At 35.2% G+C, this 122,987-nt stretch overlaps 1 protein-coding gene across 1 annotated transcript; it reads right to left on the bottom strand.

Moving 5' to 3' along the window:
- Positions 1 to 29,784: 29,784 nt before the first annotated feature.
- Positions 29,785 to 119,062, bottom strand: LOC149777213 (uncharacterized). Its single transcript, XM_089941384.1, has 25 exons — positions 119,035 to 119,062; positions 104,929 to 105,092; positions 104,002 to 104,236; positions 83,077 to 83,450; positions 72,956 to 73,184; positions 67,753 to 68,201; positions 66,590 to 66,818; positions 63,341 to 63,717; positions 62,240 to 62,495; positions 61,389 to 61,747; positions 59,763 to 60,968; positions 57,083 to 57,326; positions 56,514 to 56,627; positions 55,457 to 55,567; positions 53,556 to 53,676; positions 51,609 to 51,704; positions 49,459 to 49,508; positions 47,714 to 47,885; positions 46,318 to 46,583; positions 43,627 to 43,775; positions 38,770 to 38,932; positions 38,083 to 38,229; positions 37,381 to 37,740; positions 34,537 to 34,677; positions 29,785 to 32,202 (listed from the first exon to the last, which is right to left on the bottom strand). The coding sequence occupies exons 1-25, from the start codon at positions 119,060 to 119,062 to the stop codon at positions 31,838 to 31,840; spliced, it is 6,405 nt and encodes a 2,134-aa protein (XP_089797510.1). The 3' UTR covers positions 29,785 to 31,837.
- Between the last annotated feature and the right edge of the window lie 3,925 nt (positions 119,063 to 122,987).

Genomic DNA, 122,987 nt, shown 5'->3' with positions numbered 1-122,987 from the left:
CTCACGATTGTGCCTAGTTTTGTTCCATTTGACAAGAAAGCTATTTCTCGACTTATAAACGTGTTTTTCTTCGTTGTATCAGCGATTATAAAATCTAACTCAGCATCGTCCATGATCAATCTTGCACAATGTCGTTTATGATCGTATGATCCTCCTTGAGTGAACTTGCCAATTATTTTTCTGCCAAGATCTTTCATAATTTTATTCTCATAATCTGTTTTATCCGGGTTTTCATCATCAGAATACTGTTTTTGTTGTGGTAACCAAACTTCGGTTTGTTTCCGATATGATATAATTGCTTCGCTGATCGTCAACGATCTTAACATCGCACAATCAAGCATATACCGTAACAGTACTATTGGTACCCACATTTTTTCTGAAAAATGTTTTCCAAACCAAACATAACAAATTGGATGAAGTCCCATAGCAAACTCGAATGACTCGACACGAGCGAATCCAGTCAGGTCAAAATCCGGTAATGGTCCATTTATCGATACTCGTGTCATTTCGTGCGTCGGATGACCGAATCGCTCAAAGTACACAGAACAATCTTCGTACCCGAGAAAACTTCCGGGATAACACGAGACCATATCAACCGAAATAACTTCTCTGTAATCGTATTTAGTATTCCATAATCCATCGTGTCCGTATTCGACACAACTGGATATTATGTCATTGAGAAAATCAAATCTAGTTGGTTTCCACGAATTTTTCTTTCTAGCAAAATGAGCCGCAACTGACGTTACAGTAAAACAGTTGCGCAATAGTTCGTCAGTATCATCAGTATATTGCAGTGCAAGATTTTTCATTTTCTCGTGGAGAAGATCTTTTCGATAAATAACGGCATTAGGTCGTACAAACTGATCAAATTTATTTTTTTCTTCCACGCATGATTCGTCGTTTGAACTCTGAAATAACCATACTGATACAGGATCGTCTTTACTTATTTCGTTAATAAAATCAAACATGTCTCCGAGGTAAATTTTAACAGTTCGATTTCGTGGAAACACTGTTACTGCGCTAGTCCATGCGTGTGCGTTATTATCAATAATTTCGATCGAAGCACCTTTTGATTTATATTTTGATTCAAACAATATTTCTCCTGTTATCGTCGCTCTGGTCATTGGGAACTTTAGTTTTTTCCTAACTCAGCCACATCTTTGATTGACGCACCGATATCTTTAACCATTTCTCCCCACATGTTTATTATTTTACGTCTTTTATCCGTTAAGCCGTTTCCACGAGTCGAAACTAAAATGTTCTGTTACTCGTTCAGCCACACAGTTTATTTTTCAAAATTTCATCGGCGCCAGTTTATCAACGTTGGGTTTTTCATTTATCACATAGATTCCATAAATAACTGCTGTTACAGGATACGCTCGCTCATAATACGGTCTGTCAATGCCAGTCAATAGGTCTGGTTTGGAATCTTTACTTAGTATGACAGTTTTTTCACCCTTATGTACAGGATCATATTTGTCACGGATAATCCAATTACCTGTTTCTGTTAGCACGACAAATTTTATTCTGAAAAGATATTTGCGATTGTCAATGTAGTTAATGATAGTTGCTACTCTTCGTCATTCATCGTAGCGTCGATGACACCGTTGCGTATAATCTTGAACGTTGGCCATACATGAGATAAACCATCTGTGTGAAATTCTTTCTTGGCGCCGTGAATTTTATTAATCAAACTTTTATTTTTCGGATCAACCAGATCTCGCATCGGTAGGTCGGGAGATATTCTGTCGAGATTAAATTTATCTGCGCTCCAGGGCTTGATTCGGGACAATCTATCGAACTCGCTCATATTATATTTCAAACAAGTATTTAAATGAAAAATATTATATATAATGTCTCAGTGCAAATGGTTGATGATCGGTTCATTGACTCGCTGTAATAAATCCTGTAAAAGCGAATTCTGCGGACAACATTCACAATGTGTTCGTAATGGTAGTTTAGGACCAATACCGTGTCTGCGATGTGGTGTCGGAGTCCGGGGGAAGACACAGTTATGTGCTCGTTATGGTGGTGAGCGATACAGGGAACTTAAAAGATATTATGATAAAAAAAATAATGCAGTGACAGTTATAAAACGTGAGGAGGATTATTTAAATAAATTCTCAGACAAATTATGATTTAAACAAATACTATTATTATATAAATGGAGCAAAATATGAACGAGTTTGTGAAGCATCCTATCATCAAGAATTACGAATCAAATCGTAATGGTGTGATCAGAAATTGCAAGTTGAAGAGACCAGTTGGTGTTATTAGTAATACTGGTTATCTAAGATTTACTGTTGATGGGAGGAAAATTATTTAAGTCATCGATTCATATACGAGTGTCACAAGGGGTTGATCAAATATGGTTTTGTGATTGATCATATTGATAGAAATAAACTTAATAATAATTTATCCAATCTGAGGGTTGTCACGCAAAGTCAGAATTGTAGACTTGGAAACACCGGTTGCAATAATAACAGTGCCAAAGCAGTCTCATCTATAAATTTAGAGACGGGTGAAGAGAGAATATTTAAATTGATGTATGCAGCTGGCAAATATTTTGATAATGAAAGGTTTTCAATACATTCTGTCGCGGAAAATATAACCAGATCCGCTTTCTCTAAAAAATAAGATCAAAGAATCATCTTCCAATATCAATGATGGAGAAAAATCGTCAAATTACCTCGAATTATATTTATTAACTATTTATTTAATATTTGGGTCTGTAGTATACGAGTACACTACTTACCTGAAGAAGGGGATAACTCCGTTGAGCATACTCATGTAATTGAGTTACTTCCCTTTGACCACGCGGACGTGTTTACCATCGTAAGCGGAAAATTGTTGCACATAAATATAAATTTGTAAATAATATTTTTTCTGTGTGTTTCTAAAGTCAGTTGAGTTCGACAAAACCGTATTTAATTTTGATCTGTCAAGAGCTGGCTAACGGGAAGAATATCAGTTATTTTCCGTTGTCTTACAGGAATAGTATCAATTATCTCCTTTATATCAGTGACTGTATTTTGCACAAACAATATATTTTTTTAATTAAATTCGTTCGATTTTCCTAGTTCGCTACGATGTCTACACTGTGGCAGTTAAAATCCGGTAATGGTCCATTTATCGATACTCGTGTTATAGTGATGTATGTCTTCTGCGATAATAACAAGTAGCCAGAACGTTTTACCTGTACATACATTATCCCGAAAAGTAACTAACTTTTTAAATCTGACTTGTACGTTTTATCTGTATTCAGAACTGAAAAGTCTTACAGGAATAGTATCAATTATCTCCCTTATTTTATATCAGAGTGACTGTATTTAGCACAAACAATATACTTTTTTTATTTTATTAAATTCGTTCGGTTTTCCTGGTTCGCTACGATGTCTACAGTGTAGCAGTTTATAGTGATGTATGTCTTCTGCGATAGTAAAACAAATAGCAAGTAGCCAGAACGTTTTTCAGGTACATAGATTATCCCGAAAAATAACTAACTTTTTAAATCTGACTTGTACGTTTTATCTGTGTTCAGAACTGAAAAATTAGTTATACTGAGTTCATTTGTTTTATCAAATGATTTAATATTAAGTTTGTAGCAATAAGAAATGTAGAGATAAATACCCAGTACTTATTTCTTCAGTGATGGTTAACTATATAATAACTTTTAAAACGTATACAATCAGATTAGGAACCATGGTGCAAATGGTAGCGCAGCTGACTATCATTCTGGGGGTCTGCGGTTCGAATCTCGTAACGAACATACTGTCGACGGTACCTATGGTAGGGTTTTTCCTATATAAAATTGGGGGCGGCAGCAGCCCATGTACATCTCACACTACGAAACCACGTAGTGTAGGTGCGTTTTAGCAACCCCGGGTTTTCTCCTGGGGGATGTACATGGCGCTGTTCGTTTCGGTTAGAAAAATTCTCCGGAGATATGTCTATGACGCCCCCAAAATAAACAGTAGCGTGCATGTATAAGCTCTAAGTCACATGGGTACCCACAAAAAAAATTTAGAAAAAATGTTTGGCTAAAAGAAACGATCATGGGATGCCGAGAAAGAAACCATAAGAAAGGTCTCAACCGAGACGGAGTCTCGGGACAAAAGTCTCAAACAAAGGATCCCATGGAGACACACAGGCCAGTGCAGGAAAACCCATGAAATTGATAACCGCTCATCATTGCTACTGTTTTTTTTTGTTAAAATTTATTTATTCTGAATTAAATATATTTTTATATTATGAAATAATTTTTTATTCTGAATTTTTTTATTTGATCGATTTGAGTACCAACCACCCCATCAGAATTAACAAACTGATTGATTTACATGATTTTAAGTACCAACCACCCCATCAGAATTAACAAACTGATTGATTTACATGATTTTAAGTACCAACCACCCCATCAGAATTAACAAACTGATTGATTTACATGATTTTAAGTACCATTTACCCCATCAAGTTCTGAATAAATAAAATATTTCTGAACAAAATATTTCAGATTATAATAATTATTTCAGAATAAAATATTTCAGATTATAATAATTATTGCAATTTGCACAATTTTAAGTACCAACCACCCCATCACAATCAACAATCTGATTTGCACGCTTTTGAGTACCATTTTACCCGTCAAAATTAACAATCTGATTTATTTACATGATTTTAAGTACCAAACACCCCATCAAAATCAACAATCTGATTGATTTGCACGCTTTTGAGTACCATTTTACCCGTCAAAATTAACAATCTGATTGATTTACATGATTTTAAATACCAACCACCCCATCAATTTCTGAATAAATAAAATATTTCTGAATAAAATATTTCAGATTATAATAATTATTTCAGAATAAAATATTTCAGATTATAATAATTATTGCAATTTACACAATTTTAAGTACCAACCACCCCATCAAAACAAACATTCTGATTGATTTGCACAATTTTAAGTACCAACCACCCCATCAGAATTAACAAACTGATTAATTTGTACCATTTGCCCCAATAATAATAAAATATTTCAGAATAAAATATTTCTGAATAATAAAATATTTCAGAATAATATTTTTTTAGAATTTTTTTACAAAACCGATCGATTTGCATAATTTTGAGTACCTAGCTACCCATCAGAATTAACAAACTGATCGATTTGCATAATTTTGAGTACCTAACTACCCATCAAAATCAACAAACTGATTGATTTACATGATTTTGAGTACCAACCACCCCATCAGAATTAACAAACCGATCGATTTGTACCAAACCACCCCATCAATTTCTGAAAAAATAAAATATTTCTGAATAAAATATTTTAGAATAAATAAAATATTTCTGAAAAATCATTAAGATTTCACATGCAGATTCACAATCAATTCCTCTCCCCTCAGGTCAATTAAGTGTCCAAGGTGGTCAGTTAGTTTAAAATTTATTCGTGTTAACATATTAGTATGACACCGCAGATAAACAGGATTGGTTGGTACTTGCACGATCAAATCCCCAGGGGGTACTTGTGGTGTGAACGTGTATAAAATGTATCCTTGTTGAGCCTGATTTGATTTTCCAAGATCTATTTGATAGCTGCCATCGATCACACCACAAACGAGATTAACCGCGATTGTCGATGTTATATTAACATTTCCTGGTGAAACATGTCTGCCGCCGCCGTATGGATCGTTATCATGTTTGAAAACAAGCGGTGGTGGGGCTATTTTTCTCCATGATTCGATGATTTTAGGAAAGTTCTCATTGACAATATCGTTCAGTAATTTTACTAGTTTGTCAGCATTAATCCCTGGTATTACAAATGTTGGTAATTGTTGTTCAGTTATTTTGTAATGATTGAGAAACAACCGTTTAGGGGTCGTTGTTATAAGTGGTTTTGTATAATGATCAGCAATACCGTGGTAAAATATATTCCAAATGATAGTTTTATTGACGTATCTAAGATTTGATATAACCTGATTTAGATGTTTTATCGTCTCAACGATTTGTTGTTTCACATCATCACTGTAGTATTTTGTGATGTCAGAAAAGAAATTTTTGGTAGTTTGTTGATTGATTGTCTAAATTCAGAATGAACACGATCGGAAAATGACTGAATAAATCCTTCATCGATGATTGGATTCATTTTATCATCATAGGTATACAAATTCTCTATTATTTTAGGAAGCTGTTCACCATCAGGAGCAACAGTAATTAGGATAATTCCAGTCTGTCTCCACGGGTATTTGCCTCGATATTTTGGAGTTATTATAAATTTCTTTTCATTTATTGTAAAATCATCCCGACGTGGTTCTGGTGGTCCCTGATATTCTGGCGCAATATCAGGTCAACCTAGTACTGATCTTATCGATGATTGATAAATATCAACGGCATAATCAGGTGAATGTATTTCAATCGTTGCTGATAAAGTTGGCTCATGAACGTTAATTGATATTTTTGCTTCTTTTCCCGTTATTGATTTTATTCTACGCGCAAATTCTTCATTGATCTCTTCAATCTCATAACTGCCAGTTGGTATTCCAACAACGACCCAGTCAGGTGTTCCATCATCTTTATTTTTATTAGCAAATACAAGCGAATTTTTTGCTGGTGTACCATTAAATAATTTCGATCTGATATTTGGCCAACTGTGATATACTCGTAATTGTGCTAGTGCAATTTCTTTTACTGGAATCGCAGTTGGAAAACTAACGTTAAATTCAGGATTAATCGAACTTACTGAGATCATGGCTGTTTTCAGCTCAGTTGTGTTTGTTACGATCTGCTGGAGTAGCTCTAGTGATGTCATTATTTAATATATTTGTGCCTTTAATACCAGCACAGTTGTATATTTTAATCATTTCTGTAAACTCAAAATCAGATATAATTCCATCATTAAGACCTGTTGATAACAACGAAGATAACTTCGAGCATGCTACCGTCGCCGTATGAAACTTTATCATATAATCGGATAATTTTTTATTCGTGCAAGTACTTATCTTTTTTGCAATGATATTGAGCACACCTGCAATTGATGTTGTAGCTGAAATGCAAATTGTTACGGCTACTGGCGCCATCATTGTTATCGTTGATAATAATACGCCGGTGGACACAACAACAGCGGATACTGAATAAACGATTACGTCGACGATAACTAGTCGTCGTCGATATTTCTTTATTTTTATCGTGTATTGTTCGACTCGATTTTTTAAGTTCGTTTGCCATTCACGTGCTTGATTGTACCTGTAATGTTGCGATGCTGAGGTACTCATTATATTTTATACAGTAACCAATTGAGGTGTTTCAGCTACAAATTCTAGACACCACCAGAAAGATGCTGCGGTTAATTTCTTATCAGCTGCTTCCAGAATAAATATTTCTTCGTTCCGATATTTAATATGATAGACACAACTCCAGAAAACTTGTCGGTGGAATGACGCCATGGGTACGTTGTAAAAATCTCGAATTTTGCAGCACTAAACACAGACAGCCTGTACACGCCAGTGGCTGTTGCAGTATATTTAATAGTTTTATTTTGCTGCGACCATGTTGCGAATCCAGATGACACCGTGTATACTATGTTGGTAATATGCCCGGGAGTTATTCCGGCTGAAATTTTAATCAGACTAATTTTGCTGACGATATCAGGAATTCCACTTACGACATCTTCTAATGTTTTTTAGTTGTGTCTAGGTTAGTTTTGATATCAGAAAGTTTGATGTCAACGGCTTGCGGTGTGCCAAAGAATTTATCTATGGATTCATGGGTTTTTTGAAAATCTTCCAAAAGCGCCTACGTGCACATCATACTCGGCCCGCAACGTGGATAATTTACCATCTACGGTATTGTAGTTGACGTCGATGTATTTTTTCGTCGCGGCATCTTCATCGGATGTTGGATCTCTTAACACTGTTATCTTGTTTCCATTCATGCTGAGTTCACCTGTCATTGTGTCGCCGGTGTTTCTTACACGATTAGCAACACTTTTTGTAATTTCATCTCTGATGGTTATAAACGATATACTTGAATGCCTGATTCTACCGCCGTCAGTAAACACAGGAATGTTATCCGTGACCGCACCGAGTACTCGTCGAACTATATCATTCCATTTGATATTGCTCGTTTTTAGTTTTCCGTATCGGTCCTGAAAAATAACAACCTCATCTGGGTCAACTCCATCCAGGTTCATAATATCAGCAAGTTCATCTTTAGTCGCGTACTTCGACAAATTAATGTCGGATTTTATTTTCCTACTGGTAGAAGATCTTCCGTAAATATCAACCATTATAATTTAAGATCTGTTCAAAACGAAGCGGTTACTTGTATAATCATGCACGACTTTATGAGGTGCCGCGGAGGACTTTGATATAGCTTCGAGTACATTAATTATTTCACTGCCGCATATTGGCGGATCCCTCATTGTTTGTGTTGGTAGCGTTGAATACCAAACCGCTACCAAACCGCTGCGTGAAGTGGCGCGACATACTTGATAAACTCACGAGGTGGAGCTAACCCGTACGAATCAAAATAAACGATTCCACGTGGATCAATTGCGTATGCGGTCCAATGAGTACCAGGTCCTGAATTATCATCGAGATTAATAATACCTGTGTCAGCGCTGTTTGGTCGGTCCGGCAATTGATCTCGCATAAAAACACCTCTGAAGCTTTTTATTTTTAGTTGTTTAACAGCATCAAGTAAATCAAAATTTTATGCTGGAATAATTAACGAAGTGTTCCTGGAAGCCTCAGACCTCTTCCCCAACGAGATCCCGGCAATCTTAATCCGGTCCCTCTTTTCTTTTAATCCTCGCCCTGTTGCTTTCTTTAGAGCCATTCCAGCAGCGGTTCCAACAGCACCTAATGCGGCTGCTTTTGCTACGGCAGGTGCCGCTGCAGCAATTAATGCTGGAATATCCGCGAGAAGTGGAAAAATACCGCTTGTTTTAATTGAGTCTTTAACCGCGCCCGCAGAGAGATTAAGTTTGACGCCTGTTTTTGATTGTTTAGCGCTGCTGAAATGTTTAAGTTGACGTTCTCATAATGATAATTTATTTTGACCACCCGTGATCTGATCTCGCTTTAGTGATAATTTCATTCCGCAGTTTTTTGCTGAATTTGATTGAAGGTTTTTAATCTGACCAGGAGTCAGACTGACACTAACGTGATGATATGGCATTTTATGATAATACTCGTGTTTTTAAATAACATGATTAAAAATTTTCCACTGGTGCATCAATAACTCTCATTCGACCACTACCACCTTCAAGTAACATCGCTTTGTCACTGAGTATAACCGCGATTGCTCTGTAGGTACCGCGAATAAGGGGTGGACCAGCTATATCAGGAGGAGGGTCACTAACACGAGCTTGAAAGTGTATATCAACAACAGATTGCTTGGATAAATCAAGATGCTCCAGCGAAAAGTAATAAATCGGATACAGATTTATAAAATCTAACTGTGATATTTGCAGCCCAGTATCCACGTTTTGATCACGTCCCATAAATGACATCAAACGATGATATGCACGCGCTACGTGATTTTGACCAAAATTTAACAATATATCTTCAGCTAGTTCTTGATGTCCATTTATCCGCAAGGAAACTTCATCAACTCCAAGTTTGTCAAATATCATATGTGAACGTTCTTGACTATTCGTCCGATCATTATTTTGCAGCGCAATAAAAATATGTCGTGGCGCAGAAACACCTTGCTGTGATGCTATATTCCATGTAAATATACCTCCAACGGTACTTTGAGTAGCATCTGTGGTTACTGTTAACCATGATAGCAATGATTTACCGCCTTGATCCGTAAAAGAGAGTAATTTTTGTTCTTCAGCAATAGATGGAATCATTACTGGCATCCACAATGAAAGTTTCGTTATATTTACTTTACCAGCATCAGCAACACCAGCACCTCGCCAGATTGCATCCTTATCATCACCTTTTCTTACGAGCACAACTGTGTGTTTAGCTCCAAAGATGACCTTTCTAACATTTCTGCAAAATCCAAAGATGTGAGAAAGTGGAATCGCACACGAAAAACTTCTATTATCTCCTGACAACATTGCTCGGCGTGTTGCAAACCCTAAGTTGTAAGTCGCATTAACTTTTCCCATGATATTAAAAGCAGCACCTGGTCTGGCTGCATATTCAGGACCATCAGCAACTGGTTGTGGATCAGATGCAGTACCTACTGGTGTCCGTATTTTAGTATATTGAACATGATCGGCGTTGTTGATAATATCCTTAGCAAACATCATTGTTGGACCGGCTGATCTTGTGTAATCATCAGAATATCTCGCTAGACCAATTATTGTTGTAGCAACATCAACATCCTTCTGAATTGATTCAATATTTTTTCCATCAATCATGTATGTGGCGTTATCAAACAGCGCCATAATCCCGTTGTTTACAAAACCAACTCGGTCATTGACGCCGTAGTTAGTACCATCCGCCTTTACAAGTTCACCTTCTACTTCAATAAACGCCTCAGCGGGCAAGAAATATCTACTTGTATCCTGAACCTGTAATTCGATTCTTCCCCGCTGATTTGGTTGTCTTGCGTCATAGGAATAAAATTGATAATCACGTACTGATTCATCTTTGAGGACCGGTGCATCCATGTCAAATGCTGGGTCGGATATACGCTTGAACATTTTATTATAATTATCAATTTTCCAAATGGTGATCTAAATTATCATTGAAGACCACTTCCCGCCATTAAATTTGCAGTTATATTTCTTTCTGCTTCTTCAGATAATTCCGCTAGTTTTTGATTTGCGGCCTGATTTATTATTTTACTGACATTTGCGGGCATAACTTCAGTGCTGGCCAGTTTTATTGGTTGCTGCTGTTTTCTTCGTACTAATCGAGATAGTCTGTCTTTGACTGTCGAGAACGATTTACTGGCAAGATTACCAATAGCGCCAGGAATTTTATCACGAACAGCCTCAATAGCCTTCATCCCTAATTGTTTTGCAATCGGTATTGCTTTTGGAGCCATCCTTCTAAATAGACCCTGAACAACATCACCAAGTCCTTCTCCGTAAATTGTTTTGTAATTTGGCAGTCGTGAGTTTACTACCCTGACCATGATTGGTCCACGTTGAGCAGTGTGTATAATCATTTTTATATACTGATTAATTAATTGTTTAGTCGCTGTGATAATCATCAGCAATTTCATCAATAAGTGAATGATAAATGCTGCGATCCATAATACCGCCTTGAAATAATCTTCGACAAATATCAGATATTTCATTAACAATTTCTGAAGAATTATTCCCAGCTCGTTTTCCTCCAATCAGTATTTCTAGTCGTTCTACGTCAGAAAGAACATTGTTAGGACAGGCAATAAGACCACTTCCCGTTACTTCAGGTGCATCATCATGAAACTCTTCTTCTGAAGATTGTGGTTGAGTAGTTTGTTGCTGCGGAGGAGATTGTGGTTGAATAGATCGTCGCTGCGGTGGAGATTGTGGCTGAGTAGATCGTCGCCACGGTGAAGATTGTCGTTGTCGCATTAGTGTAGAATATTCATTTATTTTGCCAATAAATTCAATATATTAAGTATCACTACTTCTAACTCGATCAACTCCATAATGTATACGATATATCCATTTGTACCAATTCTCACGGCTCACCGGATTATTGGCATACTTGGATTTTAAAACGCTATCTCGTTTATCATAACTTCTCACAGCAAAACTAGCTAGTTCACTTACGTTTCTAGCTCCTCTTATCTGATCAATACTGCTGTAGTTAAATTTATCCGTCATGTCAACCCTGGCCCTTTGCTCTGTTTCTGGTACACGATCTTTCATATCACCTATTTCAGTACGAATTTTGTCAATACTTTCAAGTATTTCTTCATCGGGTGGAGGTTGAGCTGCAGCTATATCAGTTGGAAGTTTTCGTAAAATCCCTTTTATTTTTTAGTTCTTCCTGCTATTTTTTCAGTTTGTTCTGCGGTTTGTTCTAATACTGGAAAAATACCCTTTTTCCTCATCTCATCCTCCTCCTTAATATCTCCCCATGTAGTTTTTTCAGCAGCCGCTGCAACTTTTTCAGTAGCTTCCAGAGGTCTTGTGCGTAGATAAATTAATAATTGCAATTACAGTTACGGTTTCTAGTATTTATTAAAGTTGACTCCTGAATTTTGAAGTGGGATGACATGTGTAATGTTTACACTTGAACTTTGAAGTGGGTTGACACACGTGTAATGCTTAGACTTGAACTTTGAAGTGAGTTGACACACATGTAATATAGCAGCAGAGGAGGCGAACAGACCACTTGTCTGAAACCTAATTTGCTTAAAGTATAAGCTTCTTCCGAAATAAAAAAAATAAGGTCACTACTAACCTGACTGAGAGTTGTGTTTACATACCAGAGGTCCCGCTCCCTCTGCTGCTATAATTAAATCATCATCATATTAATAAATGTCACCGGCTAGTAAATCTCACATCGCTAGATTAGCTCGAGAAAGACTAGAAGCAATTAAGAAATTCCTTCCTGTTAGAGATTTATTTAGAAAAAACCTACAAGCACAGCAGGAAGCACAAGTTGAGTACGAAGAAGACACTAAAAAGTTATTTAAACCTGTCACTATAGCTACTGAAAAAGCTGCAGCGGCTGCTGAAAAAACTACATGGGGAGATAATCCGGTGAGCCGTGAGAATTGGTACAAATGGATATATCGTATACATTATGGAGCTGATCGAGTTAGAAGTAGTGATACTTAATATATTGAATTTATTGGCAAAATAAATGAATATTCTACACTAATGCGACAACGACAATCTTCACCGTGGCGACGATCTACTCAGCCACAATCTCCACCGCAGCGACGATCTATTCAACCACAATCTCCTCCGCAGCAACAAACTACTCAACCGCAATCTCCAGAAGAAGAGTTTCATGATGATGCACCTGAAGTAACGGGAAGTGGTCTTATTGCCTGTCCTAACAATGTTCTTTCTGACGTAGAACGACTAGAAATACTGACTGGAGGAAAACGAGCTGGGAATAATTCTTCAGAAATTGTTAATGAAATATCTGATATTTGTCGAAGATTATTTCAAGGCGGTATTATGGATCGCAGCATTTATCATTCACTTATTGATGAAATTGCTGATGATTATCACAGCGACTAAACAATTAATTAATCAGTATATAAAAATGATTATACACACTGCTCAACGTGGATCAATCATGGTCAGGGTAGTAAACTCACGACTGCCAAATTACAAAACAATTTACGGAGAAGGACTTGGTGATGTTGTTCAGGGTCTATTTAGAAGGATGGCTCCAAAAACAATACCGATTGCAAAACAATTAGGGATGAAGGCTATTGAGGCTGTTCGTGATAAAATTCCTGGCGCTATTGGTAATCTTGCCAGTAAATCGTTCTCGACAGTCAAGGACAGACTATCTCGATTAGTACGAAGAAAACAGCAGCAACCAATAAAACTGGCCAGCACTGAAGTTATGCCCGCAAATGTCAGTAAAATAATAAATCAGGCCGCAAATCAAAAACTAGCGGAATTATCTGAAGAAGCAGAAAGAAATATAACTGCAAATTTAATGGCGGGAAGTGGTCTTCAATGATAATTTAGATCACCATTTGGAAAATTGATAATTATAATAAAATGTTCAAGCGTATATCCGACCCAGCATTTGACATGGATGCACCGGTCCTCAAAGATGAATCAGTACGTGATTATCAATTTTATTCCTATGACGCAAGACAACCAAATCAGCGGGGAAGAATCGAATTACAGGTTCAGGATACAAGTAGATATTTCTTGCCCGCTGAGGCGTTTATTGAAGTAGAAGGTGAACTTGTAAAGGCGGATGGTACTAACTACGGCGTCAATGACCGAGTTGGTTTTGTAAACAACGGGATTATGGCGCTGTTTGATAACGCCACATACATGATTGATGGAAAAAATATTGAATCAATTCAGAAGGATGTTGATGTTGCTACAACAATAATTGGTCTAGCGAGATATTCTGATGATTACACAAGATCAGCCGGTCCAACAATGATGTTTGCTAAGGATATTATCAACAACGCCGATCATGTTCAATATACTAAAATACGGACACCAGTAGGTACTGCATCTGATCCACAACCAGTTGCTGATGGTCCTGAATATGCAGCCAGACCAGGTGCTGCTTTTGATATCATGGGAAAAGTTAATGCGACTTACAACTTAGGGTTTGCAACACGCCGAGCAATGTTGTCAGGAGATAATAGAAGTTTTTCGTGTGCGATTCCACTTTCTCACATCTTTGGATTTTGCAGAAATGTTAGAAAGGTCATCTTTGGAGCTAAACACACAGTTGTGCTCGTAAGAAAAGGTGATGATAATGATGCAATCTGGCGAGGTGCTGGTGTTGCTGATGCTGGTAAAGTAAATATAACGAAACTTTCATTGTGGATGCCAGTAATGATTCCATCTATTGCTGAAAAACAAAAATTACTCTCTTTTACGGATCAAGGCGGTAAATCATTGCTATCATGGTTAACAGTAACCACAGATGCTACTCAAAGTACCGTTGGAGGTATATTTACATGGAATATAGCATCACAGCAAGGTGTTTCTGCGCCACGACATATTTTTATTGCGCTGCAAAATAATGATCGGACGAATAGTCAAGAACGTTCACATATGATATTTGACAAACTTGGAGTTGATGAAGTTTCCTTGCGGATAAATGGACATCAAGAACCAGCTGAAGATATATTGTTAAATTTTGGTCAAAATCACGTAGCGCGTGCATATCATCGTTAGATGTCATTTATGGGACGTGATCAAAACGTGGATACTGGGCTGCAAATATCACAGTTAGATTTTATAAATCTGTATCCGATTTATTACTCTTCGCTGGAGCATCTTGATTTATCCAAGCAATCTGTTGTTGATATACACTTTCGAGCTCGTGTTAGTGACCCTCCTCCTGATATAGCTGGTCCACCCCTTATTCGCGGTACCTACAGAGCAATCGCGGTTATACTCAGTGACAAAGCGATGTTACTTGAAGGTGGTAGTGGTCGAATGAGGGTTATTGATGCACCAGTGGAAAATTTTTAATCATGTTTTTTAAAAACACGAGTATTATCATAAAATGCCATATCATCACGTTAGTGTCAGTCTGACTCCTGGTCAGATTAAAAACCTTCAATCAAATTCAGCAAAAAACTGCGGAATGAAATTATCACTAAAGCGAGATCAGATCACGGGTGGTCAAAATAAATTATCATTATGAGAACGTCAACTTAAACATTTCAGCAGCGCTAAACAATCAAAAACAGGCGTCAAACTTAATCTCTCTGCGGGTGCGGTTAAAGACTCAATTAAAACAAGCGGTATTTTTCCACTTCTCGCGGATATTCCAGCATTAATTGCTGCAGCGGCACCTGCCGTAGCAAAAGCAGCCGCATTAGGTGCTGTTGGAACCGCTGCTGGAATGGCTCTAAAGAAAGCAACAGGGCGAGGATTAAAAAAAAGAGGGACCGGATTAAGATTGCCGGGATCTCGTTGGGGAAGAGGTCTGAGGCTTCCAGGAACACTTCGTTAATTATTTCAGCATCAAATTTTGATTTACTTGATGCTGTTAAACAACTAAAAATAAAAAACTTCAGAGGTGTTTTTATGCGAGATCAATTGCCGGACCGACCAAACAGCGCTGACACAGGTATTATTAATCTCGATGATAATTCAGGACCTGGTACTCATTGGACCGCATACGCAATTGATCCACGTGGAATCGTTTATTTTGATTCGTACGGGTTAGCTCCACCTCGTGAGTTTATCAAGTATGTCGCGCCACTTCACGCAGCGGTTTGGTAGCGGTTTGGTATTCAACGCTACCAACACAAACAATGAGGGATCCGCCAATATGCGGCAGTGAAATAATTAATGTACTCGAAGCTATATCAAAGTCCTCCGCGGCACCTCATAAAGTCGTGCATGATTATACAAGTAACCGCTTCGTTTTGAACAGATCTTAAATTATAATGGTTGATATTTACGGAAGATCTTCTACCAGTAGGAAAATAAAATCCGACATTAATTTGTCGAAGTACGCGACTAAAGATGAACTTGCTGATATTATGAACCTGGATGGAGTTGACCCAGATGAGGTTGTTATTTTTCAGGACCGATACGGAAAACTAAAAACGAGCAATATCAAATGGAATGATATAGTTCGACGAGTACTCGGTGCGGTCACGGATAACATTCCTGTGTTTACTGACGGCGGTAGAATCAGGCATTCAAGTATATCGTTTATAACCATCAGAGATGAAATTACAAAAAGTGTTGCTAATCGTGTAAGAAACACCGGCGACACAATGACAGGTGAACTCAGCATGAATGGAAACAAGATAACAGTGTTAAGAGATCCAACATCCGATGAAGATGCCGCGACGAAAAAATACATCGACGTCAACTACAATACCGTAGATGGTAAATTATCCACGTTGCGGGCCGAGTATGATGTGCACGTAGGCGCTTTTGGAAGATTTTCAAAAAACCCATGAATCCATAGATAAATTCTTTGGCACACCGCAAGCCGTTGACATCAAACTTTCTGATATCAAAACTAACCTAGACACAACTAAAAAACATTAGAAGATGTCGTAAGTGGAATTCCTGATATCGTCAGCAAAATTAGTCTGATTAAAATTTCAGCCGGAATAACTCCCGGGCATATTACCAACATAGTATACACGGTGTCATCTGGATTCGCAACATGGTCGCAGCAAAATAAAACTATTAAATATACTGCAACAGCCACTGGCGTGTACAGGCTGTCTGTGTTTAGTGCTGCAAAATTCGAGATTTTTACAACGTACCCATGGCGTCATTCCACCGACAAGTTTTCTGGAGTTGTGTCTATCATATTAAATATCGGAACGAAGAAATATTTATTCTGGAAGCAGCTGATAAGAAATTAACCGCAGCATCTTTCTGGTGGTGTCTAGAATTTGTAGCTGAAACACCTCAATTGGTTACTGTATAAAATATAATGAGTACCTCAGCATCGCAACATTACAGGTACAATCAAGCACGTGAATGGCAAACGAACTTAAAAAATCGAGTCGAACAATACACGATAAAAATAAAGAAATATCGACGACGACTAGTTATCGTCGACGTAATCGTTTATTCAGTATCCGCTGTTGTTGTGTCCACCGGCGTATTATTATCAACGATAACAATGATGGCGCCAGTAGCCGTAACAATTTGCATTTCAGCTACAACATCAATTGCAGGTGTGCTCAATATCATTGCAAAAAAGATAAGTACTTGCACGAATAAAAAATTATCCGATTATATGATAAAGTTTCATACGGCGACGGTAGCATGCTCGAAGTTATCTTCGTTGTTATCAACAGGTCTTAATGATGGAATTATATCTGATTTTGAGTTTACAGAAATGATTAAAATATACAACTGTGCTGGTATTAAAGGCACAAATATATTAAATAATGACATCACTAGAGCTACTCCAGCAGATCGTAACAAACACAACTGAGCTGAAAACAGCCATGATCTCAGTAAGTTCGATTAATCCTGAATTTAACGTTAGTTTTCCAACTGCGATTCCAGTAAAAGAAATTGCACTAGCACAATTACGAGTATATCACAGTTGGCCAAATATCAGATCGAAATTATTTAATGGTACACCAGCAAAAAATTCGCTTGTATTTGCTAATAAAAATAAAGATGATGGAACACCTGACTGGGTCGTTGTTGGAATACCAACTGGCAGTTATGAGATTGAAGAGATCAATGAAGAATTTGCGCGTAGAATAAAATCAATAACGGGAAAAGAAGCAAAAATATCAATTAACGTTCATGAGCCAACTTTATCAGCAACGATTGAAATACATTCACCTGATTATGCCGTTGATATTTATCAATCATCGATAAGATCAGTACTAGGTTGACCTGATATTGCGCCAGAATATCAGGGACCACCAGAACCACGTCGGGATGATTTTACAATAAATGAAAAGAAATTTATAATAACTCCAAAATATCGAGGCAAATACCCGTGGAGACAGACTGGAATTATCCTAATTACTGTTGCTCCTGATGGTGAACAGCTTCCTAAAATAATAGAGAATTTGTATACCTATGATGATAAAATGAATCCAATCATCGATGAAGGATTTATTCAGTCATTTTCCGATCGTGTTCATTCTGAATTTAGACAATCAATCAACAAACTACCAAAAATTTCTTTTCTGACATCACAAAATACTACAGTGATGATGTGAAACAACAAATCGTTGAGACGATAAAACATCTAAATCAGGTTATATCAAATCTTAGATACGTCAATAAAACTATCATTTGGAATATATTTTACCACGGTATTGCTGATCATTATACAAAACCACTTATAACAACGACCCCTAAACGGTTGTTTCTCAATCATTACAAAATAACTGAACAACAATTACCAACATTTGTAATACCAGGGATTAATGCTGACAAACTAGTAAAATTACTGAACGATATTGTCAATGAGAACTTTCCTAAAATCATCGAATCATGGAGAAAAATAGCCCCACCACCGCTTGTTTTCAAACATGATAACGATCCATACGGCGGCGGCAGACATGTTTCACCAGGAAATGTTAATATAACATCGACAATCGCGGTTAATCTCGTTTGTGGTGTGATCGATGGCAGCTATCAAATAGATCTTGGAAAATCAAATCAGGCTCAACAAGGATACATTTTATACACGTTCACACCACAAGTACCCCCTGGGGATTTGATCGTGCAAGTACCAACCAATCCTGTTTATCTGCGGTGTCATACTAATATGTTAACACGAATAAATTTTAAACTAACTGACCACCTTGGACACTTAATTGACCTGAGGGGAGAGGAATTGATTGTGAATCTGCATGTGAAATCTTAATGATTTTTCAGAAATATTTTTTTTATTCTAAAATATTTTATTCAGAAATATTTTATTTTTTCAGAAATTGATGGGGTGGTTTGGTACAAATCGATCGGTTTGTTAATTCTGATGGGGTGGTTGGTACTCAAAATCATGTAAATCAATCAGTTTGTTGATTTTGATGGGTAGTTAGGTACTCAAAATTATGCAAATCGATCAGTTTGTTAATTCTGATGGGTAGCTAGGTACTCAAAATTATGCAAATCGATCGGTTTTGTAAAAAAATTCTAAAAAAAATATTATTCTGAAATATTTTATTATTCAGAAATATTTTATTCTGAAATATTTTATTATTATTGGGGCAAATGGTACAAATTAATCAGTTTGTTAATTCTGATGGGGTGGTTGGTACTTAAAATTGTGCAAATCAATCAGAATGTTTGTTTTGATGGGGTGGTTGGTACTTAAAATTGTGAAAATTGCAATAATTATTATAATCTGAAATATTTTATTCTGAAATAATTATTATAATCTGAAATATTTTATTCAGAAATATTTTATTTATTCAGAAATTGATGGGGTGGTTGGTATTTAAAATCATGTAAATCAATCAGATTGTTAATTTTGACGGGTAAAATGGTACTCAAAAGCGTGCAAATCAATCAGATTGTTGATTTTGATGGGGTGTTTGGTACTTAAAATCATGTAAATAAATCAGATTGTTAATTTTGACGGGTAAAATGGTACTCAAAAGCGTACAAATCAGATTGTTGATTGTGATGGGGTGGTTGGTACTTAAAATTGTGCAAATTGCAATAATTATTATAATCTGAAATATTTTATTCTGAAATAATTATTATAATCTGAAATATTTTGTTCAGAAATATTTTATTTATTCAGAACTTGATGGGGTAAATGGTACTTAAAATCATGTAAATCAATCAGTTTGTTAATTCTGATGGGGTGGTTGGTACTTAAAATCATGTAAATCAATCAGTTTGTTAATTCTGATGGGGTGGTTGGTACTCAAATCGATCAAATAAAAAAATTCAGAATAAAAAATTATTTCATAATATAAAAATATATTTAATTCAGAATAAATAAATTTTAACAAAAAAAAACAGTAGCAATGATGAGCGGTTATCAATTTCATGGGTTTTCCTGCACTGGCCTGTGTGTCTCCATGGGATCCTTTGTTTGAGACTTTTGTCCCGAGACTCCGTCTCGGTTGAGACCTTTCTTATGGTTTCTTTCTCGGCATCCCATGATCGTTTCTTTTAGCCAAACATTTTTTCTAAATTTTTTTTGTGGGTACCCATGTGACTTAGAGCTTATACATGCACGCTACTGTTTATTTTGGGGGCGTCATAGACATATCTCCGGAGAATTTTTCTAACCGAAACGAACAGCGCCATGTACATCCCCCAGGAGAAAACCCGGGGTTGCTAAAACGCACCTACACTACGTGGTTTCGTAGTGTGAGATGTACATGGGCTGCTGCCGCCCCCAATTTTATATAGGAAAAACCCTACCATAGGTACCGTCGACAGTATGTTCGTTACGAGATTCGAACCGCAGACCCCCAGAATGATAGTCAGCTGCGCTACCATTTGCACCATGGTTCCTAATCTGATTGTATACGTTTTAAAAGTTATTATATAGTTAACCATCACTGAAGAAATAAGTACTGGGTATTTATCTCTACATTTCTTATTGCTACAAACTTAATATTAAATCATTTGATAAAACAAATGAACTCAGTATAACTAATTTTTCAGTTCTGAACACAGATAAAACGTACAAGTCAGATTTAAAAAGTTAGTTATTTTTCGGGATAATCTATGTACCTGAAAAACGTTCTGGCTACTTGCTATTTGTTTTACTATCGCAGAAGACATACATCACTATAAACTGCTACACTGTAGACATCGTAGCGAACCAGGAAAACCGAACGAATTTAATAAAATAAAAAAAGTATATTGTTTGTGCTAAATACAGTCACTCTGATATAAAATAAGGGAGATAATTGATACTATTCCTGTAAGACTTTTCAGTTCTGAATACAGATAAAACGTACAAGTCAGATTTAAAAAGTTAGTTACTTTTCGGGATAATGTATGTACAGGTAAAACGTTCTGGCTACTTGTTATTATCGCAGAAGACATACATCACTATAACACGAGTATCGATAAATGGACCATTACCGGATTTTAACTGCCACAGTGTAGACATCGTAGCGAACTAGGAAAATCGAACGAATTTAATTAAAAAAATATATTGTTTGTGCAAAATACAGTCACTGATATAAAGGAGATAATTGATACTATTCCTGTAAGACAACGGAAAATAACTGATATTCTTCCCGTTAGCCAGCTCTTGACAGATCAAAATTAAATACGGTTTTGTCGAACTCAACTGACTTTAGAAACACACAGAAAAAATATTATTTACAAATTTATATTTATGTGCAACAATTTTCCGCTTACGATGGTAAACACGTCCGCGTGGTCAAAGGGAAGTAACTCAATTACATGAGTATGCTCAACGGAGTTATCCCCTTCTTCAGGTAAGTAGTGTACTCGTATACTACAGACCCAAATATTAAATAAATAGTTAATAAATATAATTCGAGGTAATTTGACGATTTTTCTCCATCATTGATATTGGAAGATGATTCTTTGATCTTATTTTTTAGAGAAAGCGGATCTGGTTATATTTTCCGCGACAGAATGTATTGAAAACCTTTCATTATCAAAATATTTGCCAGCTGCATACATCAATTTAAATATTCTCTCTTCACCCGTCTCTAAATTTATAGATGAGACTGCTTTGGCACTGTTATTATTGCAACCGGTGTTTCCAAGTCTACAATTCTGACTTTGCGTGACAACCCTCAGATTGGATAAATTATTATTAAGTTTATTTCTATCAATATGATCAATCACAAAACCATATTTGATCAACCCCTTGTGACACTCGTATATGAATCGATGACTTAAATAATTTTCCTCCCATCAACAGTAAATCTTAGATAACCAGTATTACTAATAACACCAACTGGTCTCTTCAACTTGCAATTTCTGATCACACCATTACGATTTGATTCGTAATTCTTGATGATAGGATGCTTCACAAACTCGTTCATATTTTGCTCCATTTATATAATAATAGTATTTGTTTAAATCATAATTTGTCTGAGAATTTATTTAAATAATCCTCCTCACGTTTTATAACTGTCACTGCATTATTTTTTTTATCATAATATCTTTTAAGTTCCCTGTATCGCTCACCACCATAACGAGCACATAACTGTGTCTTCCCCCGGACTCCGACACCACATCGCAGACACGGTATTGGTCCTAAACTACCATTACGAACACATTGTGAATGTTGTCCGCAGAATTCGCTTTTACAGGATTTATTACAGCGAGTCAATGAACCGATCATCAACCATTTGCACTGAGACATTATATATAATATTTTTCATTTAAATACTTGTTTGAAATATAATATGAGCGAGTTCGATAGATTGTCCCGAATCAAGCCCTGGAGCGCAGATAAATTTAATCTCGACAGAATATCTCCCGACCTACCGATGCGAGATCTGGTTGATCCGAAAAATAAAAGTTTGATTAATAAAATTCACGGCGCCAAGAAAGAATTTCACACAGATGGTTTATCTCATGTATGGCCAACGTTCAAGATTATACGCAACGGTGTCATCGACGCTACGATGAATGACGAAGAGTAGCAACTATCATTAACTACATTGACAATCGCAAATATCTTTTCAGAATAAAATTTGTCGTGCTAACAGAAACAGGTAATTGGATTATCCGTGACAAATATGATCCTGTACATAAGGGTGAAAAAACTGTCATACTAAGTAAAGATTCCAAACCAGATCTATTGACTGGCATTGACAGACCGTATTATGAGCGAGCGTATCCTGTAACAGCAGTTATTTATGGAATCTATGTGATAAATGAAAAACGCAACGTTGATAAACTGGCGCCGATGAAATTTTGAAAAATAAACTGTGTGGCTGAACGAGTAACAGAACATTTTAGTTTCGACTCGTGGAAACGGCTTAACGGATAAAAGACGTAAAATAATAAACATGTGGGGAGAAATGGTTAAAGATATCGGTGCGTCAATCAAAGATGTGGCTGAGTTAGGAAAAAACTAAAGTTCCCAATGACCAGAGCGACGATAACAGGAGAAATATTGTTTGAATCAAAATATAAATCAAAAGGTGCTTCGATCGAAATTATTGATAATAACGCACACGCATGGACTAGCGCAGTAACAGTGTTTCCACGAAATCGAACTGTTAAAATTTACCTCGGAGACATGTTTGATTTTATTAACGAAATAAGTAAAGACGATCCTGTATCAGTATGGTTATTTCAGAGTTCAAACGACGAATCATGCGTGGAAGAAAAAAATAAATTTGATCAGTTTGTACGACCTAATGCCGTTATTTATCGAAAAGATCTTCTCCACGAGAAAATGAAAAATCTTGCACTGCAATATACTGATGATACTGACGAACTATTGCGCAACTGTTTTACTGTAACGTCAGTTGCGGCTCATTTTGCTAGAAAGAAAAATTCGTGGAAACCAACTAGATTTGATTTTCTCAATGACATAATATCCAGTTGTGTCGAATACGGACACGATGGATTATGGAATACTAAATACGATTACAGAGAAGTTATTTCGGTTGATATGGTCTCGTGTTATCCCGGAAGTTTTCTCGGGTACGAAGATTGTTCTGTGTACTTTGAGCGATTCGGTCATCCGACGCACGAAATGACACGAGTATCGATAAATGGACCATTACCGGATTTTGACCTGACTGGATTCGCTCGTGTCGAGTCATTCGAGTTTGCTATGGGACTTCATCCAATTTGTTATGTTTGGTTTGGAAAACATTTTTCAGAAAAAATGTGGGTACCAATAGTACTGTTACGGTATATGCTTGATTGTGCGATGTTAAGATCGTTGACGATCAGCGAAGCAATTATATCATATCGGAAACAAACCGAAGTTTGGTTACCACAACAAAAACAGTATTCTGATTATGAAAACCCGGATAAAACAGGTTACGAGAATAAAATTATGAAAGATCTTGGCAGAAAAATAATTGGCAAGTTCACTCAAGGAGGATCATACGATCATAAACGACATTGTGCAAGATTGATCATGGACGATGCTGAGTTAGATTTTATAATCGCTGATACAACGAAGAAAAACACGTTTATAAGTCGAGAAATAGCTTTCTTGTCAAATGGAACAAAACTAGGCACAATCGTGAGCTACATGGAAGGTGAGTCAAATCAGTATACTCATTTAAGATCATCGATGCTCGCACATGTTTCAATAAATCTGTTATCGATGATAAATAAGGTTTCTAAGTTTGCTGTCAGAGTTGCCACGGGCTCGTGTTATATCAATAAAACATATTCAGGATTGCTAGAACAACTACATATCGATACTTGTATACAGTGGGGGTTCGTGGAGAATAAAAAAAGAAAACATACTCGATTATTCCGAATCCGCTGATGTTGCGATTAAAGATATTTACCTGACAAATAATCAGATATCAAAATTATCATCTGCGGCATCTGTGTACGATCCAATAACCAGAAATAAAACGGTTTATCTGAACGGACCAGGAGTTCTGGTAAGACGACTCGAGCAATCGAATTATTTCAGATTTCAGATATGATCGTTTTAACTCCTACACATAGACTCGCGCGAGAGATGAAACAACGAGGAGTACAATCGTGTACCTATCACAGCTTTTTCCGGTGGAAGGGTGATGCATGGACTTCTTCGAGGATGGGTGAAAAATATATTCCGAGGATTATCGTTTGGGATGAAATATGTACAGTACCTTTAGAAACATTAAAAACGTTCCTTGATTGGCTATTAACAAAAAATACTGCTGTGATAATGTGTGGCGATCACGATCAACCACCACCTTTTGTTGGACCATCTCCACATGATTGGCTGAAAGATTTTGTTGACCACTTCGAAGAAGTGACTGATGATCATAGAGCACTTGATCCAGAATTAAGGGAGTTTAAAAAATTAATCAGATTGCGACCAAATAAAATTCAATGTGAAGTAATGCGTGAGGTGATTTCAGGAACACCCACGAACGACTTTTTGCGCGCGTGGAGACCAAACGATTTGATAATTGCAAGTAGAAAGATAGTCAGAGACACACTTCAGCAGCGGTTGTTTCAGTTACAACGAGAAAAGTTTCCAACGTTGCCAGTGCCGTTATGTTATCGACCAGCAGACACGCGACGACAACATATAGACGTTGATATACCAGGACAGACAGAGAAACAGAATTTAGTGTTGAATGATATTGTCGCAGTCGATGTCAATGTTGTTGAAGATGCGCTAAAAACAAATAAATCCCCGTGGACGCTAGAATACGCGATGACGATTCATTTATCTCAAGGATTAACTATCTCTGATACAGTTGTTTGGATCGTCGATGATCGTATCGAGTGGTCAAATTTAGTTTATCTCGCAGTGTCTCGAGTCAGAAGAATATCTCAACTACGAAGGATTATCCTGGACGAGTCAGTGATCAATGATGATGATGTTGACGGTGACATAATAAGAAAAAAATAGCTGGTTATAAACAGTGTGATAAAAAAATAAACGCGACTTTGATCTTGACGTTGAATTTATTAATACGCTGAAACAGCAGCAGAATAATCACAGAATAATCACTGTGCGAGTTGCAATTGTATAATGTTATGGCGGTATCTGAAAAATGATCCAAGACAATTTACCGTAGATAGGAAAGATAACCATCTTGACCATACACGAGAAAACACGAGATCTTTTATCTTGAATGAATTCCTTCGCGTATTGATATCCAAATAACCGCTCAGTAAGTGTTCGATTAAATCGTTCAACAATTGCCTGATCACGATGAATTGCAGTGTGTCCTCGTCGTATTTTGACATTATGTTGCTTCATCAACGATGATACTGGACCAAGAAATTCTTTGAAAGGATCAACCTGTAATAGTTGTGGCCATCGTAATGGTCCTCGTTGATAAATTCGTTCAAACGCATCGGCTACTTCAGATGATGTTTTCGTTGATAATGGTTCAGCTTCTTTATATCTAATTGCAACGTCAATGACAGTTAACGCGTATTCATATGTTATTTGACGTCTACGTACTTTAATCGTATCATAAGGTAAAAAAAGAACATCTGCTTGATGAACTTTCATTAGAAACACTAACATCGAAATACACGTACTGAATTCGTTTTGGTGATGGTAGGTAAATTTGCCATATTGCTTGTTTGGATAACCACGCTTTAGCAGTAGAATGTTTAACTGCTGCTGCATCAGCGAGTTTACTAATTGCTGCTTTACGCCTCTAATATCCCCTTGGACTATAATAAATTGATTCCATTTATAATTAATTACCAGCCCCTAATACGAGTTTACCTTTCATTGCAGATTTTACTAACTAATTAGCTAATGATTCTCTGATATTTTTTTTTTATGGAATCTAGCGAATGAATCAACTTCACATCTGCAATATGCCCATGTTGTAGATTAAGCCACATCATGAACGTAACATGCTTTATCAATATTATTTATGGGATACCCATCTGGTTTTGGTTGATCATGATTGTCAAGCCTGATATCAAGTCGAGTACCAGGACCACAATAATTATATCTTGGTAGATGTTTATCTCCATGGTATTTAGCCCATTGGGTTCCTGGGAACTTTGACATTAATTTAGCAATATCACCACCATCTTTACTGGGTAAAAAAGAAAACTTTTTCTGTTACATACTGCACATCTTCCACCATATGCTATTCTCGCATTTTTTTGTTGTAACCGTAGATAGATCATTAGTTGGAGTTTTAACTCTACAACGCAAATAATATAGATTCATATTATTTATATATGGATATAATTGATTTCTCAGCGACACGAAAACAAGAGCCAGTTAAACACCATCCTGCATTGCCCAATTCGATCAGAATGATAATAATAGGTCCATCTGGATCGGGTAAGACGCAATTATTACTTAATCTGATAATGAGATGGCTAAAATGGGATAAGTTATATTTGGTAGCACCATCAGTTGATGATCAACGATGTTATGATGTAATTAAAGATTTCAATGAAAACGCAAGATTACTGGACGAAGATAAGGATGTTATAGAGTTTATAACCGATATTGATGAAGCGCCGAGCGTTGATGTTTTAGACAGATTTATAATTAATTTAGTTGTATACGATGATGTGATGCTGGACAAACAATCAAATCCTGCCAGAATTTTTTCACGTGGCAGACATAAAAACACTGATGTGATTTATGTTACTCAGCGATACACACAAATACCAAAAGTGATCAGAGATAACTGTAATATTTTAATTATGTTTAATGGAGTCGATACGCACACATTGCGAAATATTCATCAAACTTGGTGCACCAGTGACATGGATATAATTAAATTCAGAAATTTCTTTTCACAAGCACAATCAACCCAGCACGGGTTTATAACAATAAATTTAGATGATCCTAGAACAAGATATCGTATTGGACTTGATAAAATTTTTCGATAAATTGATAGCAGCAGAGGGGGCGGGACCTCCGGTATGTAAACACAACTCTCGGTCAGGTTAGTAGTGACCTTTTTTTTTATTTCGGAAGAAGCTTATACTTTAAGCAAATTAGGTTTCAGACAAGTGGTCTGTTCGCCCCCTCTGCTGCTAATATTTACACTTGACCTTGGAAGTGGGTTGACACACGTGTAATGTTTACACTTAAACTTTGAAGTGTGATTACATGTGTAATGTTTAGATGTGAATTTTGAAGTGGGATGACACGTGTAATGTTATCACTTGAATTTTAAAATGGGATTACAAATATGATGGGGTCCCCTAGTGGTCTAAAGCGCTCTCCGTTACGGATCACTGCCATCTCACCTCTGTCTGCGTGGGTTCGAGTCTCGAATTTGGACAATGTGGGTATGTGAGAAAGCTTGCCAGTAGTTTCTCGTAGGTCGTTGGTTCTTGCCGGGGTTCTTCCTCCATCATTAATACTGGCCGCCATGTATAGCCTATCATATGCTGAAAAATGGCGTTAAACTGTACAGCAGCAACAACAAATATGATGTGTAATATGTTTTTGGATTATTTTGTTTGTTGTGTCTATTATAAACTCCTTGTTGACTGTTAAGAAAGGGAGATAGTGGCACATAACAAAGAGGATGGTGTTAGTCGTGACCACACCCAGAAGTAGCTATACTTTGTAATGAATTTAAAATATTTTTTATCATTTCGTCAAATATATGGCATTACAAGACGCTATATGAATTACCATGGGGTTTGTTGTATGTTCTCCAGGGCAAGCATTTCCTATTATTGGATTGGGATTGGTTGTATCTTCTCAATGGCAATCATTCCCTATTATTGGACTGGGATTGGCTACATGTTCTCCACGGTAAGCATTTCCTATTATTATATGCTCATTTTTTTCCGTTAACTTTACATTGTCAGAATCGTGCAGTATTACCCGATATTGAACCCGCGCGACAATACACATGTAACATTCACGTGCATAAAGGAACTACTTTCTATTGTAAACAAACAATGGACGCAGACGCCAGCACTTTTGATTTGTACACAAATCATGTACACTCGCATAAGAGGCTCTTTACGTTGTGGTTGTTAAATTTGTTTCTGAATGATCTAAAACATGTTTCGTGGACTGCCACATAACATCTGTTTTGGCACATTCCGCGTTGATACAATGTTTCGGATTTAGGCTAACTACAGTATATAACAGACGCAAGATAAGGTCCTTACAAATAACATACAAGTGACAAGTCATATACTCTCGTCTTTAGCTGGTGATAAGAATGGCAAAATAAAATATACTTAGTTTACATCCTGAATTTCCTCAAAATGTATTTTCTTCATTCTGCAAATCCGAATTACATGAGCCATGTCATAGGTTCTCAATCTGGATTACACATTTCGAAATTGTACTGTAATTTCGATGATAAGTGCAATTACATCATCCTTACTGCACTCAAATGAAATAAGCATTAAATTCCATAGCGTCTTTTTGATAACTGCAATTGAAAGACTTCATATTTTTCCCACATTATGATTTCAAACATTCAATGACAGAAACAGAAACACATCTGCAGATGTCAACACGCTTCTCCTTAGCTTATTCAATCTCATATATTTCATGTGAAAATGTCACATACAAATCCAGTCCATAATCACGAAATTTCCTAGAATCGAGAAAAATACCAAAATCTATTCATTCCAGATCAAATGGAAAAGTTGATGCAATGCACATCCATTCACAATATGACTCCAAATTTCAATTTTAACTAGACACGCCATTTTCTTTCGAAAGTTATGTCCAGCGCGCGAGTAAGTTTAAATTTATCTGGGCGGAGTTATGTGCGCAGTAATAATGTTGATTTGTGTAATGATGAATATGCGCTTGTGTATTTAGTTTGGAATGCGGTATACATTCATTTACGTTGTTTCTTGTAGTGTATTTTGTTTATATAATTAAGCCTTAGGTAGAATAAAAAAGAATGGGCATATAATAAATAGGTTACTGCATTTGTATGGGAAAATATGAACTCGTTTTGTCAGAAGGATATACTGCACTCCCAAGGTAGATGAGGATTGGTTATATGTTCCCCACAGTAAACATTTCCTATTATTGGATTGGGATTTCTTCCATGTGTTCCATTGCAAGCATTTCAAACTGTTCAGTTAAATAATTCATAGCATTCAATAATGGAGGTGCCTAAAAAGAATAAAAGAAGTTTTAACTTGTTTAGTTTATGTCTGAGACTCTATAAAACACTCAAAATAATACATCAATGAGCATGTTATTTTGTATAATGGGTACATACACTCAAAATAATACATCAATGAGAATGTTGTTATTTTGTATAATGCGTATATACACTCAAAATAATACATCAATGAGCATGTTATTTTGTATAATGCGTATATGCACTCAAAATAATACATCAATGAGCATGTTGTTATTTTGTATAATGCGTACATACACTCAAAATAATACATCAATGAGCATGTTATTTTGTATAATGCGTACATACACTCAAAATAATACATCAATGAGCATGTTGTTATTTTGTATAATGCGTACATACACTCAAAATAATACATCAATGAGCATGTTATTTTGTATAATGCGTATATGCACTCAAAATAATACATCAATCAGCATGTTGTTATTTTGTATAATGCGTACATACACTCAAAATAATACATCAATGAGCATGTTATTTTGTATAATGCGTACATACACTCAAAATAATACATCAATGAGCATGTTGTTATTTTGTATAATGCGTACATACACTCAAAATAATACATCAATGAGCATGTTGTTAGTTTGTATAATGCGTACATACACTCAAAATAATACATCAATGAGCATGTTGTTATTTTGTATAATGCGTACATACACTCAAAATAATACATCAATGAGCATGTTGTTAGTTTGTATAATGCGTACATACACTCAAAATAATACATCAATGAGCATGTTGTTATTTTGTATAATGCGTACATACACTCAATACATCAATGAGCATGTTGTTATTTTGTTTAATGCGTACATACACTCAAAATAATACGTCAATGAGCATGTTATTTTGTATAATACATGCATACACTCAAAATAATACATCAGTGAGCATGTTGTTAGTTTTCATAATGTATACAAAACGTTTACATCCAATTTTATTTTCATAAATGACACTCAAATAAAAATCACATATAATATTAGCAGATGATCATCCAATACTGAGTTCGTTTACAATGTTGTTTGGCAGCCACAGAATGCTTGGCTAAAAAATTATAAAAACAAAAACAAAATATTGCGAACATAGAATGTCTAACGTAATCATAAATAAAATGAATGTATGCTATTGACAACCGTGTTTACGAGTTCAAGGCTGTATTACACTCTTACTGTGATTGATAAATCATATTCTTGCAAAAGACGCACTTGGTTCTCATTTCTGTTTTTTCTTGAAAGAAGCCACGCTAGTTTGGCTTAACGGATACATGTGCGGAGTTTTTCTTTTATTTGTTTTGTATATTGATTCCAGGATTCCAAAACCTTTCGTTCAGACATGCACTGTAGTGACGTCAGGCCTAGTATTTCAGAAATTATGAGAGCTAGTAACCAATCAGGTGCCTATTCCCAAGTCTGTTCACCTCTAAAATATCGGAATTTGGCACGGCTTAGTTGATGGTTATACACATAAACCCTCAAAGCAAAAAGAGATATTAGCATCCTTTTCAAGGGGAAATAAAAGACAGTATTGTCACATATAAACTTTATGGAAAGAGTACTAATAAGGCAGATTAGTTATGGCACAGTGATTATAATACATGGGACTTTACTACTGATTGTAGCTTTTGTCTCTGTAAACGCGCCGGTTAATAATTACCTTCCTACTGCAACTACAGTGTACCCATGCGCTCAAGTATGTTTCCTAAACTAGCTAAAATAAATAAACTGATTGACAATGCACAACCGACAAGTACCGTTCTTGTTCATTTCAGTCCGGATCGCACTACGAGGCAAACAAACTGTTCCCATTACACTCAAGTGTTTTTCGAAGGCGGCTTGTAATTGCACATCCTACATTCGACAAAGGCGGCATCTCCACGCTTAAGTTCCAATCATATGTATGTAACCAAATAATTCTAATGATCGTCTTCTTTTACTGTTTTATGATTGCATTGTTTTAAAATCCCATTAACGAAGTCTTCACTTAACCTTTCCCTAAGATTATTTCGTCTGCTAAAAAGAAGTCCATTTTTAGACATAGACGTTTATGTCATTCTGCAGTTACCATCATAAATATACACGTCATCAACCAAGATCTCAAAATCTCCTGTGTAACTTTCTCTCTTTCCTTGAATCGCCACCCTGAATTCATACATCCTGGAAGGAAGGTCCACTGCAACCCATGTCCAAGTACTCATTCTAGATTCTCTAGTGGTCCACATCGCATCACCGTACACATGCATGTTACCAAACTCAACCCGCAACATGACGGACAATGAGCCAGAAAAACGGGGGTAGATTTTGTAATGCATGTTAAAGCAGTGTGGAATGCTGTCATTGATTGTTTTGGAAAGGAAAGTGGCCTTATCTCCTCTAGCGATTCGAGATCCTCCAAACTCAAGGTAGTACCCTGTAATATTCATGATTCCGTTAGAAAGGTACACGTCAACATAGTACCCTGTGACAATCATTATTCCGTTAGAAAGTTACACGTCAAAATAGTACCCTGTGTCAATCATCATTCCGTTAGAAGGTTACACATTAAGTTGTAACGTGTAATAGCCATTCCGTTAGAAAGTTATACGTCAAGATAGTACCATGTACTAGTCGTCATTCTGTTAGAAAGTTACAACAAGGTAGTAACCTGTAATAATCATTCCGTTAGAAAGTTACACGTTAAGATAGTACCCAGTAATAGTCATTCCGTTAGAAAGTTACGCATCAAGGTAGTGACCTGTAATAGTCATTCCGTTAGAAAGTTACAGGTCAAGATTGTACCTTGTAATAGTCATTCCGTAGGAAACTTACACGTCAAGGTAGTAACCTGTAATAATCATCATTCCGTTAGAATGTTACACCTCAAGATAGTACCCTGTAATAGTCATTCCGTTAGAAAGTTACATATCAAGGTAGTAACCTGTAATAGTCATCAAACCGTTAGAAAGTTTCACGTCAAGATTGTACTCTGGAATAGTCATTCCGTTAGAAAGTTATACATCAGTATAGTACCCTGTAATAGTCGTCATTCTGTTAAAAAATTATACATCAAGGTAGTAGCCTGCAATAGTCATCATTCCGTTAGAAAGTTACACGTGAAGATAGTACCCAGTAATAGTCATCATTCCGTTAGAAAATTACACGTCAAGATAGTATCTTGTAATATTCATCATTCCGTTAGAAAGTAACACATCAAGGTGTAACCTGTAATAGTCGTCATTCCGTTAGAAAGTTACACATCAAGGTGTGTAGTAACCTGTAATAGTTATTCCGTTAGAAAGTTACAAGTCAATATAATATCTTGTAATAGTTATTCCGTTAGAAATTTACACGCCAATATAGTACCTTGTAATAATCGTTCCGTTAGAAAGTTGCACACCAAGATTGTAACCTATAATAATAATCATTCCGTTAGAATATTACAAATCATGATAGTACCGTGTAATAGTTATTCCGTTAGAAAGTTACACATCAAGGTAGTAACCTGTAATAGTAATCAATCCGTTAGATTGTTGATCTTGTTGTTGTGGGGTTTAACGCCATTTTTCAGCACACGATAGGCTATACATGGCGGCCAGTATTAATGGTGGAGGAAGAACCCGGGAAAACACCGGAAAGAACCACCGACCAACGAGAAGCTACTAGCAAGCTTTCTCACATACCCACACTGACTGAATCTGAGATTCGAACCAGCGCAGACAGAGGTGAGATGGCAGTGATCCATAACGGAGAGCGCTTTAGACCACTCGGGGCCCCCAATCCGTTAGAAAGTTACACATCTAGGTAGTAACCTGTAATAGTCATTCCGTTAGAAAGTTACACATCAAGGTAGTAACCTGTAATAGTCATCATTCCGTTAGAAAGTTTCACGTCAAGTTAGTACCGTGTAATAGTCTTCATTCCGTTAGAAAGTTACACATCTAGATAGTAACCTGTAATATTCATCATTCTGTTAGAAAGTTATACGTGAAGATAGTACCCTGTAATAGTCGTCATTCCGTTAGAAAGTTACACATCAAAGTATTAACCCGTAATAGCCATTCCAATACAAAGTTACACATCAAGATAGTACCCTGGAATAGTCATCATTCCAAACGTTACAGGTCAAAATAGTACCGTTTAACAGTCATCATTCCGTTAGAAAGCTACACGTCAAGATAGTACCCTGTAATAGTCTTCATTCCGTTAGAATGATACAAGAAACGATTCGAGAAGTCTACCACACTTAATTATAATGTTTAATACTTGAGTCCTACATTTCGAATTCTACCACACATATTTGTACTGTTTAATACATCAGTCTTACATGTCAAATTATACCACACTTATTTTTATTGTTCAATACTTGAAACCTCCATTTCGAATTCTGACCACACTTATTGTTTACTGTTTAACGCTGGAGTTCTGCCTTTTGAATTCTACCACACATAATTGTATTGTTTAATACCCGAGTCATACATATCGAATTCAATTCTGGAGTTCTGCATTTTGAATTCTAACACACTTAAATAATACCGTTTAATACAGGATTCCAATTTCGAATGATATCACACTTAATTATACTGTTTAATATTTGAGTCCTGCATGCAGAATGCACGAAAATAAAGGGAAGGAAAAAAGGAAGGAAAACCCCAAGAAAAGTAGCAAGGCTAAGTTAATAAGCTTTGCATAATTATAAAATAGGATACATAGAAAAGAGAAAATATACAACAACAAGCTTTGTAAAACAAGTGACTAAATTTCGTACCACTCCAAGATGACTTTGGAATGACCTTGTATCCATCCACTGTATCAGTGCTCTGCAGAACCCAATCTAGATAATCATCCGTTGCCTGTTGATACTGACAAAGAGTACCGTCATCAAAGGAACACCGAAAAACATCTTGATCTGTATTAAAAAATACGTTTATTGTCAGAATACAAAAATCTCTTTAAATGACCCTTTACATTCAAGTTTCTTTTCTTATGTCTTATTTTTATTTATTTATTTATTTATTTACTTGGATCTGTGCGAAGTAATAGGATTTTGATTTAAAATCAAAACACGAAAAAACAAAAAAGTAAATAACAATGCACATTATTGACGTCTGAATGTAGTTTCCAACTGATACCCCAAACTCATTTAAATCTACAGCAGGATTTTATTGAATCGCTTTGAAAAATCATAACTTCAACTCTTCCGGGACAGGTATCTTTTTCAGTTTCAAATACACATGAGCTATTACATGCAGTTATCTATGTTACAGTTTGTTCGAGTATGTGTAGACTTCAATTTTATATTATTACACATTATGATTCTGACAATGTAAGACTAACGGAGACAAAAATGAGCATTTATAATAAATAAATTTATTATATGCTCATTTTTTTCTCTGTTAACTTTACTTTGTCAGAATCGTGCAGTATTTTACGATATTGCACACCTTCATATTGCATAAAGGAACTGATTTCTATTGTAAACAAGCAATGGACGCAGACGCCAGCACTTTTGATTTGTAAACAAACCACGTGAACTCGCGTAGTAGGCGCTTTACGTTTAGGTTGAAGAAATTAGTTTCTGAATTAGGTAAAGCAAATTATCGTGGACTGACACACACCAGCTGCTTTGGCACATTCCGCGTTAACTTTTTTGATACAATGTTTCGGATTTAAGCTAGCTATACAGTAGACGCAAGAAAGGGTTCTTACAAATAACATACAAGTGACAAGGCATACACTGTCTTCTTTAGCTGGTAATAAGAACGGCAAAATAATATACACACAGTTTTACATCCTGAATTTCCTCACAATGTACTTTCTTAGTAACGGAAATCCGAATTACAAAAGCCATGTCATAGGTTCTCAATCTTGATTACACATATCGAAATTGTACTGTAACTTCGAATGTAAATGCAATTACATCCTCCTTATATACTCAAAATGAAATAAGCATTAACATCCATAGCGTCATTTTGATAATTCAATTGGAAACCTTCATATTTTTCCCACATTACGATTTCAAACATTCAATGACAGAAACAGAAACACATTTGCAGATGTCAACACGCTCCATCCTAGCTTCTTCAATCCAATGTACTTCATGTAGAATTGTTACATATAAATCCAGTCCATAATCACGAAATTTCGTAGAATCGACAAAAATACCAAAATCTATTCATTCCATATCAAATGGAAAACTTGCTGTAATGCGCATTCATTCACAATACGACTCCAAATTTCAATTTTAAGTAGACAAAAACGCAATTTTCTTTCGAAACTTATGTCTAGCGCGTGACTAAGTTCAAATTTATCTGGGCGGAGTTATGTGCGCATTAATAATGTTGTTGTTGTATAATGATGAATCTGCTCTTGTGTATTTAGTTTGGAATAAGGCATACATACCTTGACATTGTTTCTTGTAGTGTACTTTGTTCTTTTTATAATTAAGTCTTAGGTAGAATAAGAAAATGAGCATGTAATAAAAAGGTTACTGCATTTGTTTGGGAAAATATGAACTCGTTTTGTCGGATGGATATACTTCACTCCCATGGTTGTTCAGTATTACATCCGAAAAACTCGTTCATATTTTCCCACACAAATGCAGTAACCTATAATTATATGTCAGGATCTAAAAGATTATTTTTCAAAATTGATATATGTTGTGTATCCTTTATACCAATATAATTATATGTATGTCTGTTTGTCTCTATTTTTTCTTATTTTACTGGGGGAGGGTCTTGACATTGTTCACAGTTTCTTCCAGCTGCATTTCTAACTGTTGTTCGGATTGAAGTAGACTTGTGTCAGAAAGCTTGTGCCTTTAATATGGTTTTCTCTACTATTTCATCCGCTCAAAAGTTTTTAAAAAATCTTTATATATATAATAAACCACCCCCATCATGAGTCAAAAGGCTCTATAAATAAATCGGTTGTTGGTTCTTATCAATTGCATCCATGTTTTAACTAATACCTTGCGCATTCATTGATCCCAGATTCCGTCATCAAATATACCATTACTTCCGTTGAATTTTTATATTTAGATACTGTTATATGCTTGAAGAACAAATTACGTGGATAACTGTGCATCCGCACTTGTCAAACCTACGAAGATTACTGTAAAAAGTACTGTAGCGCAGATTGGACATATTGAACAGTTTCTACCCTCATTAAATATGCGGCTGCACAATGAGGCTATATGTATTGTGCACACCACAATATTCATAACGCACGTTTCCTTTCATCATTAAACGGCTGGTACAAACAAAATCACATAACCTGATAAGTGAGAACTGTGAGAAGCTAGAGTAATACAAAAATGAAGGAAAAAAAAGATTCTAACATCACAAATACAAGTCCTTCGATCAGAGATTTAAATGGGATAAAGGCAGTATATACGAATTTTTTACTTATATTAATTTTATGTGGACCACGTGGAAGATTATTTCATGATAAATTTGCTATCTCTTCTGGTAAAAATATCACTAACATAATAATTATAATATTGATAATAATAATAATATTACTACTACTACTACTAATAATAATAATACTTATTCTTCTTCTTCTTATTATTATTATTATTATTATTACTATTATTATTATTATTATTTACCTGCACAGGAAGAAGACTCGATAAATACATCATCTAAAGCCACACCAACATTTGTCTTTATCCCAAGGGTCACAACAAACGTCACATGAGTTACATTTGCTGGCAGGTTAGTCTTGGATCTCCTCCAAGTACTGAATTCGGATCTCATCACCCATAACAATTCCGCTTCCTCCAGTAAACCTGTCTCGTTATAATCACCTCTGTGTCCATATACGCTGAGTACAAGATCTGACCAGCCAGAAAACATGAAGGCGAACCTCAAGCACTTTTGCCAATCTCCGGAAATTGGAGGAGACAATAATACTGCTTGGTTGTTGTTACAAGTTTGCCCCGATGAAACTTCGGCGAAAACGTAATGACCTATGAGAAGAGATGACCATGTGTTTCACTGAGAATGGAAACCAAAACCTTCCATTTTTAAATTAATGACAAGAGATGAAAGTTAAAAGGGAAAGCTCCATAGACTTCTTTAATTTAGCTATTTATTCCTCACTTCTGATATGCAGATAGCTTTAAACTAGTATGGTGGTCCTCCTTTTGGCAGGAACCGAAAATTGAATGTCAAAGAATATTATTTCAGGATTCCACTTGTTGATACTTTACTTCATGACTACAATAATTCTGCATCATGTATGCCAGCTGAGTTCAAGTCTTTACGGGTCACCTATGTCAAATGAGTTCAAATCTTTATGTATCACGTACCGTTAACACCGTTTGTCGTTGCATCGACAGAAGGTTTTATGTCCGAGCTAAATCCCCCTGGTCGCCTTGTCCACAGAAACGAACCATTAGACATTTCCAGGTAGCCACATATATTGACAGATTCGAAGTCACATGAAACATTCAGAACTACAACGAAATTGAGACAGGTACAATTGTATCTGAAACATTAACATTGGGTGAGACTGCATGGAGAAACTGCTAGAGAAAAAGAACAAAAACATCTTTATCAAATGTTATTCATTGTAATTTTTAAAAATATCATATCGGTTTGGGCTAGTTGGACGCACGCGATTCATGTTTTCGACCTTCATTAAACATCAACATTGTACATGCTCCTGAGGTACAGATATTTGTAGTTTCAGTTTTCTTAGATACATGGTATACAATACAAGCATATGTGCAATTTGCAAACGGACGATGAAGCTCACTAAAAAGACATTGAACCCTTGTCCTTCGGCAATCGTTAATACACATCAAACAGTGCGTAATACCTGCGTGCAATTTGGTAATTATCTTTCATAAATCATGATCGAAAAGAGTGCCCCAAGGTCTGGAGGAAAATATATTATACAGCACAAAGAGTCCTTCGCCAAATCACGTGTTTTACTTTATTCATTTATTTACATGAATGACCCAAACTGAGCTGAAACGTCATTCAAATATTACCGATGTATCCCATTACACTGTCTATCCAATCGAGATAGGAAGCGACATCAGTGTACACTCCTGGCAACCCGGGCTGACCACATTTTTCTCCCCAGCTTGTGACTCCAGTCAGAACCCACCTGTTGTCTTCAATCTGGCACATTAATGGACCACCACTGTCGCCCTTAAAGGACGAGAAGAATACAACTCGTCAAGGGGGGAAAAAATAACTAGTAACGAAAACAATTAAACTCGTCACGAGGAGAATATAAGAAGTCGCAAGAAAATAAAACTCGTCATGAGAAAAATATAGATAGTCCCGAGGACAATAAAACTCGTCATGAATATAGGATATATTAATGTCTGTTGTAATAATTTTATAAGACCATATCTGATGTTCTCAGTTTTGCATTTACATTTGTATGCATGTGAACCCATCGGCTGTGCAAGATACCAACGGAAGCTAATGCTAGAAGATGATCCTGTGGGGACAAAAGACTGTCCAATATCAATAACCCACAAAACCTCTGTTATAACACTACTTGTATACATGAGTTTGAGATTGTTTATGCACATCATGATTTACATGAACGCATGCGTGGTAAAGAGATAGGCTCACACACACACAATAGATGAATTCTGTCAGGTGTATAATATTGATTATGGCTATACTTTCTGTGCAAATGCAGAACTATGATTATTTATCGCCATACACTATATCTAATTTTATTTGTAGCAGAGTTGTTATTTTATACAGACTAGGTCTAATTTTCCCTCTAGCAGAGCTGGTATTTTATATTGACTGTGGATACAATTTTCTCTCTATTTTATGTTAATTGTGGCAAAACTTTATTAAAAAAAGAAACAATTACCGCAACATATATCAGTGGTGAAAAATTCAAAGATTGATGCGCATAGTAGTTTTGAGTGCATCAAACTGTGGAATTATTTTGTCCGATTAGTGGAGTTGCTCGCCGTTGCAGGAAAAATTAAATCGTTGTTTCACTCAAATTCATCACACAGATTTGTTAAAGAGGTCCAAAAAGATGTATGACATTTCGAACACTTAACTGGAGCGTATTGATAAATTAATCAACTTAGGAATTATTTTGGAGCAGCAACGATGTAACTTTGTGAATATTATTAGAAAGTCCTGCATTGACATTATTTGATATCGTGCAATGAAAAATGAAGTCGCTGACGTTGACGAGATCATCCAAAGCGAATGAATACTGCAACGATGTATATAGTAGCCTAAGTAGTGGAGATCATTGAGAATAAATTAATTAAAAATTTACCTTTACCATTAATATCTTGAATCACCGTTTATACAGTCTGTGTTGCTGTGACAAATGTTTCGATAATGAAGAGTTTAAGTAAATGGGGTAATGCTACGGGTTTCACGAAAAGGTATTAACTTGTGAAAACTACTGAGTTAATATACAAGCAGTGCAGGACATTTCACGTCATGGTGTATCATGGTAAAGCTGGCGGTACAATACTTTCTAATCGCATGGATCAAAGTGTAGTGATTTGACCGAATACTGCATAGAACAAACATGAATTTGAACATAGAGATCTTTCCTTGGTTGACGCGGCCTGATGAAAAAGTTTGTTTACAACGCACTACTGAGAATTTAGAAATTACTAACATAGATGATTTTTTTTTCTTCTTTACAGCAAAATCCCGTACAACGAAACACTGCGAGTATCTTTACAGCAAAATCCCGTACAATGAAACACTGCGACTATCTTTACAACTCCTTATATCTGACGAGGATCACATATGACTGAAGTTACGTGCACCATCAATCGAAAACATACATAATAAATATTAGGAAAATACAGATGATTATTTCTTTTAAAGAATAAAATTTGAACATTGTTATATATATTTATTTTTATTGTGTTTTTGCCCTTTGTCCGTGACTGAAAGTTGAGCTCTGGCCTATCTCACATTTGTCACTTTTTAAAGATATTTACTTCGATTTAAGCTCAAGGCTTAATCTTATTTACGAACTTAAATTGTTCTTGCTTACAATTTGATGGAATTTTCCATTTAATATGACTCACTTCCTGGTCATAATTTGATGGAATGTTCCATTTAAAATGACCCATTTCCTGGTATTTTTACTGTCTTTTAGGTCAAGTGAAATTAGTATATACAGAAATAGATCAGCAAACATATTCATTCATACTTTAAGTTCAGTCTGTGGAATCATTTACTGTCGTAATAACATAATTTGACAGGAATGACTTATTTAAAAAGTAATTGGAATTACGAAGTGTTCATTGACTTTTTGGACTAAAACACTTCTTTCGGATTATTGTGAATTTATTCAGAGACATTCTGGATTATATCACTGTAATACATAAAGACTATTGGTATATCGGAACATTCAAAACTATTGGCATATCAGCAGAATCAATATTGGAATTCATTTGGAACATTCTAAACTGTATTACACATAAACGAGTGTCGCTGTTAACAAAAGCTATTTATCCGCTTGCGCTATCCACACATGTACAAAACAAAAATTCATCTGAGTAGACACAGATAACATGCTTATTGATGAGCATTATAAATGGTACAGAGTTGTTATTTCATTATGTATGAATACAGAGTATTTTCTGGTTGATTAACGGACGCAGTAAACACAATGGTAAGAAAGTTCCATGCTTGCATTTATTGAACATACAACAGTTATTTGACGACATAGGCTTCCGTGGTAAAATCGAGCAAAAACAGCACGGTACAATTATGCCAGAAACTGGCAAAATATTTTAAAGTTTACTGCGGTGCAAGGAAAAATGAAACTGCAGTATATCATCTATGCTGGCTTTGTTAAATGTTCTAGTGAAAGATTCCAACAACCAAACAAATACACTCCAAGTTGCGGAACAAGTCCCTTGCGGATTTTGTTACATTGTTCGCAGATATGACGGGTAAACTGAGCCACCAATGGTATATAGCGCCCTGGACGGTGAAATGTATCAGAAAACAACTCTGTTAGCCCGCAGACATGATGATGACCCGTGATGGTATTAATATGTCGTCTGAGGCCACTCACTGCTGGATATAAGATTGCGCCTTTAGTTCCACTGACTTCAAAGTTTATGCCACTATCACATCACTAGCGCGTATAGAGGAGCTGTGCACAACGCATGCGATTTGCGGTTGCTCATAACACCAGACAAATTAAAACTTCTTTGGCGTTTCATACTCTGAGTTGGTATGACGCCACGTGACAATGTAAGCAGTATCAACAAAGGCAGCAATAAGCTTGATTTCAAACAATATGGAAAAGAATATATGACGTTTAGGCTGGGACAACTGCAAATTATGGACTCGTTCCAGTTTTTAAATTCGCCACTAGACAAGATAGCCAATAACCTCGCGGTGGAAGGCAATGATCGCTTTGTGATCACTCGCCAATATGACATTGATTCCCCTAATGAAATTGAAAAGGCCAGCCTGCTCATTCGTAAGGTTATCTACCCTTATGATTACATGAGCGACAGCGAAATGTTTTCAGAAACTTAGTTTCTACCAGTCGAGGACATTTATTCATCCCTGTCTCGGGAAAACCTTACATCGGGCTTTGAACAAACGTTCAAACCGCTGATTAAACCAACAAAAGAGAACTGTGACCAAGACCACGGAAGTTGCGAAACATATAAAGACAGTCGCTAAAACCACCGCAGAGATGATGGAAACATAAGAAAAACCTGGTCTAATTATGAGCATGCGTGTAAAATTAGCAGAAATACAAGAAAGGTAAGACAATTTAGAAGAGGAAGCTGAACAGACAAACAAGTACAGCAACTGATTGAGGGTAATACAAAACTGATTTTTGTCATGATTCTAAGAAGTAAACAAGATACTTACTTGGATGTGAATTCATGACCTGAGTTTTCCCTAGGAAAATCTTGTCTTAGGTCGGGTGAAATTAGAACATATAGCATTTCTTAAACAATTATTCATTTTGTTTCTTCATATCATTCTTTGGCAATCTATGATCAGAGTTTGCAGTTGTGTTCACATATATATAAAAGTGTTATGACTCTATGGTTTAAAGTAAGTAACAGACCCCGGCGTTTTCACATGGCAATGCAATGATTTCATGCTGGCTTCGAGTTGATATTGGCTCGTTAGGGTGGTCCCAACTGTTGATTTCTATTTGACCCTTACTAAGATTATATCTCAGTGTATACAAGGGTTACTTACAACAGCGTTCCAGGTGGCGCCACTATGGGTGGAAATCATAAACTAGTTTTTCGCGAGGAATCCCTCAAATGTCAGCGATTCTACTGCTTGTTGATTAAAACAACCCCATGCAATTCTCCTTAGATTTTGTCATCATAAAAATAACATTATAGTAAACTTAAAATGATCCTGCTATACAATTTATTATTAGCCATGTATGATGTTGAAAACTTTAAGGGCAACATCCATCTTCAAACACATTACATAAGATTCTTAACCACAGAGGCTAGTGTTAAGTATGACTTCGTTAGCACCATTTTATAGTTAACTCTTACAGTATATTTGTCAAGATTTATCCGGTTTTGCATTTGATATATATTTCTCCCGTGTCATTAACATGGCTGCACGTACGAGGGAATGGGGACATTTCTCCATAATTAATTCATTTTGTGCAATGAGATCGAAAATGTGATTACTAAAATTCTGAAGAGATTCGACATGTTGCTTAATTCTATATAGAATTCCATTTTTATTATTGCCAAACATTTATCTTAAACTAAAGGTGTAATTCCTGGTATATACTTACAACATTTTGCTCCCCTGTTATATTAAGCTGATCAAAAACCCTGCCACATTATATTTCCCCAATATTGAAGATAATCCATATGTACCTTGCACGCATCGATGCCACCATCTTTGTAACCTGCACAAAACATGGAGTCTTTAACCTTGCTTGAGTACACCTTTCTGCAATCGGACTCTATCCATATCTTCGTCCTAGCATGATGAAGATATTCCGGAGCAGCAGCTGTGTAATAGTCTGATAAAGAAAAGAAAAAAAGAGCCAACAGATGAAACAACTGAAGTGTACAAAATGTACTCTTTATTTTGATATTTTACTTACTTTTAGCAAAGGACAAAATTAAATTGCAGTTGCCTAATAGTACTTTATGACAAACGTTCGTGAAGTTTGCTTTCATTTACTTACCACATACGTGATTTTGTTTTCTTCTGGACTGACCTATTGGTATGTATGGTTAGGTTTATAAGCATGGTAGACTGGTCTTCAGAGCACGGACTTGTTTACAGAACATGGATTAATCAACAAAACATGGACTAGTCTAGAGAACATGGATGAGTCAACAAAACATGGACTAGTCTACAGAACACGGATGAGTCAACAAAACATGGACTAGTCTACAGAACACGGATGAGTCAACAAACATGGACTAATCTACAGAACAAGGATGAGTCAACAAAACATGGACTAGTCTAGAGAACATGGATGAGTCAACAAAACATGGACTAGTCTAGAGAACATGCACAATGCTCTTTGTACAAAATTCGACACGTGTAAGATTTTTAATTTATCACATAGTAGGTAGAGTTTTCCTATATTATGTGCAGTTTCATATTTTTTATATCACCACACGTTAAAATATCACTTTATGTGATTCTGATTGGTCTAAATAAGCCCATGAAATTATTGTGCAGTATTCTCTTTACTGATTGGCTGCAATTGTGGCAAAAAATTGTAAACCCCGCCTCCTAGAATTGTTTGTTTTCAATGGACATTTTTGGCCGCCATTGTTCGAATTGACTCGCGAAAAGGAATTGGGGAAAAATAGTCCCGTCAACTTCAATATGAAAACTGATATAAACCACAAGATAATAACAAGTAAAACAATGGGTATTGCTTGTGTGGGGTGAGGGTTGAGGAAGGCGGTATATCTGTAGTATGTAATCCACCCTATATACAAGCGTGGTTTAAATATTAACTTACAGAAGTAATTAAACTCACCTCTGTTCACAGAAGAATGTGGACATAAACCAGTCTCCAAACTCACAGAAGTTTGTCCAACCACGGCATATTTACCCGGTAAATATCTGAATTTTATGCATTTCCGAGTCAAAATTAAATTTGTTTACATATTCTGTAGTCTATTGTTCCGAATCTAACTATAGATATATTCGGCCACAATCACGTTACAGTAAATATGGGAATTTCTGCATCCAGTAAACCTTCTTGCACATGAATATCGCAATATCAATGTAATGTTTTGTTGTGAAAGTGACACTTTAAGGTTATGTAAACAGGGATCGTCAACAGTACAGATAGTGCTACAAAAGATGCAACATCAGACACATTGGACATTCTGTGCCGAAAAATGATATTGTCTGTTCAAAATATTGTTCATTTGGAAGGACGCTTGTTCTTTGATTTACAGTTTATAAGAAAAGTATAATCTACTTTAAAATATCAATATTAGTTCAACTTTGGTTGGGACTATTTTTGTATGCACAACCAATGAAAGGGGCAACGTCTGTCATATTATTCGTTCTTCTTTCCATCTCAATAATTTCCACTGAAATAAACACTATGTGATAAAAAGAATCTCAAAACTCGTTGAATAATGTCCAGGCTTGGGCAGCAAAATCTGAACATTATTCAACTCGTTTCATAAATTCAATATTAAATCATTACCCATTTGAGATCTTCTATCACTAAGATGAAACAAACTGATGTAATATTTTAAGATCATTTTATACTTTTGTTTTATCTCATAATCTTTTAGGATAAAATATAGAGGTACTAGCTATTGCCCGTCTATGACAAAGGTGATATATTTTTAATTTAAAGATAAATCAATGAAAAGCAAAACTATTAAAAAATTTGGGATAAAGAAGATTAAAAGAAATTTTGAACATAAAAATAGTTTCAAAAATGACAAAAAATTTCGAATACCACCGCGAGTTTCGAATCGCAGAGACCTCTTTCTTGGCAGCCGGGACGTACAAACAGATGTGGGTATATATATATATATATATATATATATATATATATATATATATATATATATATATATATTCATAAGAGGTCTATATCAAGTGCATATATTTGTTTAGGACAAAATATAGACATATGTCAGCATTAACGTGCAGAATCATTCGGTACATCTGAAAATTGATGTTTCAAATGTCTGATAACTCATTGTACCAGTCGCTTATTCGTAGAATACGTCCATGAATTTAGAGGGATGACCGGGTCATGATTTGGTTAGTTATACGGCGGTCCTATATAGACGAATTGCCAGGTCATACTTTGTTTAGTTTATTGTTAAAGCCATACATGGAAGATGCTTCGTTACGTATTCCAGATGACAATATTCGGAGACAATTTTCTTTATTCTTGTCCGGTGTAATGCTCTTAATTCGAAATAATTTAAACCATAACCTCTTGATTTACTTCAAGCAGAATTACACTGCAGTCAGTTTTCTTTTATCAACTTTATACATATAGAAATAATAGGTCAACCATTTTATCACAACTATTGAAAGTTAGTTATATAAATGGTACCAACCTTTCAGATCAGTTATTCCCCACCCAGCGATGTAACACAGGGTAGAGTTTGTGAAGTGTCGTCTATCCCAGGGAAGGCATACTGGACGGACATTATAATTTATCACCAGGGGTCGCTGCAATCTGAGTAATGCCAAATCAGCATTATATATAAATTCATAGTCAGGGTGCATAACTATCTCTGTTACACCAACTGCGTAACTATCGTCCGTTATAAGATTGTTTGTGCCAACGATTACACTTGCAAGATGGGTAGAGTCTTGTAACCTATTAAACAAATAAACAGATGTTGTACCTACCCTTGTTAACATTCGTCTAAGCAAACCATCAAAAGTCACAACACACAGAACTTATATACGTGGAATTAAATTGCATATTACACACATATGTCCTGAAAAAAAAAAGTTTGAATAATTTGTATTGCAAAAATTACTTTTCATTTAAATTAAACATTTTAACGCTTTTTCTATTATCACGTACATAGCAAGGGTTTGTGTAGTGAATACATTGCGTTTGATTTAAAGGTTTGTATTGAAAGGAAGTCTGTCACAAGATATTAATTGAAAGGACGTCTTTCACAAGACATAATTCGAAAGGCCGTCTGTCACAAGACATTAATTGAAAGTACGTATGTCACAAGACATTATTTGACAGTACGTCTGTCACAAGACATAATTCGAAAGGACGTCTGTCACAAGACATAATTCGAAGGGACGTCTGTCACAAGATATTAATTGAAAGTACGTCTGTCACAAGACATTAATTGAAAGTACGTCTGTCACAAAACATTAACTGAAAGTACGTCTGTCACAAGACATACTTCGAAAGTACGTCTGTCACAAGACATAATTCGAAAGGAAGTCTGTCACAAGACATTAACTGAAAGGACGTCTGTCACAAGACATTAATTGAAAGTACGTCTGTCACAAGTCATAATTCGAAAGGAAGTCTGTCACAAGACATTAACTGAAAGGACGTCTGTCACAAGACATTAATTGAAAGGACGTCTGTCACAAGACATAATTCGAAAGGACGTCTGTCACAAGATATTAATTTTGTTTCAATTAGAAATGACATCTTGATGACTGGCATTAAAGCGCACACAGATTAATACTAGTCTCACATGGTTTCCACTGTGAAACAAAAAGACATGATACTGAAAACGTAGACAGGTTAATATCAGTCTTATATGGTTTCCATCTTCAGACTCGAACACATGATAATGAAAACGTAGACAGATTAATATCAGCTTTGCATAGTTTCCACTTAGCTACGATGTCGTAGCCTCAACTTGTCCACGAGGTAGGAGTTAGGGTACTAATATTAGTAATAAGTTTCCACTGTGGAAATAAAAGGTATTTCATTAGGGACTTTATTAAGGAAAGCAGTCAACGTACGATTCCATACAATGCCCAGCTGTAGCAACCCATTGATTCGATATCAATGTTCCGCCGCACGTAACCTTTTCGCCAGCACGTATTGCAACTACCCATGGCCATTCTCCAGGGGTGGAGCGGTCTCCACCCACAACACGCCCCTTCCTGATGCTTATACTTTTGGTTCCGCAACCTGAAATGTAATTTTGATAAGTATCATTGACAATAGCTATAAATAATCTAAAATACGTAATATTTCGACTTTTGAAAAGAGATTGAAACTTTGCCACAAAATAAAATATTTCCTAAAATGAAGATCAATAATTTAAATAAAATGAGGGCGAATTTTAAAGGTGTTGCCAGACTCAATTAAATGAAGGAAAATATGACCTTGTCGGTATGAGAAGTTGCTGTATGCAATACTAAAGTTGAAAAATCCGTTTTATGTTAAATAAAGAAAATTATTTTGACAGGATATTGCATTGAAAATCACCTGCATTTGTCTTTTTGTAGATAAAAAACCATGGTAACTTCAAAGTACAATTGTGTCTGAAGTTTCAATTAGAAACATGGGAAATAAATCCTGATATGGACAAACAGAAAACACAAAAGCGTCGACATTACACAATTTTACATGACTATTTCTACAGAAATTAAAAGCTTGACAAATTCGAAGTTACAAATAGTTGGCTTCGACTTGATGCTGATGCTAAAATATAATTTATATAGACATAGAAATTGATGAGCCATATTGCCATCTGTTGTTGTATAAATTTACGTAACCGTAAATTATATCCCGGATATTTCATTGTTTTAGTGGTAGGTTTTTGGATGCCTAATAAGCAAACTGAATGAATTACTTAATTTTATTTGTGAGTGGATGTCTTGTTCTATTCTTCTGGTTTAAACAGCTTAGTTTCAATGTTCTAAGGCCGCGTATTCAGTAATATTCCTTTCCTTTCCGGGTTTCGGAATTCCACTTAGGGTTGTGAGCAATTGCAATAAGTGTTACATCACTGAATGTGTGGCCAGGAGAAGAGAAGTATTCTGCAGCTGGACTTGGGTAAATTTACACAAAAAGCAGACGGCTATATGGCTCATCCATTTCTAGGTTTCTGTTTGTTTTGTCACTGTTTTGTATTTGCCTCTGAAAAGGACGCATTTAGAGTCGAAAACTCTTAGGCTAGTTAGAAACTAGTTTAGCACTGTTCATGTCAGCTTATTGCATTTATTTTAATCAATCCCTGACACATGCAAAGGACAGTTATTCTCCATGTGATATATTGTTGCTGTTGTGGGGTTTAACGCCATTTTTCAGCACACGATAGGCTATACATGGCGGCCAGTATTAATGGTGGAGGAAGAACCCGGGAAAACACCGGAAAAAAACACCGACTCACGAGAAGCTACTGGCAAGCTTTCTCACATACCCACACTGTCTGAATCTGAGACTCGAACCGACGCAGATAGAGGTGAGATGGCAGTGATCTTAACGGAGAGCACATTAGACCACTCGGCCACTAGGGGCCCCCATATGATATACTAATACGATATAACTAAACTGATCAAAACCTGCAAATTATAGATACGGTCAATATTCTTCCAATATTTCATAATCGAACAAGCACGGAGTAAAGGTGACTAAATTGAGATGAAAGGAAGGCCTTAAAGACAAAACATACATAATTTAATTCTAAAGTAGAAATTCAACCGTCAGTGTATATTGCTTAGATTTTGATTCTGTGACATTTATTTCAGTTCCTTACCACTTTCTTTGCAGATGAGATTGACTTCTCCTGGCTCTGGGCATTTACCACTGTATGAAGAAAGACCGCATATTATTCAAACTATATTACACGATATATCCGCATATTATTAGGTGTGTGTGTGTGTGTGTGTGTGCATAACTTGTAAGCTATTTTCATACTTTATCTGACACAGTACTAATGTAGTGATGTACAAAATAAGACCAGTGTAGTATTCTGATACAAGAATAATGTAATGATACACGAAATAAGAACATGGGAGTATTGTTGTGCAAATGTATAGTTCAGTAAAGGTATTCCATGACTCCTTTTTGCAAAGATATCCTATATTATCATTTCTCAAAGGTTCTATTTTGTAAAGTTGTCCCATGATTCCGTTGATAGCAAAATATTTTGACTCAGATTTAATCGTAAATTTTTTACTCATTATTATGTATATCTATATTTTTCTTTGATTTTATCTAATTTGTTATAATTGTTATTCTCAACTGTAAACCGTACAGATATCTTTAGTTAAAGTTTGCGTATGTAACCTGAGTATCTCAAGAGCGTAGTATTACATAGGATCTATTAACAGATGCTGACGTATGTGTTGACAATTAATAATAATAATTTATAAGGAACTTTACATTCATTTAGGACTTCAATATACCTTTGTAAGGATTAGTTTGGATTCACTTCATCATACTCTAAGTTCCTCTCACGTATTTCATTTATAACTTTGATAATTGAATTGTTTGTTACATGTTACAAATAAGATGTTTTTGTTTCGTTCTGTTGCTTAGTTTATGACCATAGAATCATAACATCATCAATCGAAAACTGATAAGAGGGGTTAAACAGAAAGATATATAATCATTTTGGAAGTGTAATGTAACTTTCATTAGACATCCAGATGGAGTATGTGTATACTTCATCAGTATTTCCGATGACATAGGCACATAAATGGAATATATACGTTCTTCATCAAATATACTGATAATAAAGAAGCCCAGATGAAGTATATACATTATTCGTCTGTTGTATTAACAGTACAGACATCCAGATGGAGTGTGAACATTCTTCATCTATTTTACTAATAACAGAGATACCCTGATGGAGTACACGTTTTTATTCTATTTTACTGATAATATAGACACCCTGATGGAGTACACGTTTTTATTCTATTTTACTGATAATATAGACACCCTGATGGAGTATACATGTTTTTATTCTATTTTACTAATAATAGAGACACACTGATGGAGTATACATGTTTTTATTCTATTTTACTAATAATAGAGACACCCTGATGGAGCATACATGTTTTTATTCTATTTTACTACTAATACAGACACACTGATGGAGTATACATGTTTTTATTCTATTTTACTAATAATAGAGACACCCTGATGGACACCCTGATGGAGCATATATGTTTTTATTCTGTTTTACTAATAATAGAGACACCCTGATGGAGGATACATGTTTTTATTCTATTTTACTAATAACAGAGACACCCTGATGGAGTATACATGTTTTTATTCTATTTTACTAATAACAGAGACACCCTGATGGAGTATAAATGTTTTTATTCTATTTTACTAATAATAGAGACACCCTGATGGAGTACACGTTTTTGTTCTATTTTACTAATAACAAAGATATTTGGAAAGGCATTATTGTCCACCTTTGTTATAACTGAAACTAATAGAAACAGAAATTGTGGTAACATTGACATTTGTTGTAGACATTAAACATAAAAAACAATGCTATTCAGCTGTTGCCTTATTTCAATATTCAAATGGTTATTATGCATTACACATGAAAACAATGCTATTCAGCTGTTGCCTTATTTCAATATTCAAATGGTTATTATGCATTACACATGAAAACAATGCTATTCAGCTGTTGCCTTATTTCAATATTCAAATGGTTATTATGCATTACACATGAAAACAATGCTATTCAGCTGTTGCCTTATTTCAATATTCAAATGGTTATTAGGCATTACACATAAAAACAATGCTATTTAGCTGTTGCATTATTTCAATATTCAAATGGTTATTATGCATTAAACATGAAAACAATGCTATTCAGCTGTTGCATTATTTCGATGTTCAAATGGTTATTAGGCATCAAACATGAAAACATTTCTATTCAATTGTTACCTTATTTCGATGTTCTGATGGATATTATATATGCTATTGATCAGTATCATCGTCGTATTGACTTTCAGTGGGAGGAAGGAAACACTGGCCATCTCTCTGAAATTGGAAGGAGCTACTGAAATAATTAATACCAAAAGAAGTTTTCCAAAATCTCCCTTTCTCGATTAACTTTTTGGTTGAAATACTTTTCAATTTTTTTTAGTAGAAAACGTGTTTCTTGGCCTTCTTAAATGCATGTGCAGACCGCTCAGGTGGCCTAATGGTTAGAGCGTCTGCCTCGAGTGCGAGAGGTCGAGGGTTCGAACCTAGGTCGATTCATACCAAAGACTTATAAAAATGGTACTAACAGCTGCCTCGCTAGGCGTTCATCATTAAGAGGTTAGTGTTAGAACTGGTCGGCCTGGTATTATGATAATGTGACTGGATGGGACATGATGCTACATGTCTGCGGCATGATGCCCCAGTGCTAGACATCACTATAAACTGCCACATTGCAGACATCGTAACAATATCACTGAAAAATTGTTAAACAACTTTAAAAATCCAACTCACACACACACACACACACACACACACACACAAAGACATGTCCTTCTTTTGCACGTAACGATATGTTTGCTTTTGTGAATACATTTAATCAATTAAACAACAATAGAACCTCTCTTAATTAAATTATAAGACCTATACATATCCTGTTATGATAGCTGATTAAAGAATATAACACTGGACATGACCCAAATCACATCGATTTATCAGAGTGATGAACTGAAGCAGGTAAGCCATTCAACCCGTGCATTGAAGTGAAACAAAATATTTGTACCTACCGACTACTTCGGGTCAATATGTCGGACCTTTCTAAGTTGTGTTATAAGGCAATAAACTTTAACAAAGATGTGAAACCCTTTTTGAAAGCATTAGGAGGATACATTAAATGCGACCACACGCGTTCTAGAATGTATACTTCAGATAAGTTCATTTGCAATTTACATCGATTCAAACTATATTTCAGTAGATTATAACAAATGTCTGACTGCACATAATAAATCTTCACCTTTTGTCGTAAATATAAAACTCTTAATATTTTTATATTGTACACAAGGAAATTTATTGAAATTACCCCAGTATAAATAAAATTATACATTATTTTACAAATTGATTCTTATGGGTCATGTTGAAATCAATAGAACTGATGGTGATGGTTCATGTTGAACATGAAAGGTGTTAGGCCTTCAAAGAAGCCAAAAGGAAAGTTAATTTAAATGGATAACTAAATCCGCATAAATCCGTTCATAATCCTCTTGATATTGCTGACCTTTTACGGCCATGAAAAGAAGTTCAATATGGAATTCAAATACGTTTTGACACGGGTAAATCTCACAAATCTCATTCTAAACACTGCAGTCAACTCTGTAACCTAAGTACCATGACTCATCTGACAGGTTCAGATGGCGTGTATGAGAACTTTTACAATGACAAAGTGAGGATTATCATTGTGATCTAGTTGAAAGTGAAAAGTGTCAAATTTGTAAGTTCTTAGCTCACATTAAAGTATTTGGATCAATGAGAACTATGAGTTAGCAATGAAAGCTAATGGGATAAACCTTGCATAGAACCCTAAAGCTGTAAGAACTACCCTTCATATATTGACACGATAATTTTTAGTCTGGTTCTAGCTGCACCAAATATATATCCAACATACAATCTATATATATTATTATAATTTAATGGACAAATGTTAGTGGGAACTTTTCATTAATTTACTGACTGAATAACTGACTGACACTCTGACAGGCAGGGAGACATAGACAAACAGGTACTTAGAGAGATAGATAGATAGATAGATAGATGGACAGACAGACAGGTGGGTGGGTAGACATATGAATAGATAAATAGGTGGGTGGGAAGGTCGGTGAGTGGATAGATAGATAGATAGATAGATAGATAGACCTGTATTCGGCCGTTTTGCAGAGCGCATGTCCGAGGGCAGTGGTCCAGCCAACTCCACATACCGGGTACCATTTGTTCTCGTACATGATTCTAAGGCTGCCATTAATGTTTGTAATGCTGACTGTGATATCCAAAACAATATAATCGATTCATCAAAGACAACAAAGTTACATCAACAATACGAACAAATGAAGAATATAAAGATAACACGGGTCTTGTAGTAAATGAACATGCATTATAATTCTAAAGATATATTATGGAAGCATTTACGTAATGTGTGGCTTTTGTATTATTTTAAAAAAATACCAAGTACATGATGTACGTGATAGTATTCAGAAATAGAAAATATTTCAACCTAAAAGTTCGAAGCCATCCTTATTTTTTGTCTTTACAAAGATAATTTAAGATAAAGGATATGAATTATTAAATAGCCTTTTTAAAATCCAGTCTAATTCCATCCGTAACATATTTATTTCCTATATTTCCTAACAAAAGAGAAGCTTTGGAGTGATTTCTGAAGATGCCATCATTAATTAAGTGATTCTTAAAAGAATGATCCAAGAGAATAGGTATTACTAAAAACCACGACAAACGTTTAATTCCAGTACATAAAGACAATTTAAATCAGAGACGATGAAATTAAAATGAGTATGTGATGTGCAGTCTGTGTTACAAGACAAGGATGACATATCGCTCTATCTTTTCAATAATAGAATGTGATGTGCAGTCTGTGTTACAAGTCAATGATGACATATCGCTATTTCTTTTCAATCACATAATGTGATGCGCAGTCTGTGTTACAAGTCCATGTCAAGAATGACATATCGCTCTATCTTTTCAATAATAGAATGTGATGTGCAGTCTGTGTTACAAGTCAAGGATGGCATATCGCTATATCTTTTCAATAATAGAATGTGACGTGCAGTCTGTGTTACAAGTCCATGTCAAGGATGACATATCGCTCTATCTTTTCAATAATAGAATATGATGTGCAGTCTGTGTTACAACTTTAGGATGACATATCGCTATATCTTTTCAATAATAGAATGTGATGTGCAGTCTGTGTTACAAGTCAAGGATGACATATCGCTATATCTTTTCAATAAAAGGAGATAAAACTGAGAATCACGTGCAAGTAAACATTTATGTGCCAGCACGAGCGGTAAGAATATATTTTGCAATTAATCCATGGTTACGATCGTATAATAACAAGGACTAAACGACCCCTCAACCGACTTTGATATCCGTCAATCAAGTATCTCTTAAAGATTTAAATGGACAGCTAACCAGTTTCACTGCCAGCAACATGTGGTTCTTTACATACTCAGGTTGCAGGAAAAGAACCAGCCCGACCTAGCGTAACAAGTCGAAAGACTTTTCAATATCACATATCCAATATGCATTATTGTATCCACAACGAAACATAGAGATCTTAAAGATGTTATAATTGAAAATGAGAGGAATTTACCCGTATTACAAACTTATCTACCCTTATCACAAACAAGTCACATCACAGACCAGAACCTGAGTTTGATATCTATTTATGGACGAAGGAAAGCGCCATTTAAAAAACCGAAGCAAAGAATGAAATGTCCAAACGAGCGAGATTTCAAGGGTGACCAATGCACCATAACGTGTTGAGAATACAAAAGTAGCGATTTCAGTGAGCATTATGCAAAGCGGGGGGAGCGTCATGTCCATAGAATGTAAATAATCTGACAGTATACGCGTTACCTACTTGGATCGTGTTGGTGCAAGATAAGATTTAACAACTCTTTTGTATGACCTGAGGGACAAAGCATGAGGCATATTCTACATTCCCAGATCTCGGGCTTCATGTCATAAGGCAAATTATTTTAAATTCTCACAAGCAAAAATTAGGCATTAAACTAAAGGTTTACCACAAAAATCTTCGTCCGTCTTGTCCTGACAATCGTGTATCCCATTACATCTTCGGTTTGCCGCAATACATCTATTATAATCGCACTGGAACTGTGCGTCCGAGCAAATAGCTGATGAATGAAGAATTTCCATAAAACCTATTAGTATATTATTACTTTCCAATCTGTATTACAGTTCAGCATAAACGTTAGAGTAATATGTTGCAAAGAACTGCATACTGAAATAGTATGTTGCAAATAATTGCATCTTGAAATTATATTTTGCAAAGTATTGAATATTGAAATTATATTTTGCAAAGTATTGCATATAAAAAGAATGTGTTAAAAAAGTATTGCATATTGAAATAATATATTACAAAGTATTCCATGGCAAAAAATATTTTCCAAGTATTGCATATTTAAATAATATATTGCAAAGTATTGCAATATATTACAACGTACTGCATGCTGAAATAATATTTTGCAAAGTATTGCATATTGAAATGATATATTACAAGGTATTGCATGCTGAAATACTATTTTGCAAAGTAGTGCATATTGAAGTAATATATTACAAGTTATTGCATGCTGAAAAAATATTTTTGGAAAATATTGCATCTTGAAATAATATATTACAAAGTAATGCGTGCAGAAATAGTATTTTGCAAAGTGTTGCATATTGAAATAGTATATTACAAAGTATTCCATGCCGAAAAAATATTTTGCAAAGTATTGCATATTGAAATAATATATTACAAGGTATTGCATGCTGAAATAATATTTTGCAAAGTGTTTCATATTGCAATATTTTATTGCAATGTGTTGCCTATAAGTTTTATTATGAATCCATTCCACTGCTTGTGTAAAAGTCATTTAGATGGAAACAGATAAACAAATTAATATGAAAACATAAATGATATCGCCCTCTACCTTCATCGGTTTTTGTTGTAGTTGATAAACAATAACTCAAATGGATTAGTAAGATTTCAATATAACAATTCAAATGCTTCCAATGGTTTGACAAATGTAGCATACAGTTGGCTTGGGAAATTTAATATGTTCGTAAATAAGTTATTACCGCAGTTTGCTTCATCTTCACCCCCTGCACAGTCTTCTATGGAATCACAGAACCATTCGTCAGCTATACATGTTCCTTCATTGCAAGCTCTTTGCCATGCTGGGCAATCTGAAACTGATACAATCGAAGTACACCTAATCGATACCAAAACTCGAACCAGATTATATATTGGTAGTATAAATAATCAATACTATAAAAAAATCTGTACTCTCGGCATCTGATACATTTCAAGCATATAGAAACGATGCTAAGACCTCTGCACATTACTAAAGTATTGATTTTCAAGGTAACATCCTGGAAAAGAAAATTTGTCAATCTGACCTTTAATTGAGAACACACAGAAACAACAATACTGAAAATATATTTTTTGTTTTAAAATATAAAATGTTAACCTTTACGGTTAATTCAATTGTATACAAAATCACCAGAATGATTACATGCTCTAAGAATTACGTTCCTGATCATAAACAGGAAATGAATGTACCGTAACGTTTTCTTTTTGATTCATCATAAAAAATAACTATTCAGACATATAAATCAAAATTATTAAAACAAAAACAAATGCTTACTTTTAACAGGTGGTGTTTCTATCGTGTATTTAGCCATAAACCCGCGTTCTGATCCGTCCTCATCTGCTGTGAAGTGGATTAGAAGTTTTCTCTCTATCGTGTATATTTCAAATGGTTCTAAAAGTCCACAGTAACGACCTAGTAAGTTGGAGTCCTGAATAGTATTTTTATATACAGTAACACTGTCCTTGCTACAGTTATCACTTTTCTCTAGTTCAAAGGCTTCAAACTGCACCGATATCCTCTGCAAATAAGACCAACAAAATACACCGTTATCCTCTCCAGAATCATAAAACACAACGTACCTATATTTTCTGCATATAACATCAAACAGCATTTACCTATATGTTTTGCAAATAACACGAAATAAAATTTACCTATATCTTTTGCACAATAACATCGAACAAAATTAACCTATATTTCTGCAAATATTATAAAAACAGATTTACCCATATCGTCTGCAAATAGCATGAAAAAGCAAATTTTACCTATATCTTCTGCAAAATGACGCAATGTTGTGAATTTGATATATCAAAGCAATAATATGTTTCTGTTCGTTATGCACATAAAATACTGTGTGCAATCTTCGTATGCATTATCTAGTACTGGTGACAATTAACACAGATATAAAGAACACATAACGGGATTCTCGGGCAGAAATTGTCACTTATTTTTGCAATTACAATGCGACAGCAAACATGTAATTTCCAAAGACAATGAGTACAGTTTTGGCAACCATTATTTCCATTGGTGCTTGATCCGATGGCAGTGGATGGCAAGATTAACGGTTTTTACATAATTAAACATTTTAATGATTCAAACTGTTCGAACATAGCTACGCACTTTAATGACCCTAACTGATTGAAAATAGCTATGCTCTTTAATGATCCTAACTGATTGAAAATAGCTACGCTCTTTAATGATCCTAACTGATTGAAAATAGCTACGCACTTTGATGATCCTAACTGATCAAAAATAGCTACGCTCTTTAATGATCCTAACTGATTGAAAATAGCTACGCACTTTAATGATCCTAACTGATTAAAAATAGCTACGCACTTTAATGATCCTAACTGATTAAAAATAGCTACGCAGTCTGATGATCCTAACTGATTGAAAATAGCTACGCTCTTTAATGATCCTGACTGATTGAAAATAGCTACGCACTTTAATGATCCTAACTGATTGAAAATAGCTACGCTCTTTAATGATCCTGACTGATTAAAAATAGCTACGCTCTTTAATGATCCTAACTGATTGAAAATAGCTACGCACTTTGATGATCCTAACTGATTAAAAATAGGTACGCTCTTTAATGATCCTAACTGATTCAAAATAGCTACGCTCTTTACTGATCCTAACTGATTGAAAATAGCTACGCTCTTTAATGATCCTGACTGATTGAAAATAGCTACGCTCTTTAATGATCCTGACTGATTAAAAATAGCTACGCACTTTAATGATCCTAACTGATTGAAAATAGCTACGCTCTTTAATGATCCTAACTGATTGAAAATAGCTACGCACTTTGATGATCCTAACTGATTAAAAATAACTACGCTCTTTAATGATCCTGACTGATTGAAAATAGCTACGCTCTTTAACGATCCTGTCTGATTGAAAATAGTTACGCTCTTTAATGATCCTGACTGATTGAAAATAGTTACGCTCTTTAATGATCCTGACTGATTGAAAATAGCTACGCTCTTTAATGATCCTGACTGATTGAAAATAGCTACGCTCTTTGATGATCCTGACTGATTCAACATACTATACACTTTAATTACACTTTAATGACTCTACTTGTATCGTTAACACTTTGAAAGACCACAAACATACTGTTTAACTATGTCCGTTTAAATATTACCTAACAGTATTTCTTATAATTAAAAACAGAGGATTTCTTAGTTCTGAAAAATTACAAATAAAACCAGATTAATCGCAAAAGTTGAAATCGGATATATTAATGTACAGCTATTCAGTCAAAAAGTCGCAAAAAGTTAAAGACCCCCACCCCCACCCCCCGTTCTAGTTTTACGATGTTAAATATTATGTATACAAGTGATCTGGAAAAGAAAAAAAGTTTGAAGTCGATATTATTTGGGTATTAAATGATTTGCAGTCGACATCAGTAGGGTATCTAGTCATTTGAAGTCTACATCGTTTGGTATCTAGTCATTTGAAGTCAACATCTGTTGGGTATCTAGTCATGTGAAGTCTACATCATCTGGTATTAAATCATTTGCAGTCAACATCAGTAGGGTATCTAGTCATTTGAAGTTTACATCATTTGGGTATCTAGTCATTTGAAGTCGACCTCTGGTATCTAGTCATTTGAAGTCTACATAATTTGGGTATCTAGTCATTTGAAGTCTACATCATTTGGGTATCTAGTCATTTGAAGTCGACCTCTGTTGGGTATCTAATCATATGAGGTCGACATCACTTGGGTATCTAGTCATGTAAAGTCATCATCAGTTGTGTATCTAGTCAAGTGAGGTCGATATCACTCGGGTATCTAGTCATTTGTCTGTCATATATAAATACATATATATATATATATGTGATATAATCGCATTGATGATTCTGAGTGAAAAAAAAAGTATTAAATACTTACCTAAAATTCCTACAGAGGAAAAAGTGAAATTTCGTCAAGAAAAAATGCTTAAAACGCACTTACATTTCCAGTTAGGCCTAATATGATCCATGTACAGTTCACTGAGTGTGGGTATTTCTTGTTACTTTGCAATCCTGGAGAATCAATAATTCCAGAAGAATTCCTGATGTTCATGCCATCACCACTACAGGCTTGGGGCAATCCAAAACCAAGACTTGGCGTTGTTAGTTGTGTGTCAGATATACCAATTGTTGTCTGTATTGAATTTGTGACTGTTGTTGTTGTATGTTTATAAGTATCAGTAGAACTCTTGTTATTTGGAGTTACGGCTTCAGTAGAACCATGGTTTTTTGGAGTTACGGCTTCAGTACAACCCTGGTTATTTGGAGTTACGGCTTCAGTAGAACCCTGGTTATTTGGAGCTACGGCTTCAGTAGAACCCTGGTTATTTGGAGTTACGGCTTCAGTAGAACCCTGGTTATTTGGAGTTACGGCTTCATTAGAACCTTGGTTATTTGGAGTTACGGCTTCAGTATAGCTCTGATCATCTGGAGTTACCAATTCAGTAGAACTTTGGGTTTTAGGAGTTACAGCTTCGACAGAAATCTGATTATTTCGAATTACATATTCGGTAGAAGCTTGGTTATTTGGAGTAACAGCTCCAGTAGACCGTTGGTCATTTGGAGTTACAGCCTCAGTATAACTCTGGTTACTGGGAGTTACAGCATCAGTAGAATTATGCTTATTTGGATTTACATCAGTTGATGCCCATACAAATTCTTTTGTTGTCGCGTGTCTTGTCTCTTCCCCTGTTATACTTGTACTTCCTGAAAACAGCACACTAGTATTTATTTTATTGGAATTGTTTAACAGATTTGGTGTTATGCTTGATTCAGATGGAATAAACTTCTCAGCTGAAGACATTATTTTTGTTGTCATAATTTGTTTAACTTTCACAGAAGTCTGACCACTTAGTATTGTAGAATCTGGTTGACTAGATGATTCTGTTTTTGGAACGCGTGTTGTTGAATTAATAGAGTCCTCCACATATATGGTACATTGAAATCCGGAGTTTGGCATAAATAAATCAGAAACAAATTTCACAAAAATATTGTTCGTGGAAGACATTACAGAAAATGGCAGATTCGTACCACAAAATGTGCCAACCAATGGCGAAGAGTCAGAATCTCCGTTATATACAGATAAATGGTCCCACAAACACTGTCCATGATACTCCAAATCAAAATGTACAAATTCTATGGAAAAAACCTGAAAGATATGATGCCATGATACACTTGTCTGACAGTAAGAATCAATAACAGAGGCAAGCTTCTAGAAAATAAAACGTCAAATAATGCAAAAATAAGTTTAGATGCAGGGACATAATACACGAAGCTGTATTGGTGCTTGTTTTGGAAAAGATTATCCAAAACCTAAATGGAAGCACTTCAGTATACAGTTTGGCAACAAATATTACTTAGAAAATAATAATAACTAAATGTAACTGGCTAACTTAAAAAGATCTACGCAAAGTGTTCTTTTAGAAATAAAAATACGATTTTAATACAAATTAAGGGTATTAATCCATTAAACGTTCCTTTTTTATCAACGTCAGCAATTTGAATTTCAGAAAATTCTGAAATGTTTAAATTTAATTTTGCTTATTGTACGAGTAAATCTTGTATATACCTTCCCTGCTACGGTTGAAACGTGTAGACCACAGTTGGTGTCTACTGGATAGTTACTTGGAAAATTAGGAGATGTTACTGTGATATTATCTGTGACAAAAACTTCGCCCCTCGAGCAAATATTTATGGACTCGAGTGGCGGTGTGATGATTTCATTCGACTGACTGGTTATTGTTGTTGACACATCTGATGGCTCCTTTAAAACTTGTGAAGGATTTGCTGTTGTTGAAGGTTCCATTGAGAACTGTGCAGGAGTTGCTGGTGTTAATGGTTCCATTGAGAACTGTGCAGTAGTAGCTGCTATTGTTGGTTTATTTGAGTACGTTTGCGTTAATTCCGATGTTGTTTGTTCATCCAAACCTAGAAATGATAATAATAATAATAAGAATAATAATAATAATAATAATAATAATTATTATTATTATTATTTTCATCGTCATCATCATAATCATTATTATTATTATTATTATTATTATTATTATTAATGTTGAAACTGAATATATTTGAAATTAGGAATATTTTAATTAAATTGAAGTAAGTAAATTGTTTTGCTTGATTATGGCAAATAAACGAATACTCTGTCACAAACAAACACCTTGACACATTGAATGTTTCAATAGAACTTTGCTGTATTTTTTCAAAGTCATGATGTACATGTGTTGTTACCATATTACATCGTCCACAAGCTGCCTCTAACCAACCAACTCAAAAGCAACAGCTGTGTTTGTGTTCCCAAAGTATTACTTATGACTCTTATGAAAACATGATCACTGGAAATATCAGAAGAGTTGTTGTTTTTGTTTCTTTCCATGATACTGTCGTCCATGTTAAATACACAAATAAACAACGTACCTGAGTATCTCTCACCTGGGGAATTATTAATCAAAGAAACATTCAGTTTAAATCCGCTTCTTGGAATGATGTGATCGGACTGGAAGCGAAAGCTGACCTCTTTTCCGCTAGTCTGAATAGGCGATGGAATATCCGAGCCACAATATCTGCTCTTCAGAGGTGATTCAGTTGAAGCGCCATCATAAATTTCCAAATAATCCCACATGCAATGCTGTTGATACTCAACATCAAACTTCTCGAATTTTATGTTTAATGCCTAGAAATAAATTAAGAATTTCAATGAAAACCCTAATATAGTATACTTAAAAAATGATTCGATAAGTCTTGTAACGCAGGCATTGTATCGATCCGAACGTCATGAATTCAGAAACTAAAGTCTGTATTGCCTAGAACATTATGAATTCAGTAACAAAAGCCTCACTCTATCGGTTAGAACATTATGAATTCAGTAACATAAGCCTCGCTGTATCGATTAGAACATTATGAATTCAGTAACAAAAGCCTCACTGTATCAATTAGAACATTATGAACCCATGAACAAAAGCCTCGTTAATAATAAAACCTTTTCCAAGCAGTGTTTCACTTTTTAAGTAATAAATGTTCAAACTGTACAAAATGTGTAAAAGTCAATATATAATGTTCCGGGAAAGCTCTATTGCAACAATAAAAATCAAAAGCGTCAATAGCGAGATGGATTTGTGTTTCTATGTGCAACGATAATAATCAGAGAAAATGGCAAGAAATGTGCAAAACGCATATGATTTTTCAACAGATTATACAAGGCACCGCTGTTTCAGTTTCAATTAATCGAACTTTGAAGGAATTTCAGCAGATGCTTGAGAAGATTGCGACATTTGATTCAGATTTCTATACAGGATTTGGATAATGAATATTCATTGCCATCACTATTTTTTAATAATATGTAAAAAGTAAATGTATTATAACTATATTTAATCGCCCTTATATTTTCTTGCTTTCTGCTTTAGAAAAAAAGATTAATAGAAACAAATAAGCTAACATATACTAACGAAGTGTCCACTAAATGACAGTACTAAGGATGAAACATATGGAAAGTTTTCTCATAAAAATATTTTTCCTTACAGAAGATTTACTTATTATCGTCAGCCCACATATAATACTTGTTGGATACATTCCCGTGTCCTTATCCTTCGGTGACATTAATGCGATGGATTTGTAGATTGTTAGTTTCTCAACTGAACATATGTCGATTTTTTCAGTTTGAAAACTAGGTACAGATGTTGAAGACAGTGATGGTGTATTCGTTAGAATTGTTGTAGTACTTCCGAACGCTAAAGCAAACACCACTTTTGAATGGTGTGTTGAAGATGTGGAGGAGTAAAGGGAATGCAAAAATGGAATGACAGAAAGAGATGACAATGTCCCTGTAGTAAGTTTTGGGGTGGCAGTTGAGACCGATGTTGTCGTTCCTGATTCAGTCGTTGGTTTTTCGTCCACTCCTGTAATGCAGAAAGACAGTTTTATTATATTATCAAAATTAAGAAACGCGCCAACTTAAGGTGTTTTTGAAAACGGTGCACCACCCCACCCACAACAAATTAGATTGTAGAAAATTGATGGTACAGCTGTTTGGATATTTTTAAAATTCTGGTGAAACAGTTTTATTTAGGCGTGTTGCTATGGAAATAACCTTTTTACATGCATACTGTTAAGATAGCTGCATTAAGTGACTTCATTTGACTGTGTAGATGTTGTGTATACTAAATTCATGTATCGTGTGTTTCTGCTCTGCCTTTGAATGTTAGGAATCATAATGTGGGAAATATATATGAACTCTTTCAATCGTAATTATCAAAAGGATGCTAGGGAATATCACGTTCATTTCATTTTGAGTGATGTGATGAGAATCTTATTGCTGTTGGAAATATAGTCGAAATTACACTACAATTTTGAAATGTGAAATCAAGTTTTAGAACCCATGACATAGCTCAATTAATTCGGATTTGCAGAACAAAGAAAGTACATCTTGAGGAAATTCAAGATGCAAAAATGTAAGTATATTTTCTGCCATTCTTATTACCAGCTAAAGAAGCCATGTTGATGTCTGTCACTTGCACGCTCATTGTACAGACCCCAGCTATTTTATGTCCTATATGGCGTCTATCGCTAGCCGAAATATGAAACATTTTATCAACAAAGTTGACACGGAAAATTGCAAAGTAGCTGGTGTGTGACAATCCAGCCAGCCAGCCGAATAAGAATTATTCGTTGTCTTGCCTTATTAGTTCTGAGGCCCTTACTGTTCTACAAAAGCCTTCAGTTGCATTTATTCCCCACGAATTAAGTACTTTCACTTGTAAAATGGTACGTCTCTGATCGATATGCGATAGCCCTTGCGCTCAGTATCTTTTCCATACTATTTTTATATACTCCAGATAGCACTGTTCATAGTCAGAGCCACTTCATAACGGAAAAGTTACGAACATTTCTCCTAAATAACTGTTTTAATGATCAGAATGGTATTTTCAATAATGCGTCTCTCACGTTTGTTGTGGACATAGCGAATGTCACGTTCATTCACTTGCTTGTTTGAAAGTTTTATTTGTGACTCAGTACACTCATCCACATTGTTCACTTTATCGTCTCTATTTTCAAGTAGACAAAACAGCTGCTTTAGTTCATCCACAAACAAATCTAATAAAACTAAAACCTAAATAGTCGAGCTACTACATGATCGTGCATGATTTGTTTACAAAGTAGTTCCTCATACACTATATTATTTTTAGGCACACGTGTCGTGAACGTACGTGCAATATCAAGGTGTTCAGTATAGTAAAATACTGCACGATTCAGCAAATGTGATGTTAACGGAAAAAAAGGAGTATATAATAGCATTAAATATAAATTGTATATTCAATAGTAACAAAACACGGCACTTAGGAGAATGTGAAATTTATTTTCACACAAGCAATTAATTGTCACGGTTTCTTAAAATACTTGCTCATGCTAATGTTTCACTGTGAACCTGAGAATCAGCAATATACATAAAATATAACTATCCTTTCGCCTCAAACTACCATAATTGTACGTTACACAATTGTACGCTACACTAAACTACGTTGCACAAAACCATGTTACACAATTCTGCATTACAGTGTAGAATATTACCTGAATATGACACATCGATATGTACAATTTCGATTATTGGTGTGTTATGTCTGTCATCTTAGCAGTCTGTTTTATTACGCCATACAGTCAACTCTTGTAAAAAATGTACTGTAAGGAACAACAGTATGAGAAATTTAAGTTGATAATACAAATGATTGCCAATATCTCTTATAGTCACCATAGTTATAACGTTGCCTTGTGCATGAAGTAGTCTCACATGTAACGTAGCCTTGAGTATAACGTAACACTGTGTGTACAGTATAATTTATCAGGTCCGAACATGGTCCCGCTTTTGTAATGTAGTTAAATGATTCATCTGAGAAGTGTCTGTCTAGCTATTTATCTAGCTATGAAGTGTCTGTCTAGCTATTTATCTAGTTATGAAGTGGCTGTCTAGCTATTTATCTAGCTGAAAAGTGCCGTCTAGCTATTCATCAAGTTACATGCCTGCACACGTGAAGAAGGCATATCCTTGTAGTTACTCGTCGATCATAGTTGGATTATTTCATCAGTCTGATCATTCGTCTGCCCGTACAAGCATCCATTGTTTAAAACATACATTCACACACACACACACACACACACACACACACACACACATATATATTTGAAACTAAATATTGCTTAGTGTATATCCGCAAAACGTTCACTGGTAACATATGGTAAAAGTGTGGTATATATTGTCTAACACAACATCTATCAAATGGACATATAGCTCAGCTGGTTAAATCGTGTTGCTAAGAATGGGAAGGTCGTCCCCCCCCCCCTCCTGTAGGCAAATAGTTTTCACCTTTATTTTTTTTAACTCTAAAAGAAAATTTCGCTTTTCCATATTGTAACGATATATAGGTTTCATATCATACATACATATATATATACACCGTCATGTCTTCACTTCAAGATATTTAAGCAGACAATGTTCGTTTATTTATTTAAAGTGTATTTTACTTGAAACATTAGAAAATATATCCATTTATTTTAAAAAAGGCTCAGGATTTGGTTCATAATTGAAATGTTATGTACGAAGTCTGAGTTTGAGTGGCCTATATTCTACATATAGTCCTCATTCATTGAGTGTATGTACGGAACATTAGTGCATGTCGGCGTGGCTTAAAAAAGTGGGCATATATAGGTATGACCCCAAAAAGGTCAAAACGGATCTGGCCAATCAGATAGATGTAAATCGTAATGGTATAAGATTACCTTTGATTAAATTGATCTTTGCTTTAAATCCGGTTTTAGCGATAATTTCATCGGATACAAATTTTAAGAACAGATAACGGCCAGTGGAAGCTAATGGACCAGGAAGAGACATTCCGCATAATTTCCCTAGCACCGTCCCTGTGTCGTTGGCGCCATCAAAAATCTGCAGACTGTCCCAGCTGCACAAACTGTTGCCTTCTACGTCAAAATGAAGGAATGATATCTCGAGCTGTAAATTGGTATAAATTAGTCAGACAGCTACACTTTTGGCACTTTACCCCCACAACACCCTCCACCCCACCCCACCCCACATACATACATACATACATACACACATACTACATGTCTCTGTGGCATGACTCCTCAGTACTAGATATTACTATAAATTGTCACACTGCAGACATCGCAGCGATATGACTGCAAATTTTTAAAGCTACTTTAAAAAAGAGATATTACCGTCATTATCATCATCATCATTGTCATCATCGTCATCATCATCATCATCATCATCATCAATCAATCAATCAAGGGTCGCATGACACGTTGGTAAATATTGTCGGATATATACAAGTGAGACGAATTTACAACAAGCGCGAAGTGGGGTAAGGTGTTGTGCTGAAGAGTGAATTTAATCTTCTAAAGTTGGTCATACAGTCCATTCAAGGAATTTTCAGGAGTTTTTCTGATGTCATTACATCATGTGATTGGACAGCTCATTCATTTTCAGGTTCCTCCAGATATCGCTTAAGGTAACCCCGCCGTTTTCATACTTACAGCGGAGTCGGGTTTAAACAAGGTACGGATCATAATTGCATATTTAATTTACATATTAAACAAGAACAACACAAGAAATATTTCAGACAATCAACCAATGAAAAGTTACACCTTTTTTTAAAACAAATTTGATTGAAGCATCCAAACCCGCTAAAAGTTTATTATTCTGAATCAATGCTGAGTGTATGAATTACGATGACATTTTACTGAAAATAGACGTCTGACACTGTTGCAAGATTGTACATCGCAGAATGACTGTAACTGGCAATAATTCAGTTGCTTGACATGAAGAATAATTTTGCTGACAGTTTCTTTTTGGAAATATGAAAAAACTCAGTCGCTGCGTATAATTTTAAATTTTAAACATTATGAACACAAATTTAAATCACCTTGCTTCCAATATTTGCTTGAAGAGAAACCGTACACAGGATATTCGTGGGGTACATACTATATTCTTCAAACCCTGGGGACGTTAAATGTAGAAAATTGTCTACGACAGTAATACTTTCAGTTGTGGAGCACATCTCAGCAACGTTAGACACAAACGCAGGTACTGTAGATGAAAAGGCAGAAACTGGCGATGCTTGTGTTGAAGGCGTTAAAGAGATCGGAATCGTCTCAACTGTTGAATCAGTATTGCCAACTGATCCAGAAGGAGTATGATCTGTTGTTGTCATTAAAGGTAAGCTCGCCAACGAAGCATTCGTTGGAGTACTCCTCGAAGCTGATGATAATGTAGATAGTTCTATCTCTGTCTGTGAAAAGGTCGCGACCGTCGATGCCAAATTTGTGTTCGTGTCACTTGGAGAAGTTGATGTTGGTTGAGTATTTACATCAGCTGGATAGAATACAGAAAATCAAAATAAAACAATTCAAAGTGGGTTAATTTTTGACACTGTAAATCGTACTGGTTTAAACATATTTTATTTCCTAAATCATGCAAACCATGTTGGGCTACAAGTTCTCACAACATTAGATAACTCCCTTCCCAGGGCTACGATTTAGCTTCAGCAGACTGAGTTGTAGATTCTGCAGTTTTCACAATAACAGTTAGTGTCATATCTGAAAGATGTATAATGAACCAATTAATCAGATCTGACTCTATTCCATACCTTTTAAGTTTATGGACAACACCATTATGCCAGACTCGGTCGAACCCCTTTTATACATAGCAAAATATTACACACGTTTCTTCCCCACGATCGAGTGCTTTCCAAATAATATTGTACATATGTATCAGCTGGTACACGGTTGGGTGATTCGGATGAAAGCCCGATTTAATATAATTTGACAGTAAGTTCAAGATAACATTTATAAAAAAATATGTATCGTTGCTTATAAAAACAAATATCAAGACACTGGAGATAGATTTTTACGGTGAAAATAGAACAACAACTTAAATGAATTCCGAGACAAGGTTTAGGTACGGTAGATGTAAATGTCAGATAAAATTAAATATGACACTCTTTTTGCTATTTGTATCATGCAGAATGGATACTAGTATTTATCAGAGACATGTAGGATTTTAAAAAACCCTGGATTATCTGAAACCGTAACATTAAAAAAAAGTTTTACAAAGTATGGCAACGATGTATTTTCAGTTTATCTCAAGACAAGTCAGTTAGGATTCTTTCCTCATTTCTGTACGCGATACTGTATTTTGTATTACACCTTTAATACTATATACTATTACGACTCTATGGTCTTAAAATAAGTAATAGAAAAGAGCGAAAACCTACCAAAATTGTTTTCCCCCTCGAATACAGAGTGAAAATTTAAAAGACCTTACAGTATTGCAAATTAAATCCCAAATAGTCTAAAAGTTCTATCGCCAGTACTAATTAATACAATTCTAATGGTGTTCGAAATAAGATCGAGCGCTGAAGGCGTTGATGTGCCTTTAGTCTTGAATGAACTAAGATGTCAGTAGCCTGCAGTGTGTGATGATATATAATCTTCCAATTAATCATATTAATATAATCAAATATGTCCTTATCTGAATTCGATATAATTCCAAACTAAGATTTTGTCCAAGAATATTTAAACGTTCTTTGTATTTCCAGTGAATAATAATTTGAATAAATAATTTCATCCAAATCGAAATCTAAACACAACAGTAAGATTGATTCAGCCTAAAGATGTTAAAGCAAGAATTACTATTTTTAATGTAAAAAAGATTATATATAAAAAACTGAGACACAAAAGAAAAGCTAGGATGTAGCACAAAAGAGTTCATTTCTAGAACACCTTAAATTGTTTTAAAAAATATAAGATTTGCACTAGAATTATAATAAGGAATGTGGTAAACATTAGGCAGGCTGGGTATCTTTATGGGAATACTAATGCCCTAGACCCAGACCCCAATAAATGTGTTTATTTACGTTGATAATAATCCTAATACTTAACCCACACTCAAAACATATTAGCTAGGTATTATTTGTTTAAAAAATGATGGGTTGTACTTAGGTACACAATTAACTCGATTTTGGACAAGTCCAAAATACAATTATATGTACCATACAAACATGGAGAAAAAACTAAGAACAATACAAATTAAATATACATTACAATACTGTGGATTTTGTCATACTTGTCTACACTATATACTATATATTTTATCATATATTTCTATACCCGATACTGTAGTCTTTATCATACATTTTTTTATAATAGATACTGTAGTCTTCATCATACTGTATTAAACTTAGGGAATGTGAGATTTGTATTTACGTTTCCGTTTAAAGCTTTGTTAGGTTTTAACAATTATTTGTTGATTATACGGGAGTTGGTGTTGGAAAGATATTTCGCAATTCAACTTATTTGCCAATTTCGGGGAGCGTGCGTCATAAATGTACAGTTTTCATGGAGCATCCGTCATAATGTACAGTATTCACGAGACTTTGTGACAGCATGGATTATTTTCGTAAAATGGACCCTCACTAATATGTTGGCACAGAGAATTGTCTGGATTCTTTAGGTATACGAATTTAGTAATTTTAGATAGGAATAATTCTTTTTGTTTGGCACAGGGAATATGAGATAGGAATAATTCTTTGTGTTTGGCACAGGGAACATGAGATAGGAATAATTCTTTGGTGTTTGGGTCGTGTTTTGCATTGCGTGGCGTGAATTATTAGTATTCAGCTTGGAAAGAATTAATACAAGTAACAGAAATACGAAACAATATAAACCATGCAAGTGTGAAATTAGAGATTCGTGATGTGTGATCATTATATGCTTAGAGAAATATGTCTGTGTTATTTGCGCATTTAAGCTACCTTCAGTTGACAACGACTCTTGTCTTGAGGGCCTTGGAAATAACTTTCTATACTAGATACTGTATTTTTTATATTAGATACAATAGTTTTTGTCATACCTTTTATACTAGATAATGTAGTTTCTGTCATAACATCTTATACTAGATACTGCATATTCTGTCATAACTTTTTATATTAGACACTAGTTTCTGTCATACCTTTTTATACTACTGTATTTTTATCGTATCCTTTTATACTAGATACTGTAGTTTCTCTCAAGCCCTTCACATACTAGATACTGTACTGTAGTCAAACCTTTTCAAACTCGATAGTGTAGTTTCTTTCATGCCTTTTTATACTACATAATGTATTTTTATCATACCTTTTTGTACTAGATACTGTAGTTTCTTTCATAACATTTTATACTAGATACTGTAGTTGAAGTCATGCCTTTTTCATGCTAGATACTGTTGTTTCTGTCATACGTTTTATACTAGATACTGTAGTTTCTGTGATACCTTTATCTACTAGATACTGTATTTGTATCGTACCTTCTTATTCTAGATACTGTAGTTTCTGTCATAACATTTCATACTAGATACTGTAGTTTCTGTCATAGCTTTTTATACTAGGTACTATATTTCTTATTGTACGCTTTTAATGCTAGATACTGTAGTTTCTGTCATGCCTTTTTCATACTAGATACAATAGTTTCTGTCATACCTTTCCATAATAGATACTGTAGTTTTCGTCATGCCTTTTATACTAGATACTGTATTTTATCATACCTTTTTGTACTAGATACTGTAGTTTCTTTCATAACATTTTATACTAGATACTGTATTTTTATCGTACCATTTTATACTAGATACCATAGTTACGTTCATAACATTTTATACTATATACTGTTGTTTTTGTCATCCCTTTTTCTACTAGATACTGTATTTGCATCATACCTTCTTATTCTAGATACTGTAGTTCCTGTCATACCTTTTTATACTAGGTACTATATTTTTGTTGTACCCTTTTAATGCTAGATACTGTAGTTTCTGTCATGCCTTTTTCATACTAGATACTTTAGTTTCTGTCATACCTTTTTATAATAGATACTGAAGTTTTCGTCCTGCTTTTTATACTAGATGCTGTATTTTATCATACCTTTTTGTACTAGATAGTGTAGATAAAGTCATAACATTTTATACTAGATACTGTAGTTTATGTTATGCCTTTAATAATAGATAATGTAGTTTCTGTCAGACCCTTTTATATTAGATACTGTAGTTTCTTTCATACATTTTTATACTAGTTACTGTATTTTCTGTCATACCCTTTTATACTAGTTACTGTAGTTTCTGTCCTCACATTTATACCAGATACTGTAGTTTTTGTCATGCATTTTTCATATTAGATACTGTAGTTTCTGTCATACCTTTTTATAATAGATACTGAAATTTGAATCATACTTTTTTAATACTAAATACTATATTTGTATCGTACCTTTTTATGCTAGATATTCTTGTTTCTGTCTTACGGTTTTATACTAGATACTGTAGTTTCTGTATTACCTTTTATACCAGATACTGTAGTTTCTGTGATACATTTCCATACTTGATACTGTAGTTTCTATCATATCTTTTTATACTAGATACTGTATTTTTATCGTACCTTTTCATACTAGATACTGTAGGTTTTGTCATAATATTTTATACAAAATACTGTAGTTTCTGTCAGTTCTTTTCATATTGGATACTGTTGTTTCTGTCATACCTTTTTATACTAGATAATTTAATTTCTGTCATATCTTTTTATACTAGCTACTGAATATTTATCTTACTTTTTTATGCTAGATAATGTAGTAACTGTAATGCCTTTTATACTAGATGCTGTAGTTTCTGTCATACCTTTTCCTACTAGATACTGAAGTTTCTGTCATACCTTTTTATACTAGATACTGTATTTTTTGTCATACCTTTTTATACTAGATACTGTAGTTTGTCATACCTTTTTATACTATATACTATAGTTTCTGTCATACCTTTTTGTACTAGATACTGTATTATCTGTCATACCTTTTTATACTAGATACTGTAGTTTATGTCATACCTTTTTATACTATTTACTATAGTTTTGTCATACCTTTTTGTACTAGATCCTGTAGTTTATGTCGTACTTTTTGGTATTAGATACTCTAGTTTCTGTCATACCTTTTATGCTAGATAGCGTATTTTCTGTCATACCTTTTACATATATACTGTAGTTTCTGACATACCATTTTATACTAGATACTGTAGATTCTGTCATAACATTTTATTCCAGATACTGTATTTTTCCATACCTTTAATTATGCTTATCTTGGCTTTGAATCCCGATTTGGGAATGCTATTATCAGAGACAAGCTTAAAAAATATTTCGTTTCCTGTCGAGATGAACGAATCTGGTAGAGATGTTCCGCATAGGTTTTTTATCATCTTTGTTGTTTCGTCTGCTCCATCAAACACTTGAAGACTGTCCCGACTACAGAGACTGTTACCCGCGATGTCAAAATGCATAAATTCAATTTTCATCTGCAATTCAGAGAAAGATGTTTAAAGAGAATTATACAATGAGATACCCAATTATTTTGTTGAGATATTCTAAACATTCTTGCACCAGGAAAGTCATGATATTCACAATGTATATATGTGGCAAGTTCACAATGTGTTACGACTCTACGGTCACAAACTATGTCACAGAAAGACGGAAATCCAACACGTTTTGTAGAACATAGCATATAATTTAATTATCACAGTTATAAATGCTGAAGTGAGACGAACTTATACTACTATGAAGTGAATCCAAAATAATCCTGTAAAAGATTTATGAAAGTCCAAAATAATGAAAAGTTCCGTATAAATGTAAAAGCCGGAAATGAACTGGTCCCCCAAGAATCGTGACCTTGTCAAGATGGCGTCATTCAGAAATCCTTTGAATCATTCACAACAGATCGAGAAAAATATTATAGTCCAAATAATGAGCACTAAACAGTCCAAAGAAATGGTTTTCCTCTCCAATAATAACTCAGTACACCATTAAACACGCCTGCAAACTTACAACAGGAACATAAGAAATGAGGTTGACTCCAAAATCGAAATGAATCTGATTGCTCAGTTCTTTCCTTATATACAACCTCTATTGGGACTATTTTTCCCAATATACTTCAAGTGACGGATCTTACTACTCATTTTCCTCGAACTTGCCTATTCATGTGACCTATTACAACCAATGGGAAGCTACTGAATTCCTCCACAATCGTCTAAACCACATCAGTCAATGAAACATTAAGCCCAAACTGACATAAAGTCTTATTAGCAAGATTATTATTAGTAATTGGCAACACATACATCAACATCCATTTATAGATCCTATGTAATTTTAAGCTCTCAATAGACTCAAATCACGACGGCAAAATCTAACTAAAGATATTCTGTACGATTTAAACCGTGAATACAAACTGTAAAAAAATTGTTTAAAAAAATCATGTACCAGGAGTTACAAAAAATATAGATATACATCATATATAATATAATGTGTTATGTATATTCAATTTAATTTATATTTGATTTAATGTAATTGTTTGAGTGTTAGTTGTACATTTTTTAATATTCCATTAGATGTTATAGTAATGAAATTTTGTTTACTGGAATTTGACATTTTCCAGAAATTACTTTGACCTGACTGTTTTTGTTTTGCACAACTAATAATATAACTTTGTATCTTTATGCTGACCTAGTTCCAGACCTTGATAATGAATTAGTAACAGTTGGAGTAATATTATTTTTCGTGGTACAACAAAGAACAGAATACATATCAGTACTAGACTGGCTATAGCACACGTCATCGCCTTCCATTTTGGATTTCGTCGGGACTCGAACTCAAATTCATTAGAACATTTTATTAATAGGACTTCTAATTTTTAATTCTTGGATTATTCTTGGATTATTTTTGGATTTGATTCTTAACACCGTAAGTTCATTTCCTCATTTTTGCCCTGTTTTTCCTAGGGAAATAAAATATTTATTAAATTTTATAAAGCTTGATGTCTTCACATTTTTCTTGTTACTGTTTATGAGAGCCTAAACATGTAACAAAGAAAATTGGGGTTGCTCGCCCATAGATATTTGAATTTTGGCTAAATATTTCAGGAAACATTGTTTTTTAAAATTTAATTCCCCAAGTTTTTCAATTATTTTTTAAAATGCCAAATATTATTTTACAATTTTTAAATTTTTAGTGAAATCAGCAAGCTTAATTACAATGTCATCAAACGTCGATATCTTTCTTTCAAGTCCTACCCAGAAACAATTAGACCTTTTGAAAAAAGATGAATCGATTCAAGATGCCAGAAAATATGATCTTTTTGAGGCACAAGCGTCTAAAACGAAGCAAGAAACAAAAATATTTTGGACCAGTATTTGGTAGAAAAGAACGTTTTGGATAACAGTGTTTTGGTTTCGATAAGTAAGTCTGTATCAGATTCTGATAAAAAAAAGTAAAGGAATTACAATTAAAATACAAGATGGATTTGGAGTTGAGGAATCTGAAACTTTCGAAAGATAAAGAAGAAAAACAAATGCAGTTGCCGTTGCAATTGGAGAAAGAAAAATAACAAATGAAATTAGAAAAAGAGAAAGAACAAATGTTGTTACAAAAAGAAGAAACACGAACGCAGATACAATTTGAGAAAGAGGAGAGAAAGAGACAGGAAAGAGAAAAAGAAAAACAAATGCAATCACAATTTGAGAAATTGGAGAGAGAGAGACAGGAAAGAGAGAAAGAAAAACAAAGGAAATTAGATCAGGAAGAAAGAAAGACAGACAAATGCAGTTACAAAACGAGCAAATGCATTTACAATCGGAGAAGGATGAAAAGGAATTTCAAATTCGGATAATAGAAATGGAGCTGTCAAGTGAAAAGCACATTCCCACTTCAAATACAAATTTAAGTTTTGAAGTTGAAAAGAATATTAGGTTAGTGCCCCCTTTCAGAGAAAGAACAGTACACAAATATTTTACTCGTTTTGAAAACGTTGCTGAACATTTGAAATGGCCAAGGGAGCATTGGACTCAGTTATTACAATGTGTACTTATTGGTAAAGCTAGTGATATTTACCATTCAGTATCACTTCATGGCTCCGGTGGCCTAGTGGTTAGAGCCTCCGCCTAGATGCGGGAGGTCGTGTGTTCGATCCCCGGCCGAGTCATACCAAGGACTTATAAAAATGGCACTAAAAGCTGCCTCGCTTGGCGCTCAGCATTAAGAGGTTAGTGTTAGGACTGGTCGACCTGGTTTCAGGATAATGTGAATGGGTGGGACATCATGATACATGTCGCGGCATGATGCCCCAGTGCTATACATCACTATAAACTGTGACACTGCAGACATCGTAGCGATATGACTGAAACATTGTTAAAGCTAAGTTAAAAGTCCAACTCACATCACACATCAAAGCAGTGACTATGATGTGGTTAAGGAATGCATCTTAAGGGATTATGAGTTAATCCCTGAAGCTTATCGGCAAAACTTCAGAAACTATAAACAAGAAGTTGGACAAACTCATGTCGAATTTGCTAGAGAAAAAGGGCAGTTATTTGATAGATGGTCTTTAGCCAAGGAAGTTGAACAAGAATATGAAAGTTCCAAACAAGTTGTATTACTTGAAGAGTTCAAGAACTGTGTCCGAAGTGACATTAAGACCTATGTTGACGAGCATAATATTGTAACATTGGAAAATGCTGCTTGTGCTGCTGATGAGTATTCTATAACTCATTAAGTTCCTTTTGTAAATAAGACTTCTACTCAACAGTCTTCTGCCAGAAAAGTATTTCACCCTAATACAAGACCCTCAAAATTTCAATCTGGCACAACTTTTAAAAATCAGACTTCAGATCCACTTGATCTAAAATCCTTTTCTCTTCCTACTTGTACCTATTGTATGAAGACAGGACACGTTATGTCTAATCGCTACAAATCGAAAAATAGGCATCAGAATCAAGACAGACCTATTCCAAATGCTCTTATTTCTAAGAGGTCAAGGTCACCGTCACGGTCATATATTGAAAGCAATACATTTGGTGGGTCTAATAAACCCCAGTCTGATTTTATTATGGAGAATTATGAACCATTCATTTTCGAAGGGTTCTGTATAACTCTTCGGTGATTCAGCTAATCCTACCCCTACTAAAAAATTTCAGGGACATAGTAGCAAGGTTACGGTTACCAGAGAGAAGATCCGTTATCTTGAATCGGCACAAGCGTTAGATCGAAGCGACATCACACGAAAGGTGCGAACAATGTCCCGAGCTGTCAATTAACGAAGGCTGAAACACGGGAAGAGATAGAGACGTTGATGGCCGGGTATTCCGATGTGCTCACGGAGATACCAGGGAGAACGTCACTTGTCGAGTTCGGGTTAAAGCTGGTGGATGACCGGCCAGTTCAGCGGAAACCCTACCCTTTGCCCCACGAAAAACGACAAGTCGTAAGGGAAGAGTTTGAGGAGATGATTGCTCTGGGAGTAATCGAGCCCGCCGATTCTCCGTACAGCTCTCCTGTAGTTTTAGTACAGGAGAAGGATGGCACACAAAGGTTTTGTGTCGACTACCGGAAGCTGAATCAGGTTACGGAATTTCAAGTCGAAAAGCTACATGACCCAGAACATATTTTCGCTTCTGTCTCGAAAGAGAACTATTTTTCGAAGTTGGATTTATCCAAGGGCTATTGGCAAATTCCTATGAGGGAGGAGGATAGGGCAAAGCTCGCTTTTGCTAATATCGATGGGATCTACCAATGGTTAGTCATGCCGTTCGGACTCCAGAATGCGTCCAGCGTCTTCACCAGAATGATGCGGTAACTGTTGGAACCCTTACGCGATAGGGGTGTGTTCTAAATGCTGCTCCACGTGGACAGAAAGCGAGAAGGACATTGTCCGCTAAGTTTGATTGGATCAGATCACAGCGACATCCAATCGAAATTGAAATAGAGGGTATGGTAACAATTTCGATCAGAATTATAACTTCTAACTAGCATGAAGAAATTTAATCTCGCCTTGGAAGATTGATGAGCAATAAAGGGTTACTCCAAGAGGGCCACTCGTACTTTGGCGGTCAAAATTAAGAGAGAAGATTCTAAGGAAAGACAAAACTTCGTAAAGGTTCGTAAGTTATTGGCTCGATTTTTGCAGAATATTACGGCATTGTAATTGTAATTATGTGTAGTATGTATACTTAATTAATAGGACCGTTCAGTACGTAGACTTACCTTTATGTGTTTAATTTACATGCGTATTTGAGAAATAAGTTTGAGTCTTATGTAGATTGTTAGCTTGTGTCAGAATTAATTTTGTAATTCGCTATTGGTTACTTACTAGCAATCTAATGGATTTATTCATGCGATATGTTAGATTTTACACATGCTTGAATTGTGAATTTGAAAAATGTGTGTAAGATTAATTAATATGGATGTGTGGATATAGAAAAGCATGCATATTTGAATATTTGTGTACTTTGTATGAGTTGTAATGTAAACAAATGCGTCTGATTGCTGTTATATTGCTGTTATATTGCTAGTATACTAAGATTAGGAATATGTACTTATGTGACGCAATTTATTGATATATGTATGAGAAGTAATTGATACCGTGCTTTTATCACGACGTTGTTTTACAGACAGGAAATACTTAGTCTGGCCCATGAAACTCTTTTGGATGGTCATTTAGGAATTAATAAGACTTATCACAATATCTTGACTCACTTTTATTGGCCAAAAGGCAAAAGTGATGTTTGTAAATACTTTTGATCTTGTCATACTTGTCACATGGTAGGAAAACCCAATCAGAAGATACCTAAGGCTCATATACAACCTATTCCTGCATTTGACTAACCATTTAGCAGAATAATGGTAGACTGTGTCGGTCGCTTACCTAAGACCAAGTCAGGCAACCGATAGTTGTTGATCATAATGTGTGCGTGTACAAGATTCACAGAGGAAATTCCTTTGAGGAATATTAAAATTAAAACGATAGTGAAAGCTTTGATTAAAAAAAACAATTTTAATACTAAATTTGGCCTGCCCAAATCTGTCCAATCTGATCAAGGTTCAGATTTCATTTCAGGAATTTCTCAGCAAGTTATGTACGAATTAGTCCTCCATCAATTCATATCTTCTACCTATCACCCTGTGAGCCAAGGGGCATTAGACAGATTTCATCAGACTTTAAAAAATATAATTCGATCATATTGTTTTCATACGAGTAAAGATTGCGATGAAGGCATTCATTTACTATTGTTTGCTTTTAGGGAATCAGTTTAAGAATCTTTAGGCTTCAGTCCCTTTGAAGAGGCATTTGGAAACACTGTGCGTGGACCATTGAACTTGTTTTAAAAGAAACTTCTTTCTAATTAAGATTCTGAAATTAATCTTCTTGATTATGTTTCCAATTTTAAGTATAAGTTGTCAAAGGCTTGTGAGGTTGCAAGAGCTAATTTGCGCTCGACTCAATCAAAAATGAAGTTAAGATATGATAAAAAAAACAAAGAAAAGGAGTTTTCAGCCTGGTGATAGAGTTCTGGCTCTCTTGCCCATACCATAAAATCGTCTTCAGGCCAAACATTGTGGTCCCTACACAGTTGACAGGAAGTAAATTATTTAAATGATATCATACATCCTCTGGGAGGCGAAAACGAAAACAACTTTGTTACATGAACATGTTAAAGGAGTATATTGAAAGAGATATCCAGGTTAAACATGTAATTAATTTTGTTGTACCTGTCTCTCTCGGTGAAGATTTAAGTGAAGGAATATCATTGGATTCTACTGATATTGGAGTGACAAAGCTTCGGAGTTCAGAAATTATGAAAGATCTGGATCAGAAGCTTTTACATTTGCAATTGCAAGAAAGAAATGAACTTAAACAGTTATTATTTGGATATGAGCACTTATGTCCAGATATTCCTATAAGAACAAACAAAATATTGCATAACGTTGAAATTGAAATTACAAACCTGTGAAACAACATCCGTATAGGATGAACCCTCTCAAACAGGAATACTTGAAAAAAGAAATTCAGTATTTGCTGGAGAATGATTGCATGGATCCTTGTAAGAGTGACAGGAGTTCACCATGTATGGTTGTTCCGAAACCAGATAAAACATTCCGTATGTACACTGATTATAGAAAGGTGAACCGTGTGACAAAAACATATTCATTTCCATTAGCACGAATCGATGACTGTATTGATAAGATCTCGAATGCCAAGTATGTCACCAGATTTGACCTTTAGAAAGGATTTTGGCAAATTCAACTAAAGGAAAGAGCAAAGATTTCGTCATTTGTGACTCCAGACGGACTCTATCAATATAAAGTGTTTGCCCTTTGGGATGAAAGGTTCACCATGTACTTTTAACGTCTAATGAATATGATTACCTCTGGTCATGATAATTGTGATGCTTACATAGATGAAGGCATCATCGACAACGTCACCAGGAAAGAACATTTAACAACAATTCGTAAATTGTTTGACAGACTCACAGTCGCAAGTTTGACAATTAATTTATCCAAAAGTGAGTTCTGCCACGCTAGTGTAACATTTCTAGGACATATCGTAGGACATGGAAAGTTAAACGTATAGAAGCCATAAGTCAAGGCTATCTCTGAATTCCCTGTGCCTGATAGTAAAAACAACTGATGATAGTTTTATGCATAGCTGGATACTATCGAAAATTTTGTTCCAATTTTTCTATAACTGCTGAATCCCGGACAAATTTATTGAGTAAGAAAAACAAATTACTTTGGATTGAAAAATGTCAGATGCTTTAGATTAATAATCGTACTTAAAGCGCGCCAGTTCTTACAGCTCTAAATTTCAGCCAATCATTTAAACAGTCTGCTGATGCAAGTGATGTTGGGGTTGGAGCAGTATTGCTTCAAGAAGACGAAAATGGTGTTGATCATCCAGTGTGCTATTTTTCTAAGCAATGAAATAAGCACCAAAGGAATTATTTAACAATTGAGAAGGAATATTTGGCTTTGATACTGGCATTACAACATTTAATGATTTACATTAGTTCAGCTCCTTCTTCTATTATTGTTTTAGTGACCAAAAGCTCCCTACTTTCATCGTCAAGATGAAAAATAAAAAGCAAAGACTACTAAGGTGTAGTTTGTGTTGTCACAGGAATACACCACTGACATCAGGTACATCAAGAGAAAGGGTAATGTAATGGCAGATGCACTTTCCCGTGTATAGTAATGTATTATTTCATGTACTCCGTGTAGAACGCATTACAGTTCCCATGATTTTTCTGTTACTTCATTTATAATTAATCTATGGTAAAAAGAAAACTTTATCATATAAATCTTTCTTTTTCTATATGGGGGATGTGTTATGTATATTTGGTTTAATTTATATTTGATTTAGTTTGTTTTTCGAATGTTAGTTTTAATTTTTTTTATTCTATTACATGTTATAGTAACATAATTTTCTTTACTGGAATTTTACATTTTCCAGAAGTTAGTTTGACTTGACTGTTTTTTCGTAAACACGTAATAATAGAATTTTGTATCTTTATGCTGACCTAGTTCCTGACCTTGGTACAAAATTAGTAACAGTGGGAGTAAACAACTTTTTATCTTATTCATTCCTAGTGTGGGATTTTAGGGTGGAATCGAAACTGTACAGGGTGTACGTGACTTTTTACATGTAATAGCCTCTATTTCGATATTCTGGTTTTACCGGAATAGCGCATTTGTCAGGTTTAATACCAATGTTTTGAGAAATAATCTATGTTGGGTTTTTTTAAACATTTAGACGTCAATGTGATTTTTATGTTGTGACCATTTGTAGTTTAAATTTAAATTTTTCTTCAAACTATTTGGATTCAAAAAGATTAATTATTTTCCCTGGGAATATTCAAGTGCTCATGCATAATTTTTGGACGAAGACATTTATTGAAATTTTATTCGAAATTCAAACACCGGAATATTATTTTTCGTGGTACAAGAAAGAACTGTAAACATTTCATTACTACAATGACTATAGCATACGTCATCGCCTTCCATTTCGGATTTCTTTTGGACTCGAACTCAAATTCATTAGAACATTTTATTAATAGGACTTCTAATTTTTAATTCTTGGATTATTCTTGGATTTTTTTATTTTATTTGATTATTAAACCGTAAGTTCTTTCCTCACTTTTGCCTTGTTTTTCTAGGGAAATAAATTATTTGTTAAATCTTACAAAGCTTGTTGTCTTCACTTTTTTTTCTTGTTACTGTTTATGAGAGTATAAACACGTAACAAATGTCATTAGAAGACTCGAGCTATAGTTATGGTCAGTATTTGATATGATGCAAATTAAGAATTAAATGTATGGTTTAGAAAAAGTTTAATATCTTGAAATGAAAATTTAAATATATGTATATTATAAAAACGTGTCATGTTCCAAAACTATTGGATTAAAAGGGGATGAGCAATTTCCTGAATAAAAGGGATGTCAGTATAAAAGGGACTTCAATATAAAAGGGGATGTCAATGTAAAAGGCATGTCAATATAAAAGGAACATCAATATAAAAGGGGATGTCAATATAAAAGGGACGTCAATATAAAAGGGGATGTCAATGTAAAAGGCATGTCAATATAAAAGGAACATCAATATAAAAGGGGATGTCAATATGAAAGGGACGTCAATATAAAAGGTGATGTCAATATGAAAGGGACGTCAATATAAAAGGGGATGTCAATATAAAAAGGGATGTCAATATAAAAGCAGATGTCAATATAAAAAGGGATGTCAATATAAAAGGGGATGTACAATGTCCCCTGATTAAAGAGACGTCACTATAAAAATGGACTTTATAATGTTCTCAGATTAAATAGACGCCATGATAAAATTACGATAGAGTAATATAATGGTATCAGGTAGATTTGACGTCATGATATATTTTTCCCTGATTAAAGAAACGTCATGATGAAAGGGATGTATAATTTTCCCTGATTGAAGTTTCCTCGTTATCAAGGGGGTTGTATAATTTTCCCTGATTCAAGAGACGTCATGATAATTATCCAACGTTTAAAATTGGCAATAACTGTTAAGTTTAAAGGGACAATATTCGTAGGACGAATATGTGCTTAAAGGGAGAGAATATTCCCAGGACGAATATGTGGGTAAAGGGAGAAAATATTCCCATGACGAATAAGTGATTAAAGGGAGAGAATATTCCCAGAACAAATATGTACTTAAAGAGAAATAATATTCCCATAACAAATATAAAACTTAAAAGTGATATAATATACCCAGGATGAATATGTGCTGGCAACGTTGATTTTAAAATATGCGGTATGTATGTATGTATGTATGTATGTATGTATGTTATGCAATGTATGTATGCATGCATGTAAATGGCGGCATTGGTAATATTACCTTATATCCAACTGATGTTGAAAAAGTCGTGGTACATGTCGTGGTCACTGGGTATTTCTGATTGTCTCCAAAGTTTGGAGAATTCACAAATACATCAGTATTTGCTAGAAATGTTCCGGTTACATTGCACAGCTCAATTGTTTTAGGTCTGCCCGATAAAGATATAGATGTCGTAGAAGGATGTATTGCAGATGATGCTGAAGGAGTCAAACTTCCTAATGGCGTCTTGAATGTAGTCTTGAGACCAGTTAATGACGAGTTGTATGTCGATAAAAGACGAGTTAATAATGATGCTTCGGTCTGCAGATTTGACTGAACTATTGGTTTATCTGTTGTAATGCTGGCTTTTATAGTGGCATCCTCTGTGATTCCTTCTGAAAAGTCATAAAATTAGTCATTATATACGTTAAAATAGTCCCATTAGTTTAATACTGTTCTTCCCGGTCAATATCCACGGGTACGAACCATAGTTAAGCTCCAACATTCACCGCTTTATGTAGCAAACACGTGCAAAACATTCGATGAACTAATTATGGCTACAGCTAAATAAAAGCGGCGACGAAGTAAAACTGATGGCCACTAGACGACGACAAAGACTGTAAGCCTTTCTGCCTGACACTAGTGCTGTGGAACCGGTAGATTTAACCCACTAGATGACGACAAAGACTGTAAACCTTTCTGCCTGACATTAGTGCTGTGGAATCGGTAAATCTAGCTCTAGTCCAAAGAAAAATATCTATCATACAAATTAAATAAAGAAAATCTGAATACATCCTACGATTTAACTTGCAACGAGAAAAATGAGAAATAAATATAACATACAATTTGAAAATAGAAGGCTAGCGATCGCTAGTTGCTGCATATGCTGATATATGTGTGTGTGTGTGCGTGTGTGTGTGTGTGTTTTTTTGTGTGTGTGTGAGAGAGAGAGGATAGATGTATTTATATGTATGCATGTATGTATATATGTGTGTTTGTAATTATGTGTTTGTAATTATGTATGTATGTATGTATGTACGTATGTATGTATGTATGTATGTATGTATGTATGTATGTATGTATGTATATATATATGTATGTATGTATGTATGACTGAGTGACTGACTGACTTTATTTCCTCTTCAACAGAGATTACACCAGATTAATCAAATTCAGGATAATACAAGATCATAAAATACAACAGAAGAGTGACAAAAATACAACAGTATTACTGTGTCAGCTACCGTACTGACAAAACGAAATATCTCAAACCTGCAATCTGTAATCATTTGGCTAAGTATAATACTTTTAACTATTACTTGATGATGATAATATTTCGAAAAGTTAATACGTCTATATTGTTATGTGCTTAAAATTAACTTCGAAATACTAACGAAAAGGAAATAGAAAACTTATAACAGTGTAGTTCTTTTTATATGACACATGTATTTATGCATATATATATATATATATATATATATATATATATATATATATATATATATATATATATACTTGTTTGCGCGTATGCCTGCGTGCATGCATTTATCTATGACTGACTGTCTAAATGACTTAATTACCACTTCTCTCTCTCTCTCTCTCTTTCTCTCTCTCTCTCTCTCTCTCTCTCTCTCTCTCTCTATATATATATATATATATATATATATATATATATATATATATATACATACATACATACATACATACATACACAAGTACATACATATACACAAACATGTATATACATAAACATATACACTATAAAACGCAGCTAGATAATGATAAAAGGTTGATAAAAGAAAAGTGGCAATTATTGTCAATATCATATATGTTGAAGCCTTGCAGCAGAACGCGATTCGTTTGAAGCGTTGTATCTGCAAGCGTTTCGTTTGACGCGTTGTAGTAGCAAACGTTTCGTTTTACACCTTACTGTAGCGAGCGTTTCCTTTGACGCCTTGTAATAAGAAGTGTTTCGTTTGACGCGCTGTAGAAGCAAGTGTTTCTTTTAACACCTTGCAGTAGCATGCGTTTCCTTTGACGCGTTGTAGTAGCAAGTGTTTTGTTTAACACCATGCAGTAGCAAGTGTTTCGTTGACGCGTTGTAGTGTTTCTTTTGACGCACTGTAATAGCAAGCGTTTCGTTTGAACCATTGTAGCAAATGTTTTGTTTGACGGATTATAATAGCAAGTGTTTCGTTTGTCCCGTTGTAGCAGCAAGTGTTGTGTTTGACGCATTGTATAGCAAGTGTTTCTTTTGACACCTTGCAATAACAAGCGTTTCGTTGATGCGTTCTAGTAGCACAAATTGTGTTTGACACTATGCAGCAGCATGCGTTTTGTTTAATTGTTTTCTTTACAGTTGATATTAAAAAATTTCCGAGACTTATTTATACCTGAAATTAAATGCTCTTTGACTGATACAAAATTCCAATTCTTTATTAAATTTAACCGGACGGCTGGAAAATTCACGTGGACGAAGGTGAACTGCAAGTTAAACTTATCTCTAGCATTAGGAAAGCTTTTGTCAAAGATCAGAGGAAAAAGGTTACCGAGAACAAAAGTTTATTGAGTAGTGACATCTCAGAACATACTTGCAAAATATCTCAAATATAAACTCCTTCGCGTGACATTAATTTGCATTGTAAAGTTTATGAACTTCTTGTAAGGCGTGATAATCCCATGAAACCCAGTTTTTCTTCAATATCATAATCGGATCTTTCAACAACTTGAACTTAATGACCTTAGGTTCATCATAAATATTAACACAGTTTCAAAGAACCTGTCATAACCAGGCGACATTCAAGCGTTCTAACATATATAATGGGTGTTTTTATTTTTTGACTACGTATTATTTACGTACACAGTTTGGACTTAACTACTCTTTTAATGACGTATTACAGATATCCATACACATATGTGGTATATACTAAGATAGATATCTACACATGTATGGCATCTGCATCTACCGAGACAGATGTTCACACATATATGGCATCTGCATCTATATAAATAGATACCTACACATGTATGGTATATATTGAGATAGATATCCATACACATATATTGCATTTATTGAGATATATATTCATACACATATATAGCATCTATTGAGATAAATATCCATACACAAATATCATCTATTCAGATCGATATCTACACATATGTTGCATCTATTGAGACAGATATCCACACATATATGGCATCTATTGAGATAGATATCCACACATATATGGCATCTGCATCTATTGAAATAGATACCTACACATATATTGCATCTATTAGGATAGATATCCACACATACATAGCATATTGAGATAGATATCCACACATATATCATCTATTCAGATCGATATCCACACATATGTTGCATCTATTGAGACAGATATCCACACATATATGGCATCTATTGAGATAGATATCCACACATATATGGCATCTGCATCTATTGAAACAGATACCTACATATATATGGCATCTGCATCTATTGAAATAGATATCTACACATACATATCATCTATTGAGATAGATGTCCATACACATATATAGCAACTATTGAGCTAGATATCAACATATATATGGCATCTGCATCAATTGAAACAGATATCAACACATATATAGCGTCTGCATCTATTGAAATGGATACCTAGACATATATGGCATCTGCATCTCTTGAAATATATATCTACACATAGATAGTCTATATTGAGACAGATATCCATACACATATATAGCATCTATTGAGATAGATACCCACATATACATTGCATCTATTAGGATTGATATCCACACATATATAGCACCAACTGATATAGATATCCACACATATATCATCTATTGAGATAGATATTCACACATATATGGAATCTATTGAGATAGATATCCACACATATATGGTATATATTAGGATAGATTTCCACACATATATAGCTTCTATTGAAATATATATTTACACATATATGGCATCCGCATCTATATATATATATATATATATATATATATATATATATATATATATATATATATATATATGGCATCTGCATCTATTGAAATAGATATCAACACATATATAGCATCTATTGAGATAGATATCCATTATGGCATATGCATCTATTGAAATAGATATCTACACATATATGTCATCTATTAAGATAGATATCCACACATATATTGCATATAAGGATTGATATCCACACATAGATATCATCTATTGAGATAGATATCCACACATATTGGGCATCTATTAGGATATGTATCCATACATATTGTGATTTATAACAACACATGTATAGCATCTGTTAAATATTATATTTTTTCATTTCCCTACGATAGAAACGAGAATCTCCTCTTTCTTCTCATTATATAACGCTAATGTTTCTGATTGACGCAAACCTTAGTTACAAAATTAACGATTTATATGTATTCCTGATTGATGCAAAACCTTAATCAAACAATTTCCGATTTATACGTCTTTTATCAGCATCTAATTTGATGGATGGCTACCTGATAGAAGGACGTTTCAGTTATTTCACAGATGATGTATCAAGATTCGTGTGCAAGGTGTTAATTGCGTAACACCTGATTGGCTGTTGAACAATGCTAATTACTCTCCAGCTCTTTACGCAGTGGGATAAATGAAAATATGTTATTTTTCACACTTTGATTAATACAGGTACTTAGGTAATCTCAGGCTCTCTTGCAATCTTACATTAGCCTAAAACCTATACTTTCTAGCTCATCCGACCGATTTGCAACCTCGGCCTTTAAAAAGAAAATTTAAAAAGTTGTTAATAATATAAACGACTATTTACATTTTGCATTACAACGGGTCGAATGACAAATAAAATGAAATACAAATGTCTATCCTACATTTAAAATTCTACAACAAAATCTTTCATGCAAATTAATTTGTCTTACAATTCCCAGCTAGTTCAAGTCACAATTGTATTCATGCTTATTAAAGCATGCATAAAGTGTTATTTAAACTAGTAAAGAACCAGGTGGGAGAATAAAAAAGAGATTGCAATTATCATCTCAACGCTGGTATCAAGGATACGTATAATTATCAGGCGCCAAAGTTTGCCAGTCGTAAGTGCATACATTGAAATCAGCGATTGAAATATGACACAACGCTAGATGACATCAGCATTATACAATTTCCTAACCATTGTGTTCTCACAGGTGTTGTAGTTATTTTAATGTACAACAGGTAGGCATTAGATTGCTGTGTAGTCAGTCTTTATAATATAAACATGCATGATTTGACCATTAAAATGTCAGCGAACAATATACAGATTTAGCAATGAAGGATTACAGAATATTACAATTCACAAATCATCAGAAATTATTTTATTATTCAATATTTCACGCGAGGAGTATAATTGCAGAATAACTTATGATGTCTACCGTTGATAACGATTTGCGGTGTAACAAACACGTTTACCGTGCAGTTTTTCTGACCCATGCGACAGTTGTTGTTGTTGTTGTAGGGTTTAACGCCATTTTTCAGCACACGATAGGCTATGCATGGCGGCAGTATTAATGGTGGAGGAAGAACCCGGGAAAACCCTGGGAAGAACCACCGACCCACGCGAAGCTACTGGCAAGCTTTCTCACAGACCTACATTGGCCGAATCCTAGACTCGAACACACGCAGACAGAGGTGAGATGGCAGTGATCCGTAACGGAGAGCGCTTTAGACCACTCGGCCCCCCCCCCCAATGCGACAGAGAAATGTGTTATGCTAACGTTACTTTTTCTATCTCAGTCTGGTCATCTCAAACCTGTCGTCTCAGTTGTGGTGTCCACGCGCTAAGAACTATTAAGAAGAAACCCCCGATGCCTTCTGTTGTGCCTGACGAAAATATTATAAAATCGAACATCAAAACAACAGCAACAAAACAACAGCAACAACAACAGATAAATAAGTAAAAGAAATTCACTCATAAGCAACTGAAGGTCTCTGCAACTTTGATAACACCATACAAATATTTTCGCACACACACACACACACACACACACACACACACTACCCAAGCTATTTGATACTCCAGACAAACAGACAATAGACATCACTGGCCATACAAAACCAAACTCTCACATGTGCTACTGCAAAATTCGGCAACAAAAAAAGAAATGTATTATATCAAACTGGTTTCTTCTAACTTTGTCGAACACCCATAATCCACCCAAGTTGAATCAAATATAATAATGCGATTGTAGATGTAGACTCCTGTACGTAGCAACTAGATTGGCTCATTCTTCAGTCCACATGCAATTCCGCAAAAAGATTTCCATTTAGCACACCATTGAGCGAGTGATAGTAGCACTTGCCGTATTTCCAGGACAGAAATTATAAATTTCCAAGAAAGTCCGGAATTAGAAATTTCCTGATCCTACTGCACACTTCGTTAGAGCTGTACCCAGTATGCAGTTTGTACTGCACAGTATCGTACCGTTGCCTACCATAGAACGTTTTCCAAATTAGAACTGATGAATGATAAAACTGAACCGTATAAAAGATATTACTTATTTATTGTCAATTTCATATGACATCCTTAGATTAAATGTGATAGCACAATAATAATATCAAATGATTGTATGTTTCTGTTTTCTCCTGCGTAGAATTTGTGTCAAGTGAGCATTGGACTCAATTATTTCAGTGTTCACTTTTTGGCAAAGCCCGAGGTATCTATGCATCCCTGTCAGTACAGCAGAGTGCTGACTATGATTTGGTGAAAGAATGCATCTTAAGGGGTTATGAGATAGTCCTGAAGCTTGTCGGCAAAAATTCAGAAACTGTCAAATAGAACTTGGACAAACTCATATCAAATTCGCAAGAGAAAAAGAGCAGATATTTGATAGATGGTGCTTAGCCAAGAAAGTTAATCAAGATTATGATGAAAGCCTCAAACAACTTGTATTACTTGAAGATTTTAAGAATTTTATCCGCACTGACATTAAAACTTATCTTCATGAACATAAGGTCGAAACACTGGAAAATGCTGCTCGTGCTGCTGACGAGTATTCTTTAACTCATTAAGTTCCTTTTGTAAATAAGACTTCCACTCAGCAGTCTTCTGGCAGAAAAGTATTTCAGCCTAATAAAAACCCTTCTAAATCTCAATCTGGCATAACTTTTAAAACTCAAGCTTCGGAGAAGTTTCATCAAAGATCCTTGTCTCTTCCTACGTGTACCTATTGCAAGTAGAAAGGACACGTTATTTCTGATTGCTTCACATTGAAAAATAAGCATCAGAATCAAGACAGACATATTCCGAATGCTCTTATTTCTAAAAGAGGTCATAGTCATGATCATGTATTGAAAGCAATCCATTTGTTGGGTCTAATAAACCCCAGTCTTATTTTAATATGGAGAATTATGAACCATTCATGTCGAAGGTTTTATATCAATCTTGGGTGATTTAGCCAATCCCATCCCTATTAAAATGTTAAGGGACACAGGAACTTCTCAGCGTCTTTTATTGTCAGGTACTTTGCCTTTTTCTGAGAAGTCTTCTTCTAATGAAAGTGTTCTTATTCACGGAGTAGAGTGTGGAATTGTTAATGTTCCGGAGTAGAGTGTGTAATTGTTAATGTTCCTCTCCAATGTGTCAATTTGTCATCATTCTTAGTCTCAGGACCCGTGACAGTCGGAACAGTGATTGCTTTGCCCGTTAAGTGCATTCATTTATTACTAGGCAATGACCTAGCTCGAGAAAAGGTTGTGGTTAATCTACTTATAACTGACAAGCCTTGTTTGGATCAGAAAGTCGATCCAATTGAGAGAAAAATCCCTTATTTATACCCACCTTGTGCAGTTGCAAGAGCTGCAAGCTAAGAAAGCTCTTGAAAATGATGTTGATCAGGAAAGCATTCCTTTTAGCTGACACATGTATTTGTCAGGCTTTTGATAAGGACAAATTCACTCGTAGCTTGGATCAACCAATATGTATTGATCACAGTGATCCTCTTTTAACTGCTCATTCTCTTTATTCTAATCAGGGTGATAAACGACAATCACTAGTCGTCAAACAGGAAAAAGATCCTGAGATCTCCTATCTGTTTCAGAGGGCCATTAGTGAAAATGAAGCCACTGAAGTACCTTTCTGTTATTTCATTTAAAAAAATGGAACTCTTATGAGAAAATGGAAACCTCCAGACGTACCTGCTGGTGACGAGTGGTCAGTGAACTATGAAATTGTATTTCCAAAATCTTACAGACAGGAAATACTTAGTCTGGCCCATGAAACTCCTTTGGCTGGTCATTTAGGGATTAATAAGACTTATCACAAGATCTTGACTTACTTATATTGGCCAATAATAAAAAATGATGTTTGTAAATACTGTAGATCTTGTCATACCTGTCAAATGGTAGAAAACCCAATCAGAAGATGCCTAAGGCTCCTCTGCAACCTAATCTTGCATTTGACAAACCATTTAGGAGAATTATGGTAGATTGTGTTGGTCCCTTACCTAAGACCAAGTCAGGTAACCAATACTCTTGTTGACCATAATGTGTGCATCAACAATGTTCTCAGAGGCAATTCCTTTGAGGAATATTAAATCTAAAACAATAGTAAAAGCCATAATAAAGTTTTTTTAAATACTCAGTTTAGTTTTCCCAAATCTGTCCAATCTGATCAAGGCTCACATTTCATATCGGGAATTTTCCAGCAAGTTATGTACGAATTAGGCATCCAACAATTCAAATCTTCTGCCCATCACCCTGAGAGTGAGCCGTAACAAAATCGCGCAAGACGCAAGCGCGCCGACACAAGTGCGCCAACACAAGCGCAATGATAAACAACCCGACAAATATGCACAAGACAAAAGCTGGCATGTATATAAAGATTAAATTGTAAAGAAGACCTTACAATTTACTTGTTTGTATTGTCTTCTCAGCTAACATTTGTATATTGTCTTTTCAGTTAATCTTTTTATGGAACAGTACCGTTAGAAGATTACTTTGACATTAATATCTAACATTTCTACTTATGATTTATACATAAATCAGGCTCGTTTTGCACAATGGTCTCCTTTTTTTCTCAATATGTTAATAAGTCAATAATAGGTTTGTTAATATTTCACAACAAGTGTGTATAGGGCGCCCACCGTGTATAGAGTAATACTCATTCTAAGTAAAGAAACCAACACTCTTTGGCAAATTTATACGTTTTATTTATTTAATGCATTATATTGTAAGAACATTTGTTCACGCGTTCTTAGGCGCGCTTATGTCTGCGTGCTTATTTCCTGCGTACATTTGTCGCTGCTCTTTTGACTGCGCGCTTATGTCGGCGCGCATTTGTCTTGAGCGCTTTTGTCGGATCACCCCCTGAGAGCCAAGGAGCATTAGAAAGATTTCATCAAACTTTAAAAATTTGATTCGATCATATTCTTTTGATACGGGTAAAGATTTGGATGAAGGCATTCGTTTACTTTTGATTGCTGTTAGGGTACCAGTTCAAGAATCTTTAGGCTTCAGTCCCTTTGAACTGGTTTTTGACATACTGTGCGTGGACCGTTGAAGTTGTTGAAAGGGAAACTTCTTTCTAATGAAGATACTAAAGTAAATCTTCTCGATTATGTTTCCAATTTTAAGTATAAATTGTCGAAACAAGTATTATAGTCCCTACATAGTTGACAGGAAAGTAAATGATATAAATTACATTATAAACACTCCTGGAAGGCGAAAACAAAAACAACTTTGCCACATAACTATGTTAAAGGAGAATATTGAGAGAGATAGCCAGATTAAACATGCAATTAATTTAGTTGTACCTGTCCCACTCGGTGAATATATAAGTGAAGGAATATCATCGGATTCTACTGATGTTGGAGTGACAAAGCTTCAGAATTCAGAAATTATGAAAGATATGGACCAGAAACTTTCACATTTGTAACAACGAGAAAGAAATAAACTTAAACATCACTGGACAACAAATTTTTACAAAAGTCATGTTACTGAAATAAAATTAGTCAATTCTTATCAATTTTTATGTGCTGAACACGAATATGACAGTCAAATTGCAAAATTGGCTCTAGTTTTTTTGTAATCTGCAAGAAATTAATGTTTACATAACGAAATGCATTCCAATAGTAAAAGGTCAACTGTAATAGCCTACCTATAAAAAATCAAGTCATTGACTACATCTTAGATTTCTTCGCCTGTCTCTTGTACAGCTGTTCGGGAGCATCTCTGAGGAGTGTCCAGCAGTAGTCAGCCAGCATTGTAGTGGACCATTTTCCCTGGTATCTTTGTTCCATTGTTGCGATATCTTGATGAAAACGTTCGCCGTGTTCATCACTAACAATACCACAGTTGCTAGGAAAGAAATCCAAATGGGAATGAAGGAAGTGAATCTTTAGAGACATATTGCAGCCAAGTTTCTTATACTTCATCAACATGTCTTCTACTAGTTCCTTATAGTTTTCTGCCCTAACATTTCCGAGGAAGTTTGTAGAAACTAGGCGAAAAGCATTCCATGCTTGTTTCGCGTCACCTTCCAGCAAGTTGTTGAACCGGTCATCTTTGAAAAGCTCTCGAATCTGAGGACCCACAAAAACTCCCTCTTTAATCTTTGCTTCGCTGAGTCGAGGGAATTTTTCATGCAGGTATCGGAATGCTGGCAAAGTCCGGTCAATGGCTTTCACGAAGTTCTTCATCAAACCTAGTTTGATGTGAAGGGGTGGTAGCAAGATTTTCTGAGCCTCAACCAGAGCTGGGTGTTGGATATTCTTCTCTCCAATGGCTACATTCTGCCTGTGAGTCCATTCCTTCCTCATGTAGTGCATTTCCCTTGCTCGGCTATCCCACTCGCATAAGAAACACATGTATTTTGTATATCCTTGCTGCAGTCCCATTAAAAGGGCAACTACCTTCAAATCACCACAGAGGTGCCAGCTGTACTTGTTATACTCAATGGAATTCAGTAGCTGCCTTAAGTTATCGTATGTCTCTTTCATGTGGACAGCATACGCTACTGGAATAGATGGAAGAATGTTTCCATTGTGCAAAAGCACAGCCTTGAGACTCAGTTTCGAAGAGTCCACAAATAGTCTCCATTCTTGTGGGTCATGAGTGATTTTTAAAGCATTCATGAGGCCCTCAATATCGGAACAGAATATCAGATTACTTTCCTTTCTGAAGAAAGGCTCCAATTGCTGGTGGCGCTTTCGATATGCAGTAATTGTGACATCTTCTTCTAGAAGATTCCATTGTTGGAGTCTTGATCCTAGCAATTCTGCCTTGTTCTTTGATAAGTCCAAATCACGAATCAGGTCATTTAGTTCTTCCTGTGTTATTCTGTGTGGGGTTGATGATGCACCACAGTGAAAATCTGGATCACTGCATGCTGATGGACCAGGAGAAGAACAGGTCGACTCACCTTTGTCTTCGTCAGATGAATCAAGAGAATATTCTGCTGGAGGTTCTGGAATAGGAAGTCCCTCACCATGTGGAACTGGTCTCAATGCAGACGGAATGTTTGGGTAGACTATTCTCGACTTCTTTCGCTTCGTTATTCCGCCGGAAAGAGGAGGAACCAAGCAGAAGTAACAATCATTTAGGTGGTTGCTTGGCTCTCTCCACACCATTGGGACTGCAAACGGCATTGATGACCTTTTGCAATTCAACCACTGTGAAAGCTGTGTTGTACATGTAGCACAGCATATATGCGGAGCCCAAGGCTTGTCTTGGTCACCAACCTTGCATCCGAAGTAAAGATGATATGCCTTCTTCACTTGAGAATTGATACTTTTCTTCTGGTTGGCAAATGTCACTTCCCCACAAATATAGCAAAAATTGTCCGCGGTATTAACACACTTTCGAGGCATTACTGTTCTTTATTGTACGTAAATGGGTAAAATAATAAGTTTTATGTAACAGTAGCTTGAACTGTCTCGCACAACGTCTAAAATATTTTAAATGCTGAACCTATCTGATTGGGCTTTATATAGTACACTGCTTACGTCAGCTTCAGCAGCCGCCTGGCATTAGTATAATAGGCCTACACATGTATAGTACACTGCTGACGTCAACTTACTTCAGCAGCCGCATGGCATTAGTATTGCATTGCATCAGAAAATGATGCAATCAACTGTGGATGATGTGAGCATGATGGTATTATGCAATGTTACATCATTATTCCGGATGTTGCTGCAGTCCTACTGGAGAAATTTACACAGTGAAACATGGAAAATGAGGTATATGAATATCTTCAAAACGAGAGCCAATACAAATTTTTCACGGTTATATTCGTGTTCGGCACACCAAAATACTACAGATTAGGGACTTTTCAAGTCAGTAATGATTTCACTGTTGACCAGTGCATTTATTATTTGAATATGAGCGCTTATTTGCAGATGCTCCTACAACAACAAACAAACATTCTACACCTATGAAACAGCACCCGTACAGGATGAACCCTTTCAAACAGGAATACTTGAATAAATAAATTCAGTATTTGCTGGAGAATGATTTCATAAAGCCCAGTAAGAGTGACTAGAGTTCACCATGTATACTTGTTCCGAAATCAGATACAACTCTCAGTATGTGCACTGATTATAGGAAGGTGAACCGTGTGAAAAAAAAAAAACAGATTTATTTCCATTACCAAGAAGCGATGACAGTATTGATAAGTTCGGAAATGCCAAGTATGTCACCAAATTTGACTTTCTGAAAGGATTTTGGCAAATTCGACTAACGGAAAGAGCAAAGGAAATTTCGGCATTCGTGACTCCAGATGGACTTTAAATGACATCATAAATACTCTTGGGACGCCGTTTGGGATGAAAGGGTCGCCAAGTACTTTTCAACCTCTTATGAGTATGATTACCTCTGGTCTAGATAATTGTGATGGCATCATCTATAACGACACATGGAAAGAACATTTAGTGACAATACGGAAATTCTTTGACGGACTCACTGATGCAACCTGGACTATTAATTTATCCAAAAGTGAGTTCTGCCGTGCTAGTGCAACATTTCTAGGACATATCGTGGAACATGGACAAGTTAAACCTATAGATGCTAAGATCAAGGCTATATCTGAATTCCCTGTGCCTGTTAGTGTATAGCAACTGATTTGATTTTTAGTTATGGCTGGATACTATCGAAAATTTTGTTCCAATTTTTCCATAACTGCTGAACCCCTGACACAATTTTTAAGCAATAAACGCAAGTTTCTTTGAACTGTAAAATGTCAGGATGCTTTCGATATGTTAAAGGTAATACTTGAAAGCGCACCAGTTCTTACAGCTCTAAATTTCAGCTAATCATTTAAACTGTCTGTTGATGCAAGTGATGTTGGGGTTGGAGCAGTATTGATTCAAGAAGACTAAAATGGTGTTGATCATCCAGTGTGCTTTTTTTTAAGCAACTAAATAAGCACCAAAGGAATTGTTCAACAATCAAGAAGGAATGTTTGGCCTTGATATTGGTATTACAACATTTCAAAGTTGAAATTAGATCAGCTCCTTCCTCCATTTTTGTGTTTAGTGATCACAAGCCCTTTACATTCATTGGCAAGATAAAAAATAAAAACCTAAGACTACTAAGGTTGAGCTTGTTGTTGCAGGGATATCATTTTGACGTCAGGTACATCAAGGGAAAAGATAATTTAATAGCAGATACACTTTCCCGTGAATAAAAATGTAGTTTTTCATGCACACTGTGTATAATTCATAAGAGTTCTAATTTTGATTAGTCTCGTTTGTAATTAATCTATGGTAAAAAGAAAGCATTATTATATAAGTCTTTTTTTTTCTTTATGGGTGGATATGTTTATTATATTTTATTTATTTTGATTTTATTTATATATGATTTTATTTAATTGTTTGTTTGTTAGTTTTAAATGTATTATTCCATTACATGCTATTGTAATGTAATTTCATTTATTGGATATTTTCCAGAACTTCAGTTCATTTGTTTGAAAACCTAATATTAGAACTTTGTATCTAAAGGCTGACCTTGTTCTTGTCGTTATTTTTTCATGATTGGAAGTAAACAATTTTTTTGGATGTTTTTCTATTCATTCTTAGTGTGGAATTTATATAGAGAAACCGAGATTGTAATGGGAGCACGTAACTTTAAACATGAAGCAATTATTTCGAAATTCTGGTTTTACCGGAAGGTTGACCCTTATCCGGGAGTCTGATTTGCGCAGTTGCCAGATTTAGTAGTGATGTTTTAAGAAATAGTTTCAGTTGGGCTGTAAATCACTAAAACTTAAGGGTAATTTTTTTATTGTTGTGACCAGTTTGAGTTTCTGTTTTAATGAATTATTACTTCTTTTCACTGGGAATATTTAAGTGCACATACAGAATTCTTGGACAACATTTATTGAAATTTTATTCGGAATTCAAAACTGGAATATTATGTTATGTGGTTCAACAAAGAACTGTTGACACTTCAGTACTATACTGACTACAGTATGCGTCAACGCCGTCCGTTTTGGATTTTCATTAGAACATTTTATTACTAGGACTTCTAATTTTTAATTTTTGGATTATTCTCGGATTATTTTTGGATTTGGTTCTTAAAACAGCAAGTTCTTTTCCTCATTTTTATCTTGTTTTTTCTATGGAAAGAAATTATTTGTTAAATTTTACAAAGCTTGTTGTCTTCACTGTTTTCTTGTTGCAGTTTATGAGAGCCTAAACACGTAAGAATTGTGCCACTTTCTTTTAAAAATAACGATTACAATTTAATCATAGTTAATTGGCAAATGAGTACATTACCAGGAATCAACGTGAGCCATTCATGCTTATTACTTTGATACGGTACAGATATGGTTTAATTAACAAAGAAATTGTTTACAACAAGCGGTACTAAAAATTGTTGCTAACAAACGATTCGTCTACGGCAAGCAATGGCAAGTGAACATCTTATAGCGAGAAAACACATGCCTAATTACAGATACATTGCTATAAAAAGCCTTTGTCTTTACTAAGACGTACGTCAAATTACAGACAATTACTTTCTCTTAAAGATAATCATTAGTTCTTGCAATCCAGCACAAGTCATGTGATAGGTGTGGAGGGCATACTATTCAAATTTTATTGTTGGAGAGAGAGAGAGAGAACACAAATGTAAAATGCAAGCAATGTTTCGTTGTTTATTGTTGGTTTTTTTTTTTTGTCTTTTCTTTTTAAATCAACATGTACATAGTGTGTGTTCATATTTCAAAGCTGTAGTATGTGTTTGTGTGTGTGTTTATATAAAGTCATCTCCAATGCTATGATAGTGCTTATGCCGAATGACTCTCGCGTTGTCGTTACATTCACGTTATCGATTCAGAAAACGTTTTGGTACTCTCGTTATCATTAAGTGTGGAGATTTGATTTCACTTCCAACAAAACCTTGTTGCCGTGAAAATCATTTAATTCTAAATGTTAAATAAAAAAACCCACCTCCCCGTGTTAGGAAGATGTTCGCTGCACTTGTTGACACATTACCATGAATTTTGTGTCGCTACTGAGTTACCTCTAAATAGTCTGGAACAGAATGAGTTACTGCAAACGTCTGTATTCGACACTTGGACACAATTCATGGTGCACAATTCATATTTCGTTCTAAACATTTTTCTTAAATGCCCATGCAACCATCAGGAATAACAATAGGTAACAATATAATTGTGCTTAGGCAACAGAAAGAAAGACAAACATACCATTGTAGCAATGTGTTCGTTGTGTTGAGTGAATTACAGGTTTTCCTCGTCTTTTTCGTCCGTACGAAACTATAGACACATCATTCATTTACTCATTGACCCACTGACCCACTGAATCACAAACTCACTTCGCTGTTAATGCACTGATTGTCGTCACTTAAATCTCATCCAACTACAATGATTCGAGTACTGTGTGCCATCAGTCGGTACATATATGCACAAGTGCGTTAGACTTGGTAGGAAGCTTGTCTCCAATAAATGTCGAATGAGTTTACTTTGACCACGCGTCAGTTAAAGATTCACACTGCAGACCAAATGCACGATATTCAAAACAAAATTCGCACACTGAAGGACCAAGACCTGAACCAAGAAACAATGGGGTTTTTTTTAATATAAAAACCAGATGGAATAAGATTTCTTGAAAGAATTATTGCTCGTTGGATTCTACGACTGGTTCCCAACGCGATTGCACAGGCTAAAAACAGAGACTATGATAACGAGGCAGCCGAAGATAATTGCTGCTACAACAGCAACAACATACAATCATTTCCTGGGAAAACAAATAGAAGCATATCCAAGAAAAGGACGACTACGATCATCACCAAAAGAAATAGCACTGATACCACAACGTGTACTTGCCAACGGAAACCTGGACAACCAACCATTAGAGTAGTAACTTCAAAATCAGTATCAAAACATCACCATCGCATATGTTAGTATATCTACTCCGTTTTTGACGACACCAGCTCAATCGGGTTTTAATTTTTTAAAATTCCAAATCTGCTCAAGACTTCACTAAAGTGGATGCTAGTTCATGTAGCAACTCCAATTCCTTCGTCTTAAGTCATTGTTATTGAAAGACAAAATCGTGACATCTTTCTAAGCGCAATGAAAAAGCAAATGTCAGTGGCCCAGAATAAAACAGTGATCGTCCAGCGAGTTTCTTCCAATGCCGATGGTACCGGTGTTGATCAAAATAGCTGCCCCCATATTTGGAGCCGATCCTACTGTAGACAGAGCCATAAAATCCATTCTTTTTTAAAATACAAAGTATAGTGCATTATAGAATGGCATCATTGATGGAAAACTTCACTCAGTGGAAGCAGTGGCGTTGCTAGAGGGTGCGGGGGGTGCGGACCGCACCGGATGACACCATCTCAGAGGGGTGACACCAAAATGAAAAATTGCAAATTTTACAGAGCACACACTGCTCGGTCTAGTCGGATTTCATAAGCGGATAACCGATCATAGTTAAATACATGACTAGCAGGCACAACAGTGGCGTCGCTAGGGGGATGCGGCGGGTGCGGACCGCACCGGATGACACCATGTCAGAGGGGTGACACCAAAATGAAAAATTGCAAATTTTACAGAGCACACACTGCTCGGTCTAGTCGGATTTCATAAGCGGATAACCGATCATAGTTAAATACATGACTAGCAGGCACAACAGTGGCGTCGCTAGGGGGATGCGGCGGGTGCGGACTGCACCGGGTGACACCATCAGAGGGGGTGACACCAAAATGACATTACTAAGGATTCTGTATGGTCTGTTACGGAAGGAGGACCATGGGGGTGACACCATGAGCTACCGCACTGGGTGACACCAACCCGAGTGACGCCACTGAGTGGAAGGACGAAAATTAACATTGTTCCCTTACAAACGGTGGATGGAACTCCACCATTGGAATGAGTAATGGATTAGACTGCCACCACAAATCCATAAATCACATAGGAAGCTCATTTACAACAAGAGTTACAGTCGTTGACGAATCCGTCGAATATGTGAGAGACGGAAAGCTCGCAACGATACGGACAATTATTGCAATGTCTTCAAATATCTCCCTGAAAGCTGTAGACAAACAGCAAGACCAGTTCTTCATGCTCCAAGAATATGATATGAGAAATACAAACAGCAGCCACTGTGACGACATCCATCACAACATAATCCTCCTTGAAAGACGGACAATTACAAAAGCAAGTTTAAGCTCATTCGATTCTTTGCATTCTAAATGACCGTCATTCCATGTCTTAAGAAAACCGATTCGTAAATCAAATGTGGTGGATTTTGATCAACGATGCTCTCACAAACTGTAAAACAGTTTTAACCTGTGGGTTGGCAACAATTCTCTTTAGGACCGAGACAAATCAATGTTATTAAAGATGCAACGGAAATACCAAAACGTTATGGATGGATTCAACGTCCTGGAATTATTGTCCTAGGTCCAACATTTAATTTCCGCGAGTAGGATATGGGGCTAGGAGTATGTCGTTGTGCCACGTTTTGGCATGCGCCATGCACTCATCAGAGGCTTCCGCCAACAAGCAAGGATATTGAGATTGATTTTGCTAATTCTTTCTAGCTTTAGGCTATTGCATAACTAAGATCTCCGAGTTTTTTAATATGTCCAAAGTGTATTGTATAGAAACGGTTATATAAAAAACTCGCCAACCAATTTCTGTGATATACAACTGCTCAATTATAAAATCTGCATTGATTTAAGTTACATACAAACTTTTGTTCGGAGACGGTGCCGTCAAGTAAAGCATCACAAACTGTAAACAAAACAAATAAATAATAAAAGTCATTAAGTTCCATATGGATAGGCTTAATGTCTGCAATGCACCGGTTTATTATCCGGAACATGTACATTTGCCCTCGGTTCAGTACCCCGTTGCCTTGACAACGCACATTTCGATGTTCATAAATGAAAAGCCCTTGGTTTGGTCTTGGTTTAACTGTAAATCCTTGCTGACTCCGCTCTAAATATAGTTTTCTCTTTTATCGAACTCATCATGAGCAATAGTCTAAAGTACCCTCTGAGCTTCTTTCTGTATTTCCATTGTACTGCGCACATTATATTTACAAATGTCGTAGTATTATGTTCTAAAGATGCACCTTATGCGTTTTTTGTAGATTCAGTGATGTCTTGTCAATTTTGACTGCGGCAGCCTTGTTTATAGTTGGTTTTGTAATTTACGCAGCAAAGCAGGTAATAGCTTCAACAAATGTTGACAGTGGCATATGAGACTGCTAACATTCTTGCAAATTTACAAAGAAGCAAATGAAAACGCAAAACTAGGCCAAATTGGAAACACATTTTGTGTTGAAAAACCGCATCGTATGCTGGAGATGCCAGGAAATAGACCTCGAGTCACAATGTTGTGGTTCCGACAGCCAACACACTACTTATTGAGTACTTTTGGTCAGATTTCTTCCTAATCTCCTCGTGAGCCTTTTTTTAAAATTATTTTTTATTTCCAGCTTATTTTTGACCAATAAAAGTGTCGTTACAAAAGGTAATTCGTTTGTTATTGGCGGACAGAAACAACTTCAATTCAAGCACAAGCTCAGAAGTTAAACGATATTTGCGTTACGTCAGTCGGAAGTTATATGATTTCTGGAGTTGTGTCAACCTGGAGTTATATAATTTATGAGTTATGTCAACTGGTATTTAATACGCAAAAACTAAAATGTTCAATTATGATAACAGGATCCATACTTTTTAGTTTGCTGCGTAGACATGTACTCCGCATTTCATATTGACTGGGTACCTTCTAGAAAAACCATGAAGGATGCCAGTTTTATTTTTGTTTTCACTTTTATTTCCGCTTTTTCCCAGATAATCCTTGGTGTATTTATTCCGCTTGTGTTGGACTCAGACATTTCTAATCTATTAACTTATAAATAAACCAATAGATGACACAATGAAAATTGAAACAACAATATCTGGCTACTCTCTCTCTCTCTCTCTCTCTCTCTCTCTCTTAATAAATGCACGAGATTCTTTGTGACGTAAACATTTTTTATGACGTACAAGGAGGTCCTTAACACATTTTTACAAATATTCAAACTATTCGGGAGAAGAAAAAAAAAACACAAGATTAACGCTACAACTATCAACATGACACAGACATACGATGAATCTGATGTTTAGACGTCCAATGTATGCTTATGTCCGTCTGCAGTGATCAGACGTCCAATGTATGCTTATGTCCGTCTGCAGCGATCAGACGTCCAATGTATGTTTATGTCCGTCTGCAGTGATCAGACGTCCAAGGTATGCTTACGTCCATCTGCAGTGATCAGACGTCCAGTGTATGCTTATGTCCGTCTGCAGCGATCAGACGTCCAAGGTATGCTTACGTCCGTCTGCAGTGATCAGACGTCCAATGTATGATTACGTCCGCCTGCAGTGATCAGACGTCCAGTGGTATGCTTACGTCCTTCTTCAGTGATTAGACGTAAAATTGGGCATAACACCGAGTAGCGAGGTGAATTTTAAATATACATGGCGTCATCAGCTTATATATAGAACGAAGAAGTAATTGATAATATTATATAGAAAAAGGTAATGAATATAATGAACTTTATATATACAGGATTAAACTATGGAATATTTAATTACAGTACGTGAATTCTCTTACTCATTCAACCTTAATTATACTAGTTAATGATCCAATTGAATCTGAGATTCATGCAGTTTACGTTTTGACACGTAAAGCTCTGATAGCTAATACAAAAGCAGAAGTAGTATATTTAAGGAAAACCTTTCTAGAGATTTGTCTGTTGTATATTTAAGGAAACCCTTTCTAGAAATTGATGTGTAGTATATTTAAGGATAACCTTTCTAGAGATTGCTGTGTAGTATATTTGAGGATAACCTTTCTAGAGATTGCAGTGTAGTATATTTAAGGAACACCTTTCTAGAGATTGCTGTGTTGTATATTTAAGGAACACCTTTCTAGAAATTGCTGTGTTGTATATTTAAAAAAAAAACTTTCTAGAGATTATTGTGTTGTATGTTTTAGGAAAACCTTTCTAGAGATTGCTGTGATGTATATTTAAGGAAAACCTTTCTAGAGATTGCTGTTTAGTATATTTAAGGAAAACCTCTTTAGAGATTGCTGTGTAGTATATTTAAGGAAAACCTTTCTAGAGATTGCTGTGTAGTATATTTAAGGAAAACCTCCTAGAGATTGATGTGTAGCATATTTAAGGAAAAACTTTCTAGAGATTGCTGTGTAGTACATTTAAGGAAAAACTTTCTAGAGATTGCTGTGTTATATATTTAAGGAAAACCTGTCTAGAGATTGCTGTGCTCCATATTTAAGGAAAAACTTTCTAGAGATTGCTGTGTTATATATTTAAGGAAAACCTATCTAGAGATTGCTGTGCTGCATATTTAAGGATAACCTTTCTTGAAATTGCTGTTTAGTATATTTAAGGAAAACCTTTCTAGAGATTGCTGTGTGGTATATATAAAGAAAGCCTTACCTCTAATACTCTCTGCCTTTAGAATGAACCCTTTCTGTGTCGTGTACATGCTTGACGCAAATTGTAAGCAGATGACATTTGTAGCTGAAATGGACACCGGAGGAGGAACTACTCCACAAAAGCGTGGTCCATCAGAAACTTCATTATCACATTTCCCGTTTGAGATGGTGACATAATCTAGTGCACAAGTCGGATGATACTCCAGCACAAAACTTGTGAAAATAATTTTAATTTTCTGAAGAATAAAATGAAAAAATTGATATAAATGCACTGTTTTACGTGAATATTTATTTATCAAATCTGATTTATAAAATAGAGTCTAACTCTAAAAAGCTCTACGTCAATTTACTTCTTGAACCATCTTTTACTCTCATCAATGATAGGGCTGGCACTAGTTTTATTTTGGCACCTGAGATGAAATATGGCGTTGGCGCACCCACCGTTACCCCACCCCCACCCCCAAATCACGGAGAAAAAACCCCACTCCATTCACTTCCGTCTAATTTAATATCCTTAAGGCGTAGCGCCCTAGGCGACCACCCTGGATAGCATATACGATCGGGTCGTCCCTTATCAATGCTGTACCTTTCTCAATACAATTTCAGCTCAATATTCTCAATTATTACAAATTATGACCAAATCCAAATAATGACATAATCCAAATTTCATCAGCACAAATTTAACCGTATAGTGGACGATCAGATACGATTATACACCGAGTTGATAATCACCACTAATTTATTTAAAATAAAATACCCATATAGTAAATATGCCCAACAGGAATGAGGAATGTAACGTCCAAATACAAGCATTCAGAGGAATTAATTGTATCACGAACAGAACAAATGCATCAGAACGTAATATGTCAAACTAGGACAATTAAATTAGTAATATGACAAATGTGGAAGTGATATTCTACTAAAGTACCGTGTTGGCTGGAGATAGGATTGTCCACGTGCAGTGTTCCCCATAGGAAAAGACTGTCCCAGGCCCCAGATGTGGAGTGGACAAATACAAGATGTCATCTAAGGTCAACTGGATATTCCCACACTGAGGTTGCAATTCCTCATATTTAAAACATGCTGCAAATCCTGAAATACAAGTAGAAGGATGTATATAGTACTTAAATACGCTCCAGTAGATATATTTACTGTCCCAGCCAGTCAAACTGTCATGGCAGACATAATCACATTTTCGTTAGTTCCCTATGCAATCTAAATATGATAAACTCGAATGTCCTTAGCTGTATTCCTATAATAGTCTAAATATCCCACATTTTCGAGAACGAAAAGCAGACGTGAAGTCATTCACATACACAATGAAGAGTACAAGATTAGATTACCAATGTATAATGTGACTAAAGTCAAAATATTTTATAGCCATTATAATAAAGAAAGAAGAATAATGAAATCAGTATGTATGTATGTATGTATGTATGCAGGTGTGTGTGTATCTGTGTGTGTTTGTGTGTGTGTGTTTGCGTTCATGCGTTTTTGCGTGCGTGCGTGCGTGCGTGTGTGTGTGTGTATGTATGTATGTATGTATGTACGTATAACTTTCTTGAATCTTCATAAAGACACAAAACAACTTCCTCGTTGAGGTTATTTGTGGATACGAATGAATCAAAAGAAATTAAAAATAATGTTTAAAGCAATTTTGTACCATTTAATAACTGGGTGCATTTTGTACATGTCGGACAGTTTGATGTCAGCAAATGAAAAACCTTTGTAATTACTAATAATAAATCAGTCAGTAAGCGAAAGAAAGGAAGCAATTTGACTTGCTTACAGGAAATCAACTGTTAAGCGAAGGAATGGAAACGCTATGAATAACTAACAGGAATTAATTTGTAAGCGAAGGAAAGGAAAATTTTGACTTGCTTACTGGAAACCAGTTTGTAAGCAAAGGGGAAACGTTTAAACTTTGTTGTGTAATAAATCTGCTAGCATACAAGAAATGACGATAGAAATAAATCTGAACGCGAAAGAGAGAGAACATTTAGATTCACTTATCGAAAATCAATCTACATACAAAGGAAAGGAGATATTTAGACTTGCCGATAGGAAATCAATAATGAATATTGTGTTAGGAAATCATTAATAAATATGCAGACAAGAAATTAATAATCAATAATCGTGATAGAAAATAAATAATGTGTAATATATATTTGATTTTTATTGTCTGTTGGATTAGTTTTATTGATTATATGTTATGTATATCTGTATTTTGTAATTGACCTGAGTCCAACATCAAGTGAATGGTGTACCTGATCAGTGATATTTATTTTGTAAACAACATAATACATAGCTAATATTTTTCTATTATTAGAGATAAATATTCAGATCATTTTAATTATAAACATATTTACTACATCGCCACCCTCCAGGCAGTTGGCATATTTTCACATTCGACTCTAAAGACATCAACACATTTTAGAAGGAAATTGATTTGGAACACCAATGCAATTCGATTAAAATACATATATTTGGACATGTGATTGAACCTTTAGGACTATTTGGAATTTAATTTACAATGTTGTATATTCTTCATGAATTTTAGCTTTGTATTCTAGGGAAATAAAATAATTTTTATACAAAATTTGTCGGATTTTGCTCTTTTCTGTTACTTAGTTATAAACCATAGAGTTGTAACAGTTAAATATGCTGATAGGAAATAAATAATAAATAGTTATGATAGGAAATAAATAATAAATATTGTGATATAAAATTAATAATAAATATGCTGATAGGAAATGAATGATAGAATTTCGTGATAGGAAATCAATATCAAATATTGTGATAGGAAATCAATAAGAAACATGCTTATAAGAAATCAATAAGAAACATGCTGATAAGAAATCAATAAGAAACATGCTGACAGGAAATCAGATAAATATGGTGCACAACATTGTAACAAATAATGACAAAGACATAGATCTAATAAATATAAAAACAAAACAATAGATTATATCTATACAGTGGCAAAAGAGGAGCAGCCCGAATGAACAGTTTACAATCAAAATGCTGAATTAAAAAGGGTGTATCATATTGTAAAATATAGGCAAGGATTGGTGTATCATAACTGACTCCAGTATGGCAACTATTGGTGTATTATAATTGACTTCAGTATGGCATTGATTGGTGTATCATAATTGACTCCAGTATTGCAAAGATTGTTGTATCATAAATGACTCCAGTATGGCAACAAGTGGTCATCATAATTGACTCCAGTATGGCAACGATTAGTGCATCATAATTGACTCCAGTATGGCAACGATTGGTGTATCATAATTGGCTCCAGTATCGGAAAGAGTGGCTATCCTAGCTGACTCCAGTATGGCAACGATTAGTGCATCATAACTGACTCCAGTATGACAACGATTGGTGTATCATAATTGGCTCCAGTATCGAAACGATTGGTGTATCATAATTGACTCCAGTATGGAACCGATTAGTGTATCATAATTGACTCCAGTATGACAACGATTAGTGTATCATAATTGACTCCAGTATGGCAATGATTGGTGTATCATAAATGACTCCATTATGGCAACGAGTGGTCATTATAATTTACTCCAGTATGGCAACGATTGGTGCATCATAATTGGCTGTACCATTGTAAAGAATGGTGTATCATAATTGACTCTAGCATGACAACGACTGGTGTATCATAATTGACTCCAGTATGGCATCAATTGGCGTATCATAACTGAATCCACTATTGTACGTATTTGTGTATCAAAATTGACTCTACTATTGTAAGGATTGTCGTATCATAATTGACTCCAGTATGGCTACGTTTGGTGTATCATAATTGACTTCATTATAGCAATGATTAGTGTATCATAATTTCCTCTATTATTGTAAGGATTGTCGTATCATAATTGACTCCAGTACGACAGCTATTAGTTTATCATGACTGACTATATTATGGCAACGATCGGTGCATCATAACTGACTCCAGTATGGCAACGATTACACTGGTCAACAGTGAAATCATTACTGACTTGAAAAGGCCCTAATCTGTAGTATTTTGGTGTGCCGAACACGAATATAACCGTGAAAAATTTGTATTGGCTCTCGTTTTGAAGATATTCATATACCTCATTTTCTATGTTTCACTGTGTAAATTTCTCCAGTAGGACTGCAGCAACATCCGGAATAATGATGTAACATTGCATAATACCATCATGCTCACATCATCCACAGTTGATTGCATCATTTTCTGATGCAATGCAATACTAATGCCATGCGGCTGCTGAAGTAAGTTGACGTCAGCAGTGTACTATACATGTGTAGGCCTATTATACTAATGCCAGGTGGCTGCTGAAGCTGACGTAAGCAGTGTACTATATAAAGCCCAATCAGATAGGTTCAGCATTTAAAATATTTTAGACGTTGTGCGAGACAGTTCAAGCTACTGTTACATAAAACTTATTATTTTATCCATTTACGTACAATAAAGAACAGTAATGCCTCGAAAGTGTGTTAATACCGCGGACAATTTTTGCTATATTTGTGGGGAAGTGACATTTGCCAACCAGAAGAAAAGTATCAATTCTCAAGTGAAGAAGGCATATCATCTTTACTTCGGATGCAAGGTTGGTGACCAAGACAAGCCTTGTGCTCCGCATATATGCTGTGCTACATGTACAACACAGCTTTCACAGTGGTTGAATTGCAAAAGGTCATCAATGCCGTTTGCAGTCCCAATGGTGTGGAGAGAGCCAAGCAACCACCTAAATGACTGTTACTTCTGCTTGGTTCCTCCTCTTTCCGGCGGAATAACGAAGCGAAAGAAGTCGAGAATAGTCTACCCAAACATTCCGTCTGCATTGAGACCAGTTCCACATGGTGAGGGACTTCCTATTCCAGAACCTCCAGCAGAATATTCTCTTGATTCATCTGACGAAGACAAAGGTGAGTCGACCTGTTCTTCTCCTGGTCCATCAGCATGCAGTGATCCAGATTTTCACTGTGGTGCATCATCAACCCCACACAGAATAACACAGGAAGAACTAAATGACCTGATTCGTGATTTGGACTTATCAAAGAACAAGGCAGAATTGCTAGGATCAAGACTCCAACAATGGAATCTTCTAGAAGAAGATGTCACAATTACTGCATATCGAAAGCGCCACCAGCAATTGGAGCCTTTCTTCAGAAAGGAAAGTAATCTGATATTCTGTTCCGATATTGAGGGCCTCATGAATGCTTTAAAAATCACTCATGACCCACAAGAATGGAGACTATTTGTGGACTCTTCGAAACTGAGTCTCAAGGCTGTGCTTTTGCACAATGGAAACATTCTTCCATCTATTCCAGTAGCGTATGCTGTCCACATGAAAGAGACATACGATAACTTAAGGCAGCTACTGAATTCCATTGAGTATAACAAGTACAGCTGGCACCTCTGTGGTGATTTGAAGGTAGTTGCCCTTTTAATGGGACTGCAGCAAGGATATACAAAATACATGTGTTTCTTATGCGAGTGGGATAGCCGAGCAAGGGAAATGCACTACATGAGGAAGGAATGGACTCACAGGCAGAATGTAGCCATTGGAGAGAAGAATATCCAACACCCAGCTCTGGTTGAGGCTCAGAAAATCTTGCTACCACCCCTTCACATCAAACTAGGTTTGATGAAGAACTTCGTGAAAGCCATTGACCGGACTTTGCCAGCATTCCGATACCTGCATGAAAAATTCCCTCGACTCAGCGAAGCAAAGATTAAAGAGGGAGTTTTTGTGGGTCCTCAGATTCGAGAGCTTTTCAAAGATGACCGGTTCAACAACTTGCTGGAAGGTGACGCGAAACAAGCATGGAATGCTTTTCGCCTAGTTTCTACAAACTTCCTCGGAAATGTTAGGGCAGAAAACTATAAGGAACTAGTAGAAGACATGTTGATGAAGTATAAGAAACTTGGCTGCAATATGTCTCTAAAGATTCACTTCCTTCATTCCCATTTGGATTTCTTTCCTAGCAACTGTGGTATTGTTAGTGATGAACACGGCGAACGTTTTCATCAAGATATCGCAACAATGGAACAAAGATACCAGGGAAAATGGTCCACTACAATGCTGGCTGACTACTGCTGGACACTCCTCAGAGATGCTCCCGAACAGCTGTACAAGAGACAGGTGAAGAAATCTAAGATGTAGTCAATGACTTGATTTTTTATAGGTAGGCTATTACAGTTGACCTTTTACTATTGGAATGCATTTCGTTATGTAAACATTAATTTCTTGCAGATTACAAAAAAACTAGAGCCAATTTTGCAATTTGACTGTCATATTCGTGTTCAGCACATAAAAATTGATAAGAATTGACTAATTTTATTTCAGTAACATGACTTTTGTAAAAATTTGTTGTCCAGTGTTAGTGTATCATAATTGACTCCAAAAAGGCAATGATTGGTGTATCATAACTGACTCCAGTATGGCAACGATTGGTGTATTATAATTGACTTCAGCATGGCATTGATTGGTGTATCATAAATGACTCCATTATGGCAACGAGTGGTCATTATAATTTACTCCAGTATGGCAACGATTGGTGCATCATAATTGACTGTACCATTGTAAAGAATGGTGTATCATAATTGACTCTAGCATGACAACGACTGGTGTATCATAATTGACTCCAGTATGGCATCAATTGGCGTATCATAATTGAATCCACTATTGTACGTATTTGTGTATCAAAATTGACTCTACTATTGTAAGGATTGTCGTATCATAATTGACTCCAGTATGGCTACGTTTGGTGTATCATAATTGACTTCATTATAGCAATGATTAGTGTATCATAATTTCCTCTATTATTGTAAGGATTGTCGTATCATAATTGACTCCAGTATGACAGCTATTAGTTTATCATGACTGACTATATTATGGCAACGATCGGTGCATCGTAATTGACTCCAGTATGGCAACGATTAGTGTATCATAATTGACTCCAAAAAGGCAATGATTGGTGTATCATAACTGACTCCAGTATGGCAACGATTGGTGTATTATAATTGACTTCAGTATGGCATTGATTGGTGTATCATAATTGATTCCAGTATTGCAAAAATTGTTGTATCATAACTGACTCCAATATGGCAACGAACTGTAACGAACTGTATTCATATGATACCTAATTGTCTTACTGTACTCATGTCATACCTAATCAACTGAAAGTACTCAAACAATACATCATCGAGTGTACTCAACTGATACCTAAACAGCTGTACACATATTCTATCTAATCAATTGACTGTACTCATCATCTAGCGTACTCATATTATACCTAATTGACCGACTGTCCTATGATACCTAATGGACTCACTGTACTCATATGATACCTAATCAAATTTACACATACAACATCTCATTACCTAAATGTATTCATATGATATTTAATAACGTGAACGTATGCATATGATATTGAGTCAACTGACTGGACACACATTTAACAGACTGTAGTCATATGACACCTCATCAACTGACTGAACTCATACGATACCTAATTGTCTGTACTCATATGACACATAATCAACTGACTGTACCCACATAACACATAACCAACTGTTTTCATCTGATACCCAATCGATTATATTCATATGGTACATAATCAGCATGATTGTACTCTTAAGATACCTTATCGATTGAACGTATACATATGATACATAATCGACTGACTGTATACATACGATACCTAATCAAATGACTCTACTCATGTGAAACCTAATCGACTGACTGAACTCAGATGCGTAATCGAATGTACTTACGTGATACCTAACTCAATGAGCCTACTCATATGATAACTAACCGACTATACTAACATGATTCCTAACTGGCAGACTCTACTCATATGCTACCTACTCTACTATATTAACATGATAACTCATCGACTGACTATACTATTATGATACCAAACTGACTGACTCTACGCATATGATACGTAATCGACTAACTCTACTCATATGATACCTACCTGACTGACTGTACTCATATGATAGTTAATCGACTATACTAATATGATACTTAACTGACTGACTGTACTCATATGATACGTAATCTACTGACTGTACTCATATGATACCTAATTGACTGACTGTACTCATATGATACCTAATCGACTAACTGTACTCATATGATGCCTCATCGACTGAATGTTCTCATATGATAGCTAATCGACTGACTGTACGTAGATGATACCTCATCGACCGACTATACTGTGATACCTAACTGACTGACTGTACTCATATGATATGTAATCGACTGACTCTAATTTATTTTACTCATATCATGCCTAATCGGCTGACTGTACTCATATGATACCTAATTGGCTGTACTCCTTTTTGACCTAATTCACTGTACTCATATCTCATCGACTGGCTGTATTCATATGATCCTTTATCGACTGACTGAACCAATATGATACCTAATGGACTATACTCGTATGATTCCTCATCGATTAACTGTACTTATATAATACCTAATGGACTGACTGTACACATATAATACCTAATCGAATGTACTCATATGATACCTAATTTATTTTACTCCTATTATACCTAATCGACTGACTGTTCTCATATAATGCTTAATCTAATGATTGTACTCCTATAATACCTCATCGAATGAGGGGATAAACTATTGATTATTAGAACATTTACCATTACAATCATCTATACGTTTTATTTTTCAAAAATGTTTTCAAATATAAGTTTTAAGAAAAAAATACCTTACAGGGGAGTATTCAGCCGTATAGATAAAAATTGCAGCGTTCCGTTTAAAATACGTCGATCAATGTACACATCACAGCACAGCCTACATTAAATTACTTGGCTGTTTCCTTGACAGTATTGTATAAAGACATACATTAAATTACTTAGCTGTTTCCTTGATAGTAATGTGTAAGGCATACATTAAATTATTTGGCTGTTTCCTTGACAGTATTTGAAAGGCATACATTAAATTACTTGGCTGTTTCCTTGATAGCATTGTGTAAGGCATACATTAAATTATTTGGCTGTTTCCTTGACAGTATTGTGCAAGGCATACATTAAATTACTTAGCTGTTTCCTTGACAGTATTGTGTAAGGCATACATTAAATTATTTGGCTGTTTCCTTGATAGTATCGGGTAAGGCATACATTAAATTACTTAGCTGTTTCCTTGATAGTACTGAGTAAGGCATACATTAAATTACTTAGCTGTTTCCTTGATAGGATTTTGTAAGGCATACATTAAATTATTTGGCTGTTCCCTTGACAGTATTGTGTAAGGCATACATTAAATTACTTGGTTGTTTCCTTGATAGTATTGTGTAAGGCATACATTAAATTACTTAGCTGTTTCCTTGAAGTATTGTGTAAGGCATGCATTAAAATCTTTGGCTGTTTCCTTGATATTATTGTGTAAAGCATACATTAAATTACTTGGCTGTTTAATTGACAGTATTGTGTAAGGCATACATTAAAATATTTGGCTGTTTGCTTGACGGTATTGTGCAAAGGAATACATTAAATTATTTGGCTGTTTCCTTGATAGCATTGTGTAAGGCATGCATTAAATTATTTGGCTGTTTCCTTGATATTATTGTGTAAGGCATACATTAAATTATTTGGCTGTTTCCTTGACAGTATTGTGTAAGGCATCCATTAAAATATTTGGCTGTTTCTTTGACAGTATTGTGTAAAGGCATACATTACATTATTTGGCTGTTTCCTTGACAGTACTGTGTAAGGCATAAATTAAATTATTTGGCTGTTTCCTTGATAGTATTGTGTAAAGGCATACGTTAAATTATTTGGCTGTTTCCTTGATATTATTGTTTAAGGCATACATTAAAATATTTGGCTGTTTCCTTGATAGTATTGTGTAAGGCATACATTAAATTATTTGGCTGTTTCCTTGATAGTATTGTGTAAGGCATACATTAAATTATTTGGCTGTTTCCTTGACAGTATTGTGTAAGGCATACATTAAATTACTTGGCTGTTTACTTGATAGCATTGTGTAAGGCATACATTAAATTATTTGGCTGTTTCCTTGACAGCATTGTGTAAGGCATACATTAAATTATTTGGCTGTTTCCTTGATAGTATTGTGTAAGGCATACATTAAATTATTTGGCTGTTTCCTTGATATTATTGTGTAAGGCATACACTAAAATATTTGGCTGTTCCCTTGATAGTTATGTGTAAGGCATACATTAAATTATTTGGCTGTTTCCTTGATAGTATTGTGTAAAGGCATACATTAAATTATTTGGCTGTTTCCTTGACAGTATTGTGTAAGGCATACATTAAATTACTTGGCTGTTTTCTTGATAGTATTGTGTAAGGCATACATTAAATTACTTGGTTGTTTCCTTGATAGTATTGTGTAAGGCATACATTAAATTACTTGGTTGTTTCCTTGATAGTATTGTGTAAGGCATACATTAAATTACTTGGCTGTTTAATTGACAGTATTGTGTAACGCATACATTAAAATATTTGGCTGTTTCCTTGATAGCATTGTGTAAAGGCATACATTACATTATTTGGCTGTTTCCTTGACAGCATTGTGTAAGGCATGCATTAAATTATTTGGTTGTTTCCTTGATATTATTGTGTAAGGCATACATTAAATTATTTGGCTGTTTCCTTGATATTATTGTGTAAGGCATACACTAAAATATTTGGCTGTTCCCTTGATAGTTATGTGTAAGGCATACATTAAATTATTTGGCTGTTTCCTTGATAGTATTGTGTAAAGGCATACATTAAATTATTTGGCTGTTTCCTTGACAGTATTGTGTAAGGCATACATTAAATTACTTAGCTGTTTCCTTGATAGTATTGTGTAAGGCATACATTAAATTATTTGGCTGTTTCCTTGACAGTATTGTGTAAGGCATACATTAAATTACTTGGTTGTTTCCTTGATAGTATTGTGTAAGGCATACATTAAATTACTTGGCTGTTTAATTGACAGTATTGTGTAACGCATACATTAAAATATTTGGCTGTTTCCTTGATAGCATTGTGTAAAGGCATACATTACATTATTTGGCTGTTTCCTTGACAGCATTGTGTAAGGCATGCATTAAATTATTTGGTTGTTTCCTTGATATTATTGTGTAAGGCATACATTAAATTATTTGGCTGTTTCCTTGACAGTATTGTGTAAGGCATCCATTAAAATATTTGGCTGTTTCCTTGACAGTATTGTGTGAGGCATACATTAAAATATTTGGCTGTTTCTTTGACAGTATTGTGTAAAGGCATACATTACATTATTTGGCTGTTTCCTTGACAGTATTGTGTAAGGCATACATTAAAATATTTGGCTGTTTCCTTGATAGTATTGTGTAAGGCATACATTAAATTATTTGGATGTTTCCTTGATAGTATTGTGTAAGGCATAAATTAAATTATTTGGCTGTTTCCTTGATAGTATTGTGTAAAGGCATACATTAAATTATTTGGCTGTTTCCTTGATATTATTGTGTAAGGCATACATTAAATTATTTGGCTGTTTCCTTGATAGTATTGTGTAAGGCATACATTAAATTATTTGGCTGTTTCCTTGATAGTATTGTGTAAGGCATACATTAAAATATTTGGCTGTTTCCTTGATAGTATTGTGTAAAGGCATACATTACATTATTTGGCTGTTTCCTTGATAGTATTGTGTAAGGCATACATTAAATTATTTGGCTGTTTCCTTGATAGTATTGTGTAAGGATACATTAAATTACTTGGCTGTTTAATTGACAGTATTGTGTAAGGCATACATTAAAATATTTGGCTGTTTCCTTGATAGTATTGTGTAAAGGCATACATTAAATTACTTTGCTGTTTCCTTGATAGTATTGCGTAAAGGCATACATTAAATTACTTAGCTGTTTCATTGACAGTATTGTGTAAGGCATACATTAAATTATTTGGCTGTTTCCTTGATAGTATCGTGTAAAGGCATACATTAAATTACTTTGCTGTTTCCTTGATAGTATTGTGTAAGGCATGCATTAAATTACTTGGCTGTTTCCTTGTTGACAGTATTGCGTAATGCATGCATTCAATTATTTGGCTATTTCCTTAACATTATTGTGTAAAGGCATACATTAAATTACTTGGCTGTTTCCTTTACAGTATATTGTAAAGGCATACATGAACTTACTGGGCTATTTCCTTTACAGTATTGTATAAAGACGTGCATGAAATTACTTGGCTGTTTCCTTGATAGTATTGTGTAAGGCATACATTAAATTATTTGGCTGTTTCCTTGATAGTATTGGGTAAGGCATACATTAAATTACTTAGCTGTTTCCTTGACAGTATTATGTAAGGCATACATTAAATTACTTAGCTGTTTCCTTTACAGTATTGCGTAAAGGCATACATGAAATTACTGGGCTGTTTCCTTTACAGTATTGTGTAAAGACATACATGAACCAAATGACACCCTCTTTTAATAGGTTTGCATATAGCACATTGACTCTCGTGTACAGAATTGACACTGCGTGCGTCTAAATCTTATTCCTAACTCTAAATGTAAACGGTGCGAGGAAGTTCTTGATTAGCCTAACGATAATTGCACTGTTTTGACTGTAATTTGTTTTAAACAGGGTTATCTCTGTAACTTATATGTTTCGACCGTGTCTTTTTGCAGAGCTGTCTCTGTGATCTGTTTGGACTGTTATTTGTCTTAAACAAAGATGTCTCAGTTTCGACTGTAGTTTTTGCAAGGCTTTCTCGTCTATCTGTTTCGATTATAATTATTTTTAAACAGTGCAGTCTCAGATATCTGTATCTACTGTAACTTTTTACAGGTTTGTCTCTGTGATCTGTTTCGATTATAATTAGTTTTAAACAGGGCTATATCGGTTTTCTGTTTCGACTGTAACTTGTTTTAAACATGGCTGTCTCATTGATATGTTTCGACTATAACTTGTTTTAAACAGGGCTATCTCAGCGATATGTTTCGATTGTAACTTGTTTTAAACAGGGCTGTCTCAGTGTTATGTTTCTACTGTAATTTGTTTTAAACAGGGCTGCCTCGGTAACGAGTATAGAGACTCATTCTCTTGCTGATGAGGCCAGGACATTTTTTCCATGTTCAAGAACAATATCGTAAATTCTTTGTTTTTGCAGGCGTAAAAACAATGGTTTCGTACCGTTTCATTTATATCCATGATTTAGAGAAAGTAGACGTACAGAGACATGTGGATGATTTATTGGTTTGTGTGTAATGGGTATTTCAACTCATTACTGGATATGTGACGTGGAGGCAACAGAAGCCATGTGACTTTCCAAAAGACTCATTGAGGTAGACGACCCGTGTTCGATTAGGCATCTGACGCTCTACTAACTGGGCTACCGCGGCTCCTAGATAGACAGATAGACAGATGGATGGATAGATAGATAGATAGATAACAGCAGACCGTAATATTTATGTGTGGGTTTTTTCATGCCGCATATCATATATCTTAGAGATATTTTCTCTGTCACATTTTTTCTCTCACTGATAACTGAGAGACAGTATATGTTCTTTGTCATAACTATTAATGTTAAACACCGATAACGGACAGGCAACATGTTTGTTGTCATAACAGTTAGTGTTAAACAACGATAACGGACACGTAACCTATGTTGGTTGTCATAATTATTAATACTGAATACTGGTAACTGACAAGCAACGGATGTTGGTTGTTATAACTTAATTTAAAGCACTGATACGTCTTGTAACAAAACTAACAAAACTGTTTAAAAGAATAATTGAGCATTGATTTATTGATCACGACAAAGAATAATTTGAAAGAATTTGATAAAGTAATTAAGGAATAACATACTAATTTTCTGCTTGAACAAATATGCGGCAGATTATTGTAAAACACTGCGAAAAATAGAATATAAAAGGTATGGCAATTCAGCCTAGTATAGTAATACAGAATAATTACAAAAATAAATACAACTTTCGAAATAAAGATGAGTGATTTTTATGATCTTGACTTCGCAAGTTAGTGAACTTCAGTGTTAGGCCAGTTACGAGACGAATTAATTTGTTCATAAGGTCTTTTTGCTCCAGTTTTCGCAGACACATTGTGAAGAAATTCTAGGCTGTCCAACGTCATTTTTCGTAATTATGGGGAAGGGGTAAATCTTTATTTTGGGTTATTAAATTGTTATATGATGTGGTTTCCCCAATATTTGGAGTGGCTTCGCTTTTAGATCTGCCAGCTGTAGCATTATTACTTCTGGTGGTATAAGCTAACTAAAAGCGATTACGTCATGTTTTAATCAGGTTTGCTAGAAGTTGTTATGTGTGAATGTATGTGTTATGCAACATGTAGGTAATTTTCACAGCCGTTTTGTTGCTAGAGAAAAGAAGCGACATAATAAACACTGGCAAAAATAACCCTTCATGTAGTACTCATATATCAACGTGTTCCTGAATTGGAAGGCAACTTGCTTGTTGTCCTTCTTGGTATTTCCTTTCATTTTCATTTGCATTTATTTATTTATTCATTTATTTATTTTTTAGAACAGTTCCAAAATGTGAAGCACTATCGTTACTATTATTATTATTATTATTAGTAATAGTAGTAGCAGTAGTAGTAGTAGTAGTAGCAGTAGTAGTAGCAGTAGAATATGATTCATGAATTAATGGCTTCATGTACCTTTTTCTTTCCTTCTTAGTCAATCAAATAAAATATTCTGTTTTCTGTTATCAGATTGCTAGTTTTTTCCTGTCAAATCTTGTTTACTCTCATTTCACAGACCGGTCTTGTGTTCTGTTCTTTGACAGAGAAAAAGGATGACGGCTAATAACACGTTCCAGTCAGGGGTTTTGAAGAACAAACTCCCATGGCGTGCCCTTTATCATACTTGTATACATTAGGCCTCCAAAGCGTAACGGATGAATAAGTGGAAAAGCATTCAACATGAATGATGAGACGTTATTTTAATATACTTCTGAATGTGGACAGAGGACAAATTCACATTGTAAATTAATATGTTTCTTGTCAAATAACTAGCTCGTGACCTACTTACCTTTCGGAATGCCACATGCCGTAAACATGTTGACAAATGAAGAAAAAGAAGGCGGAAGAGGAGAGATAATAATAATAATAATAACAACAATAATAATATATGTGTGAGTGCGTGTATCTTTCCCTTAAAGTAATATGTAAAAGGGCATACAAGAAGAAAATCACTGACTTACATTTAAGGGAGTAAAATTGGTTCTTGACAACCGTGCGAGGAAGTATCGAGCCCGCGATCCACGCATTACAAATCTTTGTCTCTACTACATGTGTTACCGTGCCCATAGAAAGGTTGATAGAAAGAAAGAAAGCGACCATTAATATTTTCAATGACGGTATTATTTCATGGCGTAAATAACACATGCTACAGATGTATTGTATCCACTACTTTTTTTTTTCTCTCTCTCTCTCTCTCTCTGATAATTGACAAGCAACATATGTTCTATTATAACTGTTTTTTTTTCTAAACATTATGTCTTTGTGACAAAACTACAACGACTGCTAGAACAGAATAATTTGAATATGTATATATTGATTCTGATACAGAATAATTTGAATATTTATGTATTGGCTCTGATACAGAATAATTTGAATATTATATACTGATTCTGATACAGAATAATTTGAATATTTATATATTGATTCTGATACAGAATAATTTGAATATTTATATATTGATTCTGATACAGAATAACTCTGAAATAATTTGATAAAGTAATGAGGCATTAATATACAAATTTTCTGCTTCAACTAATCTGCGGCAGATTGTTGTAACACACTGAAATTTAAAGAAAACAAGCTCTAGGGCAATTCAGCTTAGAACAACATGCCAGAATAATTAAAATAAATTCTACTTTCAGAACAAGGATGTATGTTTTTGTTTGGTCTTGATTTTGTAAGGTACTAGTGAACTTCAGTTTTTCACCAGTTTGGGGACGAACTAACTTCCTTTTAAGTTTTATTGGGATAACTTTAGGTAGACATATCGTATAGATGACCTGGTTATATGCTGTGGTTTCTTCATAATTTGAGGTGGTTTTGACGCCATATATGTAGTTGAAACAAACCAGTAGTTTAATAAAAGAATACGCATTGGTTTGATAGTCATATCAAGTAGTTATATGGTTATGTATGGTAGTGACTTTATCCTCATAGACGATATATATTCCGTTTACCGTGATTTCAGTATGCTGTTATTTCAATTCCTCTTCTAAAGACCCTGTTATTTGTATATTTATTATGCAACTTTTATGCACCTTTTACAGCTGTTTTGATGCGAGAGAAAAAAAAAATCGAAACACTAACTTAAAGGATCCGGTTATGCAGTACTCATATATCAACGTGTTTCTGGATTTGAAAAGAACGGGCAAGAAGGAAAAACGTGTGCGTCTTGATATATGCCCAGATTTTATGTATCCATTCTTTTTCTCCTTCTAAGTTTAGCTATTCAGACCCTTTCCTTTATGGATATGGCCGTCCCTATATCTCTGCGTTGTTTATATATATATATATATATATATATATATATATATATATATATATATATATATATATATAAATGAATATATTATTAATTAATTAATCGCCTGATACCATTTTCCTTACTTATATTACCAAGAAAAGATTTCGTTTGATGGCAACGTGGAATGAATTGCCCACTGAACTTAGACACAAAGACACAGTGATCACATTCAAGAGGGCTCTCAAAACTCACTTATTTTGACTGCAAGAACAAACTTAAAGACCTAGTAATGTTTCCTACCTTAAATATTCTCAGCATGTTTTTTTAATGTTTTCTAATTTCATTGTGTTTGTTTTTGTAATCATATCATTACATGTTTTTTTATCTTATAGGTATTGTCTAATGTTGTAAAACGCTTAGAGCCTCTAAAGATCATGCGCTATACAAAGTCCTCATTAATATTATTATTATTAATTATTATTATTATTATTATTATTATTATTATTTGTAACTCTTCCTTTCAAATCTTTTAGTGTTGTAGTGTCACTTCGCGGACCAGGTTTGTGTTTTGTTGTTGTCGATAGAAACATGTCGGCTAATTTGTGTAACACAATCAAGTAAAACATTTCATGTTCTACTGTTTATCTCGTACCGTGACATACATGTATATATTCAGGTGAGTGTGGAACGATTGTAATAAAGGAAAAATATAGTTTGTATCATTGCTGGGGACATCACCGTTTATATATATATATATATATATATATATATATATATATATATATATATATATATATATATATATATATATATATATCCCGTTGACATATATTATTCTGCGAGTTCCATGCGCGACCGAAAATAACTTGGTGGTGTTTACTAAAACCAGTAAGATTAAAGAATCGATGTATTCCATTCAAACAATCATGGGAGAGATCGCTGGACGTATTAGAGAAATTGGAGATGTAATGTATGACGATCTCAGCATGAGCAGAAATACAATAATCAATGCCACAGAATCAAAATCAGACGATGGCGTGGCAACAATAAAATACGTGGACAACAACAACACGATCAAAACTGAGATCAGTAAGTACCTTACTAAAACTGACGATGCAATGACTGGCGATCTCAACACGAGCGGAAATAGAATTGTTAATTGGAGAGTACCAGCATCAACGATGACGCTGCCACGAAGAAATACGTGGACAACAACAAAATCCAGATGATTACCTCGTTAGTGACTATCAATGATGGAATGACTAATCATATATGCTAATCATATATCCGCGTTTATAAATTGTCGTAAATCTGTAAATAGAACCCTAGGTAATTTCTTTGGAGATCCAGCAATCGTCGACATTAAGCTCACTGAAATTTGCACACGCCTAGTTGACAGCGCCGAAAAAATGAAAAAGGATCAAGATCCTGTTGTTCATATGACTCCGCTCATCAACGTGGTATACACAGTAGCGTCTGGGTCGGAACCGTAGTCACAACAAAACAACTCCATCAAACACACCTCTCAGGTCACCGGGGTGTACAGGCACTCCGTATTCAGCGTCGCTAAATTTGAGATATTTAATATTTTTCTATGGTGTCATTCCACGGATAGATTTTCCGGAACCGTCTCTGCTGTGTTAAATCAAAATACCAAGGAAACATTCATACTGGATCCAGAAGACAAAACCCTAACCGAAACGACGTATTGGTGGTGTCTGGAATTCGTCGTGAAGACATATTTATTGGTAACTTAGAGCAACACATAATGAATCCCACACAATCCTTTCGGTATAATGTGCGTGGAAGTATCACTGGAAGAAATCATAGACGAGCACATGATAAAACACAAAATTATCGCAGACGAATCATCGTCATTGACAATGCTGAATTCGCGGTTTCCTCGCTGGTCGCTGTATGACGTTAAGCGGTACTTTATCAGCGATGCACGTGATACCGCGAGTGGTTGAAATCGGTGTCTCTGTTGTTGTTGGTGTTGCTGGTATCCTCAATATTATCGCGCAAAAATATCTACATGTGCCAGTAAAAAATTGCACGAACACACATAAAAAAAACTTACCGCTGCGACATATGTGTGTATAAATATTCCATCGATACTGTCAGCGGGGTTAAACGACAGTGCAATATCAGACAATGAATTTGCTGCGATCAGGGATATTTATTATCCATATCACAAGAACGCTAACATACCTTTGCTGACGTTGTTCGAGCAACATTTAGAGTCGGCCGTATATATAGTAATGATCGCAGAAATAACCTCAAGACTGGACCAGATCATCGCTAACACTGCCTATGACCATAACGATATCAGCAATGTCAACATGGCCTGAATTCGATACTGGCTTTCCAAACTGCATGACAGCTCCTAATGGTCGGTCACTTGAAATCGCACTAGCACATTTACGACTTTATTATAATTGGTCAAATGTCAGAGAAACATCCTTTGCTAAATTATCTGCCAACAATTCGCTGATCTT

Source organism: Sinohyriopsis cumingii, chromosome 18 (assembly GCF_028554795.1).
Source record: "Sinohyriopsis cumingii isolate HCF-2022 chromosome 18, ASM2855479v2, whole genome shotgun sequence".
Lineage (NCBI taxonomy): Eukaryota > Metazoa > Mollusca > Bivalvia > Unionida > Unionidae > Sinohyriopsis > Sinohyriopsis cumingii.
This window is presented reverse-complemented; position numbering and strand designations above follow the sequence as displayed.

Excerpts from the sequence above, each read along its gene's own strand:
- LOC149777213 (XM_089941384.1), bottom strand. The coding sequence starts at position 119,062 with ATGTTTACGGCATGTGGCATTCCGAAAG. Across the intron at positions 55,568-56,513 it reads TGAAGATGAAGCAAACTGCG|CTATTTGCTCGGACGCACAG; the intron begins GTAATAACTTAT and ends TTCATTCATCAG. Across the intron at positions 43,776-46,317 it reads GGGAATAACTGATCTGAAAG|ACTATTACACAGCTGCTGCT; the intron begins GTTGGTACCATT and ends TTTCTTTATCAG.